This window comes from Hemiscyllium ocellatum, chromosome 10, assembly GCF_020745735.1.
Source record: "Hemiscyllium ocellatum isolate sHemOce1 chromosome 10, sHemOce1.pat.X.cur, whole genome shotgun sequence".
Taxonomy (NCBI): domain Eukaryota; kingdom Metazoa; phylum Chordata; class Chondrichthyes; order Orectolobiformes; family Hemiscylliidae; genus Hemiscyllium; species Hemiscyllium ocellatum.
In genome coordinates this window covers 19,494,641-19,638,819 of record NC_083410.1, presented here as the reverse complement: position 1 = coordinate 19,638,819, position 144,179 = coordinate 19,494,641, and positions in this window count along the sequence as shown.

The following is a 144,179-nucleotide window of genomic DNA, read 5'->3' as shown; positions in this document are numbered from 1 at the left end:
CTTCTAGCTAGTCAGTTCCTCGTGGGGGCTTTTATTTACTATTAATGCCAGATGCCCTAGAGTCTAAATGCAAAATGTGTCCCAACTACAACCTCAATTCACTCCTGTGTTTGTTTTCCTCCTGCAATAAAGTTGTACAGTAGCATTTAACACTTAAAAGGAATGACAATACAAAGACTTCTTAATGACATCACAGTAATGCTTCCAATTTAAGACTGTTCATCATGAAGATTATCTCCAGCACAGTTTGATAACTTAAGCTTATTAAATGTACAAACCTGTCAATGAGATGAAGTCTGACAAATGAATGCCGATAGCCATGCTGGTCAGAATCATTGCAGTTGCCGCTTATTTCAGCAAAAGTTTGAAAGAGGCTAATGTATTGGAATTTTCGGGAGGTCACTCTGCTTTGAGCTAATGTCACCATACATTCTGCGTAAAACCCATTCTGTGAAATGTCTAGGATTTTCCTGGAAGTTTGAGCTATTGACATTATTTCATTTTTAAAATTCACTCAAGAGATGTGGGTGCCTCTGACTATTTACTGCCCATCCCTAATTGCCCAGAGGGCAGTCAAGATTCATCCACATTGCTGTGAGCCTGGAGTTACATATGGAAACAGACCAGGAAAGGATGACAGATTCCCTTCCCTAAAGAGCATTAGTGAACCAGATGGGTTTCTTCCTCCCCCCTGACAGTTGTTTCATGGTCATCATTCGACTCCTAATTCCAGATTCTTTATTGAATAAAATTCCACCATCCGCCATGGCAGGATTTGAACTTGTGTTCTAAGAGCATTAGATGAGTATCTGGATTCTAGCAATCATACCACTTGGCCATCACCTCTCCTGGGGCCGTAGTGTGCTAGAATATGCTGACAGATTGGAAATATTAGGAATAGGGATAGCTTGAGCCTGTTCCAAGTTTGAAGGAGATCACAGATGCCTTTTTTTAATGCTGAATAACCTTGCCTAACAAAAATCTAGCAACCTCAGTTTTGAAACTTTCAATGAACTTTGTGGGGAAAAGGACCCTAGGTTTTCACAATCCCTTTTGACCCTCAGTAGTTTCTTTTGAGACCACCCACAACTCCATCACACCCTAAACTCTGTGCGCTTACATGCGATGAGATGTCACTGAGCTGTCAGAGTCCAGGAGACGACATCATCTGTACCCTCTGGAAGTCCCCTCCCACCCTGCACAAACATCTGCAAAGGAAAGGAGAAAGAAGAGGGTGGAAAAAATTTGCAGAATAGAAAGCGAATGAGAGATTTGCATCTACAATCTTGTATTAATCTACAGTGCATGCCTGAAGGCATTTAATCAGTGACTGTTTGACTGACACAGGGTGCTGTGGCATAATCCACGTTCATTACCGCTCTAACTCTATGAGTGTGGGCATTCAGCCCTATCAATGTAATTTGTAAAGTCATTACATTTTAGTCAGCTTAGTGTAACCAGCATTGATCAAAGAGCTGATGAAACTCAACTCAGATGACGACACTCCTTTTGTGACCAGTGTACGTCTCGTGCAGTGAGATATGTAAAGGACAGCATTGTTATTATTTTGTGTTTATTAGATTCTTTTTCTCTAATGACTTTGCTATAATTAGCTATGCCCCCTCAAGTGTAGGTTTATTTATTTGTTTTAGTTATTGAGACTGGGACAATGCATGTCTCCATATCAGTTATTGAAAGAAGGCATCCCTCTAAGACAAGTATGCTCCCTCAAATCCCTGAATTCCACCTCAGTCCAATAATCATGCTTATTTGATTGATCACTTCTCATTTTAAGCAAGCTGCACTGACTTTGTAGTTGTATCACATATAGACAGGGTGGTTGAAGATGCATTTAGCACACTTGCCTTCATTGCTCACCCCTTTGGGTAAAGTTGGCAAGTCATGTTGAGGTTGTATAGGACATTGATGAGTCCTCATCTGGAACACTGTATCCACTTTTGGTTGCCCAGTTATAGGAAGGATGATATCAAGCTTTAGAGGGTTCAAGAGATTTTCTAGGATATTACTGGGTATGGAAGGTTTGTGTTATAAAGAGAGGCTGGGTAAGCTGGGATGTTTTCTCTGGAGTGCAGGAGGTTAAGAGGCAATCTTACAGAAATTTATAAAATAATGAGGGGTATTGGTAGAGTTAATAGTAGTTGTCTTTTCCCTAGGATGGGGGATTTCAAGACTAAGGGTTATATATTTAAGGTGAGAGGAGAGAGATTTAAAAAATACATGGGGGGGCAAATGTTTTATACAGACGGTGGTTCGTGTGTGGAATGATCTTCCTGAGGAAGTGATGGATGCAGGTACAGTTACAACATTTAAAAGATATTTGGATAGGTACATGAATAGGAAAGGTTTGGAGGGATATGGGCCAGGAGTAGGCAGGTGGGACTAGTTTAGTTTGGGATTATGGTCAATGTAGGCTGGTTGGACCGAAGGGTCTGTTTCTGTGCTGTATCGCTCTTTGACTCAATGACCAGCCTTCCTCCCACCACCCTTCATCCTTTCCCATCAACATATTCTTCTATTATTTTCTTCATTCATCTGGTTATTTGACTTGGTTTACAATCTGTTGTATGAATCTGTCTCATGCTGTAATGGATACCACATTCTCACCTCTTATTCAGTGAAATAAATTCCCCGGAGTTCTGTATTGAGTTTCTAAATGGCCTGTAGCTCCAGTTTATCCCATAGCTGGACACATCTTCTCTGCAAATCACATTATCACACCCTTTCACCATCTTCAAGTAGGTCACACAGCAACTTTTTCTTTCTGAGTTAACAATCCAAGTCTGTTTGGCCTTTTCAAATTGTTAAGATAACATCTCTTCTTTAATTTTATCAATGTTTCATTTGCCCTTTCCCTTGTTTCCCTGCATCACTATTTCTCTATTTACAAGAATGGGAAAACAAACATGGATTAAGAAGAAAAAAAGTTTACGGTAGCATTCTAGCGAAACTACTTCGGATATGTCTGAATCTATCTCCTCAATCTGGAACTAACATTGAGTTAACCATGTATTCAAACTCCTCATGAAAATATAGCAAGAAAAAAATATGGTGATACAATAAATTAGCTTCACACATGAGCCATCTTTTCTTTCTTTTCTCTTGTACTCTTCATTCATGTTTCTTTAACAATTTAATGCATTTCCATAGATACCAGTATCTTACATCAGTAATTTATCTGCCGTGTCCTCCATTTCAAACCCACACTATTTAAATCAAAGATTAAAGATTGAGAATGATTTGCAGCTGTCTCTGTGGTGTTATGCATATAGATATATGCAATGATTTTATGAAATGGTTTAAGTGTTTCTCCAGTCCATGATCCAGTAACACAAGGGTGCTTGCAAAATACGTAGAATGCCAAAGTCTGTTAGGATGACTAACTTTGAGTTCTTTATTGTGTATCAGTCAAGGTCAGATAGAATTGACCCACACATACTCATAGTTAGGAGAACAATCAATTGTTTTGTTATCTTTTTTCTGAAACTCTCATAGGCCCATTATAAGACATCAAAATAAAACATTATCATAATAAAACCCACTTTTATTAAGATTACTAATTTTATTTCTTTAGAGTAAATATTCTGAAAACTAAATCTTTTGGCAAGTAGATTTGTGGGAAAGAACATGGGGCTGAATAAAAAAGGTTGGAAAGCTGAGGCCAGGACATATCATTGATTAGATTACTTACAGTGTGGAAACAGGCCCTTCAGCCCAGCAAGTCCACACCGACCTGCCGAAGCGCAACCCACCCATACCCTTACATTTACCTCACACTATGGGGAATTTAGTTTGGCCAATTCACCTGACCTGCACATCTTTGGACTGTGGGAGGAAACTGGAACACCCGGAGGAAATCCACGCAGACACGGGGAGAATGTGCAAACTCCACACAGTCACCTGAGTCAGGAATTGAACCCGGGTCTCTGGCGCTGTGAGGCAGCAGTGCTAACCACTGTGCCACTGTGCTGCCCACAAATGTCACTCACATGTTAGTGTTGTGCAGTGCCCAGGTAGTGAAAACTAATTGTTACAACATTGGCAATGAACTGATGTGGAAAACTCAGGGAAAAATTCCTTTCTCTCCAATTGTTCAGTGACAACATTAATGACAGGGTAAACTTTCCTGATGAAGGGCTTTTGCCCAAAACATCGACTCTCCTGCTCCTCAAATGCTGCCTGACCTGGTGTGCTTTTCCAGTGCCACTCTCTCGACTCTAAACGTTTCAAGACTTTACATTCCAAGAAGACAATCACAAATTGGCCAGAGCAAATAACAACAAAACTGAGAGCTGGGAGCAATTTAGAATTCAGGGAAGGAAGACAAAATTATTGATTAAGAAAGGGAAAATAGAGTATGAGAATAAGCTTGTAGGGAGCATAAAAGCTGACTGTAAAAGCTTCTACAGGTATGTGAAGAGAAAAAGATTGATGGAGACAAATAGAGATCCCTTATAGCCAGAAACAGGAGCATTTATAATGAAGAATGAAGAAATGGCATAGTTTGGGATTGTGCTCACAAAGAAGGATGCAAATAACTGACTACAAATGTCAGGGAACACAGGTTTTAGTGAGAGGGAGGAACTGAATGAAATTAATAATTGCAGGGAAGTGTAGGAATATTAATGGGATTGAAGGCCAATACATTCCCTGGCCCTGATAGTCTACATCCCACAGTACTTAAGGAACTGGCCCTCCAAACAGCGGATGCATCAACGGTCATTCAAAGATTCCATAGACTCTGGAAGGGTTCCTACAGATTGGAAGATAGCCCCGCCCCCACGCAAACCTTCGTCACCACACATAACCCCGCCCCCACAACGTCTTTCGTCACTTCACGTAACCCCGCCCCCACGCTTATTTCCGTCACGACGCATGACCCCGCCCCCACGTCGAGCAACGTCACCACGTCTGACTCCGCCCCTACTTCGATCTCTGTCCCCGCCCCTAACCCCGCCCCCAGCCCCAGCTCCAGCTCCAGTCCTACACCAGGTCCTAGCTCCCAGCCTTGCCGGATTTTCACCATCCCTCCAGATCTCCCCCTCTCTGCGGATGAAAGATCAGTCCTCAGCAGGGGCCTCACCTTCATTCTCCTACGCCCTCGGATTAATGAGTTCAACACGCGCTGAGATATTGAGCAATTCTTCCGCCGCCTTCGCCTCCGTGCCTACTTTCACAACCAAGACTCTCGCCCACCCTCTGACGACCCCTCCTCCCGCCTCCAACACACCCCATCCACCTGGACACCCCGTGCTGGCCTCCTACCCGCCCTCGACCTCTTTATAGCCAACTGCCGCCGTGACATTAACCGACTCAACCTGTCCACCCCTCTTACCCACTCCAACCTCTCACCCTCAGAACGTGCAGCCCTCCACTCCCTCCGCTCCAATCCCAACCTCACCATCAAACGCGCAGACAAGGGAGGCGCGGTGGTAGTTTGGCGCACTGACCTGTATACCGCTGAAGCCAAACGCCAGCTCGCGGACGCCTCCTCTTATCGCCCCCTTGACCACGACCCCACCTCCCACCACCAAACCATCATCTCCCAGACCATCCAGGACCTCATCACCTCAGGGGATCTCCCATCCACCGCCTCCAACCTCATAGTCCCACAACCCCGCACCGCCCGTTTCTACCTCCTGCCCAAAATCCACAAACCTGCCTGCCCCGGCCGACCCATTGTCTCAGCCTGCTCCTGCCCCACCGAACTCATCTCCCAATACCTCGACACGGTCCTGTCCCCTTTAGTCCAAGAACTCCCCACCTACGTTCGGGACACCACCCACGCCCTCCACCTCCTCCAGGATTTTCGCTTCCCCGGTCCCCAACGCCTTATTTTCACTATGGACATCCAGTCCCTGTACACCTCCATCCCCCATCACGAAGGACTCAAAGCCCTCCGCTTCTTCCTTTCCCGCCGCACCAACCAGTACCCTTCCACTGACACCCTCCTTCGACTGACTGAACTGGTCCTCACCCTGAATAACTTCTCTTTTCAATCCTCCCACTTCCTCCAAACTAAAGGAGTTGCCATGGGCACCCGCATGGGCCCCAGCTATGCCTGCCTCTTCGTAGGATATGTGGAACAGTCCATCTTCCGCAACTACACTGGCACCACCCCCACCTTTTCCTCCGCTACATCGATGACTGTATCGGCGCTGCCTCGTGCTCCCACGAGGAGGTTGAACAGTTCATCAACTTTACTAACACCTTCCATCCCGACCTGAAATTCACCTGGACCGTCTCAGACTCCTCCCTCCCCTTCCTAGACCTCTCCATTTCTATCTCGGGCGACCGACTCAACACAGACATCTATTATAAACCGACTGACTCCCACAGCTACCTGGACTACACCTCCTCCCACCCTGCCCCCTGTAAAAACGCCATCCCATATTCCCAATTCCTTCGTCTCCGCCGCATCTGCTCCCAGGAGGATCAATTCCAACACCGCACAGCCCAGATGGCCTCCTTCTTCAAGGACCGCAGATTCCCCCCAGACGTGATCGACGATGCCCTCCACCGCATCTCCTCCACTTCCCGCTCCTCCGCCCTTGAGCCCCGCTCCTCCAACCGCCACCAAGACAGAACCCCACTGGTTCTCACCTACCACCCTACCAACCTCCGCATACAACGTATCATCCGCCGCCATTTCCGCCACCTCCAAACGGACCCCACCACCAAGGATATATTTCCCTCCCCTCCCCTATCAGCGTTCCGCAAGGACCACTCCCTTCGTGACTCCCTCGTCAGATCCACACCCCCCACCAACCCAACCTCCACCCCCGGCACCTTCCCCTGCAACCGCAGGAAATGTAAAACTTGCGCCCACACCTCCACACTCACTTCCCTCCAAGGCCCCAAGGGATCCTTCCATATCCGCCACAAGTTCACCTGTACCTCCACACACATCATCTATTGCATCCGCTGCACCCGATGTGGCCTCCTCTATATTGGTGAGACAGGCCGCTTACTTGCGGAACGCTTCAGAGAACACCTCCGGGCCGCCCGAACCAACCAACCCAATCACCCCGTGGCTCAACACTTTAACTCTCCCTCCCACTCCACCGAGGACATGCAGGTCCTTGGACTCCTCCACCGGCAGAACACAACAACACGACGGCTGGAGGAGGAGCGCCTCATCTTCCGCCTGGGAACCCTCCAACCACAAGGTATGAATTCAGATTTCTCCAGTTTCCTCATTTCCCCTCCCCCCACCTTGTCTCAGTCGGTTCCCTCAACTCAGCACCGCCCTCCTAACCTGCAATCCTCTTCCTGACCTCTCCGCCCCCACCCCACTCCGGCCTATCACCCTCACCTTGACCTCCTTCCACCTATCCCACCTCCATCGCCCCTCCCCCTAGTCCCTCCTCCCTACCCTTTATCTTAGCCTGCTTGGGTCTCTCTCTCTCTTATTCCTGATGAAGGGCTTATGCTCGAAACGTTGAATTCTCTATTCCTGAGATGCTGCCTGGCCTGCTGTGCTTTGACCAGCAACACATTTGCAGCTGTGATCTCCAGCATCTGCAGACCTCATTTTTTACTAGTTAATGTAACACCTCTATTTCAGATGGGTGGCAACGAGAAACCCAAGAATTAGAGACCAGGGAAACTGACAAAGAATTAATAGCTGAGCATTTGGAAAGTAGTGGCATGATGGGACAGAGTCACTGTGGATTTATGAAAGGGAAACCATGTTTGACAAATCTACTAGAATTCTTTGAGGATGTAATTAGTGAAGTTGATGAAAGAGAGCACATGGATATGGTTTATTTGGACTTTCAGAAAGTTTTTGATAAAGTCCCACATTAGAGACTAGTGTGTAAAATTATTGCACATGGGCCAGGGATGGGGGGATGTGCAATGAGGTGGGTGAGATGGTAGTGTACTGACATAGATAGAAAACTGGTTGGGTGACAGGAAACAAAGAATGGGAATAAACAGGTTCTTTTCCAAAAGCCAAGCAATGAGTAGTGGAATACTGCAGGAATCAGTGCTAAACCCCCGGATATTCACAATTCATATTCATGATGTGGAAGAAGGAACTAAATGCTATTTGTCAAATTTTCAGATGACACAAAACTGGGTGGGAGAGTGAGCTGTGAGGAAGATGCAGAGATTTGGAACAGGCTGACTGAATGGGCAAACACATGGCAGATGCAGTATATTGTGGATAAATATGAGATTATCCACCTTGGGAGTAAAAGCAGGAAGGCAGAGTACTATCTGAGTGTCTATACATTGAGAGAGGGGAATGTGCAAAAAGACCTGGCTGTCCTTGTACATCAGTTGCTGAAGGTAAGTATGCAGCTGCAGCAGGCAGCACAGAAGGCAAATGATATATTGGCCTTCATAATGAGAGGATTCAAGTACAGGAGAAGGGATGTCTTGCTGCAATTTTCACCTGGAATATCGTGTGCAGTTTTGGTCTCCTTATCTGAGAAACGATGTTCTTGCTATAGAGGGAGTGCAGTGAAGGTTTACCAGAGTGAGACCTGGGATGGCAGGACTGACATATGAGGAGAGGGTAAATCAGTGAGGGTTCTAATCACTGGAGTTCAGAAAAATGAAGTGGGATCTCATCGAAAATTCTAACAGGATTGGACAGGGTAGATATAGGAAGGAATCTCCAGACTAGGCCACAGTCTTCAGCTACAGAGCAAACCATGAGGACTGAGATGAGGAGAAATTTCTTCATCCAGAGATTGATGAATCTGTGGAATGCACTGTCACAAAAAGTGGTTGAGGCTAAAACATTGGATGATTTCAAGAAAGGGTAGGAAATAGCATCTAAGTTTAAAGGGATCAAAGGATAAGGGAAAAAAAGCAGGAACAGACTTGGATCATCAGCCATGCTAATAATGAATGGTGGAACAGGTAGAGGGCTGAATGGCCTACTCCTGCTCTGATTTGCTAAGTTTCTATGTCAATATATGCAGCTATCCTGCAATGAAGAAATATCACAATTGTGCCACATTTTTTTGGATTTGCAATTGCTAATTTTTAAAATTGCAAATGCTAAGCCTTTCCCAGGTTCGACTCAATTGCACTGATTTGAGTATACAGCAAATGGAATGACAGCCTGGGCTCGAGTGGTTGCTCCGTTTCGGGGGCCGGAGGCATTGTGTGCTGCCATAGCAGCAGCAGTGTAAAATGTCCATGTGACTTTGTATTAGCAGCTGCTATCTGAAAGGCTGGGCCAAAGTAGTCTTTGTTTGTCCACTTTGCCCACGTTGTCTGTCCACTGCCTTGAGGAATTGGCACAGACAGAATGATCAGAGCAAAGAGGCTGTTGGGTGCCCATTGACAGATCCTTCAACAACGGGGTGTTGCATCAGGAAAGCTTCTCAGGCCAGCTCATTAGCTCTGAGGAAGTTGGAAGAAGCAAGGCAGAGTTTTGGTATTCCATGCCAGTTTGCTGGTTTTACTGCTGTGGGAACTGATGCCCATTTGGCAGGACAAACCAGAGGGTTGACCCACTGAAATTGCAAAACAATTACCTACAGCATCTTTGAAATCACTATCATTTAAAAGCTAACACACCAATATTATTTCAATCAGTAAAACTCAGGAGCATTGTACATGGCAGGAAGCAGTGATGCTTTAAGCCATTCTGGCAAAGAATAATAGAGACTCAGGCTTTACTTCATCATTTCATAATCAGCTGCCAATTGGAAGCTTACCCATTGACAAATTTGAAGGCCATCATTTTCTCACCTGACACCGAGCAGATTGTTTCAGAGCAACAACTGGCAGAAGCTGAGGAACAGGTTGCCCCTTTCATTCCTTTGCGTGGCTTGGTGCATTCAGAGATGGGACAGAGAAGCAAACTTCAAGCAACAGGAAAGGTTAGTGGCTGCATTCATGCAATCCCATCTCTGCTGTGTTTGCGTCAATTTCTGGCTGGAATAGGAGAAGGAGCAGGAACTCAGCTGCAGTCAGTATTGCTGTTGAGTGCCCAATAATGCTCTCTGGCAAGTGCGCATTCAATGTTTTTTGGTTCTATGAACACCAGCTGCCCATTTTTTTTTTGTAAAGGCTGCAGCTTCAAGATGCTTTCTGCCATTCAGTGACAAGAGTTCAATTTGAAGAGTGACCGTTTTGGCAAGGTGTGTGATGACATGCAACAGGCAAGCCAGAGAACTACAACTCTGCCATCTGCAGAGATGGGAGTGGGGTCAGCTACAAGAAGGAGATTATTCTCATTTTGGTTTCTGCAACGATGAATTCTCACAAAGCTTACACTGCCAGTTGTGACAGGTTACCACAGACCAAGTTGCCCCTTGCCTTCGAATCAGATGGTTGCAGGTTCAGGCACACTCCAGGAATGTGAGGACAAAGTCTAAGTTAACTCCAGCACAGTACTGAGGGGGAACCAATCTGGTGGAAATGCCAGGTTTCAGAGAGATGTTATACCTTGGCCTATCTCTTCTCTCAGTTGGGGGGAAGCTATAAAAGATCTACTCATTGTCTATTTCTGTCTTTTGAACATTAGGTGTCTGTTATTAGAACTGGAATTCCACACGTCAGCTGGTGGAATTCAAATTCAACCCAGAACGTCAGAATGTATAGCTGGCTCTATTAATGGCCATGAAGTCTTCATTAATTCCAGTAAAAACCCATTAAATACAAGGAAATGGGGCTAGTTTAGGTCAGGAAACTTGGTCAGCATATAGAACATAGAACATAGAACAATACAGCTCAGAACAGCCCTTCAGCCCACGATGTTGTGCCGAACATTTGTCCAAGCTTAAACACCTATCCATGTACCTATCCAATTGTCGCTTAAAGGTCACCAATGATCTGGCTCTGCCACTCCCACAGGCAGCGCATTCCATGCCCCTACCACTCTCTGGGTAAAGAACCTACCCCTGACATCCCCTCTATACCTTCCATCCTTCATCTTAAATTTATGTCCCCTTGTAACACTCTGTTGTACCCGGGGAAAAAGTCTCTGACTATTTACTCTATCTATTCCCCTGATCATTTTATAAACCTCTATCAAGTCACCCCTCATCCTTCGCCGTTCCAATGAGAAAAGGCCTAATACTCTCAAACTATCCTCCTACGACCTATTCTCCATTCCAGGCAACATCCTGGTAAAACTCCTCTGCACCCTCTCCAAAGCTTCCACATCTTTCCTAAAGTGAGGCGACCAGAACTGCACACAGTACTCCAAATGTGGCCTTATCAAGGTCCTGTACAGCTGCAACATCACCTCACGACTCTTGAATTCAATCCCTCTGCTAATGAACGCTAATACACCATAGACCTTCTTACAAGCTCTATCCACCTGAGTGGCAACTTTCAAAGAACTATGAACATAGACCCCAAGATCCCTCTGCTCCTCCAGCTTACTAAGAACCCTACTGTCAACCCTGTATTCCACATTCTTATTTGTCCTTCCAAAATGGACAACCTTATACTTTAGATTAGATTAGATTACTTACAGTGTGGAGACAGGCCCTTCGGCTCAACAAGTCCATACCGACCCGCCGAAGTGCACCCACCCAGACCAATTCCCCTACATTTACCCCTGCACCTAACACTACGGACAATTTAGCGTGGCCAATTCACCTAACCTGCACAGTTTGGACTGTGGGAGGAAACCGGAGCACCTGGAGGAAACCCACGCAGACACGGGGAGAATGTGCAAACTCCACACAGTCAGTCGCCTGAGGCAGGAATTGAACCCAGGTCTCTGGCACTGTGAGGCAGCAGTGCTAACCACTGTGCCACCATGCTGCCCACTTGGCAGGGTTGAACTCCATCTGCCACTCCTCAGTCCAGCACTGCATCATATCTAAGTTCCTTTGTAGCCAACAACAGCCCTCCTCACTCTCCACAACTCCACCAATCTTCGTATTGTGTGCAAATTTACTGACCCACTCTTCGACTCCCTTTTCCAAGTCATTAATAAAAATTACAAACAGCAGAGGACCCAGAACTGATCCCTGTGGAACTCCACTTGTAACTGGGCTCCAGGCTGAATATTTACTATCTACCACCACTCTCTGACTTCAACCGGTTAGCCAGTTCTCTATCCAACTGGCCAAACTTCTCACTATCCGATGCCTCCTGACTTTCCGCATAAGCCTACCATGGGAAACCTTATCAAATGCCTTACTAAAATCCATGTATACTACATCCACTGCTCTACCCTCATCCACATGCTTGGTCACCTCCTCAAAGAATTCAATAAGACTTGTAAGGCAAGACCTACCCCTCACAAATGGACCAGCTGGACTGAGGGGTCTGTTTCTGTGCGGTCTGACTCCATGACTCTATGTCTATAAATGTCCTTTAGGGAAGTAAATCACATATCCAGGTCTATTCTTTGTGTGACTCCAGACCCACAGTTATGTCGTTGACTCTTAACTATTCTCCGATATAGCCTCACAACTTAGACCAAGTACAATTTGGGATGGGCAAGAAATGCTGGACTTGTTAATGATGCCCACATCCCATCATATAATTCATTTAAAAAATTATCTGTAAGTACATTACTATATTTTCATGAGGCCGTTTACGTCTGCAAACCAATTGCATTGCTGCCAGAATTGAACCCAAACTCTTCAACTGAACTATGGAAATGTTTCAATGTCAGCAATCCCTCAGAGCCTCAGAGTACCAAGGCTAAATAGTCTAAAGCACCAACACCCTGCACCTTTAAAACAGAGCTGACTGGCGTCTACAAAAGGAACCTGCACTGCAAAGTAACACGTCAGCAAATCACGATAGAATAAATGACAAGGCTCAGTAATCTCAGCCAGTCTATTACTGCAGGCACTAACAAGGATTCTAACAGAGAGACTGACAGCTCTAAATGCCTTTGCGTTAAACATAACCATTACCATTATATTTGGTTGAAAAGTTCTGCTATTTCTGCAGTCACATTAGAGGGTATAAAACTCTGCTGGAGAAACTTTCACATCGGCAAATACAAAGCAAATTAAATTTAAAGAAGGCATGGCTGTTGCATAATTACCCTTTTGCTAAAGTATACTGAATGAGGTGGGAGAGATGATCGACTAAACTTTTAAGCCTATACTGCACAGAAGAGAAATGCAATTTCAATTCCATTGCTGTAGGCTTGATTATTGAATCAAATAAGTGACACTTTATCACTTCCGGGCTCAGTGTCCCCTTCTCAGTGACATGCTAACTCTTTATTCTCTCTCATGTATAGCAGTCACAGTTTATGTGTACCTATAGTGTTCTTTTATCTTCCTTCTGTTAACATCATTATGCAGAAGGTGGCTTGTCCCTGGACCTTTAGATTAAATTTGCTTGTTGCATATCAATGTTGCAAATACAAATTGTACTTTAGAAACATTAAGGATAAAGATGCAATTGATTTAATGCAAATTGATCTGACCTCAGCAACTGAGAGGGAGGCTTGCGTTTATGTTCTTCAGTATCCAGCCAAACCTCAGAATCGTCTCAAAAGAGGTAACAATGTAAATTTTACAAATAAAAGCAAAATACTGTGGGTGCTGGAAATTTGGAATGAAAATGGAAAGTGTTGGAGAAGCTCATCATGTCTGGCAGTACCTGAGGAGAGAGAAAAACAGATTTAGTGTTTCCGTAAGACCATAAGACACAGGAATAGAATTAGGCATTCCGGCCATGAAGTTTGCTCTGCCATTGTATAATGGCTGATATATTTCTCAACCCTACTCTCCTGCCTTCTCCCCATAACCGTTGGTCCCTATCTAGAATCCTTACAGTGTGGAAGCTGGCCATTCAGCCCATCAAGTCCACAACGACCTTCTGAAGAGCATCCCACCCAGACCCAGCCTCTGCATTATCCCAGTAACCCTGCACATATCATGGCTAACCCACCTTACTTGCACATCCCTGGACACTATGGGCAATTTAGCATGGCCAATCTACTTAACCTGCACATCTTTGGATTACAGAAGGAAACCAGTGCAACTGGAGGAAACTGTGCATAGACACAAGGAGAATGTTCAAACTTCACACAGTCACCTGAAGATAGAATCAAACCTATGTCTTTGGCACTCTGATGTGACAGTGGTAACCATTGTGCCACCATGCCACTTCAGATCTATCTCTGTCTTAAACACACTCAATGACTTGGCCTCCACAACCTTCTGCAGCAATGAGTTCCACAGATTAACCACCCTCCGGCTGAATACATTTCTTATCTCAGTTTTAAAGGGTAGTCCCTTCAATGTGAGGCTGTGCCATCAGGTCCTAGTCGCTCCTACTATTGGAACCATCTGCTCCGTGTCCACTTTACACCGACCTCTCAGTATTCTGTTAGTTTCGATTAGAATTTCTCTCATCCTTCTAAACTCCATCGAGTACAGACCCAGAGTCCTCAACCGTTTCTCATAAGGCATGCCCTTCATCCCTGTGATCATTCTTGTAAGCTTCTTCCAGACTCCCTCCAAGGCCAACACATTCTTCCTCAGATATGGGGCCCAAAACTGCTCATAATATTCCAAATGCAGTCTGACCAGAGCCTTATACAGACTCAGCATGACAGCTCTGCTCTTGTATTCTGGCTGTCTTGAAATAAATGCAAGCATTGCATTTACCTTCCTATCTGACAACTGAACCTGCATGTTAACCTTAAGAGAATCCTGAACTAGGACTTCCAAGTGTCTTTGTGCTTCAAATTTTCAAAGACTTGCCCCATTTAGAAAATAGTCTAAGTCTCTATACATCCTACCAAAGTACATAACCCACACTTACCCGCACTGTATTCCACCTACTACATTTTTGTTTGTTCTCCTAGTCTGTCCAAATCTTTCTGCAGCTTCCCCACTTTCACAACTGTACCTGTCCCTCCACTTATCTTTGTATCATCTGAAAAATGAACAACAATGCCCTCAATCCCTTTGTTCAGATCATTAATTTATTACATGAATAGCATGATCCCAACACTGACTCCTGCGGAAATCGATTAGTCTCTGTTGCTGCTATCCTGAAAAAGACTCCGATATCCCCACTTTCTGCCTTCTGCCAGTCAGCCAATTCTCTATTCATAGCAACAGCCTACCCCTAAAACCATGGGCTCTTATCTATGTAGCAGCCTCCTGTGTGGCATCTTGTCGAAGGCGTCCCAGAAATCCAAATAGATCACGTCTATTGGTTCTCCTTTGTCTAACTTTCTCGTTAGCTCCTCAAAGAATTCTAACGGATTTGTCAGACATGACTGCCCCTTGGCAAAGCTCTGCTGTTTTACCCCTATTTTACCATGCACTTCCAAGTAATCTGCAACTTCATCATTAATAATAGACCATAAAATCTTACCAATGACCAAGTCAGGTTAACTGGCCTGTAGTTTCTTGTTTCTACCTTGATCCCTTCTTAAACAGGCATGTTGTATAAGCCGTTTTCCAGTTTGAGTCCAATATGAATCTTCTTTGGAACCCTTCAGCACCTGACCTACTGAGTTTCTCCAACCCTTTCTGTTATTTTTAATTTCACACAGTAATTCACACAGTGTGTTGAAGAGACTATCAGATTCTCAACATAAGGAATTGAAGCCACAATTAAATTAAGTCCTGTAGCTGAAAAAGAGCAGGAAATTCTCTCTGGTAAGAAAAGGAGTGTTGTTAGGATTAATGAAATTATATTTTACCATGAGCTCAAAATATTTAAATTTGTGTTATATGCAAGGAGTTTAGTTTATTCTATTTTAACTTTATCTCTTTTGTGTAATACACTTCTGTTTAAATGGTAAATCAGATTCTACAGCATTGTATGTTTGCGTTTCAAAGAGAGACCACCTCGTGACAAACCAAAAAGGGAACAAACTATCATCTATCAGGCCAGGTCCCAGGCTGGGATTTTATTGTTTAGTAACAACATTAACTTGGATCGTTACAGCTGGCGACACTTGGCAGGATTTTAGTGTTCAATGGATTTAAGAGGATAACCCATTCTTTTAAAGTGCAGGACATATGAACAAAATAAAGAGACATCTCAAATACAAACCAGTAAGGATTAGGTAATGGTCTATCAAGTGGTAGTTCCATCTGAGTATTGTAATAAAATTGTTCAAGTCACTCAAAATTGTAATGGCATGTCATATCAATATTAGGAAAGCAAAGGCCAAAGAATGAAATCATTTTGATTGACAAGTTTTACCTAAAGATGTAGCCAACTTTTCCCAACCATGCTATTCATGGATGTAGGTTTGCTTGCTTAGTTGGAAGGTTCATTTTCAGATGTTTCGTCACCATTCTAGGTAACATCTTCAGTGAGCCTCCAGACAAAACATTGCTGATAATCCCTGCTTTCTATTCATATATTTGGGTTTCTTTGGGTTGGTGATGTCATCTCCTGTGGTGATATCATTTCCTGTTCTTTTTCTCAGGGAGTGATAAATCGGATTCAAATCAATGTGTTTGTTGATAGAGTTCTGGTTAGAAAGCCATGCATCTAGGAATTCTCATGCAAGTCTCTGTTTGGCTTGTCCTAGGATGGATGTGTTGTCCCAGTCGAAGTGGTGTCCTTTGTCATCTGTATGTAAGCATAAATACTTACATACAGATGAAGAAGGACACCATTTTGACTGGGATAACACCATTCATCCTAGGACAAGCCAAACAGAGACACACACGAGAATTCCTAGGAGCATGGCATTCTAACCAGAACTCTATCAACAAAGAGATGTACTGGAGATGAGATGAGATGACTGTCCTCCAACAACCATAACCACTTCCTACGTAGCAGGAATGACTTGAACTATTGGAGATTATTCCCCGATGCACATTGACTCCAGCTTTGCAAGGGTTCCTTATTACCACACTCAGTCAAATGGGGCCTTGATTTCAAAGATTGTCACTCTCACATTGTCTCTTCAATTCACATTTGAACCAAAGCTGCAATAAGGTCAGGAGCTCTGTGGCACTGGTGAGTCAGTGAGCAGGTGTACTGCTAAGCAAGAGCTGCTGAAGAGCACTGTTGATAACACTTTTCATTACTTTACTGGTGACTGAGAGAAAACTGACGAATCTGGAGGACCAACAAGCGTGCATTCAGTGAATTAAGTCTGAAGGTACAAAAAAAGGTACAGATAAGACCATAAGACCAAAAGACATCGGAGCAGAAATTAGGCCATTCAGCCCATCAAGTCTGTTCCACCATTCAACTGTGGCTGATAAGTTTCTCATCCCTATTCTTTTGCTTTCTTCCCGTAACCCTTGATCCCTTTGATACTCAGTCTTATACTCAATGACTTGGTCTCCATAGCCTTCTAGACAATGAATTCCATAGATTCACCACCCTCTGGCTAATGAAGTTTCTCCTTATCTACATTCTAAAAGGCCGCCCTTTTACTCTCGGGTCCTAGTCTGTTCTACTAATGGAAACATTTCCCCAACATCTACTCTGTCCAGGGCATTCATAAGACCATAAGACCATAAGACATAGGAGTGGAAGTAAGGCCATTCAGCCCATCGAGTCCACTCCGCCATTCAATTATGGCTGATGGGCACTTCAACTCCACTTACCAGCATTCTCCCCATAGCCCTTAATTCCTCGAGACAACAAGAATCTATCAATCTCTGCCTTGAAGACATTTAGCGTCCCGGCCTCCTCTGCACTCCACGGCAATGAATTCCACAGGCCCACCACTCTCTGGCTGAAGAAATGTCTCCGCATTTCTGTTCTGAATTGATCCCCTCTAATTCTAAGGCTGTGTCCACAGGTCCTAGTCTCCTCGCCTAATGGAAACAATTTCCTAACGTCCACCCTTTCCAAGCCATGTATTATCTTGTACGTCTCTATTAAGTCTCCCCTTAATCTTCTAAACTCCAATGAATACAATCCCAGGATCCTCAGCCGTTCTTCAAATGTTAGACCATTCCAGGGATCAACCGTGTGAATCTCCACTGGACACGTTCCAGTGCCAGTATGTCCTTCCTGAGGTGTGGGGACCAAAACTGGACACAGTACTCCAAATGGGGCATAACCAGAGCTTTATAAAGTCTCAGTAACACATCTCTGCTTTTATATTCCAACCCTCTTGAAATAAGAGACAACATTGCATTCGCTTTCTTAATCACGGACTCAACCTGCATGTTTACCTTTAGAGAATCCTCGACTAGCACTCCCAGATCCCTTTGTACTTTGGCTTTACGAATTTTCTCACCATTTAGAAAGTAGTCTATGCTTTTATTCTTTTTGCCAAAGTGCAAGACCTCGCATTTACTCATGTTGAATTCCATCAGCCATTTCCTGGACCACTGTCCCGAATTGTCTAGATGCTTCTGTAGCCTCCCCACTTCCTCAGTACTACCTGCCTGTCCACCTATCTTCATATCATCGGCAAACTTCGCTAGAATGCCCCCAGTCCCTTCATCCAGATCATTAATATATAATGCGAATAGCTGTGGCCCCAACACTGAACCCTGCGGGACACCGCTTGTCACCGGCTGTCATTCCGAAAAAGAACTTTTTAATCCCAACTCTCTGCCTTCTGTCAGACAACCAATCCTCAATCCATACCATTCAGTATTCTGTATGTTTCAATTAGATCCCCCCTCATCCTACTAAACTCCATTGAGTAAAAATCCAGAACCCTGAAAGGTTCCTTACATGGTAAGCTTTTCATTCCTGGGGCCATTCTCGTGAAACTCCTCTGAATCCGTATCCTTCCTGAGATACAGGGCCTGGAACTGTGCACAATACTCCAAATGTGGTCTGACCACAGACTTATAGAGCCTCAGATGTACATCCCTGTTTTTATATTCAAGTCCTGTCAAAACAAGCACCATCATTGCATTCCTAACAACTGACTCAACCTGCAGGTTTACCTTCGGAGAATCCCGGACCAGAACTCCCAAGTCTCTTTGCATTTCTGAATCTTCTCCCCATTTAGAAAATAGTTTTTGCCTTTATTCACCCTTAACAACTTCTCCTTCCAATCCTCCCACTTCCTCCAAACCAAAGTGGCAGCCATGGGCACTCACATGGTTACCCAGCTATGACTGCCTGTTAGATATGCGGAACAGTCCATCTTCTGCAGTTACACTGGCAACAACACTCACCTGGTCCTCCGTGACATCAATGACTGTATTGGTGCTGCCTCACGCCCCCACGAGGAGGTTGAACATCAACTTTACCAACACCTTCCACCCTGGCCTCAAATTCACCTGGACCATCTTCAAAACCTCTGTCCCCTACCTGGACCTCTCCACCACTGTCTTTGGCGACCGACTAACCACAGACATAAACTACAAGCCCACCGACTCCCACAGCTACCTAGACTACACCTCCTCCCACCCTACCTCCTGTAAAAACACCATCCCTTATTCCCAATTCATCCACCTATGCTGCACCTGCTCCCAGGATGACCAATTCCACCTCAGAAAGTTCCAGATGGCCTCCTTCTTCCATGATCGCAACTTCCCTTCCCACGTGGTTGACGATACCCTCCAGCATATCTCCTCTGCCACTTCCGCCACCTCCAAACGGACCCCACCTCCAGAGATATATTTCTCTCCCTACCCCTATCAGCGTTCTGAAAAGAACATTCCCTCTGCGACTACCTCGTCAGGTCCACACCCCTCACCAGCCCACACCCCACTCCTGGCACCTTTCCCTGCCACCAGAGGAAGTGTAAAACCTGCGCCCACACCACTCCCCTCACCTCCGTTCAAGGCCCCAAGGGATCATTCCACATCCGCCAGAAACTTACCTGTACTTCTACCAATATCATCCGTTGTGTCTGATGTGGTCTCCTGCACATTGGCGAGACAGGACCCTTCCTTTCAGAGAATATCTCTGGGACACCACACCCACCAACCTCACCGCCCCATGGCTGAACACTTCAACTTCCCCTCCCATTCCATCAAGGACATGCAGGTCCTGGACCTCCTCCACCACCAAACTATTACCAAGCCTGGGGAAGGAACGCCTCATATTCTGCCTTGGGACCCTGCAACCACACGGGATAAATGTGGATTTCAACAGCTTCCTCATTTCCCCTCCCCTCCAAAGTATCCCAGTCCCAAGCCTCCAGACCTGTCCATCACTCCCCTCCTTCCTATCATCTTCCTTCTCCCTTTCATAGACACTATTGCTTTCCCCGCTACCTTCCCCAAAACTCTACCCCCTCCCATTTATTTCTCAGTCCGGGCCCACAAGCCTCATTCATGAAGGGTTTATGCCTGAAACGTCGATTCTCCTGCTCCTCAGATGCTGCCTGACCTGCTGAGCTCTTCCAGCACTATACTCTCGACTCTGATCTCCAGCATCTGCAGTCCTCATTTTCTCCATGCGTCTATTCTTCCAACCAAAGTGCATGACCTCGCACTTTCCCATGTTGTACTCCATCTGCCACTTCCTTGCCCACTCTCCTAACCTGTCTAAATCCTTCTGCAGCCTCCCTGCCTCTTCAATGCTACCTGTCCCTCTACTTATCTTTGTATCATATTTTTTTTAGATTAGATTAGACTTACAGTGTGGAAACAGGCCCTTCGGCCCAACAAGTCCACACCGACCCGCCGAAGCGCAACCCACCCATACCCCTACATATTACCCCTTACCTAACACTACGGGCAATTTAGCTTGGCCAATTCACCTGACCCGCACATCTTTGGACTGTGGGAGGAAACCGGAGCACCCGGAGGAAACCCACGCAGACACGGGGAGAACATGCAAACTCCACACAGTCAGTCGCCTGAGTCAGGAACTGAACCCGGGTCTACAGGCGCTGTGAGGCAGCAGTGCTAACCACTGTGCCACCGTGCCGCCCCCTGCAAACTGCAAACTTAGCCAGAATGCCTTCAGTTCCTTCATTTAGATCGTTAATCTATAAAGTGAAAAGTTGTGGTCCCAACACTGAGCCTTGTGGAACACCACTTGTCACTGGCTGCCATCCTGAGGAAGACCCTTTCACCACCACTCTCTGCTTTCTGCCAGACAGCCAAGCTTCTACCCATTCTAGCACTCTGCCTCTGACACCATGGGCCCTTATCTTACTCAGTAGCCTCCTGTGCAGCATTGTGTCAAAGGCCTTCTTGAAGTCCAGGTAAATAATAGCTATTGGCTCTCCTTGGTTTAACTTGCTCGTTACTTCCGCAATGAATTCTAACAGATTTGCGAGGCATGACCTTTCTGTTTCAGTAGTGGTTGAACCAAGACAGAGTCATATCCATCTTATTTCACAATCTGGAAAACTTGGCATCTGTCCTTTTACGTCTTGCCAATTAATCCTACATCACATCCAATCTCACACTGTCCACATTAAAAAATCCCACACTCAGCCCCCAAACTCTTTGTCATCATCCTGATAGGGAGAGTGCACTGGAAATGAACAAACGTAAAAATGACCAACTTACTCACTTGGATAGTAAATACCTGACTGTCACTCTAAGATAAGTGAAACTCACATCATGTATCAGACATGAACAAGAAACCGAAAACTCATTTGTTATAACAAACTTATCCTGCAATGAGGCAAAATGAGTGACTAACTATAAATGTACAATGTAAAACTATACCTCCTATAAAGCTGAACACTTTCACATCCATTCACAAATAGGATGGGCAAAGCAGATGAAAGAAGCAAGAACATCATGAAATACACAGGTAAAAGGGATCAAAGTCTGTAAATTCATGATGAGTCAGATCTTTTTTTTCAGTTTGAATTGCAAAAATGCAGATGGCTGCAGTGATACAGCTAAGGAATGATAGAGAAATCTAACTGTCCCAAATTCAAGCTGAATAATGCTCAAGATCAATTGAGTCTTTTAGATTTTAGCTGGGAATGAAGATACAGGATCCTGCTATCTTCATCAAAATTTAAAATCAAGTTAGTTATTAAAACGTCGAAGGACTTCAGAGAAATTCCTTACCTTCTCAATGTGTAATACTGTGTACCGTTTGGGAATATGAAGTAGGAGTTTGCTTGGCAGGAATTTATTTGAATGAATGCTATGAGTGACATTGGGAAGCATCAAAATGATACAAAGCCTGACGCTGCCCGTTGCTAACATCACCGGGCTTTGTCAACACAACATCCCAAAACACAGTTGGAGCAGGAAATCCTGGATTGTAGGCACCAGTTTACTATATAGAAGTAACTTTCAAATCCAGTCAGGCATTCACTTCTGCACCGTTTATGCCTCACTCAACATAAACTGATGTTAAATCCTTTCAAACACTTTAAGAATTATAGTCAATATTCTCTATGGCTTTTAATAAGAGCAATTAACGTTTAATGCTGATGTGCAGATTACAATACAAATCCATGCCAGTATTATTGCTGCGCTTGTCAACCTTAAATGCACCTGTATTTATAAACAATACAGAAAGAGTAAAGTTAACTGCTTCCAGGATAGATGTTGGCAGGGTGGAGCTGCGCCAGGATCATGAACGCTCCGTGAGTTCCCGATCCTTGGAAGTTACAGGAGGATGTTGTATACAGCCATGATGCAGGATTTTATGCTGTACTTTGTTGTGAGACTGAGCACAGGGAGGGCAAACAGACCATTTGGCCCAACAGGTCTATACCGACCCTCCAAGGAGTATCCCATCCACACCCATTCCCCTACCCCTTTTAACATATATTTCCCCTGACGAATGCAGCTGACCTATACATCCCTGAACACTATGGGCAATTTAGCAAGGTCAATCCACTTGACCTGCACAACTTTGGATTGTGGGAGGAAACCCACACTGACACAGGGAGAATATGCAAACTCCATACAGGCAGTCACCTGACACTGGAATCAAACCCGGGTCCCTGCTGCTGTGAGGCAGCCGTGCTAACCACTGAGCCACTGTGCTCCCTCCACTACTGAGCGACCATGCTGCCCCACCACTGAGCAACCGTGCCCCCCCCACTACTGAGCCATCGCGCCTCCCCACCACTGAGTCACCGTGCCCCCCCAACACTGAGCCACTGTGCTCCCTCCACCACTGAGAGACCAAGCACTCCCACCACTGAGCCACCGCCCCCACCACTGAGCCACTGTGCCTCCCCACCACTGAGCCACCATGCCCCCATCACTGAGCGACCATGCGGCCCCAACACTGAGCCACCGTGCCCCCATCACTGAACCACCGTGCCCTCCCATCACTAAGCTACTGTGCGGCCCCAACACTGAGCCACCATGCCCCCCAACACTGAGCCACCATGCCCCCCATCACTAAGCTACCGTGCCCCCCCATCACTGAGCTACCGTGCCCTCCCATCACTGAGCCACCGTGCTGCCCCAACACTGAGCCACCGTGCCCCCCCATCACTAAGCCACCATGCCCCCCATCACTGAACCACCGTGCCCCCATCACTAAGCCACCGTGCTGCCCCAACACTGAGCCACCGTGCCCCCATCACTGAACCACCGTGCCCTCCCATCACTAAGCCACCGTGCCCCCCCATCACTGAGCCACCGTGCCCTCCCATCACTGAGCCACTGTGCCCCCCATCACTGAGTCACTGTGCCCCCATCACTGAGCCACCGTGCTGCCCCATCACTGAGCCACCGTGCCCTCCTATCACTGAGTCACTGTGCCCCCATCACTGAGCCACCGTGCTGCCCCATCACTGAGCCACCGTGCCCCCCGATCACTGAGCCACCGTGCCCCCTCCCACCACTGAGCCACCGTGCCTCCCTGTTTGCTATGTTCATTGCTCGAGGCCTGCAGAGCATGTACCTGCTTCACTTCCTGTTAAGGCCTTCCACTTAGACCTATCATTCATTTTCCCTCCCTTTCTTTTATTTTTGCTCTTTCTTTTCTCTTTTTTCCTTTCCTTTTCCTTTCTTTTTCAGCAGCACGTGGGCAGTGGGTGGAGCGATCCCTTGCTGGAGAGTGGGCAGTGGGGTGAACAGCCACTTCCCAGACAGTGGGCAGTGGGAGAACAGCCCTTCCTGGACAGTGGGCAGTGGGGAGAACAGCCCCTTCCAGGACAGTGGGCAGTGGGGGGATCAGCCCCTTCCAGGACAGTGGGCAGTGGGGAGAACAGCCCCTTCCCAGACACTGGGCAGTGGGAGAACAGCCCTTCCTGGACAGTGGGCAGTGGGGGGAACAGCCCCTTACCAGACACTGGGCAGTGGGGGGATCAGCCCCTTACCAGACAGTGGGCAGTGGGGGGAACAGCCCCTTCCCAGACACAGGGCAGTGGGGGGAACAGCCCCTTCCCAGACACTGGGCAGTGGGGGGAACAGCCCCTTACCAGACAGTGGGCAGTGGGGGGAACAGCCCCTTCCCAGACACTGGGCAGTGGGGGGAACAGCCCCTTCCCAGACACTGGGCAGTGGGGGGAACAGCCCCTTCCCAGACACTGGGCAGTGGGGAGAAGAGCTCCTTCCTGGAAACTGGGCAGTGGGTGGAGTGGTCCCTTGCTGGAGAGTAGGCGGTGGGGGGTACAGCCCCTTCACAGAGTGTGGGCTGCAGGGGGGAATGGTCCATACCTGGATTGGGGGCAGTGGGGGGAGCGGTCCCTTCCCAGTGTGTGGGCAGTGGGGGGGAATGGTCCCTTCCAGGATTGTGGGCAGCGGGGAGGAATAGTCCCTTCCTGATGTGTGGGCAGCGGGGAGGAATGGTCCCTTCCTGATGTGTGGGCAACAGGAAGGATTGGTCCCTTCCCGGTGTATGTGCAGCAGGGGGGAATGGTCCTTTCCTGGATTGTGGGCAACGGGGGGTAGAATAGTCCCTTCTGGGATTGTGAACAGCTGGGGGAAATAGTCCCTTCCCAGTATGTGAGCAGCAGTGGGGAATCGTCCCTTCCTGGATTGTGGACAGCAGGGAGAAATGGTCCCTTCCCAGTGGGTGGGCAGCGGGGGTGGGCAATGATCCCTTCCCAGTGGGTGGGCAGCAGGGGGGAATGGTCCCTTCCCAGTGTGTGGGCAATGGTGGGGGGAATCGTACATTCCTGGATTGTGGGAAGTGTGGGGGAATGGTCTCTTCCCGGTGTTTGGGCAGCAGGGGGAAATGGTCCCATCCAATGTGTGGGCAGTGGGGGGAATGGTCCCTTCCCAGTGTGTGGGCAGCGGGGGAAGCAGTCCCTTCCCGGAGTGTGGGCAGTGAGTGGAAACCTTCCTTCCCGGAGTGTGGACACTGGAGGGGGAGCCTTTCCTTCCTAGCATTGAGTTGGAGCCCAGTTTGGGACCCAGCAGCTCTAGCAGCGGCTGCATTGTCGAGACCAGTCCAACACGATCTCTTGGTGGTGATAACATTGGGGGAGGGAAGATGGTGCTGAAGAATGATGACACGGTTGGCACAGCCCTAGGAGATTGGTGGGCCCTGGGGACCTGATGGTGGAGACAGGTGGTGCGCTGGCTGCATTGGTATGGGGGCTTGGGCACCTGACTGTTCGTAAACCAAGGATGGATTTTGTGGCTTTGTTCTGCTGATGGTGAGGACTCATGGTGGAGTAGGGGGAGTGGTCTGGACATTTAATTTCTTTTGACATTGCTTTTATTTCTGCTTCTGTTTTTAATCCTGTCTTTAGTATTCTAAGATGGTGCTGAGACTGGCAACTTTGTACACTTTTCACTGCACTCCTGTATTCCTGTACTCAAGTACATGTGACAGTAAAATCTAATCTAAATCTAGATGGGCATTTCATGCCCACTTACGGTCTTCCTTCTAGGTTTGCTGGTTTTGCCCAGTGATGGATGCAAGACTCACCATGCTGGGATTGAGACTAGCACTTTCAAGTTCTATGGAGATGCCTGGATTAGTTTTTAAACAGGGGTCACTGAAAGGTCAGTTTGTACACTGGATTTTTTTTCCCTTTAAGAACTAATCATTGTTGGCCAAACATGTCTTTTCTTCTTTCATAGCAAAATTGCAGAGTGAAATTGATGATCTTGCCCTTTTAACTGCTATATCTATGTGTTTTGAGGGGCTAACATTTATATTTTCATGTTATGATCGGTGAGTGTTAACCACTTAGGCATCATTGTCAAATAAGTTTTAATTTATAATAAATTAATAATTTTGTGTTTATTAAAGGAATGTGCTTGATGGATCATTTTTATTCTAAGTCTAATGTAGGGACTGCATACAATGGTGGTTACATCAAGAACTTGGTGAAACAATTGAAAATATGTTGGTGCAGTTCTGTTGTGGGTCGAAAGAGGAACAGAGCACTCCTACTACTGTAATAACACATGCCATCCTGTAGATGGCATATGCTGCTGCTGCTCTGCGTTGGTTATTAAAGGAATGAACATTCAATGGTGGATGTGGTGGCAATTAAACAGGCTCCTTTGTCCTGGATGATATTCAGCACCTGGGCTGGCAATTGAGGAGAATTTCCATGACAAGGTCAACTTGTACCTCGTGGATGGTTGGCAGGCATTGGCGAGGTTGGAAGTGAGTTAGCAGCTGCATTTTTTGTAAGCTTTAATCTGCTCTTGCAGCCATCATATTTCTATGGCTGGTCCAATTCAGTCCCTTGTCGGTAGTAACCTCCAGAATGTTGACAATGAAGGATTCAGTGATGGCAAAGCTATTGAATGTCAGGGCAAATGGTTAGATTCTCTCTTGTTGGAGATAATCATTGCCTGTCAATTACATAGTGTATATGTTACTTGATGCTGGAAACACAAGCCTGGATGTTATTTAGGACTCACTGCGATTGGGCATGGTCTGCTTCAGGACCTCAGGAGTTACAAATGATGCTCAACATTGTACAATCATTAACGAACAATCTCAGTTCTGACACTATGATGGAGGGAAGGTAATTGACAAAGCAACTGAAGATGGTAGGGCCAAGGTTTCTACCTTGAGGAACTCCTGCAGAGTTGTCCTGGAGCTGAGATGACTGACCTCCAACAACCACAACCATCTTCTTTGGTATTTGATGCCAGTGGAGAGAGTCCTCCCCACCCACCCCCACCCTGCTCCCTCGATCTCCATTGATTCTAACTTTGCTCAGCCTCCTTGATGCCACACTCAGATCAATTCAGACTAATTTCAAGATCAGTGACTTGCCTCATGTTCATTCAATTAAGCATCAGGATGGGGAAAGTCATTGGCTCCAATATTTTTTGGGTAAGTAGGGAGAGTGTGAATAGGTCAGCTTTTCATTCAGGAATGCAGAAGTACACCTTTCCCTCAGGTCTGGCCTATTTTACCAGTAAGTTCCTATTTGACATTATTATTTTGCTCCCATTTTCCACTCAAAACTTGTTGAAGACGGACTGTTGAAATTTGAGAGACTTTTGGCACTAATCTGTAACTGGAGAGAAAAGTGAGAGAGGAATTGAAAAGGACCAGATGTTGTGATAGAGATTGAAGGTTAGTGTCAGGCTAGTTTGGAGATTGGCATTAAGGGAACTAAAGGCTGGTGATAGGGAAGATTGGAGACTGATATCAGGGATGATCAGGGGCTGGATTTGGAGGATACCAGAGGCTGGTGTTGTTATGGAGGCCAGATAATTTATTTTATTCACTCATAGGACATGGGCATCGCTGGCTGGCCAGCATTTATTGCCCATCCCTAGTTGCCCTTGAGAAGGTGGTGGTGAGCTACCTTCTTGAACCATTGCAGTGCATATGTTGTAAGTTGACCCACAACATCATTAGGAAGGGAATTCTAGGATTTTGACCCAGCGAAGGAATGGTGACCTTTTCAATGAAGGAATGGTGAAATATTTCACCTAATGAAAGGGCAGCACTTTGAAAGCTTCTGATTTCAATAAATCTGTTGGACTATAACGTGGTGTTGTGTGACTTCTGACCCTGTCCATCCCAGTCCAACACCAGCACCTCCACATCATGAAATACTTCCATGGTGAATGGCTTGGAGGTGAGCTTTCAGGAGTGTGACAGAATACTCCCCACTTGCCTGGATGGGTGCAGCTCTAACAACACTCCAGAAGCTTGACACCATCCAAGACAAGGTAAAAACAATGACTGCAGATGCAGAAAACCAGATTTTGGATTAGTGATGCTGGAAGAGCACAGCATTTCAGGCAGCATCAGAGGATCAGCAAAATCAAAGACAAAACAAAGTCAAAGACCATCCAAGACAAAACAGCCCACTTGGTTAGCTCCACATCCACAAAAATTCATTCCCTCTACTACCAACACTCAGTAGCAGTAGTGGTATTCTCTATAAGATGCACTGCAGAAATTCACCAACAATCCTTAGATAGCACCTTCAAAATCCACAACCATTTCTGTCTAGAAAGACAAGGGCAGCAGATACATGGGAATATCACCAACTGCAAGTCTCCCTCCAAGCCACTCATTATCCTGATCTTGAAACTTATCACTGTCCCTTCATTGTCACTGGGTCAAAATCCTGGAATTCCCTCCCTAAGGACATCGTGGATGTTATTACAGATTGCAATGGTTCAAGAAGGCAGCTCACTAACAACTTCTCTGGGGCAATTAGGGATGTGTTATAAATGCTGGCCAAGGGAGTGATGCCCTCATCTCATGAATAAAGTACGATTTAATCAGGAGTAAGTGTTGGCTAAACAGTTGGACAACACATAGGTTTGGGAGAGTTTGAAGAAGGAATGATGCAGTTTGAATGAAGGAATGACACCAATGGTTCAATGCCATGCTTAGGGGTGGCTAATGAGGAATGTAGTAGTGATCTGGTCAAAGTCATGTCCTCTGCTCAATCTTCCCATGTTCACCTTTAATTAGCAATAAAATGTAAAAGAATATGTGAATTGACTTGCTGTTGCATTCATCATATGCACTTAAAGGAAACACAAGTCCTCTTCCTGAAGGATATTCCTATAAACAGCTGCTCTCCCTTAACGCTCTAGCTATTCCATCATTATTGAAAAATCATAAGTTTCACTGTTGGCCATGCATCAGAGGCTGAGGGGTAGAAGTTTATAAGATCATGGGGGACATGGATTGGTAAATAGACAAGGTCTTTTCCCTGGGGTGGGGGATTCCAGGATTAGACAGCATAGGTTTAGGGTGAGAGGAGAAAGATCTAAATGGGACCTAAGGGGCAACTTTTTGACATAGAGGACGGTGTGTGTATGGAATGAGCTGCCAGAGGAAGAGATGGAGACTACTACAATTACAGCATTTAAAAGGCATCTGAATGGGTATATGAATAGGAAGGGTTTAGAGGGATATGGGCCAAGTGCTGGCAAATAAGACTAGATTAGGTTAGGATATCTGGTTGGCATGGCAGAGTTGGTCCAAAGAGTCTGTTTCCATGTTGCACATCTCTATGACGCTACAACTCTAAGATAAATAGTTATACGCGTATCATTAAACTCCCTTAGAAATAAAAAAACTTGTTCAAAATGCAAAAATCTGAAATAAATTATGTTGAAATACATATAAATCGCAGACCTTAAATCACATTTCCAAAAAGAAAAATGAAAATATATCTTTGTAAGACAATCCCATTAGTTATCAAAAATTATCTTCACACAACTTCTATGTCACATTTACCACAATAATATATTGACAATAAACTCAGAATGCATTGCAACTATATTTTACATAAGTAGATGGGCACCTCATCACTCAGTGTCCTTCAAAAGTGTTTTTGACAAGACATGCACTATAACATTTTCTTTTCCAGACACATGAATGATTTTCAAATTATACGGTTGGAGAATTTAGCACCATCGACGCAATCATAAATTCTTGTCCCAAAAGTTTTCCAAGAAAGTCAAAGGATTGAGATCCATATAAATAACAGTTTCCTGCACATTGTTGCTGATCTAAATGAGTGGATGATGTGGAGTCATCAGAAAGCGGCCTGAACCTGAATGAGGTGGATTTTGGTGAGATTGGAATCATACGAGAAATCTGTCAAGGTCTGGCTCAACACTGGGAGCAACTTGTTGTAATTTTAAACTTTTGCGGAACCACATGTCAAGTTTATTGAGGTTAATATTCAGTTTTCTATCCTACCAAATATGCTACACAAGCTAGACATTGGGATTTGTTGACATCCGAAGTTAGATTGAGACTTCTGCTCACTGTTTGCTCCATTGTACTATGGGTACCAACACATGTATACCACATCCATGGGTACTGGCATATGACATCTGCCAGCCTCTCAGAGCCCTCATGGCACATCTCTGATTCACTCACAGTACACTTCCTCACTTTTGCATCTCAGCCAGCATTGCCAACTCTCACTGTAATGCTGCACCCAGCCCTTGTCCAGCCTGTTCACTTCTTGTCATAGCACTCACTCACTCACTCTGAGACTAACTGGATGCTCACAGCATCTCTGCTTTGCATTGCCTTTCTACACATTTGCCCCTCAGGCAGAGATGCCAGGCACAGAGTACTTCTGATTTGCCTCGCTCATGGTTGTCAGCAGTTTTCAGTCAAGTCAATGAGATAGTCTTTGCTCAGGGGATCCCTGCATAGTAAGACAAGGGCAGCCTCTGGTATTGTCCAGGGGCTTGGACATGGTCAGTCAGCTGCTGGGAATGGACAGAATCAAGGTGATCTTCCCATCAACGGTGAGGAGATGTATGTCAAGCAGTCTACCCTTGTCTTAAATCTTTCTGTCCTGTTGTAGGCTGATTTCCTCCTGGAATTAGACAGAGGCTGGGATTATGGGAAATGGAAGTGGTGTTGGTGCAGGTTAGGAGGTGTCCCGAGCAAGTAAGTAGCCAGAGGGCATGCCAAGGTCATGGCATCAGGGATTGTAATGAGTGAGAGTGGGTGACGGCTGATGTTGCTGCTAACATGGAGAGTGGTAGATATGATCTTTGATGGGAGGTAGGTGCAGAGGCAGAGATAGGGTGAGTGTGAGGCATCGGAATGGAGATGATGGAATTAATGCTGGCAGAAGGGAGGAGGTCACTGGCCTTCCGACAGTGTTGTGCATTTCTCCACGCAGCCAAGACTGCATTCACCTGGATGGTATCCTCAGGCCAGGCTGGTATGGTCTGGTATAGTGGCCTCGTCTGCTGGCCCTGGGGAAAGAGACCCTGCTTCTGCACCATCTCATCCAGCTGGAACTCCGGGTTTCTGTCACCAAACAACGTGGTAAAGGGCCCCTTATCTGCTACATCGAGGGCAAATGTTATGAACTGTGGACAGCAGGTGCGGATTGGTGGCATCTGTGCTGGTTCACAACATCCTATTAAAGATGACACCAATGCCTGGAATGCTGGTCATTTCCAGGACATCCGGGAAGTAGTGAGTTGCTTTGAAAACAGTGAGTGACAAAAATAGGAAACAAGTGGACAGAAGCGTCACTAGAGGGTTAGGGTAAGTAGTCAATGTGATACGTTTGGCAAGATACAACGGGTCTTGTTAGCCCTCAGAACAGAAAACTGGCCAAAAATTTTAACACAGTTGGAAATTTACCAAAAACAAATTCAGCCCATAATCACCTTTTCTACTGGAGAATATTATTGCTGATGTGTGGCCTGTTTCTTTGAAAAAAACTGACCGGCCATTCAATTCTCACCTCGTCATCCAGTACAACAACCCCCATACTAATGTCATTTGCATCAAGACCTTAATGAAATCGAGTCTCATAATTAGTTTCAAGTAAAACCAGTGTCGCTGTAAGCCTAGCTTCAAGTTATTAAAAGTACTTTGGCATATTCAAATTTTCAATCATTATTTTACAACTACAACAAAAGTATTGAAGTTCAGAACAAACTTACAATTGAATCTACACGTGACAACATAATGCAAAATTTCACACAGTATCATCAGCACAGGAGAACCTAAAATAGCCTCGACTTTCACTTAATTAGTGTTATTTGGTCTTGTCTCAAACTACAGTCCAAATAAACCACATTTACTCTGACAGATTCACACTTAGTTAGATTTATGTTGAGATTTGCTTTTTGAAACCAATCAAAGAGTTCAGTCAGTTGGTGTAAATGTCTTTCCTTGTTCTGGTTAAAAACACCAAAATATTGATTAAAAGTAATTACTTAATCCATCGGTAACTTCGTTGTTATATATTTCATTCCAAATGGCATGAGTTTGTTTGATACATTCAATGTGGTGTTACAAATGCTGCTATTTATTTGGGTCTATCAGTCAATGGAACTTGCCACTATCCTTATAGCAATTCTATTTTCTTGACAAACCATATGTGTCCAATTTGTCCAATGCAGTCTTCCAGTCTAGGATTAGGATATGAGTCCACTTTTGTTGACATATTGACAATGTAATAATCAACACAGTATTTTGTGACCAATCCAGTTTTGGCACATAATGCTTCTTGAACTCCAGCTATAATGACTCAATAATGTAAATGTTCGGCAAGAACTTAATCTCACTCATTTGATCTCAATTCTGGATTGAGTCTGTACAGGTGTTATTTTATAGGCAATGCATTGTCTAGATTAAAATAATGAAGTGCCAAAACTGTTTTTCTAGGCCGGTTCTCACAGATTGATCTATAATTCTGTGACAGCTTCATCAGTCAGCTCAATTGTTTTCTAGAAGATAAAGCATTATGTTATTTTAACTTTTTAAGGACCTCCATGTTTTCTAATCTAATTGTAGGAGGATCAACTTTTAAATTTTAAATTTCTGATTCAGTTTCTAATTGTTCTGATATTTCTGATTCACATCCTACATCTTACATGACTGTATGCACACTTTCCCCATCTATTGGCCTTGTCATTTTAAAATATCACACTCATTGATTCATCTTCAGTCTGGAGAAGATCATTGAGTTTCTTTTTGATTTATTAAGTTCAATTGAAACTTGCTTTTAACTCTTCCCTAGAGACAGATAACAACAATAATGTCCCTCTCTCAGAAATTTTTAAAAAATGAACTTTGGCCTTTTTATGGACTCGAGTTTTCATTGTTTGTTGTGTACTCTTCCAATGCTTTTTCATTAATTCACAGGCTTTGACCCTGAACGTCAAAACTTAGGCTGAAAACATAGATTCTGGGCTTTGGTTTAACAATTTCTCCATAATTAATATATGTCTTTCTCTCACTATGTTACTATATATTATTTCAAAAGCACTAAATCCAGTGGATTCATTAGGAGCATCCCTAATGACTAATATTAACAAACGAATTCCCTTATCATTAGGACATAGGTGTTAGGTCATTCTTGGCAATAAGCTGTGATTATGGTGTTCACAGTTTGATACCATCTTTCCAATGCACCTTCACATTGTGGATCATTTTATTGTCCATCATTTCTTTGAATATTTTCATCATAAAGTTTGAGCCTTTATCCAAGTGTATTTCTTTGTGTAATCTGCATCATGCAAAATATTGAATTTTTCCACTAGACATTTTGCATTCATTTTCTCTGAAGGCACCACTTCAAAAATTCTTGTACAAACATCCATGATTGTTAAAAGGCATTGGTTTTTAATCCTAGTTTCAGATGGGAAGCCTGCACCGTCTATTGTAACCCTCGTAAATAATTCTTCAAAAGCAGACCTGTAATAAAGGGTATAGGTTTCATTGAGATTTGGGGTTTCTACACTATTCAACATGAATAGCATGTTAGCAAGTTTTGAGAAGATTTGTAGCTCAGGTTAAGGTTATGGATGTAGGTTTGGTCGCTGAGCTGGAAGGTTCATTTTCAGATGTTTCGTCACCATTCTAGGTAACATCTTCAGTGAGCCTCCGGACAAAACACTGCTGATGATTCCTGCTTTCTATTTGTTTCTTTGGGTTGGTGATTTCATCTCCTGTGGTGATGCCATTTCCTATGGTGATGTCATTTCCTGTTCTTTTTCTCAGGGAGTGATAAATCAGCTTCAAGTCAATGTGTTTGTTGATAGTGTTCTGGTTAGAATGCCATGCTCCTAGGAATTCTCGTGTGTGTCTCTGTTTGGCTTGTCCTAGGATGAATGGTGTTATCCTAGTCAAAATGGTGTCCTTCTTTATCTGTATGTAAGTCTGTATGCTTACATACAGATGACAAAGGACACCACTTCAACTGGGACAACACATCCATCCGAGGACAAGCCAAACAGAGACATGCATGAGAATTCCTAGATGCATGGCTTTCTCACCAGAACTCTATCAACAAACATATTGACTTGGACCCCATTTATCACTCCCTGAGAAAAAGAACAGGAAATGACATCACCACAGGAGATGACATCACCAACCCAAAGAAACCCAAATATATAAATAGAAATCAGGAATCATCAGCAGTATTTCGTCTGGAGGCTCACTGAAGATGTTAACTAGAATGGTGACGAAACATCTGAAAATGAACCTTCCAGCTAAGCAAGCAAACCTACATCCATGAATAGCATGGTTGGGAAAAGTTGGCTACATCTTTAGGTAAAACTTGTCAATCAAAATGATTTCATTCTTTGGCCTTTGCTTTCCTAATATTGATGTGACATGCCATTACAATTTTGAGTGACTTGAACAATTTTATTACAATACTCAGATGGAACTATCACTTGATGGACCATTACCTAATCCTTATTGGCTTGTATTTGAGGTGCTCTTCATCTTGTTAATATGTCCTGCACTTTAACAGAATGGCATATCCTCTTAAATCCATTGAACACTAAAATCCTGCCAAGTGTCCCCAGCTGTAACGATCCAAGTTAATGTTGTTACTAAACAATAAAATCCCAGCCTGGGACCTGGCCTGATAGATGATAGTTTGTTCCCTTTTTGGTTTGTCACGAGGTGGTCTCTCTTTGAAACGCAAACATACAATGCTGTAGAATCTGATTTACCATTTAAACAGAAGTGTATTACACAAAAGAGATAAAGTTAAAATAGAATAAACTAAACTCCTTGCATATAACACAAATTTAAATATTTTGAGCTCATGGTAAAATATAATTCCATTAATCCTAACAACACTCCTTTTCTTACCAGAGAGAATTTCCTGCTCTTTTTCAGCTGCAGGACTTAATTTAGTTGTGGCTTCAATTCCCGAAATTGAGAATCTAATAGTCTCTTCCTGGAATTTTTATACAACTAAGCTTAGACTTTCTCAGCTTCAAATAAAATCTTTAGGGCTTTAGTAAAACACATCTGGCCTGGAACATTTAAACTAAACTCCTTACTTTAAGGTAACACCTTTCTTAACAGTCCTGGAGACCTCCCTTTTTCTGGAGGAACTGTTTTACAGAGCTAGTCACAGATATGAATTCTGCTTATCGCCCCCAAAGTAAAGAAAAACTTTTCTTTTTTCAAGCTATCGATTTTTCCCCAAGCCTTAAAAAGAACTATCCTAGAATTTTCTATCTGCAGTGGACTGTTTACTTTGTTCACTTTTAAACTCTCCCACTGTAAACAAAATCCAGGAAATCTTTCACTAATACTGTATCTCAAAATACACCAACATAGCTACAGAAATATTTACAAGCTTGATCATTAAGCCACTTCAGGCACACTGAAGTTCCATATGCTACCATTTCTTAATTCAACCATTCAAAATAAACTACATTAAAATATATATAATCACACACACACTACATCACAATAGACACAGAAATGTTTATAGTCTTTTTCACCAAATCAACTTGAATGCAAGATGTTAGTTTATAAAAGCTTGGAAAACAGTCACAATTCAAATAAAGGTGGTCCTATTTTCAGCAATAATGTAGTGTCTGGGGAATATTATCTTTCAATGATATGGGTCATACTGAAGAAATGTACACTTAACTAAGAGGCTGTAACTTAGATGGTGGGCGCTGTATCTGGGAATATCTGTACAGGTAACCGGTTGCAGACAATGGCAGAGGGCAGAAGACAAGGATGATGTCCAAAAATATCTACATCAAATTTGGTTGTGTTGTCAGACTATTTGATTCATACACATACATACATAGCTAGTAATTTGTCCAATATAGGAGCTATTGCTTTGTCAATCAATGAAAGCGACATTTGCAGAATCAACCTGACCTTCTAGGTATCTCCGTATACCCGAAGAGCAGAATATAGAAGCTCTATTAGAGTAGTTTAACGTTGTTCAACCACTACATTACAGAGAGCCCTACAGGGCATTATATTTTATTGCTGTTGTGCTGTTTGATGGATGACAAGTTCCTGTTGCTTTGCCCTATTGTGCTAGCATAATTGACAAATATCTTTTTTGAAAAACTATAATGCTTTACAATCAATTCTAACATTAAGTATAGAGAGGACTGTAACCCTGTAAAGTTATAAAGCAGCTGACAGCATATGAAAGGCATTGCAGAAATCAATACATATTTAATAAGGCCAAGCCCTCAGAACTAGACATGGGAATTTAGAAGGTAAGAACAGGAAAACCTTTTTTCTATTTCAGCAAGAACACTGTTTTCTTTTTCCATCTTTATTTGTCTTTCTCAATTTGTCTGGATGTCTCTCATTTTATTTATTTCATTCTCCCTGACCCATCTCTTGTTTATTTTATAGGTATCTCTTTTGTTTTCATTCTCTTGTTCCACTCTTTTGCTGCTTCTCTTGTTCCATTCTTTCTTGATCACCCTGGCTTCTCTGCCTCTAACTCCATCATTCACTTTCCTTTCATCTTGTCATTGCTTGTTCCAATTTTGCTCAGCATTTTAGCTGAGGCTAACACACTTGTTCATAATTATACTAATCCAAGGTCAATGAGCTGTGCTGTTTAATGATTTGGAGGTTCAATCAAAAGCAGTTTAATGAATACTTCTACTCTTATTTTTGTGTGGATTTAACAAAATTCTTCTGGTACTAGAGCAAAGTGGACAACATCTTTTTCATGTTCTGTGGCTGCACTCATGTATAACTCGCACCATATGTTCCAAATAGATTTGTTTCCCTCAGTAGTTTTATTTGTTAATTAAATTTAACTAAGTGTCAGGTAAGGAACTCCATTGCACAGAGATTTCAAAAAAGCGTTTAACTCATTCCACACATAGAACACATCATACAGCACTGACATGCATCTGTATATAGTACACACATCATATTGCACACACACACACCACATGCACATGAAAGAACTCCACAGAGGCTGGTATCCCACCACCAAGTTACCCTTTATTTATGAACGAGCAGTCCTTGACTCTACAACCGACTCTTCAGAGTCAGCTAGCAGAGTGTCATTATCTCTGACATGCCACTTTTTTCTTTTTTTCTTTAATTCATATTATTAAACAATGCAGTTTACAAAACAATTAACATGAACAGCTGTACGCAGAGAAACAACAATTTACAAGGGAGAGGAGCAGCAAAGCCAGGCCCCAAGCCCTAATGTTCAACTAGTTTTCAGGGAAATGAGAACAAACCTTAAATTCCAGTTTCACTCATTACAAAACAGAAACAATGACATTTGTACATAAAAGACTGTCTAATTACATAAAAACAGTGCATAAAATACAGACCCCCCCAGAAACCCAGCAATCTCCCCCCAGCCCCCATCCCTCCCACCCACGGCCACTCTAAGGCAGCCCACCCCTACGCTCCTTCTGGCTGTTGGTCCACCCCATGCCCCTTCCAGTTCTTGGTCTGTCCTGACATACCTCCCGACCACCTCTAGGACAGCCCGTGCTACTACTCCGCTTCTTTTTTTTTAAACCCCCACACTAACGCCTAACTGTGGTAGGACTTATTTTTTTCCTCAGCACTCATGTTGTGTGTGTGCAGGTGTGAGACACAGTGAAAGACACAAGGTGCACAAATCTTTATTCAGTTTCCACCACCAGGAAGAAAAGAAACACCCGAGTGGCCAGTGACAAGCAGTGCCCTTCACATCAAAGGGCAATGCTGTGTGATCAAACAGTGAAGGGGAGGGCAGGGAACTCCACTTCTTTTTTTTTTCTATATTTTTTTAAATATTTTTTTTTCTCCACTCCCTGTGGCGCCCTCCTATTTGTTTTTTTTTTCTTTTTTTTTTGCGGTAGTGCTTATTTTTTCCCCAGCACCCATGTTGTGTGTGTCCACTCCTGTTTATTTTTTTTTCCCACACTACCGCCTAACTGCGGTAGTGCTTATTTTTCCCAGCATCTCCTGGTTATATTTTTTCTTTTTTTTTTCTTTTTTCTTTTTTTTCCCCACACTACCGCCTAACTGCGGTAGTGCTTATTATTTTTATCCCCAGCACCCATGGTGTGTGTGTGCAGGTGTGAGGCACAGTGAGAGACAAGGTGTTCAAATCTTTATTCAATTTCCACCACCAGGAAAAGTAGGAAAACACCCGAGTGGCCAGTGACAAGCAGTGCCCTTCACATCAAAGGGATCTCCTGGTTATATTTTTTTTCACCCGGAGTGGCCAGTGACAAGCAGCGCCCTTCACAAAAGGCAATGCTGTGTGATCAAAACAGTGAAGGGGAGGGCAAGGACTAAATTAAAATAGCGTTGGAGGGGGAAATGATGCACTCCACTCCCTGCGGCGAACTCCACTTCTTTATCTGTCAGTCAGGGCACCCTGATTGGATCAGATTAACAGCCCCAATCAGGGAACTGCCATTCAACAGCCTGCTGACCTCATTCCAGTCATACAGCACACAGTTCATACACTGTAAAATACATGCATACAAATGCAAGGAGCACACCATACACATGCACACAGGACACGCACAAAGTTCACACATGATAAAATGCATGATACATAGACACAGAGTGCATCGTTCACATGCATACGGTACACACACCATTTCGCATATACACATATGCAGAGCACATTATATCGATGCATACAACATGTGCACACAATATCACACACAACATTATCATATATGCACACACACACACAATGCATTGGTACAAAACATACGTACACAGTGTATTTACAAAGACCACATCCGCATGGTACACATATATAACATACTCAACACAACCCGCACAAAACATATGCAAACAAAGTACTTATGTAGAGCACACAAAAATACAGAATACACAACTCAAGCCCTCAACTCCTTATTATCTCAAATATCTTTCAATCTCCTCTTGAATTATTTTCAGTGGTCTGTCAGATCAAGAATTCCAGCACTCACTACAGTCAGAGAAGAGATTCTTTCACAATGAGTGCCCCCTTATTTTGTAATTATGTCCCCTAGTTTGAGATTATCCCACCAGTGGAAACACCTTCGCAACATCTACACTTTCAAGCCTCCTCATAGGCTTGTATGTTTCAATAAGATTTCCCCTCACTCTTCTAACCTGTAATCAATAAAGGCTTAACTTGTTTGGCTGCTCTTTATAAGTCAACATCTTATCCCAGGAAGCAATTTATTAAATCTCTTTCAAACTGCCTCCAAAGCTATTCGGAAGCACCAGTTGTTTGAGCACTACTCCGGTGTGATACAACTGAAATTATATATTGAAAAAAAGACCCTGATTGTTAGTTAAGTCTCTAATCTTTTAGATTGACCATGTTGGTTTCAGTTCTTTCATATGTAAATCCCAGAACGTTTTTTTAAAGTTACATTCTCAAGTGAACTTTAACAATAGGTGCCATGTCAGCTCAGATAATGCATTGAAGGTGTGAGGTGCCCTGTATGAGGCTGCCTGTGCAGCCTGTGCTACATGTTCAGACTGAAATGTATTGCTGAAAAAGGATTTAACAGAATCTTACATGGATTCATGCAGTTTTTAAGCAAAATAAAATGTAATTCTGCAAGTACTAATTCACCCCACAAACTTATATGTGTGTGTGTGTGTTGCAGTGGGGTTACCTGTAGTATGACATGAGCTCAAGATCCCAGTTGAGACCAACTCCATGGGTACCGAACTTGGTTATCAGCCTCTCTTCAGCCACTATGCATTGTTGCCTGTCCCGAAGTCTGCCTTGGAGGACAGTCATCTGAAGGTCCAAGGTCCACTGAAGTGTTCCCTGACTGGGAGGGAACACGCTTGGCTGGTGATTGTTGTGCAATGTCCATTCATCCATTGCCGTAGCCTCTGCTCAGTCTCGCCAATATACCAACGGACTCCCTCTTATTCTTGTGTCATCAACAAATCTATTAGATTCCCTACATTGTGGAAACAGGCCCTTCAGCCCAACAAGTCCACACCGACCCTCCAAAGAGTAACCCACCCAGACCCACCTCCCTCTGACTAATGCACCCTAACACTATGGACAATTTAGCATGGCCAATTCACCTGACCTGCACATCTTTGGACTGTGGGAGGAAACCCACACAGACACAGAGAGAATGTGCAAACTCCACACAGATAGTCACCCAAGGCTGGACTTGAACCTGGGACCCTGATGCTGTGAGGCAGCAGTGCTAGCCACTGAGCCACCGTGCTGCCCTAGCTCATTTCAGGTATCCCAGATTTTCATATACATAAGGAGTTACCGAAAGAAACAAAAATGATATGAGGTGACTTTTTTTCACACAACAAGTTATTAGGGTTTGAAAAATGTGGTGGAGGCAGGTTCAATGTAAGCAGTTAAACAGTGCTCAGCCAGTTATTTCAAAAGGAAAAGTGCGCGAGGATACGGGAAAAGGGCAAGAGAATGACACAAAGTGGGATTCATTCAAAGAGGTAGCATAGACATGAAGGGCCAAATTGCCTCCTTCTGGACTGATCCAGTCCTGAGACTATGAACAAATCTTATGAAGTGGGGCAGGGTCTTGCAAAACATACCGAATGCCTGCAAAGGAGAGAAGGAGATTAATGAAGAATTATTTTAGTGGACAGGAAAGTGAATGATAACTATGGTGGCTCTGAGCTGACCTACACGATGATGAAATGGAAAGTTGTCTTTAAAATGATCAATTCCAATGTCAGGAGTTAAGCAGGACTCCTGGTGTTATCGAAGAGAGGCCAGACACCATCTAATATTTAATAGTTTCTCTGAGATGATAGAAACATAAAAGAAAGGGAAACATTTGAACTTCAGTGACTGCAACTGCATTAGATTTGATTCTGTGAATCAAAGATGTGTGGGAGACAATAAAAAGAAACATAAGATTTCATGAAAGCTCATTATAGAATGCTGAAATCAGAGAAAGGAATTTAATAGAGTGGGAGACACACTGAACAAAAACGTAACAGCATTCAGCTTATAGAAGAGTGGCTGTAGATGGAATCTAAACCATAAAGAGCAGGAAGCTATTGAAACTGCAGGCCAAGATGATTAAAATATTATAGAAGAACTTCACAATGATTAGAAAACATAAGGAACAAAAATTTAAATTGTCAAAAGCATCCCCAAAAAGCAAGAATGAATTACAATGAATTGCATGAGTTTTTTTGGATTAGAAAGGTTAGCTGAGGTCAGCTGGGAAAAGCCAAAGTGCTACAACATAAAGAAGAAGGGTCATTAACTGTAACATACAGAAAGGGAAGCAGAACGAAACAGACAGTTTTCGATATTGGAAAGATTGTCTTTATTGTGGAAAGCATGATACAATTCACATTATCAAGATGTAACCATACAAAAATAATAGGTGAACCGAGAAAGCGGAGGTGTCCAAAGCTTGGCATGTTATAAGCAGGGTCATTTACCAGCAGACAGGGATGGAGAGGTGGAGAATTTTAAACATTCCAAACCATGAGACCTAGGTTGCCAAGGTTACTGTGACCAATGATAGAGCAGAGGAATAGAGAGTTCAGAAAGCAGTTGAAAGATTGTCTAAAAAGGAGGGCTTCAATTGAATAAGGATGATGCAACCAAGTGACCTGCCACAGGATTAAAGCTATGCACCAAACCCATGGGTCATGATCCTTTGACATATCCATGCTTGAGGAGAGATACATGAGCCAGAAGGAGCAATTTGCATTTAGTCAAATTCAAAATGTTAAATCCATGGTCTGGTAATTAATTGGGCAAATGGGATTTCCAATTCAGTCCTGAGAAGGCATCCAAATAAGTGATATTCTTCTATATAGTCACTCAGGTCAAGGGGATAACCTGCTCCAACTCAAGAGCTCAAATAGACAGTTGATAAATCAGTAAGTCATTGCAGGATTAATAGATACTATAATTAATTAACTGCAATAAAACCTATCTCTCCATGTGTCCAATGTATTGACAAGAACATATCACTATCACTACCCTTAACTTGATATCAAGATCAATTAGCATAACTTTATTTCTTCCGAATTATCCATTACAACTTTTGAGACAAATAGGAATTATTGCACATTTTGTTCTCTAGGTAATGATATGTTTCAGGTGTACTGAGTGCCTGTTTTCCTGGTACCTGGTCATAGCGTATGGTCTTTCACTTGCCAACGCTGTTCCTCAAGAGGTGGATAAAGTAAGTTGGGTGGGAGAGCCTAACATCTGTGAAAAAGCAACTGCACAACCTTTTCCTGGGCTGCTCACTCCTACATGTGTACGTATACATCACAGATCTGTCTGCTTTGGACTGTATGAGTTAATGGACAACAAGAGGCAGCAGGTAATAAATCACTGAGCTGGAAGTGAAAAAGTTGTAAATGTTCTCCAGGAGGCACAGTTGGAATGTAACTTTAGCCATTGATTATTCCACCTCATGTCACCTGTTTCAGATCTGTTAGCCAGCCCATACAGTTTTGAAGTGAATGTGGAGGATTTATGTCAATAGCATGTAACTTATGTTGTCAAGCAACATGGGTAGAGAACATTATTTAAGTAAGTACACAGAGTACTTGTAAAGGGAGACATTTGTATGTTGAGCAAATAGAAGGCAGAAATATGTAAAATTGAATTCTATAAATAAAGAAACTGTGAAGAAAAACATTTAAGTCTGATTTCATGTCCCACCATTGTTATGAAGATATTTCATATTTAATATTTCTTGGAGGAATTAAATTTTGGAAACTTTGGAAAAATTGATTTATTTCAAGTTTTGTGGACATATCTGGAACGGTTTCTTTAAAAGGTCATTATAAACATTAGAGTATATTTTAACCATGTTTTCTAGAAATCACATGACTGCTGGTAACAGCTTGTTCTGCTTTAAAGTTTTACTCAGGTTATTTAAACAGTGACTGAATAGAGAGGGCTTTCATATTTGGAATTAGTTAGGGTCAAGAAGCTAATGAGGATGGGCTGCCCTGCTGATCTTTCCCATTTCTGAAACAAACCCTCTTGTTCAGTTTAAGGTGAATCCTGTTTGTTCTTCTGGGAGTGATTGCAGGAATTTCTCAATATTGTATTTCCTGAGCAAGCTGTGTCTGCCAAAATACCAGAAATAACCAAGCACAATCAGTGACTTGACCACACAGGCCAGAACATCAGAACAACATTCTTTAGAACATATTACACTTTATCCTTTTGGTCTTCAAGAATAAGCACCACGGGCAGAAAGTTTTTGTTTTAAAGTGTAAACCCCTGTGGAGAAAAATCTGTTTAATTTTCTCTCATCGTAAAATATGTGTGAGAGATTTGGGTTATTTAGGTGAATAAACATTTATATTTCCATATTATTAAGCTTTATTTTAATAATAAATCAATAACTGCACATATTAAAGAAACCCAAATGTCGGAACATTTTTATTTAAAGCCTAATTTAGATAGCTTTTTCTCATTGGTCATCTTAATACAGGAGACTCCACTGTGTCAACATATGACCTATGAATGTTCATATCTATGAACACAATACCATACAGGAATGTGTTAATGTTAATTTTAAAGATTCAATATATGAACGTTTCCTTATACTTATGAACTGCTATTTTATATTGACCTGCATTGTCTTTTGACTTGCATACAAATTGACTTGCAAATGGGCTTGACGATAGAAACCATTTGCACCCTGGAGGATTGTCTGCAGTGGGGAGAAGTATTATTGCAACTGGAATACAGCGCATTACTCCATTCTTAGTGGTAACATCATTTGGTTTGGGATCTGTTTATTTTCCATATCTGTGCATTACCAGCTAGTCAAGCTGCAGGGCACCACAGAGTACTTGTCTACTCCAAGATGTTTTACAACAGGCACCTGTGTTGAAATCCTAAGCCCAAGAATGAAAAGAATTGCTTTCACTCAGACAGTTGTTGGAACCCAGAACTCTCAACCTTCAAAAGGTATTGGCAGATGATTGCATTTATAATTTTAGTGGATGGGAAAAAATATATGGATATTTATACAGCATTTTTCATAACATCAGGATGTCCTGAACGATTTTACAGTCAACGAAAACCCCTTAAAATATCACAACTGTCATACTGGAGGAAATGCAGCAATCTGCTTGCACGTAATAAGACCCCACAGGCAATCAGTTAATGTGTTTATAACCAGTTTGTGTTTTGGAGATGCTGATTGGGTGTCAAAAGCCAGTCAGGACACCAAAGACACCCATTTTCACACCCGCCATTCCACACATGGCCCAATCTCACTGCCGTGCCAATGCCACCAATAACCCCACAGCAAAAGGCTTTAAAGGAAAGAAATTTTTTTTTTAAAAAAATGAAAAAGAGCAAACTTAAAATAAAAAGGCAGAACAGCATGTTGAAGCAGGCAAGTCGCAGGTTCAGGAACCCAAACAGAGCCCTACTCCTCCGCTGCAACCTTGGACCTATCAGGAAACAAGGAGATGGATCTGGAACTTCGGGATGGAAAACCTACAAATTCAAGTTTTAAAACTGGGAGTAAGGAACGAAGCCTGACAGTTCTTTTGAAAAATCTACACATGGTATGTTAGAGTCAACATGAGGACATTAAAAGTCAACCATTTGATGCATAAACTGGATTGACATATGGATCTCACAGGGTTCATTTGACTGAAAGATTTAATGAATCTTGAGGATGACCCTGAATTCATAGAATTAAAATTCCCAATTTATGGTAAGCATTGGATGCATTGCTTTCTTCTGTGCACAGAGCCATTGCAACTACTGTGACCATCAATATAACCTGCTATACAACTCAATAACACAAGTTCAAGGTAAGGGCTCCTGAATTTTTTTGAAGACTTCAGTAAACACTTGAATGAATATCACAAAGCAAACTGTTTCTGGAGCAGCCTCCAAATAAATTTCTGTTTAACTACAGCCGGGTATGAAATCACATGATATCTAGTAGTGTAGAGAAAGACTAATAGAGAAATAGTTGATGGTCATGTTTCAAAATGTGTTCAGACTGACTGTATAGCCAGAGAAAGCAGCACAATTAGTGTATAATCTCTCAGAGTCAACCAAGCTCTACTTAAGTTGGGAAAAGCCAAAGGTGTTCTTCTTCATCAAAATTAAATCTTAATTCTGGAACATTCTCTGTTGAAATGATTTGCTCTGGTGGAATTACTCATTGCACAGTTTTAGCAATCTCCTTTCAGCCCTCAGTTTCAAACTCCTTCCAGAGCATTTGTGTCAATGGATTTGGAGGGATCCCAAGGTCTGGCGTGCCAGATGGATGATATTCCAATATCCTTGCTGAAAATGTGCTGCTGGAAAAGTGCAGCAGGTCAGGCAGCATCCAAGGAGCAGGAGAATCGATGTTTCGGGCATATCCTTGTCAGGATACAATGAGATCTCAGCGCTATGGGCCAGGAAAGGCACAGAAAGGGATGAATTCATGTTAAATGGATAAGAGCAAATTGTCAAATGGCAGAATCAGATTTCTGGAACATATAATTGACTCCACAGGGGCTGCAGGGAACACTGAATGAAACCTGTGATGAGTTTGACTGGTAAGTTAATTCATTCTGTATTCTAATGAACGATGCCATGTAACAAAAAAAAAGATGCACACCATAAAAAGAATGTTAGTTTCACTAAATTAATACATTTAAATGAAATGGTTTTCAATTAGTCAGCTTTCTGTCTCCCTGGGTGAGGTTGTGCCTGAAGCTTTCTATTCAAGTTAATCTTCTTGCATTTCATTGCTATTTCTTCAGTAATTTGCAGCTCTAATCCTTTCTGCAGTGTTGGTATGAGTTTAATAGCTCATTCAATAGGTGCCACCAGAGCAATGAAGACATCTCCATTTTGTTTTGTTTCAGGCCCTAACTAGCCTTTTGATTTTCCATGTAGATCTGTAAATGCTCCTCAGCTCCAAACCATTGATTTTGTTAATAGATAAGATCCACGGTTTCCAATCTTTGATGCCAGTTATAGTCCTCAAATAATTTAGGGTGGCATGGTGGCACAGTAGTGCCAGGGTCCCAGGTTCGATTCCAGCCTCGGGTGACTGTCTGTGTGGAGTTTGCACATTCTCCTCATGTCTGTGTGGGTTTCCTTCGGGTGCTTCGGTTCCCTCCCACAGTCCAAAGATGTGCCGGTGAATTGGCCATGTTAAGTTGCCCATAGTGTTATGGTGCATTAGTCAGAGGGGAATGGGTCTGGGTGGGTTACTCTTTGGAGGGTCGGTGTGGACTGGTTGGGCTGGAGGGCCTGTTTCCACACTGTAGGGAATCTTATCTAATCAGGTGAAATAAGACAATACTGAGTTTTGAGAAGATTCGTAGCTAAGGTTGAGGTTTTGGATGTAGGTTTGCTCACTGAGTTAGAAAGAAGAGAATTTCAGGAATCAAACCAATCAAACATAATTCCTGGACATAGAGGTTCAGGAAGGGCTCCATGGAAAAATGCATAGCGATGGGTTGATATGTCTGACTGGAGCCCTCACTATGGACCTCATACATCCAAAGCAGCTTCTGAAGAATGGTCATTGGACTCCATGTGGTCTGAGTTTCTCCAGTGTTTTCTGTTTTTCGGTGAAGGTATCTGGATTGGTTTGGGGACACCCTCTCTTCCTGATCATGTGCTTGTACTTGGTGGCCACACAAAGAGCAGGTGCAATGAAAAGGCAAAGCTTTCTATGTCCTCTGAGGTCTGAATCAGCAAGAATGACATAGATAAGGAACTGTATCATTGATGGGAATACTTTCTTTAGCCTCTTTAGGTATTTCTAATCATTAAAGTGGCTATATCTGTTCTAAACCTTGCTTATAATTCAAGCTATCAAATCTGAGGTTCACTGATATACACTGCCTTGGCTGCTCATGGCTTCCTGATTATTACATGATAGGAAGCATGGTTGATAGTCCAGTGTGTATCTGTACACAGGGAGAAAGTAAGGATTGCAGATGCTGGAGATCAGAATCGAGAGTGTGGTAGTGGAAAAGCACAGCAGGTCAGGCAACATCTGAGGAGCAGGAGAATCGACATTTCAGGTAAGAGCCCTTCATCAGGATTGTGTCTGTAAAAGATCATGCACTGGAATGGGAAAGGGTGCAACTTTATTAATATCCAGTATTATATGCTAACTGGCAGTTTCCATAATGCCATCTTCTCCAGTTCCTGATTCAAGAATTGAATGGCTGATAGTTACGGGTCCCAAATTGTCCATATGCTGAGACGGGTGATGCTCCTGTGGTTGAGGAACAGAGGAACAGGAGTAGCCATTAATTCCCTTATGCCTGCTCCACCATTCAATGAGAACTACTTTGGCAATTTTCAATATCTCTTTGCCCTACCTACTAACATAAAAACTTTTTCTATTGGTGATAAGATTAAGGGCTAAAAGTCACTACAGCTAAGAACAGATACAATCATGGCTTCCAAAAGGTAATTGTGCAAGCATCTGATAAAAAAAATACATCAACTTGCCCTTGGAAACCAAAAACAAAATAGCTACTGTAGAATTTGATTCAACAATTGGACATAGCTTGCTGAACAATCCAGTGTGTGCTAACAGTTAGATTTACAACAAGTTTAAGATAATTAGCCAAACCCATAACATGGTTCATTTACACTTGCCAGTAACAACACACATTCATTCTAAAGGGCAATTTTATTCAAACAAATGGAATATGTTTAGGCTTTGCAACCCTTTCAAATTACCAAGGATCTTGAGAACTGTAGTGTCCCATTGCTCTCTCCATGGTTATGCCACAGACAATCAGCTTCACCTTGCTAACCAAACAGTACTGTATCCTTTTCTTCCTGTGGTGTAAGTTATCTTAAATTTGCATTCTTGTACTTATCCTGATGAGTGCAAGATGAAAAGCTTTGGAAATATGCCTCACTGTTCAAAAAGATTAAAAATAAATGTGCAGGGATATTATGAAAGAGCAAGAAAATTGGACTATCATTGGTTTGGAAGTAACTGGCACAGTCTAGATTGGTTAAGATATCTGCTACATAAAAACAATGACTGCAGATGCTGGAAACCAGATTCTGGATTAGTGGTGCTGGAAGAGCACAGCAGTTCAGGCAGCATCCAAAATGCAGCGAAATCGACGTTTCGGACAAAAGCCCTTCATCTCCTGTGTTATAACAATTCTGCATTTCTATGTTCTCATTACTCCACATTCTTTAACAGCTGTGCGAGTGTCCCAATATTCAAGCACAGTGACCCCTCAGCGACCTTCTGAAATATTCAAAGATAGCATTTTAAATTTAATGCAACCTTCTACCTGGGCAATTCACTTTAAAAATGACCTGCTGGCTGAAATAGTTCTCTGAAGCTCTCCAGTATGTTTCTCTACATGTTTTCCCAGATAACCATTCCTGACACCTTGTGGTATTTGCCACCCCGACTGATATGTGGTACTAGGTGAGGGAAATTTTCTGCCTTTTTTGCTTTATGTTGGGCTCATCTATTGATTAGCGCTACATACATCATTCTATATACAGAGGATGCTCTTAGATATCAAGAAGGTTCATTACAAGACAGTAATCACGACTACAATTGGACAGGCATAACTATTATGATCTCAAATACATCTACTCCCTCTAAAAGCAAGATTACAACTCGTAGTCTCCACTCAGACTGTGTGTGACATGAGGAGAATGGATGGAGCCAATGTAACATGAACACTAACCCCTTCAGAAACAATAATTTTCAAAATATTAAACTTTTATCAGTTATTGCGCTTCCAGTTGAAGAGGGCAGAAATCTGTCTGGGGGTCAGTAGTAAAAACAACTGGCACTGATAGTCATTGTCTCTAATGTGCCTTGTCTGATACTCAATTCCATTCAAGTATTTAGTCAAGTCATATAACATGTGGCTCTCCCAAACACCTTGGATACACCAGCCATGTAAGTAGCTAAAAGCTTGCACCCATACAGAAATTTCCAGTCTCTCATAACTGTATCCAAATTTTAGGGGCAGTGGCAGTCCATGGCATTTAAATTGACCCTAATAGAAAATCAAGATGCAGGCCTTTTGATTGCATGCAGAGCACGTGTCTGGTTATAGTGTTGATCACTCCAGCATGGGCTGCAGGAAAGCAAAACTTGAATTGTCAACAAGTTCAGAGTCCAGCATCCTTTCACAGAACATAGAACATAGAACAGTACAGCACAGAACAGGCCCTTCAGCCCACAATGTTGTGCTGACTATTGATCCTCATGTAAAGTAAACCTAATGTATGAACCCTCAAATTTCTGTGACCATAAGCATGTCCAGCAGTCTTTTAAATATCCCCAATGACCCTCCTTCCACAACCGCTGTTGGCAACGCATTCCATGCTCTCACAACTCTCTGCGTAAAGAACCCACTTCTGACATTCCCTCTATACTTTCCATCAAACTGCTTAAAACCATGACCCCTCATGTTAACAATTTCTGCCCTGCGAAAAAGTCTCTGGCTATCAACTCTATCTATGCCTGTCATTATCTTGTACACCTCAATTAGGTCCCTTCTCTTCCTTATTTTTTCCAATGAAAAAAGTCCGAGCTCAGTCAACCTCTCTTTATAAGATAAGTCCTCCATTCCAGGCAGCATCCTGACAAACCTCCTCTGAACCTTCTCCAAAGCATCCACATCTTTCCTATAATAGGGTGACCAGAGCTGGATACTGTATTCCAAATGAGGTCTAACCAAAGTTTTATAGAGCTGCAACAAGATCTCACGCCTCTTAAACTCTATCCCCCTGATAATGAAAGGTAAAACACCATATTCTTTCTTAACAACCCTGTCCACTTGGGTGGCAATTTTAAGGGATCTATGTACCTGCACACCAAGATCTCACTGTTCCTCCACACTGCCAAGAATCCTGTCTTTAATCCTGGACTCAACTTTTAAGCTCGACCTTCCAAAATGCATCACTTCACATTTATCCAGGTTGAACTCCATCTGCCACCTCTCAGCCCAACTCTGCATCCTGTCAATGTCACACTGCAGCCTACAACAGCCCTCTATACTGTCAATGACACCTCCAACCTTTGCGTCATCTGCAAACTTGCTAACCCATCCTTCAATCTCCTCATCCAAGTCATGAATAAAAATTACAAAAAATTCAAACTGATATCCAGGTGTGGATTTTTAGGTGATGTATTTCTGAATGTGTATAATTTGAAATATCTGTCCCATAGAGTTCCTGTGTTCTTGGCAGTTTCTTTTCATTACTTGGGAGAAGGTGCACCAAGCAGAAAAAAAATATCGACACACTTTGAAAACCTGGTGTACACAATTCAATATCGTGGTTTGCATTATTGACAGCCTTTACTAATGAAGTCAAATAGTGCCACAAAGCACTTAACCCTTCACCTACTCTGCTTACCAAGTAAGTCAAAGTACAGCACATGACCTCTACATTATCTTATCTGAGTGTGCGTACTAGTGCTAAATCGCAACTAGCTTTGGTGCTTATCACCTTCCTCCTCAACAACAATCACATGATTCTCCAAACAGCCAGAAATCTGACAGACATCCTGCCATGGTCTCGTTCAGGTAATACATAACTCGAGAATGAAAAGTGATTCTCAATGGTTAGTTCAGTTGGCTGGAGAGTAGTTTGTGGTGCAAAGTAAAGCCAACATTGTGGGCTCAACTCCTGCACCATGAAGGACTCTCCTTCTCAACTTTTCCCCTCATCTGAGGCATGGTGGCTGCTAGATTAAATGACCACCAGTCATCTCTCTCCAAAGGAAGAGCAGCCCTATGGCTAGAGAGGACTATAGTGACTCAGTAATGGTGACCCTGTAATTACAAGAACACTGTTTTTTACTGTCTAGTTCATTGTGATAGTTTAAGGAAGAAATTAAACCACCCAATATCTGATCTGGTCGATTTATTCTTCCTAACCACACACCAAATTGGTTTGAGTCTCACTGCCTCTTTGAACTGGCTCGATGAGCACATCTGTTGGTGAGGGGTATGCTGGCTCTTCACCACCTTCTCAAGGACAGTCAGCCATACTTGGTAAATACTGGTCTTTTCAATGACCTTCACAAGCCTTGAAGACTCAAATCAAAATAGCACTCTGTGTTTTTGGGGAGCCCCAAAATCATATGAGCACATTGTATTTGCACTTACATTTATCTGGAAAAGTAGCAAAGACTGGTTTTAAGACACGGATGAGGAGAAATCCTTTCTCGTAAAATGTCATTAGAGTGTGACATTCTCATCCCCAGAAGTTGGGGTTTTAAATTTATTCAAGACTCAGTTAGATCAATCTTTGACAGATATGAACATTAAGGGTTAATTGGGAGGTGGGGTCTGGGGGGTTTGGGGGGAAGTGCAGAGGGCGCACAAAATTGGAGCTCGGATCACAAACAGCTGTCATCTTGTTGAATGTGCAGCAGGCATGAAGGGTCGAATGGCCTAGTCATGTTTTAATGCTTTTTATTATGGTGACTTTCAATGCTCGCTCCCACGCAGTAAACACAGGCAGGAAATTGGGGCCAAGGAATAATTATCTTCCAGAGACTGGCAGAAATTGAGTAGAGTTTAGTGAGAACTGAAAAATAGCTCCAATGTGTAACATAAAGTGTTACAGATGACTGTGTAATATGGTAATGTGTTACAGTTTACACAGGAACTGTCATCACAGGAACTGATACAATGTCACATGATCTTGCTCTCTCTTGCAACCTCATGGCAAGAAGCCAGAGTAAGATGCTTCTAAAATAAAGTCAATCTTTTCTTTATCTCAACAGACTCTGCAGCTATTCTTTAACAACACAACGGGACCAAGAATATTATCTATGTTCCAGACATGCTTTCTAAATTGATGTTAACTTTATCAAAAACATGTATGTTGCTTCCTGGTCAAGTCATGGTGAAGAGTGGGCAGATGTATGAATTATGCCTGGCAATCTATTATTTTAATGTTTTCCCTTTTTGTCAAGGAGACGTAATCCTGACCATTTGTGTGAGGGGTGATGCTACTCCAGAGTGGACCACATCACATACAGATGAGATCAGTGTGAACAGATAGTATTCCAGCACAATCAGATGCAAGGAAGTATTCCTGCTCTGCTTTCTGTCACCTTAGGATGTCAATGGAACATCATGCATGCAAGATATTTCATATAATCGGTGGAGTGAATAATTCAGGCTGGATCCTCACCCGGGGATTCTGTGATGAGTCACGATGGCTCATCCAAACCCCTGTGATCCTTCAAATCCCTCTAACACTAAGAACTCTTAACTCCACTGCCCACCTGATGGTTCCATAATACACTTGCCAAACAAACATTTATCAATCTGAGTTCTGAAATTTTCAATTCAACCTTGGTCTTAATGGTCTTTTTGGGGGACGGAGTTCCAGATTTCCACTGCTCTGTTTGGGCCATTTGTTTCCTTGGTGACCAAAGTGGAATTAGATTAGATTACTTACAGTGTGGAAACAGGCCATTCAGCCCAACAAGTCCACACCAACCCATTCCCCTACATTTACCCCTTCACCTAACACTATGGGCAATTTAGCATGGTCAGTTCACCTAACCTTCACATCTTTAGACTGTGGGAGGAAAACAGAGCATCCGGGGGAAACCCATGCAGACACGGGGAGAACGTGCAAACTCCACGCAGACAGTTGCCCGAGGCGGGATATGAACCCGGGTCTCTGGCGCTGTGAGGCAGCAGTGCTAACCACTGTGCCACCATGCCATTTGCTGAGCTTTCAAATCTCAATTTTAGCAGCTGCAAACCTAAGACCCACATTTCATCTGATTGCTCCTGCCTGGCTAATGCATCTCAATATTGTAACAATCAGCATGGATGTCGATACCACAATGATGAATTGGCCACTGATTACATTAATATACGATCAGAGAATGAAGCACCCCAAATCATCATACTGCAAATAATAGGACAGAATCAACAATTAACTTTGAGGAGGAAACATTCAACAGGACTCTACAACCTATTGGAGCAGTTACATTGTCATTGTGAATGATTCATCATAGCAGTAATTCGGTTATCATGGCAAAACTGATGTAGATTTGCCTCCCTATTATGAATGTACTCCATGAAACACATTAGTCAGAATCATATTGAGGTGCTATGGTTTCTTCAGCTTACTGGAGACCTAGTTAGAGACCCATGCTGTCTTTTCCAAGAAACAGCTGCCAAATCACACACTCATCAGGCAGTGCCAAGTCCACCAGTGTGTTTTTGCTTGGACTGAAGACCTTGGAGCAAAGAGCCCTCCCATTGTGAGCCAAAAGACAATCCAACCGAATTAGTGCTGTGATGAATCATTCATAATGACAATGTAACAGCTCCAGTAGCCCTTCTGTTTAGCAGTGTCACCGAGCTGAAAGGACACCCTGAGAGGTCTAGAGTAGCAGAGGATCCAGGAATTGGGAAGTGATTTGGTATGGTTCACAGTTTTAGGGAACAATGAGAGTGGTGTGACTCCCAGCAGGAAACCTGGTACACCCAATGTCTTTCAGTGGCATCATCCATTGCTATATTCTTCTATAGCAACATCCTGGGGAGGGGGGTGGAGGTTATCAGAAATGGAACTAGCCTGACCATATAACTACACTGACTACAAGAACGGGTCATCTGCTAGGAATGTTACAGCGAGGAATTCTCTCCCCAGTGTCTCTCCAACATTTATAAGGTCCAAGTCAGCAGTGTGATGGAATATTCCCATGTGCAGGAAGCTCAACAACATCCAGGTCAAAACAACCTAATTGACTGTGCCCACATGCATCACCTGTAAAGTTCTCATCCTTTGTCAGGGATGCACAGTGCAAACTATCTTTAAGAAGCACTGCAGCAACTCACCCAATTTCTCATTGATAGCATCTTCCACCTAGAAGAACAGGGATAGCCAATACATAGGAGCATCACTCACCTGCAAAATCCCCTCCGAGGCACCCAAAATCATTCTTCATTCCTTCGCCGTCCCTGGGCCAAAATGCTGGAACCTCCTTCTCAACAGCACTTGTTTGAGTCCCTAAAGATTGCAATGGTTCAAGAATAAAGCTCACCACCAGTTTCTCCAGTGCAATTAGGGGCTCAAAGTAAACGCTGGCCCAGCCAGCGAGGCCCACATTCCACGAATATGAATGACAAAAGATTTTATTTACTTGGACGATTAAAAGATTGACAAGGCAGAACAAAAACGGATAATGTAAGAACGAGTGACTGCAAAAGACCAATCAGGGATCAGTGATTCAACAGCACCAGGCTTGAATTTCAAACTGAGGGAGGCCAAACACAGGAAAGTGTACAATTCCAGTTTTAAGGTTGGAGAAAACAAATTAGAGAAGGAGATTGTGCAAGATATATTGATCGGAGTTCATGAAGGATGCCGAGTAAAAACCTTTTTGAAGCTTCAAAGGAACAATAAAAGAACGTCTTAAGGATCATTAATCATAGTCTGACCAATGCAATTGAAGCAGATAAGAAAGGTTGTGATGACAAGTGAGAATTTAACAGCCAGAGGTAGAAGGATAGAAAGAGAGAGATTATCTTTCAGACAACAAGATTTGTCTTCTACTTGCTGCAAGGTAAGAGCAGCTCAGATTTAGAAGCAAATCTTGGATGAACCGAAGGTTTACACAATGTTACACAGGAACATACAAATTCAAAGCTAGTGTAGACCATTTTGTTCCTCAAGCCTGCTCCACCATTGCATAAACTCATGGTTAATCTGAGTATGTCTTCAAAGCCATGTTCCTGCCTACCCCACTAATCTTTCAATCCCCTGTGAGTCAAGGATCTTTGTTGGTCATTAATCTATCCACATTCCCTTAAAAATGTTCAGGGATCCTGCTTCATTGCTCCCAGGAGAAAACAATCCCACCAATTCAGACCATCTGATTCAAAGAAAAGTCCTCCACATCGCTATTTTAAATGGGACACCCCTGATTTTTAAACAATGCCCTATCATTCTCAGTGGTTAGCACTACTGCCTTACAATGTCAGGGACCCGAGTTCAATTCTAGCCTCGGGCGACTGTTTGTGTGGAATTTGCATATTCTCCCCATGTCTGCAAGCATTTCAACCAGGTGCTCCAGTTTCTTCCCATAGTCCAAGAATGTGCAGGTTAGGTGGACTGGCCATGCTAAATTGGCCATAGTGCCTTGAGATCTGTAGGCTAGCTGAATTAGCCAAAGGAAATGCATGGTTATGAGGTTAGGGTCGGGAGGGGGGATGTGGTGGTGGGGGTCTGGTTGGGATGCTCTTCAGAGGTTCGGTGGCCTGCTTCTACACTGTAGGGTTCTATAATTCTAATCTCTCTCACTAGGGAGACATTGCATGCCTCAATAAGATCATTAATGGGTCATCTCCATGGATACAGGCCCAACCAGTCCAACATTTCTTCAGAAGTGAACACCCACCACTGATATCAGTGCAATTATATCCTTCTTTAAATAAAGAAACCAATGCATACATCATTCTCTATATGTGGTACCATCTATATCTTATCCAACTATGGAAAAACATTCCTGTTTTTATGTTCCACTTTCCCTACAATAAATAACAACATTCCATTTATTTTTCCTAATCACTTGCTGAATGTTCAAACAACATGATTTTTATGATTTCTCTGCCAAGACACTCAGATCCTCTTGTACCTCAAAGTTCTGCAGTCTCTCAATATTGACATAATATACTACTCTTCAATTCTTCCTGCTAAATTGCTCAAGGTTGCATTTTCCTATTCATCAGCCATCTTTTCTCCTAGACGTCTAACCAGTCCCTATCTCTTTACAAACCCATTAAGTTCACTTTGGCAATGTTGATGACTCCATTGAATGTCGAGGGAAGATGGTTTGTTGTTGGAGCCTGGACATGATAGGCATCGACAAGTTCTGCTGAGAAGGTTCTCTGGATCATGTGTCAATCAGCTTATTAAGAGCTGACTGCCAAGCAACGTCAGAAGCTGCTGACAGCTTTCGGGGCCCACAGAGGTCAAAGCCTACTCATTAACAGAGCAAAGGTAGATCTCTTTCCTTTGCTTTTCATGGAGTAGGTGTTGCAGGGAAAGGGTGATCAAAAGGGTGAGAGGCAAGGGCATAGGCAACTTCCTTGCACCTCAATCTGTGCCTACAGTTGCACCCCCCCTCCCCACCCTGAATGGTGCAAATGGAGGCTCCATGCAACTTGTGTTGCCTTCTGGGAAGACAGGAAATCAGACAGAGGACAACTTGTGCCTATTATGTGGCTGTTCAGTCTAGGGTTGGCATTAGGGTTAGAATCAGAGTTAGGGTTGGGGTTAAAGCATAGAAAGAGGCTATTTAATTCTCTAGAGGAAGCGTAGTGAAGATAAAATGATTCCTGAGATGGCAGGGCTGACATACGAGAAGAGGTTGAGTCAATTAGGACTATTTTCACTAGGCGAAAATGAGTACTGCAGATGTTGGAGATTAGAGTCAAGAGCGTGGTGCTGGAAAAGCACAGCAGGTCAGACAGCATCCAACCATGACCGTTATGATCATATTGAATAGTGGAGCAAGCACAAAGGATTGAATGGCTTACTCCAGTTTCTGTTCAGCCCATCATATGTGGACTGGCCGATTGACTGCACAATTGCCTTAATTAATGGTGAGTCGAGAAAGTCCCATGTTGATCCTCTTGCCCTCTTGCTGAATTAATGATGTGGATAGAAGAGCCTGAGTATTTCACCAAGGTGAACTGCCCAATTATTTCCTATCCTCATCAATTCTTTCACTAACTTCCAGGGAGGAAAATTTGAGCCTTAATGTATATCAATGCTATCTTCCATTTGAGAGTTCTCTCATATTTATAGTTCTTGTTTCACTTACACTGAGCCAAACGTAGATGAACAACACAGATCTCCAACAATAAAACAAGCTTCTGCCTCCCCGATGGGATAACTTAACAAAGGAAAGGAAGGCACTTGATGGTATTCATTACTTAATCAGGGGCTGCTAGAAAGTCTTAATTGCAAATCAGGACTTTAATTTTCCCAAGACATAATAGCATCATAGAATCCCTCTAGAGCAGGCAGTGAACATTTGAGTCTGCACCAACTCTACAAAGCGCATCCCACCACTTCCCCATCATCCCATATGGCTAATCCACCCAGCTTGCACATCTTTGTACAGGCAATTTAGCACAGCCAAACCACCTAAGCTGCACAACTTTAGACTGTGGGAGGAGACCAGAGCACCCGATGGAAACCCACACAGACACAGGGAGAATGTGCAAACTCCACACAGAGATTCGTCCAAGGGTGGAATCAAACGCGCGTCCCCTGGTGCTGTGAGGCAGCAGCACTAACACTGACCCACCATGCCACGCAAGCATAGTTGCCAATTGTGGATCAGTAAAAAGTGCTCTCACCCAAAGACAGAAGGTTGTAGTTTGTATCCTTTTCCAGGGTTCCAGCGCAAAACTCTAGGCAGACACACGAGCGCTATACTTGGCGACTGCGCTGCTGTCGAAGTGTGATCTTCCAGCTGACACATTGAACCAAGCTCCTGTCTGCCCATCAGATGGATGGAAATGACCCTACAATGCAACTTCAAAGAGCAGGGGTGCAATCCACAGTGCCCTGACCAATACTAAATGGAAAACAACAGGGTTATTTGGGTTATTCTCACATTGCTGTGAGTGAGAGTTTACAGAGTGCAAATTTGTTGTCACATCTCCTACATACCAACAGTGATCACATATTTCATAAAAAAAGTAATTTATGAGCTGTAAAAATCTTTGAGGTCAGGAATGGTGCTACATGAACGCAAAACGCTCTTGTTTTTCTGGAGGAGAAAGACATGACGACAGTTATTCACAACACAGCCAGCCAACAGCTTTCAAAAGGAACTGTCTGTAATTTTGAAAAATTGTTTATGTCAGGAACATCAGACAAGGCAGACTTGTAAGAACATTGCCTGTGAGACCAAGTCTCAATGTAAACCAAATGTCTCTGTTAGTCTCCAACTTGCAGATTACCATATTCCATACAAACATTTTAAGAGGCTGCACCTTAAAGCTGTTAGATTCGTTCCACCTGCCATCGGGATGTGAATTTGGGCCACAGAGTGGAGATTAAAACATGTTCCTGTTTGTGAGTGATCAGAAGGAATACGAAGTCTGTCAGTCCAGTGAATGTGAATCTACAAACTTAAATCTGCCACTCAATTTGAAACAGAGACTGGAAATACTGGTATGTCAGAAGAAATTGTGCGGCTCAGAGACACGATTTAGAAGGGATATAGAGAAACTTGGCATCTCAGCCAATGATCAGCTTTCTCTCAATGAAAATGGCACAGCTCTTCTGGTTTAATAGAACACTGAACATAGAACAGTGCAGCACAGGATCAGGTCTTTGGCCCACGATGTTATACCGAACATGACACACAAGTAAACTAATCCCTCCTGCCTGCTCTTGGTCCGTATCCCTCCATTCTTTGCACAATCATGTGGTTATATAAAGTCTCCTAAACACCCTTATTGTATCTGTCTCCATCACCACCCCTGGCAGCACGTTCCAGACTCTGACAATGCTCTGTGTAAAAAATACGTGCCCTTCACAACTCCTTTGAGCTCACCGCTCTCATCTTAAGTGCGTGCCCCCTAATGTTAAACGTATCAAAATATTTTGACTTTCAACCCTATCTGTGCATCTCATACTTTTATAGACTTCGATCATGTCTCCCCTCAGTCTCCGCTGCTCCAGAGAAAACAGCCTGAGTTTCGCCAGCCTCTCCTTAAAGCTCATACCCTCTAATTCAGGTAGAATCCTGGTAAACCTCTTCTGCACCCTCTCCAAAGCCTTCCTGTAATGTGGTGACCAGAATTGAACATAATTCTCTAAGTCTGGCCTCACCAAATTCTTATAAAACTGCAACATGGCTCCCTGACTCTTGTACTCAATCCCCCAACCAATAAAGACAAGAATGCCAAGATACGCCTTCTTTATCATCGCTATCTACTTGTGTGGTCACTTTCAGGGAGCTATGGACTTAAACCCAAAGATCCTTCTGTACATCAATGTTGTTCAAGATCCTGCCATTAACTGTATACTTTTCCTTAACACTTGATCTCCCAAAATGCAGCACTTCACACTTTCTGTTGTTGCGACTAGATGTGTCCCATAACCAGAGTGGGCTCAGAGATCCAGTGAAATAGGGTAGGGAATTATCTGATCTGTGCAAGAGTACAATTAGAATGTGGAGACCAGCCTTAGAATTAGAGCATCAGTTCAGGCTCTTGTCTAATGCAATCCTAAACAAACCTGACTGCCCTACTCCACATCCCTCTTTGTAAAATCCAAATTGCTATTGCTGTTTTGATGGCTGACATTGCCACTGCTTTCACATTGCAAAAGTAATCTGCCATAAATGTGGCTCACACCTCAAACCAAAGGTTGTCTGACAATACATCACAGCTTCAAATCATGAGGCACCAAAGAACACTGTGCATCCTAGAGCAGTAAATAGCCACTAGAACAAGATGCTGGTGACCAGCCAGTAAGACACCACAAACTTAACCCTAATGAAAGTATTAAAAAGATGCACAAGTTTTAAAATATCAGTGAAGCCTACAGATAACATAGTGAAAAGTAAACCCCAGAAGAACTTCTTATATTTTCAACCTCACACACTGTGTCAACGGTGTAAGAACACACAGCATTCAGGATGCCATTTGGGTGGTACCATTCCTGACAGTTACTATTTGTGCTATCAGAGAGCCAAAATGTACTCAAACATCCCACGGGTAGGATTATGGAGAATGTACAAAAAGAACAATCTTCACCTACCGATGGCTACAGGCCAATGCCATGGATCAGTATTCAACAACACCAAGAACCAGGTCAATCTCAGCCAGATACATTTCCTTCGGTCCATTCACTGGACTCGTGCAGTCTGTCCTGACCCAGGCAATATCGGGGATATAAAACCAAAGTTTACCCCACAAGAGTAGGAGGATCTGTGACATCATCTCAAATGTTTCAACTTGCTCTCACTTTGCCCAACTTTGGAAAAAGGTATCACCACTGAGGTATCTACTCAAGAACGTCATCTCCTACATACGGCAAGATGGCTAACAACATATCTATGATTATAAATTATGGCAACAAAGTTTCACTGCAACACAATGACTCCCAGGAAGATACAACTACAGAATTAGATATATTACAAAAAGGTCAGGCTCCAGTGTTTTGCAAGATGAAAAATCTATTGCCTTTGGTTCTAAAGTCCTGCCATCTGCACAAGTCAACTATTGTATTCTAGAGTGTGAGACATTAGCTCTGGTATTTAGTCTCATGTGGTTTCACTCCTACTTATTCAGCAAGAAATCCATCATCAAATCAGACAAGAAGCCATGAGGAATGATCTGTCATAAGCTACTAATGAACGCATTGCCACTTTTGCAGTGTCTACTTGTCAAGGGGCAAAGAATAACTTTCAAGTCAGTTATAAGCAAAGTATCAGGATTGTTCCATCTACCACACAAAGCAAGTTACCCAATCCACACAAAGACTAAGGCGTTCCTCTTACTGTGCGTGTAGATGGTCTAGTTTATGGAATTGAAGTTCTCAAGATAAATCTGTTACACTTTGGCCAGCATCAGTGTGAACAATTGCAAATCGCAACTCCTGAAGATGGTCAAACACATGAGTTTCAGAAATCTATTATCCAAGGATGGCCTCACAGTATTATGGAAGTTCCTGGGAACATTCATTCATATTGACCATACAGAGATGAGCTTGTACGTCATGGCAAGACATTTCCAAGGGCAAACAAGTCCTAACACCAAAATTAGGATTCTGAGAAATCAAGACTATGTTACATCAGGGTCACATGGGTATTGAAGGCTTGCACATGAATTTGTGTCTGAGGCAGAGATGAATGAGAAAATGCAATGAATTGTTAATGCTTGTGAGGCAAGTCAAATGTACTAACTCCAGCAACAGAGAAAGCCTCTACGTCAATGCACTGTTTACAATCTTTTGACATGAATAGCAACTTACCAACTCACAGTGACTGGGAAAGATTATGGCCTTTTGATAGATCACTTTTCCAAATATCCCATTGTTCGATGACTTAGCAGCACATGAGTGCAACCACCATCGTAACAATCACCATTTTTAGCTTATTTGGCCAAGTCAAGGACACTAAATGAGGAGAAATCCATATCACGTCATCAGCCATTATCCTTAATCAAAACAGTCTAATAAAATGTACATTGCTTACCATTAAATCCATGTTCATCACGCAACCAAGCAACCAAACAAGATTTTCATATTGCATTGCTATATTTTTGTGTAACACCAATGGAGAAGGAACAATCATTCTCCAGCAAAACTTACATTTGGAAGGTAAGTGTGAATGGCCTTGCCCAGAAATTAGTTGTCTAAGGGTCTAAGGACATTCTTCTTCATCGTAAAAGAAGACTGAAAGTGATGCACAACCAAAGAACAGATGGAGAACTGTCCCAACTGCACAGAGACAGAGAGTACGAGTCAGAAATCCATTCACAAATACCTGTTTACCAGCAAAGGTTTCTAAAATATACAAGCATCCAAATTGCATGAAGCCATTACTGATCATTGCAAAGGAACAGAAGCCACTCAGAAAATATGTAGCATGCTGTTTATGCACATGGTGAATGAAGAAGAAAATACGAGGTCTAACATACGAGGAACGGCTGAGGATCCTGGGATTGTATTCAATGAAGTTTAAAAAATTAAGGGGAGATTTAATAGAAACTTACAAGATAATACATGGCTTGGAAAGGGTGGATGCTAGGAAATTGTTTCCATTAGGTGAGGAGACTAGGACCCGTGGACACAGCCTTAGAATTAGAAGGGGTCAATTCAAAACAGAAATGCGGAGACATTTCTTCAGCCAGAGAGTGGTGGGCCTGTGGAATTCATTGCCACGGAGTGCAGTGGAGGCCGGGACGCTAAATGTCTTCAAGGCCGAGATTGATAGATTCTTGTTGTCTCGAGGAATTAAGGGCTACGGGGAGAACGCTGGTAAGTGGAGTTGAAATGCCCATCAGCCATGATTGAATGGCGGAGTGGACTTGATGGGCCGAATGGCCTTACTTCCACTCCTATGTCTTATGGTCTTATGGTCTTAAAATGTCAATGATGATTGGACGATGGTGCTGAGTGACAGCTACCGACAGCTAGGCAACTAAGTTGTCAGCCAAGAGTAACCAAAAATGACATGATCACCAGATCAGGACATTAACCTTTTTTTTTCAGTTTGAATTGTTAACATCTTTAATTCTGTTTTACCTGTTTGCATAATTATCAATTATGGACATTCATGCATATTTGTTTGTGATTTACTTTTCTTTGGAAAAAAAGGGATTTATGTGTCATGGCTCAGCCCTAGTACACAATATATCTTTAAGAGATATCCAAGTGCTATCCTCACTTTACCATAACATGTGACTGGATGGTATATAGTTTTTCAGTCTCCATCTTATTAGGTTCTCTTGCAGCGTGACACATTAAGGGAAGTATGCTGTAGTTTATATCTGGGATGTTCTATTGGAGTCCTAATACATTAGTTCCTGTGGTTACAATATTTATAGATACTAGAAGCTGCAGTAAAAACCAGTTGAATATTTCAGTATTGTGTTATCCTTATCCTATTCTTATGTTACAGGAGCCAGCGTAATTATCACCTCATGAGAAGCAAATATTCTGTGAAGGTGAAACATCAATCATTGTATCAACAACAGATCAGCGTTTACACCGATGGCCATCTTGGAAAAAATATGACATCAAGATCCTAGATACCACACTATACTGCACCATAATGGCAGCAGACCGCAATTATCACATCAGTGTCCTAATATCTTTACTGCGACTCTGCCATTCGATAAGCTCGTGACTGATCAATTTGCATCCCTGATAACCTTTCATTCATCTCAACTAACATCAATCTAACAAGAATCAATCTATCTACACTTTAAATTTATTCAATGATCCCGCCTTCACCATCTCTGAGGCAGGAAGTTCCAAAGGCACAACTCTCTGAGATAAAAAAGGGATGCACACATTGGTGGCGATGATAGCATTTATTGCCCATCCCAGAGGGTCGTTAAAAATCAACCACGTTGTTGTGGTCTGGAGTTACATGGAAACCAGACCAGGTGAGGATAGTTGTTTCTTTTCCCAAGCACTCTCGATTCCAGCTTTTTTAATTGAATACAAATTCCACCATTTGCCATGGTGGGATTCGAACCTGAATCCCCAGAACGTGACCTGGTCTCTGGATTAACAGTCTAGTGATAAGGCCTCATTTCTGGCCTAAAAGCATGGTCGTTAATTTTAAAACAGTTCAGGACTCACTCGCAAGAGTAAACTTCCTTACCCCATCCACCTTAACAAGACCATTGGAGTGGCACAGTGGCTCAGTGGTTAGCACGACTGCCTCATAGTTCTAGAGACCCGGGTTCGATTCCCCCCTTGGGCGACTGTCTGTGGGGAGTTTGCACATTCTCCCCGTGTCTACCTGGGTTTCCTCCGGGTGGTGTGGTTTCTTCCCACAATCCAAAGGTGTGCAGGCCAGGTGAATTGACTATCCTAAATTGCCTATGGTGATAGGTGCATTAGTCAGGGGTAAATATAGGGTAGGGGAATGGGTCTGGGTAGTGTGGATTTGTTGGGCCAAAGGGCCTGTTTCCTTACTGTAGGGAATCTAATCTCTCAAATCTCAATCTAATAAGCCCTCGTTCTTCTGGACCCCAGTGCAAACAGACCCAGCCAGTCCAACCTTCCCTCATAAGACAGTCTGCTCATCCCAGTTATTAATCTAGTGAACTGTCTCTGTACTGCATCCTGCAATGATTGTAACAAGGTCAGCCAGGTGAACCTCATAGAGTATGAGTTCCCTGATTGGGGCTGTTAACCTGGTCCAAACAGGGAGCCCTAGCTGACAGATATAAACAGGAGAGTCAGAGGTTCTGTGCACTCTGAGAACTGGCTCTGAGGAAGCCAGATCAGTGTCAAGGACTCTCCATGGGTAAATACAGGGTATCTTGGTGACAGGATACCAGCCTCTGTGGAGTTATTTCACATCCAATTCATTTACATTCTTCCTTAAATAAGGAAACCAAAACACCAGACAGTATTTGAGATGTGGTCTTACCAATGGCACACATTGCGGAATTGTAACATGTTTACTTTAATATTTGATTCCTCCCACATTAAAGGGTAATTTGGAATGGACAACAAATACTGGCCAACCCAGTGATGCTCATGACCTGTGAAAGATTAAGTACAAGTGACCTGATTGCAATTTAACCCCAAGGTCCCTTCTTACAGAGTCATTCAGTCAGTAGGAGTGAGTTAGTGCATTTACACAAGCAATCAAGATTTTGGCATAATACTGAACAGTGGAAGGCTGTATTGTGAATTGCTCCCAGATGTAAAGCATTACCACCCAAGTAGAAAAGCACCAGTTTTTGTAAAAAAAAGAGCACCAGTTAAACTAATAATTATGGATGAATTGGACTAAATTAAACACAGTCTGATTGCATATCACTTTGGAAAGCACTAAATGACTGTAACTGAGTCATCTCAAATCTATAAAAAATACGTTACTCTTATTCTGCTGCTTTCCTTGAGCAAATTCTGGAAATGCAATGATTTATTAAACTATTGCCAATCATTAACAATTGCAATGATACATTGTGAAAGATCTACCATAGATAATGATGGTTTTTCTTGTATAATTCCAATGAAGATGCATAGGGCACTCACTGGCAATTAAAAATAAGACAATCTGAAAAGCACTGATCGGTGTAGCCTTGCAGGCTCTATATTTGTTTCCTTGCTATTGAGACTATTTCTAGACATTGAAAGTATCAAGGGTGATGGGAATGGTGAAGGAAAATAGCTTTGAGGTAAATGATCAGCCATGAATAGGAAGGATTCAGCGGGATATAGACTAAGTGCAAATGGGACGAGATTAATTTAGGATTTCTGGTTGAATTGGATGAGTTGGACCAATTGGTCTGTTTCCATGCTATACATCTCTCTGACTCTATGTCAATAAAAGAGGAAGATACTTCTTGTAAACAAAGAGAATGTGAACAGAGATGGCTGTAGTTTTTTTTTAAAAATCCCTTTCACTGGTGATTATTGTCAGTTGTACACAATATTGTTTTTTCCTAGAACAGGAAGAGCAAAAGAAGACAGACCCAAACCAGATGACAATTACTTGACAAAGCATTTTGATTAACTCCTGACCAAGTGACCATGGCTTGGTATGGGGCCAGTGTAGCAGAAACACCTATCCTGCAAAAATAAAGCATTAGCCATCTCTTTCCAGGTCTAGGTCCCAGCTTTGCCTGCCCCTTTGATGTGACGTCAAACAGTCCCTCTTCAGTACCTAGGTTGAAAAGTGGGGTGCTGGAAAAACACAGAAGGCCAGGCAGAATCCGAGGAGCAGGAGAATCGACGTATTGGGCATAAGCCCTTCTTCAGGAATGAGGCTGGTGTGCCAAGCAGGCTGAGATAAAAGGTAGAGGGGAGGGAACTCTGGTCTCCAGCATCTGCAGTCCACACTTCCTCCTCTTCGGTACCTACACAGGTACTGTGCCCCAATACTACCACCATTACAGCGATGACTGCATCAGTGCACCCAGGCTGAACTGGAGCAGTTCATCAACTTTGCCTATAACTTCCACCCCGCCCTCAAATTCACTTGGTCCATCTAGAACACCACCCTCCCCTTTTCCAACCTCTCCACTTCCATGTCCGGCAACAGTCTCCAGAACGGATGTTTAGTATTAACCCAGAAACTCTCAAAACTACCTGGACTACACCTCCTCCCCCCCCCCAGTATCCTGAAAAAACTCTAGCCCATTCTCCCAATTCCTCCACCTCCAATTCATCTGCTCGGATGAGGAGACATTCCACTCCCAAGCATCCCAGATGTACATCTATGCTGGACAATGTGCTTTTCCTCCCTCTGTCATCCAGACAGCCCTTTGCCAGACCACATCCATTCCCCATTCAACTGCTCTAAACCACCCCCCAAATGCAATAAAGACAGGATCCGCATTGTCCTCACCTACCACCACACCAGTGTTCGCATCCAGCGCATCATCCTTAAACATTTCTGCCAACTCCAACTAGACCCCACCTCCAAGGACATCTTCCCGTCCTCACCCATCTCTGCCTTCCACAAGGACCTTTTCTTTTGCCAATCCTTGGTTCATGCCAGTCTTCCCACCAACCCCCTCAACCCCTCAGGTACCTTCCCCTGCAAGTGGAAAAGATGCAAACCTGTTTGGCACACCAACCTCCTCGCCTCCATCCAGGGCCCCAAACAGTCCTTCCAGGTGAGACAGAGGGTCACCTGTCTCTCCTCCAACCTAATGTACTGTATCTGGTGCTCCCGATGTGGTCTTCTCTACATCAGGGAGACCAAATATAATCTAAGGGAATGGTTCACCGAGCATCTCAGCCTGGCCCTCAAGGGCTGACCTGACCTTCCAGTCACCACCCATTTTAATTCCTTTTCCCACTCCCTTTCCGACATGACCATCCTTGGCCTCCTCCTTTGCCACAAAGAACCACACCGTAAATTGGAAGAGCAGCAGCCTGGGCAGCCTACAGCCCAGAGGACTTAACATTGAGTTCTCCAATTTCAAATAACCTCCCTTCCCATTCCCCCCCCCAACTCCTTTCCCAGCCCCTCTCTCTCCCTTCCAATCCTCTCACTGACCCTTCCTTCTAGCTACCAACCAGATTCATTCCATCCATTGACCAACCAGGTCATACCCTCTACCTGAGATCACCTAGCCCCACCTCACCACCCTGATCCCCCACCCCCTCTATCTGCAGTTCCCCTTCCACCCACCCCCAGTCCTGAAGAAGGGTTACAACCAAAACCTTGACTTCTCCACCTCCTGTTGCTGCCTGGCTTGCTGTGTTCTTCCAGCCTCTTGCCTGTCTATTTTGGATTCCACCACTGCAGCTTTTTTTGTCTCTAATCATGATCTAGTTGAATGACAGAGCAGGTTTGAAGGGCTGAATGGTCTATTCCTACTCCTAATTCTTGAGCTTCTATTTATAAATGATTTCCAGTCACTTACTGTAGGTATTAAGTGGTTTTAACTTTGTTTTTTGTATAAAGAAGGATTATATTTCCCAGAGGCTTATGAGGCTTTAGAATTCTCAACTCCACGGAGCGGTGGTTGATCAGTCATTGAAAATAATCAAGACTCAGTTAAACAGACTTTATACTGGCACCAGAGTCCAGAGAATGTCTACAAGGCTGATACCTAGTCCAAAGGGGTTGTCTTACAAGGAGAGTTTGAGTAGATTTGGCTTGTGTTTGTTTGAATATGAACAATAAGTGGTGACTTTATTAAAATATACATGACTCTTAGGGAACTTGACAGAAAGGTTGCTTCCCCTTGGAAGAGAGTTTAGGACCATACAGGATCATTTCGGAATAAGACACATTTAAGGCAGTGATAAAGATGAATTTCTGCTCTCAAAGGGTACCGAATCTTTGGACCTCTTCATCACAAAGGGCTGTTGGAATTGGGTCATTAAATATATTCAAAGCGGAGAGAGACATCAGTAATGGAATCAAGGGTTATGAGGAAAAGACAGAAAAGTTGAGTTAAAATCATCAGATGACCCAAGATCTCTTTGAATGGCACAGCAGACATGCTGGGCCAAATGGCTTACTTCTGCTCCTACACCTTATGGTTCCATGGACACGGAGGGAAAGTGGAATTGAGCTAGAAGACTAGCCATGACAGTGGCACAGGTTCAAGGGGAGTCTCTTACACTGGAGTCTTTCACTCAGTCATTGAGAATTCACCCCTTCTGTATTTGACTGCACTTTGTTACTCTTTCACAGGAAGGTGAGTAGAAGTCAGCTTTGTGTTACCAGACACTTTCTGTTATCTACAGAGAGAAACCTGGAGAGAGATGTTTGATGCTTTCTTTTTACAGGATAGGTGTTTCTGCTGCACTGGCCCCATACAAGCCATGGTCACTTGGTCAGGAGCCAATCAAAATGTTGTTCGTGTCTATATTTTGTTCTCACTGTTCTAGGAAAAAACAGTATTTTGTACAACTGACAATAGTCATCAGTAAACAGGATTAAAAAATTGCAACCATCTCTGTTCACCGTCTTTTTGTTTGAAAGGAGTATGGTCCTCTTTTATTTCGCAGTCCTAGAGTTATAGAGTTATACAGCACGGAAACAGACCCTTCGGTCCAACTTTTCCATGCCGACCAGATATCTTAAATTAATCTAGTCCTATTTGCCAGCATTTGACCCATCCCCCTCTAAATCCTTCCTATTCATCTACCCATACAGATGCCTTTTAAATCTTGTAATTTTACCAGCCTCCACCACGTCCTCTGGCAGGTTATTCCATACATGTACCACCCTCTGCATGAAAACGTTGCCCCTTAGGTCCCTTTTAAATCTTTCACGGCTCACCCTAAACGTATGCTCTCTAGTTCTGGACTCCACAACCCCAGGGAAAAGACCTTGTCTATTTACCCTATACATGCCTCTTGTTATTTTATAAACCTCTATAATGTCACCACCTCAGCCTCTGACACTCCAGGGAAAACAGCCCCAGCCTATTCAGCTTCTCCCTATAGCTCAAATCACCCAGCCCTGCAACATCTTTGTAAATCTTTTTGAACTGTTTCAAGTTTCACAACATCCTTCCTATAGCAGGGAGACCAAAATTGAAGACAGGATTCCAAAAGCAGTCTAACCAATGTCCTGTACACCCACAGCCTGACCTCCCAACTTCTATACTCAATACTCTGACCAAAACAGAAAGCATACCATGTGCCTTCATTACTATCCTATCTACCTGCAACTCTACTTTCAAGAAACTATGAACTTGCACTCTGATATCTTTTTGCCCAGGACCTTACCAGAGTCCTGCTCTGATTTGCCTTTCCAAAATAAAGGGAAAAAGATGCGGTCTTTATTGAGTGCAGAATACATTGGTCATCCTACTGCATTTCTAGACATTTTTTTTAATAGATGACACACAGCACTGGCCTGTGTTGCAATTTCTGTCCAGATTTAGATGGGAATGTGGAGTCATCAGAGCAGCCATGATCTTATTGAACGGGAGAGCAGTGTAATCTTGCTCGTAATTCATATGTACATACGCTTTTTGATTAGTTCAGTGTAAATAAAATCTTGTTTGAAAATGTCTCTTCTAATTTTTGTATTTCATGACTTCTGGGCACTCCAAAGCTTAGAGGTCATAAAGTACTTCCAAGATGTGGTCACTATTGTAAACTAAGACACATGGTAGGCAATTTGTTCACAGGAAGCTCTCACTAACATTCTGGGTCTTTTTGTGGCCTCATTTGGCAGTCAGACTGCTCTGCAGAGGCCTTTCTTGGAAGTGGGGAAAACAATGTCAGGGTCAAACCACACAGTTAGGGAGGTGGGTTTGGCTTACAATGTTTGAAACGGTGCTTCACTTTATATAGAATCCCAACAATGGGGAATATAGGCCATTCGGCCCATTGTGTCTGTACCAACCCTCTGAAGAGCATCCCACCTGGACACTCACCTCTCCCCCACCCCTACCATGGCTAATCCACCTAGCCTGCACACTACAAAGCAAATTAGCATGACCCATCCAACTAAATGCATATTTTTGGACTGGGGAGGAAACCAGAGCACACCCAAGCAGACATGGGGAAATGTGCAAACTCCATATTGGCAGTCACCTGAGGCTGGAATCAAACTCAGGCCCCTGGTGCTTTGAGGCAGCAATGCTAACCTCTGTGCCACCACGCCATCCACTATGGGCTTTATATATGGTGCCAGAGACATGAATGTTGGAAGACCCCATATTGATGCACACTGTGACCTCTATGGCTATGCAATTCCCTGAGAACAGCAACAACAGATCAGTTGACAATTAATGAGGAGAAAAATAGGAGATTGCATAAGAAAATTCATCTTGGCCCAAGGCAAACTGGACTTCTTGAAACTCACACACTACCACACTAACTGCAAGTGGGAAAATTTGCAAACAATAACCATAGTGCCATGAATATGGCTTCACCAAGTCACCCCAGCGCTTAAAGTTTCAAAGTCAGAGAACAGGAGGGCTCTTTAAAACCACTTTACTAAGGGCTTTTACAATTTCCTTTTGGATAAAGCATAAGGTACAGGACTAATGATTCACAGCCTCAGCTCTTGATGTTGTAAGACTGGGTTTCAGAATCTTCTTTTGTTTTCTTTAGGAACGGAAATCTATCAGAGACATTAGAATTATTCAGGAAGCAGATAAAATCAAAGTTTGGAAGTTCTTTATTGCAAATATGTTAAACAGAAATAAAATGTTCTTTCTTTTCTCACAGAATGCAGCTGATTACACACCTAAACTCTAATAGGCAAAAAAGTAATTCTGCCAGAATTAGAATTAATCTTGGCTCAATCTTTCTAGAAAAGTTGCTGATTTGTAGATTGCTAAACCACAACCTATTAACTAATAAGTTCAGCAATTTCAGATAGAATATACATTCTTTTGCACATTTATGGTGCAGCCACCATTAACTTAGCATTCTGACTGCTATCCAAAACCTGAACTTAAAAATTGGATAATTAAGGAATATTTCACACCAAAATCAGGATTTTGCACTTAATCGTGTGCTCTGACCAAATATTGCTGTCAACAAGAACAAAGAGATAGTGATCTTCAAATTGGACACACAGTTGTGAAGTATGTTTGGATTAGGTAAATCCTTACTGGATCAATTGTAAATGGGATAAAGTCACCCCAGTGTGGTGAAAGATAAAGCTGGATATTCACTCGAGGAAAAGAGCTTGACAGATTTTTGGCAAAGATGAAAATGCTTAAGATCAGAGTAGCTGGATGCACAGTTGAGAGAGAGAGGAACAGTGTGCTTCTGTAATGAAGCTGAGAATGACAAGAGATAACAACGGCGTCGGTCAATTTGTTTCATTTGGAGGGTTGGCTTAAAGTGGAATGAACTTGGTAAATCAACTTGCTCTTTCCTCTTTGCCTCTTCTGTATTTTATGTTGGTGTAACTAATATAAGTGTGAATCTCCAAACATGATATAGAGACAAGGTTGTAAAACCTCAGTGACTGTGCCAGAGTGTTTAGAAATTAAAGATCCATCTTCAGGACATTGCTGCAGGCAGACGAGGAGGAAAATTATTGAGACATTTAAAAAAAAACTAAATTGCACTTTTTGTTTCATTTTCGTTGAATGCTTGTTAGCTGTGAAAGGGACCTTTACATCAGATGACAATAATTCAGCCAAGTAGAGTCTTTTCACTTCTCAATTGGCTTAGGGAAAAAAAAATGCACTGTGAGAACAGATGTAATGGTGGAGGTGAGACAGTGGGAACTGAGACATCACATAATGAAACCTCTTGGGAAGTGTTCAAAGAAGAGTTGGCGACCCCAATTTGTACAGCAGAATGCAGTGGGAGGAGGCAACAGAGCTTTAGCACTAAGAAAGCAAAAATAACATTGCCGAAAGCATTTGGAAATAACAAAAAAAAGGCTAATGTAATGAATCAAGGAAGCTAATAGTAAGGAAACAGTGGTGTGCAAAGTGATTACAAAGTATTTACAATATAGAATCAAATCATTTGATCCAACAGTTCCATGCTGTGTTAACACTTACCATGAGCCTCTTCCCACCCCTCTTTATCTAACCCAATCAACCAAATCTAGAGAAATGTGTTAGCAAACTTTCCTAGCCCTCGTTGTAGCTCCAAATGGAAAAAAAGACTCTGCTTTTGAGAGTTACAGAAGTTAAGCACCTGCTGTCCCCTACTGTTTGAAAAGCTTCAAAATGGAGAGGGCACAGTCTTCGCTTTCCAATTTGAGTTTCTTGTAGTTACAAGCTTTTAACAGCTGTGCCTATTAGGAATGTTTGGGCTGAGCCTAAACCGTGCAGTTTTTAATCCATCAAGTTCTTTTCCTGAAGTGAATATCTAACTTTATGCAACTGTTCGGGGAAAGTCATTGGTAGTTTATAAGGTTATAGTCACATCTCTGTTGCTGACACGGTTTGATCCAAATGGCCATTTCAAGGGTTAACTTTCTTTCAATGGTGTACGTTTGTTTTTGTAGTATTCTGGACAGACTTGAATGGAAGTATTACTACATTATCAAATGTTTTCATTTACATGAATAATAGCATTTAGAATAATTTCCCTTGCTATTGAATGGTTTTTAAGAAGTGTGCATCATGCATATTGGGTGAGTGGCTATAGTCAGTACAATGGTGCAGCATGAAGAGGGCATGATGGATCTATAGAACATAGAACATTACAGCTCAGTACAGATCCTTCAGTCCTCAATGTGCATCAACCTGTGGAATCAACCTTAAGCCCATCTAACCTACACTATTCCACAATCATCCATATGTTTATCTATTGACCATTCAAAATGCATTTAAAGTTGGTGAGTCTACTACTGTTGCAGGCAGGGAATTCCACGCCCTTATTACTCTCTGAATAAAGAACCTAGCTCTGACATATGTCATATATCTATTACCCCTCAATTTAAAGCTATGTCCCCTCATGCTATCCATCACCATTTGAGGGAAAAGGCTCTCACTGTCCACCCTATCTAATCGTCTGATCATCTTGTATGTCATATGTGATATCTGGGACATATATGATCTGAGATGATATGGAGTGAGATGGGGGGTGTGAGGGTGTATGGATTGGTACAAGAGCTTTTGAAACTGCCCACCTTATTATCCTCATTGCTCCCAAACCCTTTGCAGGACACAAACTGCAGTGCATGAGAAAACTGAAACCCTGGGTAAGGTCACACATGGGTCTCAGAGTGAAGCTCAGAAGCTACTAAAGTGCGCAAGCCACGGCTTCCCGAACTTACACAACAATCTCAGCTGATGTCTCCTGATTCTCCAGCCCCAAAATATCTCTAACCATGTATATCATCATGTGGGTGGCACAGTGGCTAGCACTGCAGCCTCACAGTGCCAGGGACCTGAGTTCAATTCCAGCCTTGGGCAACAGTCTGTATGGAATTTGCACATTCTCCCCATGTCTGTGTAGGTTTCCTCCCACAGCCCAAAGATGTGCAGGTCAGGTGGATTAGCCATGCTAAATTACCCACAGTGTTAGGTGCATTAGTCAGAGGGAAGTGGGTCTGGGTGGGGGGGGTTGCTCTTCAGAGGGTTGGTGTGGACTTGTTGGGCCAAAGGGTCTGTTTCCTCATTGTAGGGTAACTAAACCGATATAATCTTTTGTCCTACCTTTTAAGAATTTTTTAAACATTTCACTGAGACCAATTCTTATGCTGAGTCTATATTTATGAACCCAACTGTTCCACTGTATCCTATTTCATTACATATCTCTGCTCCAAAGCCTTATCTAATTTTCCCCTTAAAAATGTAATGGTCTCTGTCTAAACTGTTATAGAAAATGTCTCAACAATCCTCTGTGTAAATAATTTTCTCTTAGAAGGTCTTTTTCCTCTCTTAGTGACATTGCGCCTTGTCACTTTTAGGGCGATACGGTGGCTCAGTGCTTAGCCTTCACAGCACCAGGGACCTGGGTTTGATTCCAGCCTTGGACTGTCTATGTGGGTTTCCTCCGGGTGCTCCGGTTTCCTCTCACAATCCAAAGATGTGCAGGCCAGGTGAATTGGCCATGTTAAATTGCCCATAGTGTTAGGTGCATTAGTCAAGGGTAAATATAGGGTAGAAGAATGGGTCTGGGTGGGTTACTCTTTGGAGGGGCGTTGTGGGCTTGTTGGGCTGAGGGGCTTGTTTCCATACTGCAGAGAATCTAATCTAATCTTGTCAAACCTACTTCAATGTCGCAGCAAGATTTGGTCCCTATAACCAAATGAAAATCTTCTATAATTCCCAAGAACAGGAGTAGATTCAACACTGATCTAGGATATTCAATATTTCCAATCCTTTTCCCATCCAACCAACAAAATATATCCCAATGTGACTGTTAACTAACATTCTGCGTTTACACCATTGATATTACTGCTGACGAAATGCTTTAAAAACGATATCTACTAAAGAAATAACCTCCAACTTCATGAGGGATATAAAACAGATTCGATTGGATTGTTTTCCACTGGGTAATGAACTGGATGGTATATACAGAGAGCGGTTGATCTATTACCATCAGCTGTATATGTTAAAGGTTGCCCCTTGTGTATACTGCAAACCATTAATCACTTGCCCACACAGCACTCTGACATTTCTCAAAGAAAATGCCCCAAATAAATACCTACTGATCCATTGTTTACCCAGTGAGCAGTGCTTTTTATTAATTGCCCATTGTGTGGGTAATTCTCACTCCACCCACTATTTTATTTCTCCGTGCAAAACAAAAGGTTAACAAGTGACCTGCCTCTGAGCTATTAACTTGATGTAGGTTAGAAATGGACCAAAGAGTAGCTCAGAATCATTTTACCATTGTTCTTCCCAACTCCCCCTCCCATCTGACAGGAGGAAAATTTCTACTTGTCCAAACAACAGCGACATTACTTCCCAATGTAATTCATGGAAGCTTACACATATTGAGAGATCCTGAGGATGTTACTGGATGTTGCTATGGTCATGCAAACATTTGTGCTTACTCAGAGGTGGACAGTGTGACCAAGTGATCTATGACCTGATACTTTCTTATGAGCATTGAAAAAAAACCTCAAAATGTGGAAGCCCAGTTTAAACCTAGCTAGGCACTGCAGTTTGCAAACTGCAGAGCTGGAACAGATGGTTTTCATTCAGCACCACCTTGGACAATTATCCTCCCATTGAAACCACACAGGCTTGGAACTGTCTGACCAGCTGCTAATGGCCACATTGCTTCAGAACGAATTGTTGTTTATCCCTCCAGTGGACTTGCTTTGTGGGCGGCACAGTGGCACAGTGCTTAGCACTGCTGCCTCACAGCGCCTGAGACCCGGGTTCAAGTCCCGACTCAGGCGACTGACTGTGTGGAGTTTGCACGTTCTCCCCGTGTCTGCGTGGGTTTCCTCTGGGTGCTCCAGTTTCCTCCTACAGTCCAAAGATGTGTGGGTCAGGTGAATTGGCCATGCTAAATTGCCCCTAGTATTAGGTAAGGGGTAAATGTAGGGGTATGGGTGGGTTGCGCTTCGGCGGGTCGGTGTGGACTTGTTGGGCCGAAGAGTCTGTTTCCACACTGTAAGTAATCTAATCTAATCTAAAAAAAAAGAATGCCATGCAGACTTGGTGGTGCCCAGCTGAGTCAGAAGCCAGTGACGCAGCATGACAAGTGAATGTCCTGCAACCTTCAAAAATGGAAAATAGTCACCTCATTGGATCTTCCAGCCCCTGCCTGAGGTAGATATTGGACACTGGCCATGGAAGTTTTGAGAAGGGTATGAAGAGGGGGTTTAAAGGGGCAATCTGGAGCCCAGCTCTCTCTCTCTGCCTTTGCATCTTCTCCAATGGCATCACCAGTGAGTGTCTTCAAGTGGCAGCTGAGCTGTACTGCATTTTCAGATCCTGGCACCATGTGGTGAGCATCATCAGATGGACCACACCCTGAAAGATCACCTCAGTAAGATGACCTGAAGGCCAGAACCAATGCTCACCAAGATGGGAAACCCAAATGGACGGCTGCAGATCCTGAAACATCAGCCAATTTTAAAGACCAAGGAACAGGATATCCTAGTCTTATTGAATGGGTATTATCAATCCTTTCAGACAAACAGATCAAATATAATAGTAGGGTTTGGCAGATACCATTTGTCTATCTCATCATTGAATGCACCTGAGATAAAAAGTATTACAGCAAACTGGTCAAGGTTAGTCAGGACACATTTACCACCTTTCACTTTACAACAACCAATAAACCCAAACCCACTTCTGAGAGGTTACTGGGTGTGGCAGTACCATGTCACTTATCAAAAAGCTTGTAAAGATGTTTGAAAGAAAATGGGGTAAAGAGATTATGAATTTACTAGGATGTTGGGTAGGGAGGGAAGGTTGAGGTATTTTAGGTGTTTGAGGTGATTTCCTCAAACTCCAGGAGCAGCAATTACTGTTTTATGTGCTGTTGCATTGTTTTGGAACTTTGGGAAAGAAAAGTCAAAACCATATCAGATTTTAAAAGGAAGAAGTACAGACAAAGTAAGCACATGGTGAGGTCAGTGCAGGAGAGAGAGAAAGAAACTGACCCAGCAGTGAACCTGCACAGTTACTGCCTTTGCTGTTTGAATTCATGTATCGCTGGACATCGGAGTGAGTCTGGGAAAATTAACAAACAGTGAAATTCACAACTGATCTTGGAGGAACTGTTTGGGTGAAGTTCACAGCACAGAATCAGATAAGTGTATTGTTTTTAAGTGTGACCTACAGAATGTCTGCAGTAGTGAGTAGAGTGGATTCTTTCTTGATTATATGTTTATGGAGATATGTCTCTTGATTAAACATAAAATATAAGCCAAAACTATTAATTTAACCCAGGGTAGTGTTTAGTAGAGGAATAAGACGGTGTTATTCTCTGGGTCTGTAGATTGTGAAGGAGCAAAAATGGCCTTTAGTAGAGTGATATGCGCTTCTTGTCAGATCTGGAAGTTTAAAGAGAGTTTAAGGGTTACTGTGGATTGGTTGGAGAGATAGTTAGAAGCAATGATGAATTTGCAACAACAACAGTATGTGATGGATGGCAGTTATAGGAAGGGGGAATGTCTCAGATACAGTCACATAGATGGGTTAATTCCAGAAAAGGTAAGAGAGGTAGGCACAGGCAGCACAGAGGCTCAGTGGTTAGCACTGCTGCCTCACAGCACCAGGGTCCCAGGTTTGATTCCAGCCACAGGTGACTGTCTATGTCTGCGTGGGTTTCCTCCCACAGTCCACAAATGTGCAGGTCAGGTGAATTGGCCATGCTAAATTGCCCATGGTGTTAGGTGCATTAGTCAGAGGGAAATGGGTCTGGGTGGGTTACTCTTTGGAGGGTCAGTGTGGACTTGTCAGGCCGAAGGGCCTGTTTCTACACTGTAGGGAATCTAATCTAATTTCTCAAGGCAGCTAGTGCAGAAGCCTTCTGTGGCTATACCCATTTCAAACAAGTATACTGTTTTGGAAAATGTAGGGGGTGATGGATTCTCAAGGGAACGTAGCACGAACAGCCAAGTTTCTGGCATGGAGACTGGCTCTAATGCAATGAGCGGTACATCGGGTTCCAAGCAATCAACTGTGTTAGGGGACTCTCTAGTCAAAGGTACAGACAGACGTTTCTGTGACCAACAGCGAAAAAGCAGAATGGTGTGTTGCTTCCCTGGTGCCAGGATCGAGGATGTCTCAGAGAGGGTGCGGAATGTTCTCACAGGGGAGACGGTCCAGCAAGAGGCCATTGTGCAAATTGGAACCAACGATGTAGGAAGGGAAAAGGTTGAGATTCTGAAGGGAGTTTACAGAGAGTTAGGCAGGAATTTAAAAAGGAGGTCCTCGAGAGTAGTAATATCTGGATTACTCCCAGTGCAATGAGCAAATGAGGGCAGGAATAGGAGGATAGAGCAGATGAATGCATGGCTGAGGAGCTGGTGTATGGGGGAAGAATTCACATTTTTGGACCATTGGAATCTCTGTTGGAGTAGAAGTGACCTGTACAAGGAGGATGGTTTGCACCTATACTGGAAGGGGGATTTGCTAGAGTTGCTTGGGAGGATTTAAACTAGTAAGGTGGGAGGATGGGGGGGGTGGGGGTGGAACCCAGGGAGATAGTGAGGAAAGAGATCAATCTGAGACTGCTACAGTTGAGAACAGAAGTGAGTCAAACAGCCTGAGCAGGCAGGGACAAGGTGGGACGAATAAATTAAACTGCATTTATTTCAATGCACGGGGCCTAACAGCGAAGGCAGATGAACTCAGGGCATGGTTAGGAACATGGGACTGGGATATCATAGCAATGACAGAAACATGGCTCAGGAATGGGCAGGACTGGCAGCTTAATGTTCCAGGATACAAATGCTACAGGAAGGATAGAAAGGGAGGTAAGAGAGGAGAGGGAGTGGCGTTTTTGATAAGGGGTAGCATTACAGCTATGCTGAGGGAGGATATTCCTAGAAATACATCCAGGGAAGTTATTTGGGTGGAACTGAGAAATAAGAAAGGGATGATCACCTCATTGGGATTGTATTATAGACTCCCTAATAGTCAGAGGGAAATTGAGAAACAAACTTGGAAGGAGATCTCTGCTATCTGTAAGAATAATAGGATGGTTATGGTAGGGGATTTTAACTTTCCAAACATAGATTGAGACTGCCATAATGTTAAGGGTTTAGATGGAGAGGAATTTGTTGTGTACAAGTTTCTGATTCAGTATGTGTATGTACCTACTAGAGAAGGTGCAAAACTTGACCTACTCTTGGGTAAATAAAGCAGGGCAGGTGACTGAGGTGTCAGTGAGGGAGCACTTTGGGGCCAATGACCATAATTCAATTAGATTTAACATAGTGATGGAAAAGGATAGACCAGATCTAAAAGTAGAAGTTCTAAATTGGAGAAAGGCCAATTTTGACGGTATTAGGCAAGAACTTTCAAAAGCTGATTGGAGGCAGATGTTCGCAGGTAAAGGGATGGCTAGAAAATGGGAAGCCTTCAGAACTGAGATAATGAGAATCCAGAGAAAGTATATTCCTGTTAGGGTGAAGGAAAAGACTGGTAGTTATAGGGAATGCTGGATGACTAAAGAAATTGAGGGCTTGGTTCAGAAAAATAAGGAAGCGTATGTAAGGTACAGACAGGATAGAGTAAATTCTAGAAGATTACAAAGGCAGTAGGATTAGACTTAAGAGGGAAATCAGGAGGGCAAAAAGGGGACATGAGATAGCTTTAGCAAATAGAATTAAGGAGAATCCAAAGGGTTTTTACAATTACATTAAGGACAAAAGGATAACTAGGGAGAGAATAGGGCCCCTCAAAGATCAGCAAGGCAGCCTTTATGTGGAGCCACAGAAAATGGGGAAGATACGAAACGAGTATTTTGCATCAGTATTTACTGTGGAAAAGGACATAGAAGATATAGAAAGTAGCAAAATAGATGGTGACATCTTGCAAAATGTCCATATTATAGAGGAGGAAGTGCTGGATGTCTTGAAATGCATAAAAGAGGATTATTCCCCAGGATCTGATCAGGTGTACCCTAAAACTCTGTGGGAAGCTAGGGAAGTGATTGCTCGATCTTTTGCTGAGATATTTGTATCATCGATAGTCACAGGTGAGGTGCCGGAAGACTGGAGGTTGGCTAACATGTTGCCACTGTTTAAGAAGGGTGGTAAGGAGAAGCCAGGGAACTATAGACCAGTGAGCCTGACCTCAGTGGTGGGCAAGTTGTTGGAGGGAATCCTGAAGGACAGGATGCCAATTTTTTGGAAAAGCCAGGACTGATTAGAGATAGTCAACATGGCTTTGTGCATGAGAAATCATGTTTCACAAACTTGATTGAGCTTTTTGAAGAAGTAACAAGGAGGATTGATGAAGGCAGAGCAGTAGCTGTGATCTATATGGACTTCAGTAAGGCTTTTGACAAGATTCCCCATGGGAGACTAGTTAGCAAAGTTAGATCTCATGGAATACAGGGGAAACTAGCCATTTGGATACAGAACTGGCTCAAAGGTAGAAGATAGAGGGTGGTGGTGGAGGGTTGTTTTTCAGACTGGAGGCCTGTGACCAGTGGAGTGCCACAAGGATCAGTGCTGGGTCCTCTACTGTTTGTCATTTACATAAATGATTTGGATGTGAGCATAAGAGGTACAGTTAGTAAGTTTGCAGATTACATTAAAATTGGAGGTGTAGTGGACAGTGAAGTAGGTTACCTCAGATTACAACAGGATCTTGATCAGATGGGCCAATGGGCTGAGAAATGGCAGATGGAGTTTAATTCAGATAAAGGCGAGGTGCTGCATTTTGGAAAAGCAAATCTTAGCAGGACTTATACACTTAATGGTAAAGTCTTAGGGAGTGTTGCTGAACAAAGAGACCTTGGAGTGCAGGTTCATAGCTCCTTGAAAGTGAAGTTGCAGGTAGATAGGATAGTGAAGTAGGCATTTGGTATGCTTTCTTTTATTGGCCAGAGTATCGAGTACAGGAGTTGGGCTTTACAACGTCATGTTGCGGCTGTACAGGACATTGGTTAGGCCACTGTTGGAATGTTACGTGCAATTCTGGTATCCTTCCTATTGGAAAGATGTTGTGAAACTTGAAAGGGTTCAGAAAAGATTTACAAGGATGTTGCCAGGGTTGGATGATTTGAGCTATAGGGAGAGGCTGAACATGCTGGGGCTGTTTTCTCTGGAGCGTTGGAGGCTGAGGGGTGACCTTATCAAGGTTTACAAAATTTTGAGTAGCATGGATAGGAGAAATAGACAAAGTCTTTTCCCTGCCGTGGGGGACTCCAGAACTAGAGAGCATCGGTTTAGGGTGAGAAAGGAAAGATATAAAAGAGACCTAAGAGGCAACGTTTTCACGCAGAGGGTGGTACATGTATGGAATGAGCTGCCAGAGGAAGTGGTGAAGGCTGGTACAATTGCAACATTTAAAAGGCATTTGGATGGGTATATAAATAGGAAGGGTTTGGAGGGATACGGGCCGGGTGCTGGCAGGTGGGACTAGATTGCGTTGGATATCTGGTCGGCATGGACAGGATAGACCGAAGGGTCTGTTTCCATGCTGTACATCTCTATGACTCTTTGACTCTATGACTTGAGGATGTTTTTTGTGAAAGAGAAGAAGATTGAGAGGTGACTTAATTGAGACATTTAAGATAATCAGAGGGTTAGATAGAGTGGATAGTAAGAGCGTTTTCCTCAGATGGTGATGGCTAGCATGAGGGGACATAGCTTTAAATTGAGGGGTGATAGATATTGGACAGATGTCAGAGAAAGTTTCTTTACTCAGAGAGTAGTAGGGGCGTGGAATGTCCTACCTGCAACAGTAGGAGACTTGCTAACTTTAAGGGCATTTAAATGGTCATTGGATAAGCATATGGATGAAAATGGAATAGTGTAGGATAGATAGGCTTCAGATTGGTTCCACAGGACCATGAAACATCAAGGGCCAAAGGGCCTATACTGCACCGTAATGTTCTATGTTTTATGCGCTAACTGAGTGGGATTAAGACTATTTAAATGTAGGGGTATGGGTGGGTTGCGCTTCGGCGGGTCGGTGTGGACTTGTTGGGCGGAAGGGCCTGTTTCCACACTGTAAGTAATCTAATCTAATCTATTTGCATTCTTGGAGTGTAATCATTGACATTGATTGGATAGGCTGAATGGTCTAATCCCTGGTCGAATGTCTATGGGCAGAATGTTATAGGGTAAAATCAATGACTGCAGATGCTGGAAACCAGATTCTAGATTAGAATGGTGCTGGAAAAGCACAGCAGTTCAGGCAGCATCCGAGGAGCAGGAAAATCGACGCTTCGGGCGAAAGCCTTTCATCAGGAATAGAGACAGAGTGCCTGCAGAGTGGAGAGATAAATGAGAGGAGGTGGGGGTTGGGAGAAAGTAGCATAGATTACAATAGGTGAAAGGGGATGGGGATGGAGGTGATAGGTCAGGGAGGAGGGTGGGGGAAGGTAACAAAGAGTACAATGGGTGAATGGGGGTGGGGATGAAGGTGATAGGTCGGGGGGTGGAGTGGATAGGTGGAAAGGAAAATAGGCAGGTAGGACAAGTCATGGGAATAGTGCTGAGCTGGATGTTTGAAACTGAGGTAAGGTGGGGGAAGTGGAAATGAGGAAACTGGTGAAATCCACATTGATGCCCTGGGGTTGAAGTGTTCCGAGGCGGAAGATGAGGTGTTCTTCCTCCAGGCGTCGGATGGTGAGGGAGCGGCGGTGAAGGAGGCCCAGGACCTCCATGTCCTCGGCAGAGTGGGAGGGGGAGTTGAAATGTTGGGCAACAGGGCGGTGTGGTTGATTGGTGTGAAATGTCCTGGAGATGTTCCCTAAAGCGCTCTGCTAGGAGGCGTCCAGTCTCCCCAATGTAGAGGAGACTGCATCGGGATCAACGGATACAACAAATGATATTGGTGGATGAGCAGGTAAAACTTTGATGGATGTGGAAGGCTCCTTTGGAGCCTTGGATGGAGGTGAGAGAGGAGGTGTGGGTGCAGGCTTTGCAATTCCTGTGATGGCAAGGGAGGGTGCCAGGATGGGAGGGTGGGTTGTAGGGGGGTGTGGACCTGACCAGGTAGTCATCGAGGGAATGGTCTTTGTGGAAGGTGGAAAGGGGTGGGGAGGGAAACATATCCCTGGTGGTGGGGTCCGTTTGAAGGTGGTGGAAATGTTGTCGGATGATTTGGTTTATGAGAAGGTTGGTAGGGTGAAAAGTGAGCACCAGGGGCGTTCTGTCCTTGTTACGGTGGGAGGGGTGGGATCTGAGGCTGGAGGTGCGGGATGTGGACGAGATGCATTGGAGGGCATCTTTAACCAAGTGGTAAGGGAAATTGCGGTCTCTAAAGAAGGAGGCCATCTGATGCGTTCTGTGGTGGAACTGGTCCTCCTGGGAGCAGATATGGTGGAGGCGGAGAAATTGGGAATTTGGGATGGCATTTTTGCAGGAGGTGGAGTGGGAAGAGGTAGCTGTGGGAGTCGGTGGGTTTGTAAAAAATGTCGGTGTCAAGTTGGTCATCATTAATGGAGATGGAGAGGTCCAGGAAGGTGAGGGAGGTGACAGAGATGGTCTAGGTAAATTTAAGGCCAGGGTAGAAAGTGTTGGTGAAGTTGATGAATTGCTCAACCTCCTCACGGGAGCACGAGGTGGCACCAAAGCAGTCATCAATGTAGTGGAGGAAGAGGTGGGGAGTGGTGCCAGTGTAATTACGGAAAATGGACTTATCTACGTAGCCAACAAAGAGACAGGAATAGCTGACGCCTATACGGGTGCCCATGGCTACCCCTTTGGTTTGGAAGAAGTGGGAGGATTCGAAGGAGAAATTGTTAAGGGTGAGGGCTTGGGGGCTCTGGTCATGGCGGATGGAGGTGTAGAGGGATTGGACATCCATGGTGAAGATGAGGCGTTGGGGGCTGTGGAAACGGAAGTCTTGGAGGAGGTGGAGGGCATGGGTGGTGTCTTGAATGTATGTGGGGAGTTCACTGGACTAGGGGTATAGGACAGTGTCAAGGTAGGTGGAGATGAGTTCAGTGGGGCAGGAGCATGCTGGGACAATGGGTCGGCCAGGGTGGTCAGGTGTGTGGGTCTTGGGAAGGAGGTAGAACTGGACAGTTTGAGCTTCCCTAACTATGAGGTTGGAAGCTGTGGGTGGGAGATTTCCTGAGGTGATGAAGTTCTGTATGGAGAGGGTGATGATGGTTTGGTGATGGGGGGGGGTAGGTGCATGGTCGAGGGGGCGGTAGGAAGAGGTGTCTTCGAGTTAGCGTCTAGCTTCAGCGGTGTAGAGGTCAATGCGCCAAACTACCACTGCACTCCCTTTATCTGCTGGTTTGATGGTGAAGTTGATATTGGAGCAGAGGGAGTGGAGGGCTGCACATTGTGAGGGTGAGAGGTTGGAGTGGGGGAGGGGGGTAGATAGGTTGAGGCGGTTAACGTCTCGGCGGAGTTGGAAATGAAGAGATCGAGGGCGGGTAATAGGCCAGCACGGAGTGTCCAGGTGGAAATGTTATCGGGGCCTGAACGATGTAGGCTACAGCAGGAAATGTGGCAGAGTCACATGAGAAGTCCATCAAGGAATATATTGTCATCAGAAGCAACGCACCATATCTTTTAACCAATCCCAAGGTCAAGACAAGGTTGCCTATTAAAACAGATTATTGCTTGTTCCAACCTTATTAATTGCACAGTTCATCTCATTAACTTGCAGCTCCCTATTGTATCAAATCCAGTGAATAAATGTAGATGCAGTGAATGTTGGACATGGAGGTAATAGCAGCTACCTCGCAGCTTCAGCTTGCTGCTTACTCCGATGGACTTCTACATTGGACACAGGGCACCAACATCTCAGGGCACTTTCTCCGTGGATACCAGCAGATGCACCCAATGTGCATGAACATAGGCATCAGACATGCATCAGTCACCAAGAACCTTCATGGTCCATCTCCAATCCACTTACAGGAAGATTCTGTACTTCAATGCTGCATCTCAGAGCAACTAATATTGTAATGCCACTGCAAAAATTCAGATCAGGGATATGCAGCCAGCTCAGAAACTGGACCAGGCTGTGTCTGTGGGCTCTTTGCTCAGTGTTGTAGTGCACACTCACACCACTTGGATGCTCACAATATTCCTGCCTTTCCCCTCTCCAGACAAACCAGGGTCACCATACCACTGTGTTCTTGTGCCATTTAATGTGCACACAAAGCCAGGCAACTGGTCAATGGTTGCCAGCAGGCCTCAGACAAGTCAGGGGAGATAGCCTTCACTTGGGGGTCCTATCTCATTAAGTCAAGGGCAGCATCCAGGGGCTTGGACATGGCCAGAAACAGGACCCACTCCTCTTCCAATTTGAGGTACCCATTTCTGGGCAGGTCACCACAATCTTTACTCTTTCTGCCCCTATTGGGGTCTGTTTCCCTCCATGAATGAATGGGGATGAAAGTACATGGGAGTGGTGGCCTCAGTCAGTGAGTAGGCAGTTCAGAGTGCATGCAGGGTTTGTGCTGTTGGGAGAACTGGGTTGGGGAGGAGTGGGTGTTCTGGTGAGTGACAATGAATGAGGCAATAGTGAGAGCTGTAAAGTGTGAGCTTTGATAAAGGAGCTGAGATAGAGTGAGTGTGAGATGTTGGAGAGAAGATGGTGGGCCTAATGCTGACTTGCTTCTGACAGTACAGTTCATTCCTCCAGTGTGTCATTGTAGCCTTTACTGCTGGACCTGGGGGAAGGCATTGTCCTATCTCTGCATCACCCTATCCATCAGCATCTCCAGTTCTCTGCCGGTAAGGATGTGCCAACTTTCTCTTGTTTGGCATGTCCAGAGCAAATCTAGGATAGAGCATAGGGCGGCTCCAGACAAGCAGCACTTGTCCTGGTGTACAAACCTGTTAAAGATGGCCCAGGCACCATGATGCTAGTCATTCCCAGGGCACCTGGGCAGTGGTGAGTCCTTCTGTCAATGGTGTGTGATAGGTTAGGCTAGGATCGGATAGACGGACGCTATAGAAATGGGTTAGGTAGCTAACAGAGCTGAAAATGTGTTGCTGGAAAAGCGCAGCAGGTTAGGCAGCATCCAAGGAGCAGAAGAGTCGACATTTCAGGCATGAGTCCTTCTTCAGGAAGGGCTCATGCCCGAAACGTCGACTCTCCTGCTCCTTGAATGCTGCCTGACCTGCTGCGCTTTTCCAGCAACACATTTTCAGCTCTGATCTCCAGCATCTGCAGACCTCACTTTCTCCTAGGTATTTAACAGGGCAAGTTTGGTAAGATACGGCCAGAAATCTCACCGTAAAGCAGCCAGGAATCCTCCAAATATCCTGAAGAAACTGACACTTAGCCAAAAACATCTAAGATTCAACATTATGTATTTTACAGAGGGTTATTAATAGGCAGGAAGATAAGGCTTTCAGCTGAGCAGATGGGGCTGATTTGAACTCAGTTCCAAATGTGCTCAAATGGACAATTTAACTTAAATTCCACAGCAAACCCTTAATAACAGGCAAACAGTCTGTAAACAAACAGATTTGTACGTGCTACTTCAAAAGATTTAGAATTAATTTATTCCCGACATGAGCCTAGCAATTTAATTGAGATTGTATCACAACTACAATTTACGTGTACATGTTTCAAAATGGCAGAAATAAACAACAGTACAGTATAGAGACAGATAAAGTGTGCAGCCTTTTCTCTCTGTTCACAATATTGCGTTGTCCCTGGGAAAAGGACATGACCTAAACAGCTGTAAGGGTAAACCAAAAGATGCAACAAATTTGTTTTCGAGGTGTAACAAATGGATTCGCATCTTTTCCATTTATTCCATCTCCGCAAGATGTTGTAAAGCAGCAGTCAGTCAGCTTATTAAACCATAGATTAATTTTAGTGTGCACGACAGGTAGTTTCATCCTGAGAGGCATTTACTGCCTGGTCAAATCCCTTTGGAGGAATAATATGAGGTCAGTATGCTGTAACATGTGAATCTGATGTATTCCTTTCTACCTGGCTGCCCATCTGGATGGTTTATCAAATATATATACATTTGTATGTGCCCCCAGACACTGTAGACAGGTGACTCGACTAGATTGAAGTGTGTCTGACAGGATAGACATTTCCTTTATGCACCTGTAGATGGGAATAGGTGATTAGAGTTGAATATGTCATTACCAAATTTCGAAGTGGAGACTGGAGGCAAGCTACCAATGTGGAATTAAGCAAGACTGACTGATCTAATCATTAGCCACATGGAATTCTAAAACCTTTCAGTGCAGGTAAGTATCAGTGTTTCACAGTTTGTGTATTTTGACTTATGTAGTCGAAATTCACTTTCCTGGATATGTTCCATTCACATTAATATTTGTTCAGTGGGTACCCCTACTCAAAACAGACTGTGGCAATTCAAGAAGGCAGCTCAATATTGCCTTCTCTTCAGCAGGTAGGGAGAGAAAATAAATTCCAAGCCAGCCAGCATCCCACGCATGACTTTTTTTTAAAGATAAAAATTACTCCTTTCTGTTTGAAAAAAAGGAAAACAATTTAATTTCAACAACTGACTTGTAGTAGAGAATTCCACAATCTAACCACATTCTGAGTGAAAGTCCCCTTTCATTCGTTTTGTGGTTACCGTGTATTGTTTCCTGCTTGTTAATATCTCACCAACCACTAAAAGCAATCAATCACTTACCATAGGGTAAGACCTCCTTCAGAGCATGCTTAAGCTCCTCATCTCCCATGTGCAAATGTCTCAGACCTCCTCAGCAGTAATTCCTCATCTCCAGTAGCATTCCAACAAATCTATGCTACATTTTTCCAGCGTTGCTCTCACCATTCCTGCATAAAACTATGCTCAATGCTGTAACTGTGGCCTTTCGATTCACAAAGTCTCAATTCATGTGTGAAAACTGTTCTTCTACAGTGAGCACAAAGGAAGGAAGACTTGCATTTATGTAGCACCACTCATGATCACAGGTCATGGTCAAAGTACTCTACAGCCAATGAGGTATTTTGAAGTAGTCACTGTTGGAATATTGGACTCTTGACAGCCAATGTGTGCGCAGTAATTGACCACAAACAGCAACATAATGATGACCAAATAATCCGTTTCAGTTCCGCTGATTGACGGGTAAACGTTGGCCACTGCTTTTCTTCAAATTACTGCCATCTCATCACTTACACCCAGCTGAAAGGGTAAGGGGCTTTCATCCTTATTGCACCTCCACAGCGCAGTACCCACTCTGTGAATTGGTTTACCTCAGTTGGCTGGATTGATGGTTTATACAGCAGTGTGATAACAACAGTGTGGGTTCAATTCCCATCACTGGCTTGAGTTTATCATGAAGGACTCCTTCTCCACCTATTCTCTCACCTGTGAGCTGGTGGCCCTCAGGTTAAATCACGACCAGTTGCTTCTCTGTAATGAGAGAGCACCCCAATAGTCTGGTGAGACTATGGTAACACAACACCCTTTCTGTACTGCATTGTAGCTTCAATATTAATGTCCTCGAGATTCTGACAACAAAAGTCTATAAAGTACAAGAGCAGAAGTGAACCATTTGGCCCATCACATCTGCTCCAGCATTCAATCAGGGCTAATGTGTTTCTCAATCCCATTCTCCTGCTTTCTCTCATAACCTTGATTCCATTACCAAGAGCCTATCTGTTCCTAATGAAGAGCCGCCCCTCGGATGCTGCCTGACCTGCTATGCTTTTCCAGCACCACACTTTTTGCCTCTGATCTCCAGCATCTACAGTCCTCACATTCTCCAATAAGTTATCAATCTCTGTCTTAAATACATTCAGCAACCTGGCCTCCACAGCCCTCTTTGGCAATGAGTTCCACGGATTAACCATCCTCTAGGTGAAGAAATTTCTCCTTATTTCAGTCCTAAAGGGTCATCCTTTCACTTTGAGGCTGTGTGATCAGATCCTAGTCTCTCCTACCAGTGGAAACATCATCTCCTTGTCCACTCTATCCAGGCCTTTCGGTATTCGGTACGTTTTAATCAGATGCCCACTCAACCTTCTGACCTCCATCAACTACAGAGGTAGAGTCCTCAACCACTCCTCATACAATGAATCTTCAACCTCAGGATCATTCTTTCAAATCCCCTCTGGAACGCCACCAAGACCAGCACATTCTCCCTTGGATATGGGGCCCAAAACTGCTCACAATATTCCAAATGCAGTCTGACCCGACCTTTACACAACCTCAGCAGTACATCTCTGCTCTTGTATCATGTCCATCTTGAAATGAATGTTAACCTTGCACTTGCTTTTCTAACTGCAACTGGACCTGCATGTTAACCTTAATAGAATCCTGAACTAGGATTCCCAAATCCTTTTCTGTTTAAGATTTCTGAAGCCTTTCCCTGTTTATAAAGTAGACTACATCACTACTCTCCCTACCTAAATGCATAACCTCACGCTTTCCCACATTGTATTCTATTTGCCACTTCTTTGCCCATTTGCTTAACATGCTCAAGTCCTTCTGCAGCCTCTCCATTTTCACAACACTACCTGTTCCTTCAACTATCTTTCTGTCACCTGCAAACATAACAACGCCCTCAATTCATTCATCCAGCTTGTGTAACATGAATATTGTGGTTCCAAAATTGAACCCTGCAGAAATCCACTAGTCACTGGCTGCCATCCAGAAAAAGTACCCTTTGTCTTCATTCTCCGCTCTCTGCCAGCTAGCTAATCCTCTAACCATGCCAGTGTCATGCCCCTTATTTTATTTACCAGCCTCTTGTGTGGCACATTGTCAAAGGGCTTCTGGAAGTCCAAATAGCTCAAACGCACTGGCTCTCCTTTGTTTAACTTGCTCATCACCTTCTCAAGAAATGTCAGGCATGACTGCCCCTTGACAAAGCCTTGCTGACTCTGCCGTATTTTACCATCCATTTCCAAATATTCTGCAATCTCAATGGACTCTAAAATCATAGGAATGGCCTAGATCAGACTAACTGGTGCATAGATTCCTGTTTCTCCCTGCCTTCCTAAACAGGGATGTTGCATTAACCATTTTCTAGTCCTTTGGGACCCCTCCTGACTCCAGTGATTCCTGAAAGATCATCACCAATGCCTCGACAATTTCCTCAGCTATCTCCATTAGAACCCTGGAGTGTAGATCGTCTGGTCTGGTGATTTATCTACCTTCAGACTTTTCAGCTTCCTTAACACTTCCTCCTTAGCGCTGACCACTGCACTTACCTTTGCCCCCTGACTCTCTTGGAGTGCTTTTTCAGTGTCTTTCACTGTGAAAACTGATATAAAATACCTATTTAGTTCATCTGTCATTCCTTTGTTCCCCACTACTACTTCTACTGCCTCAGTTTCCAGCAGTCCAGTGTCCTTTCTTGCCTCTCTCCAGTTTTCAAAGTATCTAAAAAATAACTCTGACATCTGCTTTTATATTACTAGCTGGACCTCATATTCCATCTTCTCCCCACTTATTATCCTCCTCTCGTTAAAATGAGTGGAATTTGAACCCTATACCTTCTGATTCAGCATTAAGAGTGTGACCTGTTGAGGCACAGTTGACACTAACAAACTAAAGGACTTGAATATGTAGCCCAGCCTATAATATCGATGTTCATCATTATTGCTGACATAGGGATGATTCCACCTTCCTGCAGTTCGATCAGTGGGGAATCACAGATAATGAGTTATAATGGTTGTGGGTATGTTCACTGAGCTGGGAATTTGATTTGCAGACATTTTGTCCCCTGTTCTAGGTGACAGCTTCAGTGCATTGGAGCCTCCTGTGAAGTGCTGCTGTACTGTGTCTCCTGGAGTTTATTTGGTTCCGTTCCTGTTGCTTCGGTTGCTACTTCCATTTATTCATTGTAGCGTCCAATGTATCGGGTCTAGGTCAATGAACATAGCCACAACCACAACAACTGGCACCTGAGCTACATATCTTTACACAAATCCTGAAAATGAGTTATGAGACGGGAATTCAACATTGTAACATCAATTCCATAACCTCCGCTCTCTGTGTACCATGATGTGGAGGGGCCGGTATTGGACTGGGGTGGACAAAGTTAAAAATCACACAACACCAGATTATAGTCCAACAGGTTTACTTGGAAGCACTAGCTTTCAGAGTGCTGCTTGTTCATCAGCTACTTCATGAAGAGTTGTACAACACAGATACAGATCCTTTGGTCCAAAACATCCATTCCAACTGGATATCCTGAATTAATCTAGTCCCAAAAACCAGCATTTGGCTCATATCTCTCTAAACCCTTTCTCTTCTTTTTTAATCACTACTGTGTGGAAGCAGGCCATTTGACCCATTGAGTCCACACCACCCCTCCAAAGAGTTTCGCCCCTACCCTATCTCTGTAATACTGCATTTTGCATGGTTAATCTACCTAACCTGCACATCCTTGGAATATGGAAGGAAACCAGAGCACCTGAAAGAAACCCACACAGACGTGGGGAGAACGTACAAACTTTATCCAGACAGTTGCCCTCGTGCTAGGAGGCAGCAGTGCTAACTACTGAGCCACCTTGCCACCCAACTTGGAGCACAGGGTCCTCGATTCACCTCTTATCATATTTGTTGAACTTAATTGGTGCGAGAGGGTTAATGCTCACGTTAAATTGGCTTCACCCATGTCATGCAGTTTGTGGGTGAAAACAAGGAGTTCTACTTCAGTTTTAAGGGGGACAAATGCATCTGTTCCACATCCCTAAGTTCCAAGTAATTATGCCTGACCAAATGTAGTTGTACTTATTGAATAAAACCTTCTTGTTATCCTAGAGCAGTGGATCCACCCTCTCTAATCACTAGCTAGGCTGAGATCACACAAATCAAAAGATTATTGGCAGCAAACGACCTCAAAATGACAGAACAAAAGTGGTAAATCCCACACGGTACCAGAGATGGCTATCCAGGAAAATATGACAAATATAAAGCAGATAAACTGCTCTAAAGTGGTTCAGGTTGTTGAAGGTTTTAGTGGAGACTCATTTGGTTGTTACCAACCATCAAGCAGCAAGAGGGAGTCAATGTGTTAATTGTCAATCTGTAAAACTTACAAAACCTCTAACAAGTAACCAGTAACTGTCAACATTGTGCCCTCACCCAAAGGTTTAAATTATTTAAATTAATGGATATAACATGCATTAGGCAAAAAAAGAAGAAAGCAATCCCCACTTTGTGCAAAGCAACAAAGATTCAGGGCATCCAATGGCACTAGGTTAGAGATAATCACACTAAGGTCAAGGTCTATATTATGTTAAAATCTGTGCAGCAATGACAGAAATTAACTGGGGTATTTGAATTACCCACAGATAAGATATTCAGAAAAGGCAAGGCGACAAATAAGTGCAGAACACTCTGACAACAGAGCAGAAATTCAATCCTTAATTTTGCAATCTGAATACCAAAAAGAGGTTTCAACGAATTGCCTGCTTTTTTATGAGAGTGAACAAAGCTAGGCAATATTAATGGATAAATGTCTACTTTTCCAAATAGCCTTGGGTTTTCATTCAATTAAAGCTGTGTAGCCTCTGATCCAAGAGGGTTTAATGTTTCTTTAAGAATGTGCACCTTAATTCCACAATAAATAGCATTGTTGTTTGATGTACAGCACATCAAACGATGTCAGGTACAGTATCTGTGATATCAAAAACAGTTAAAACAAAAAGGACCCCTCTATTTCAATGCAGCTAGGTTGATTTCTCTCCTTATAACTTTCCTCTACAGCTCTTTCAAGATGTAGAGCTGCAGCTGCCAACAATCTCATAACCATTATTATCTACCAGACATTCCTGAAGATTGCAGTGACAAAATGAATGAGTTATAACTAAATTGCGCAGACCACAACAGTGGTGATGCTCTTAGAATCTCAAAGCATCTGCGTATCCAACGAGTGAAGCCTTGCCTTTTTTCTAACTGAAGGCTATAACTCAGTCCTGGGGTATGTATTCCACGTGTGGGACCAATTATGCCAAAGGCCCTCGGTAACCCTACCAATATTATAAATGCTTTGCTGCGTTTGCTCTTCGTCTGTCTGGGTCCGCAAGGTAATGTTTAGCACAACCTGCCTGATTGATCTATGCAGCAGTAACCTGACTAACACAATTACACACAGTAGGCTGGCTGATGTCAGAAAGGCTGAATTGTATCTGCGACAGAGCGGATAAGTCCAACTGTCAGATTCATTCTGAATAACGAAGCTTCACTCATATTTGGTTCATTCTTCAAATCCACGTGTAGAAGTCTAGAATCCAAACATATTTATCTGAGAACAATTCCTTACGAATTCCATCATTCTCCCTCCTCATGCCTATGTATTTGTAGAATGACACAAAGACATGAAATGTAAAATAGTGCTGAGGATCAAATTAAAACACCACCACCATAATGGTGATTGATTCTAATGTTTCTTCTTTGCTCCTCCTGCAATATGGATGAAGTCACTTCTTCAATAATATCTGAATTGTTTTGAAGGCTGTAGCAATCATTTTGTTTAGGAAATGCAGTATTTCCTACCTTCTGGTAGAGGGGCTCAGTGGTTAGCACTGCTGCCTCACAGTGTCAGGGACCTGGGTTTGATTCCAGCCTTGGGTGACTGTCTGTGTGGAATTTGTACATTCTCCCTGTGTCTGTGTGGGTTTCCTCCGGGTGCTCTGGTTTCCTCCCACAATCCAAAGATGTACAGATTGGGGGAATTGTCCATGCTAATGTTATGGACTAGGCCAGACCACTCAAAACATTCTTAAGCAGGCAACCCACACCATAACTTTACAATTTGTTTCAGTAAGTGTACCATGAAAATTACCTGGAATAAGTTAGCTAGGTTGACTACTAGGTTGTTGTGGTTGTGTTCGCCGAGCTGGAAGTTTTTGCTGAAAACGTTTCGTTCCCTGGCTAGGGAACATCATCAGTGCTGTTGGAGCCTCGTGTGAAGCGCTGACTACTAGGTTTTAAAACTGATAGAAATTTATTCACAAAATTCACACTGAAACACAAAGAACAGAATAAAGAACCTCTACAGAACTCAATCTATCCAAACTAGACTTAATAATGCTATTCCAAATATGCAGTGTCAATAAGCAAACCCCCTTAAAACACAGTAAAGAAAAATGAAGCAGTTGCTTATGGATTGAAGTTAGAAGGGCAGAAGAGAGAGCAAGAGAGAGAGAGAGTCTGTTTTCACACAGCTCACTGCTGAACTCCCAACTAGTTCTGGACATTATACAGGTCACTTCTAAAACATGACCACTTTGGCCTGAGTTAAACAAAAAGGCCTCTCTATACCCTTTAATCTCTGCACCAAACTAGTCGAATTGGCACCCACCTTGGTTTATGACCCCTCTGAAAAAAAACAAGGACACCGTATCCTTGAGAAAAGGAGCCGCTTTCAGAAAAAAAGGAACCAGCTTATTGACACATTACTCCTTAAACAAAGAGGAACCATCAATATCAAAAGATGGCTACATTTTTAAAACCCTTCAAAAACAGACTGGTTAGAAGTCTAAAACACACATATACTCTATACTAACTATAAGCGCGCAAACATGCACAACTACATGTAAATTCAGGCTGTGGCACACCTGCCACCGAACGCCCCCGTGTCTCATTCTAGTCTCAATAAGCATCGTCAATCATATTTTCGCGACCTGCCACATGCATAATTGTTAAATTGAATGGTTGTAACAACAAGCTCCATCTAAACAGTCTGGCATTTTTGTTCTTAAATTTTTCCACAAACATAAATGGGTTATGACCAGTGTATACAATTGTCTCAGATGTATTGCTGGTAACATAAACAATGAAATGTTGTAATACCAACACCAAGCTTGAAGTCTCTTTCTCCATTGTTGAATATTTCTGTTGATGAATGTTCAACTTCTTGGAAAAATACCCAATGGGTCTTTCTATTCCCTTGTCATCATCCTGCAGCAACATCGCACCAACACCCACATCACTGGCACCGATAGCCACTTTGAAAGGCTTCATGTAATCTGGTGTGGCTAATACTGGGGCAGTGGTTAATGCAGTTTTCAGGCTGTCAAATGCCGTTTGGCAGTCTGCTATCCACTGAAACTTCATACCCTTTTTTAAAACAATTCGGTGAATGGAGCAGCTACACTGTTAATGTTTGGCACAAATTTTCAGTAAAATCCACTCAACCCCAGGAACTGTAGTACAGACAGCAGTGTGGGAAATTCCCCAATTACTTTTGTTTTTGTATCCCATGGGGCCATTTGTCCATGTCTAATAATATGGTCCTGGAAGGTGAGCTTTGGCAAATTCACTTTTAGCCAGGTTTTCCACCAACCCTGACTTCTGAAGTCAATCGAACAAGTCCGATAAATGCTGTAAATGTTCGTTCCGTGAGTGACTAAAAATCACCAGGTCATCAATATACACTACACAGTTGTGTAATCCAGAAATGACTTTATTAGTCAATCTCTGAAATGTGGTTGGAGTGTTTTCATACCAAATGGCATGGCTTTGAACAGATATAGACCATTAGGCATTATGAGAGCCAAAATTGCCTTTGCTCTCTCTGACAGAGGTACTTGACAGTAACCTCTGAGCTTGTCCCACTTTTTCGACACAGTCCTCCAGTTGTGGAATTGGATATGCATCAGTCTCTGTAATGGTGTTGACTTTGCGATCGTCCACACATAACCGTTGAGTACCATCTGACTTTGGCACCATGACTATGGGTGAGCTCCAGTCACTGTAACTCACTTCAATTATGCCATCTTGGAGCATGTGCTCTATCTCCTTCTGAACCTGTGCCAACTTTAGAGGGTTATGCCTATAAAGGTGTTGCTTAATCAGAACAGCATCTCCTACATCTACATCATGCACAATTAGGTTAATATGTCCCAGTTTATTTCTGCATATCTCCCCATGTGATATCAATAACTCTTTCATTTCGATTTTATTGTGGAAGGTAACTCAACAAATTATCCCAATTTTTGACAACTTCCTCATTGCCCTATTTGACTTGAGGAATGTCCAATTCAGAATTCTCTGAACTTGATTCTTCCTTCTATGTGTAATCATTAACATTTTCTCCATCTGCTTTCCTTCCCTATCAAAATGCCTCTTGAGCATATTCACGTGATACACTTTGTGAGATTTCTTCCTGTCTGGAGTCCTTATCAAATAGTTCACCCCCCTCAATTTCCTCTCAATTTGATATGGTCCACTAAAGCTCGCTTTTAAAGGTTCACCTGTTGCTGGAAGTAACACCAATACCTTATCCCCCATTGCAAAATTGCAAATTTGTGATTTCTTATTCACTTCTTGTTTCATTGTATGCTGTGATACTTTTAAATGCTGTCTCGCCAACTATCCAGCTCTATTTAATTGTTCTCTAAGATCACAGGGGAGAGGGGCCAGCAAGAGGTCATTGTCCAAATTGGAACCAATGACATAGGAAGGGAAAAGGTTGAGATTCTGAAGAGAGATTACAAAGAGTTAAGCAGGAATTTAAAAAGGAGGTCCTCGAGGATTGTAATATCTGGATTACTCCTGGTGCTATGAGCTAGTGAGGGCAGGAGTAGGATAGAGCAGATGAATGCATGGCTGAGGAGATGGTGTAGGGAGGACAGGATTCACATTTTTGGATCATTGGAATCTCTTTGGAGTAGAAGTGACCTGTACAAGAAGGACAGATTGCACCCAAATTGGAAGGGGACTAATATACTGGCAGGGAGATTTACAAGAGCTGCTCAGGAGGATTTAAACTAGTAAGGTGGCGGGGGGTGGGGGCGGCTGTGAGGGGGAGGTGGGTGGGACCCATGGAGATAGTGAGGAAAGAGATCAATCTGAGACTGATACAGCTGAGAACAGAAGCCAGTCAAACAGTCTGCGCAGGCAGGGACAAGGTAGGACTAATAAATTAAACTCCATTTATTTCAATGCAAGGGTCCTAACAGGAAAAGCAGATGAACTCAGGGCATGGTTAGGAACATGGGACTGGGATATCATAGCAATGACAGAAACATGGCTCAGGAATGGGCAGGAGTGGCAGCTTAATGTTCCAGGATACAAATGCTACAGGAAGGATAGAAAGGGAGGCAAGAGAGGAGGGGCGGTGGCATTTTTGATAAGGGATAGCATTACAGCTGAGGGAGGATATTCCTAGAAATGCATCCAGGGAAGTTATCTGGGTGGAACTGAGAAATAAGAAAGGGATAATTACCTTATTGGAATTGTATTATTGACCTCCCAATAGTCAGAGGGAAATTGAGAAACAGACTTGGAAGGAGATCTCAGCTATCTGTAAGAATAATAGGGGGGTTATGGTAGGGGATTTTAATTTTCCAAACACAGACTGAGACTGCCATAGTGTTAAAGGTTTAGATGGACAAGAATTTGTTAAGTGTGTACAAGACAAGTTTCTGATTCAGTATGTGGATGTACCTACCAGAGCAGGTGCAAAACTTGACCTACTCTTGGGAAATAAGGCAGGGCAGGTGACTGAGGTGTCAGTGGGGGAGCACTTTGGGGCCAGTGACCACAATTCTATTAGATTCAAAATAATGATGGAAAAGGATAGACCAGACCTAAAAGTTTGAGTTCTAAATTGGAGAAAGGCCAATTTTGATAGTATTAGGCAAGAACTTTTAAAAGCTGATTGGGGGCAGATGTTCGCAGGTAAAGGGACAGCTGGAAAATGGGAAGCCTTTAGAAATGAGATAACAAGAATCCAGAGAATGTATATTCCTGTCAGGGTGAAAGGGAAGGCTGGTAGGTATAGGGAATGCTGGATGACTAAAGAAATTAAGGGTTTGGTTAAGAAAAAGAAGGAAGCATATGTAAGGTATAGACAGGATAGATCAAGTGAATCCTTAGAAGAATATAAAGGCAGTAGGAGTATACTTAAGAGGAAAATCAGGAGGGCAGAATGGGGATATGAGATAGCTTTGGCAAATAGAATTAAGGAGAATCCAAAGGGTTCTTACAAATAGATTAAGGACAAAAGGGTAACTAGAGAGAAAATAGGAACCCTCAAAGATTAGCAAGGTGGCCTTTGTGTGGAGTCGCAGAAAATGGGGAAGGTACAAAATGAACATTTTGCATCAGTATTTACTGTGGAAAAAGAAATGGAAATATGCACTGTAGGGAAATAGATGGTGACATCTTGAAAACTGTCCATAATACAGAGGAGGAAGTGCTGGATGTCTTGAAACGCATAAAAATAGATAAATCCCCATGACATGATCAGGTGTACTCTAGAATTCTGTGGGAAGCTAGAGAAGTGATTGCTGAGCCTCTTGCTGAGATATATGTATGATCGACAGTCACAGGTGAGGTACCGGAAGACTGGAGGTTGGCTAACATGGTGCCACTGTTTAAGAAGGATGGTAAGGACAAGACAGGGAACTATAGACCAGTGAGTCTGATGTCAGTGGTGGGCAAGTTGTTGGAGGGAAACCTGAGGGACAGGATGTACATATATTTGGAAAGGCAAGGAATGATTAGGGATAGTCAACAAGGCTTTGTGCGTGGGAAATCATGTCTCACAAACTTTATTGAGTTTTCTGAAGGAGTAACAAAGAGGATTGATGAGGGCAGAGTAGTCAATGTGATCTATATGGACTTCAGTAAGGCATTCGACAAGGTTCCCCATGGGAGACTGATTAACAAGGTTAGATCTCATGGAATACAGGGGGAACTAGCCATTTGGATACAGAACTGGCTCAACAGTAGAAGACAGAGGGTGGTGGTGAAGGGTTGTTTTTCAGACTGGAGGCCTGTGACCAGTGGAGTGCCACAAGGATCGGTGCTGGGTCCTCTACTTTCTGTCATTTACATAAATTATTTGGATGCGAGCATAAGAGGTACAGTCAGTAAGTTTGCAGATGACACCAAAATTGGAGGTATAGTGGACAGTGAAGAGGGTTACCTCAGATTACAACAGGATCTTGACCAGATGGGCCAATGGGCTGAGATGTGGCAGATGGAGTTTAATTCAGATAAATGCGAGGTGCTGCATTTTGGGAAAGCAAATCTTAGCAGGACTTATACACTTAATGGTAAGGTCCTAGGGAGTTTGCTGAACAAAAAGACCTTGAAATGCAGGTTCATAGCTCCTTGAAAGTGGAGTCACAGGTAGATAGGATAGTGAAGAAGGCGTTTGGTATGCTTTCCGTCATTGGTCAGAGTATTGAGTACAGGAGTTGGGAGGTCATGTTGCAGCTGTACAGGACATTGGTTAGGCCACTGGTGGAATATTGTGTGCAATTCTGGTCTCCTTCCTATCGGAAAGATGTTTTCAAACTTGAAAGGGTTCAGAAAAGATTTACAAGGATGTTGCCAAGGTTGGAGGATTTGAGCTGTAGAGAGAGGCTGCAAAGGGTGGGGCTGTTGTCCCTAGAGTGTCGGAGGCTGAGGGGTGACCTTATAGAGGTTTACAAAATTATGAGGGGCATGTATAGGGTAAACAAGCAAAGTCTTTTCCCTATGTGGAGGAGTCCAGAACTAGAGGGCATAGATTTATGGTGAGAGGGAAAAGACATAAAAGAGACCTACGGGACAACTTTTTCATGCAGAGGGTGGTGCGTGTATGGAATGAACTGCCAGAGGAAGTGGTAGTGGCTGGTACAATTGCAACATTTAAAAGGCATTTGGATGGGTATATGAATAGGAAGGGTTTGGAAGGATATGGGCTCGGTGCTGGCAGGTGGGACTAGATTGGGTTGGGATATCTGGTTGGCATGGATGGGTTGGACCAAATGTTCTGTTTCCATGCTGTACATCTCTATGACTCTATGACTCTATTTGACAAATAGTCTATTTTGGTGGTCTCTGAATTCTGACTTGTTAATTTCTCCTTAATCAATTTTAACAGTCCTTTTACTTCATGCTCAAAAAAAAATTCAAATGGACTGAATTTGGTGGATTCATTTGGTACATTCCTAATCGCAAAAAGTACAAATGGAACTCCCTTATCCCAATCATCTGGATAACCCTGACCATAAGCCTGCAAACATGGGCTTTAGTGTTTGATGCCATCTCTCTAACATTCCCTGCAATTCTGGATGGTGCACTATAGATTTGAATTGCTTTATTCCCAAATTATCCCTAATCTTGAAATGTTTGGATGTTAAGTTTGATCTTTGAGCTGACTGGATATCTATTGGCAATCCATATTGAGTTTAAAAATTTAAGTAATTCTTCAATAACACTTTTGGATGTGATGTGTAATGGGATTGCCTCTGAAAATCTAGTCGACACATCCATTATTGTTAATAAATACTTATTCCCACTTTTTGTTTGAGGTAGGGGACCTACACAATTAATCAAGACTCTTGTGAAAGGTTCCTCAAATGCTGGATTGGGTATTAAAGGTACAAGCTTTATTACTGCCTGTGGTTTTCTGATTAGCTGTCATGTATGACACATCTGGCAAAATTCAACGACATCCTTGTGTAGTCCAGGCCAGCAAAAATGTCTTTGTATTTAAGTCTATGTTTTCTCACCCCTAAATGACCTCCAAGTGGCAGGTCATGAGCCACTTGCAGCACCTCTTTTCTATACCCTACTGGCAAAACAATGTGATGAATCTCTGCCCATTTCTCATCCACTTGAATATGTGATGGTCTCCATTACCTTATTAAGACATCATTTGTTAAGTAATAATACACAGGGATGCATTCACTCTCCTTCTCTGTAAATGCCTTTTGATATAACTGTCTTAAGCTCCCATCTTTCTGTTGTAATTCAATCAGCTTAGCAGAGCTAAAGATACTTGCATGTTTATCTATTTGGTTTGCTCTGTCCCACTTATCTGATCAAAAAACATCTTGGATAAAGTTATGTCAGCTTCAGTATCTGAGCCTTTTTATCCCTCCTGCTTAAACTTGTGCGTCTGTGATCTTGTGATCACACAATCAGGAAACATTCCTGGATAAACATCTTTCATGTCTTCAGTTGCCTGCATCTACACAGGCTTTCCAACTAGAATAGGCAGCATGCCTACCAGTGAATCAGCTGTACCATTTGCAAGGTCAAATTGTATTTCTGGAGCTGAGAGTTTGTCCAGTACGCCTACCACAAATTCTCCACTCTTCTCTAGACTTTCTCACCTCAATTTACATAATTGAGCGCTTTTTGTCTCACCAGTAATTCCTGCTACCAATACCTTCTCTGGCAATAATCCCTCAGGAGTACATATCTCCTCATCCTTCAACATTACAGATTGAGAGGATCCTGTGTCCCTTAATATTGTAACCTCTTTACCTGCTACTCCTAGCCTATGTGAATAAACTTTACCCTTGTATGTATGTTTTTTAAGCAGATCTGGCACTTCCTCCTTCATCGACCTCTTATCATCTTGTGCACTCTGAGTCTAACTTCCCTTGTGCTTTTTGTTACTAGTCCAACAAAACTTCCAGGCTTGTCTGGTTTTCCGACATCTGGCTTTCTCCTAGCCCACCAACACTGAAATTTCATGTAGCCCACTTTATTACATGAAAACACTGGAGCTTTTTAATTTCTTTGTCCCCCTCAAGGGTTTCTTTTTTTAACCCTGTGGTAAAATATCCTCATGATCTTCACTGAGATCTACCTTTCCCTTTCCACGTGAGGATTTTTCTTTGCCCCAGTTTCTATCCCTGATGGACTGAAATTGGTTTAATGGACCAGCTAAAGCTGAGCTATCATCAGCCCCTTCAGCTGCTAACTTTGCTGTTTTAACTCTCTGCTCTTTCACATGAGTTCACATTACTTCAGGCAATGAATTTTTTAATTCCTCTGAAATAATTACCTCTCTAAGGGCATCTCAAGTTTGCTTGAGTTTTAAAGCTCTTATCCATCTATCGAAATTACTCTGTTTGATCCTTTCAAACTCAATGTAGTTTTGACCAGGTTCCTCCTTAGATTCCTGAAACATTGTCTATAAGCTTCTGGCACAAGTTCATATGCACTTAAAATGGCTTTTCTCACCTCCTCATACCCCCCAGATACCTCCTCTGATAGTGATGCAAATACCTCACTAGTCCTTCCCACAAGTTTCATTTGGATCAACAAAACCCACATTGCCACTATGTGGGTTATTATATTTGTTTAGGGAGGTAAAAACAATGACTGCAGATGCTGGAAACATTCTGGATCAGTGGTGCTGAAAGAGCTCAGCAGTTCAGGCAGCATCCAAAGTGCAGCGAAATCGACGTTTCGGACAAAAGCCCTTCATCAGGAATACTGCCTTTATTCCTGATGAAGGGCTTTTGCCTGAAACGACGATTTCGCTGCACTTTGGATGCTGCCTGAACTGCTGTGCTCTTCCAGCACCACTGATCCAGAATTATATTTGTTTAGCCACCTTTTGAAATATGATGAAAAAGGCTTCAAATTAGTTCTCATCAAATTTAGGCAATGCTTGAAAATACTTAAACAGTTTTTCACTAGGCTTCTGACTACCAGGGACTTGATCCTCCTCAATCTCTTCCTCACTGAGCTTACCCTCAGCCTTTATCTCCAGCCTTTTAAGCTGACTTTCCTTTTTTAAGTGTCAGTGTTTGAAGTTCAAAGGCTCTCTCTTTTTCTTTTCACTCTTTTCCCCTCTCTTCTGTTGTTCTCTCCTTTTCTCTCTGTTCTGCTGCTCTCTCTTTTTCCCTCTCTTCTGCTTTTAATTGTAACTCAAACTGTTTCATTTCTGCTGCCCTTTCCTTATCTCTCGCCTCTAACTCAAGCTTCTTCATTTGCCATTGAATCTATCAATTCTAATGGTTTCTCCAGCAAGTTTAAGTGCTGAGCTACTACGGTAATTATCTCTCCTTTCCTCACAGAAGCAGGCAGGTCCAACCCCAGCTTCTCTGCTAACTCCTGCAGCTTGGTCTTATTCATTTTTTGCAAAACTTCCAAAGTCACCGCATCCACTTCCAGAAAACTTTTGGCGACTGAAAGAGCCATTACCATCCCAAGCTTTGTCTACCCATCCAAATCAACACCCGAAATAAAGACATTAGCACCTACCACTTGCTGTTTAAAATCCCGCAAAGAGTCTCCAATCTGTTATGGACTAGGCCAGACCACTCAAAACATTCTTAGCAGGCAACCCAGACCATAACTTTGCAATTTGTTTCAGTAAGTATACGGTGATAATTACCCGGTGTATGTTAGCTAGGTTGACTACTAGGTTTTAAAACAGACAAAAATTTATTCACAAAATTGTACAATGAAACACAAAGAGCAGAATAACTAGCCTCTACAGAACTCAGTCTATCCAAACTACACTTAATTATTCTGATTTGAATATACACAACAGTCCCAATAAGCAAACCCCCTAAAAGCACAGTAGAAAAAAGGAACAGATGCTTACAGGTTAGAAGGGCAGAAAGAGAGAGAGAGAGAGAGAGAGAGAGAGAGAGAGACTGTTTTCACACAACTCACTGTTGAACTGCCAACTAGTTCTGGACTGAATTAAACTGCTCAGCTAGAGAGCTGACCACTCCCCTTTCATTATACAGGTCACTTCTAAAACATGACCACTTTGGCCTGAAGTCATATCTGTTTACATATAAACAAAAAGGTCTCTCAATTCCCTTTAATCTCTGTACCAAACCAGTCTAATCAGCACCAGGAGCATTAACTACCCCTCTAAAAAAAAACAAGGACATAGTATTCTTGAGAAAAGGAACAGATTTTAGAAAAAAGGAAGCAGCTTTGTGACAGTAAACTGCTCATTGTCAGGGGTAAATATAGGGTAGAGAAATGGGTCTGTGTGGGTTACTCCTTGGAGGGTCTGTGTGGACTTGTTGGGCTGAAGGGCCTGTTTCCACACTGGTGGGATTCTATGAAGCTCAAAGGTGAAGTTCACTGATATGAATACATTTTCATATCTCTTCTGTGAATTGTATTGTTGTGTAACTTGCAGCTTCCTGTGCTTTTGGCAGGTATTCCTGATGTACTATGAGGTCTTACCTCTGTAGATTGTAATTGTTGTTTCTTCAGCCATGGTAACTGGTCTAAGAGGACAGTACATGTGTTCCTGTAACAAACACAAAATCACCAGGATGTCCATCAATGTAGACATGTTCAGTTTCTTCTGGCTCCCAAGGATCCCTCAGGTACCTTCTCCAATGGAGCTACCTCATCAAATCTCTTCTCATGAGGCTGGGCATTCTACAGTGTAGATCATTTTCCCTTTGTGGCCACTTTCTATAATTTTGAAACTGAGTCTTACTTCTACCCATCTTCAAGAATTGACCTACAGGTATACAAACATAGCATTCCTTAATGATGGCTGGGGATTGTCTAAGCCCACGATTTATTGTAATCATGAAGCACTAGTGCTGTTTCCTTTCTGCCCAAATGTGTCTGATGTGTAGGCTTGTCATTTGCCTCTTTAGAGTGTCCATCCCTTAACAAGTGAACAGACTCTATTGACAGTTTGAGGTTGTGTTGTTCTTCTCCTCTCAGGATCTGTCTTTGAGTCTTTTTGGTGTCTGCTTCCATTTTAATTTAAATAGTTTTCTCCAAAGTTAAATCCTTTTTGGACTGTCAGAAACCTGACAAAGTTCCATTAACAATTCCAACAACAATTCCATCTTTTATGAATTCTGTATTCAGTTTTACAGTTACTTGTAGAGGGTATTAATAGAGTTGTCTATGGAATTTTCTGAAAGCTGAACACTTCTGTATAATCTTGCTTTGTCAAGCAATGTATTTGTTCTTATTGTGAAGTAGTTATCTCATCAAAATAATTTGTATTCTCTTTGATATTTTGCCTGTTAGTCACATCATCCATATATCGACCAACTGAATAAAATGGTTTGTTTACTTGCTCAGATTCAGTCATAGAATCATAGCAGCGTACATCACAGGAACAGGCCCTTCGGCCCAACTCATCCATACTGACCAGGTATCCTAAACTGAACTAGTCCCATTTACCTGTGTTTGACACGTATCCCTTTGAACTTTGGTAAAAGACGTTGGAGTATTACGTACAATTCTGGTCGCCCTGCTATAGGAATGATGCTATAAAACTGGAAAGGGTGCAAAAACGATTAGCAAGGTTTGAGTTGTAGGGCTGTTCAGGCTAGAACTTTCTCTCCTAGTTTAGAGGTTTATAAAATCATGAGAGGAACAGATAAACTGAAAGTCAAAGTATTTTCACCAAAATAGGGGAGTCTGAAACCAGACCTTATAGAGGTTTGAGGTGAGAGGGGACAGATTTAAAAGGGAACTGAGATAGATAGATAGATAGATAGAAGGATACAGCGCAGTACAGGCCCTTCGGCCCTCGATGTTGCGCCGACCGAATCCTACCTAACCTATACTAGCCCAATAACTTCCAAATGCCTATCCAATGCCCACTTAAATGACCATAAAGAAGGAGAGTTCACCACTGATACGGGCAGGGCATTCCATGAACTCACAACCCGCTGTGTGAAGAATCTACCCCTAACATCTGTCCTATACCTACCACCCCTTAATTTAAAGCTATGTCCCCTAGTAACACCTGACTCCATTAGCGGTAAAAGGTTCTTAGTATCTACCCTATCTAAACCCCTAATCATCTTATACACTTCTATCAGATCTCCCCTAAACCTTCTCTTCTCCAATGAGAACAGCCCCAAGTGCCTCAGCCTTTCCTCATAAGATTTTCCTACCATTCCAGGCAACATCCTGGTAAACCTCCTCTGCACTCGTTCTAAAGCTTCCACATCCTTCCTATAGTATGGCGACCAAAACTGCACACAATACTCCAGATGAGGCCTCACTAGAGTCTTATACAACTGCAACATGACCTCAGGACTCCGGAACTCAATTCCTCTGCCAATAAAGCCCAGTACACCATATGCCTTCCTCACAGCACTATTTACCTGGGTGGCAACTTTCAGAGATCTGTGTACATGGACACCAAGATCCCTTTGCTCATCCACACTACCAAGTAGCCTACCATTAGCCCAGTAATCCATCATCTTGTTATTCCTACCAAAGTGAACGACTTCGCACTTAGCTACATTGAATTCCATTTGCCACATTTCCGCCCAGCTCTGCAACTTATCTATATCCCGCTGTAACCTACCACTTCCTTCCTCACTATCCACAACTCCACCGACTTTTGTGTCATCCGCAAACTTGCTTACCCAGCTTTCAAGTCCTTCCTCTAGATCATTTATAAAGATAACAAAAAGCAATGGTCCCAAAACAGATCCTTGTGGTACACCGCTAGTAACTGCGCTCCAAGATGAACATAATCCATCAACTACTACCCTCTGTCTCCTTCCAGCCAGCCAATTCCTAATCCAAACCTCTAATGTATCCTCAATGCCATACCTCCGAAGTTTTAGCATCAGCCTACCATGGGGAACCTTATCGAACGCCTTACTAAAATCCATATACACAACATCTACTGCTTTACCCTCGTCCACTTCCTTAGTCACCTTCTCAAAGAACTCAATAAGGTTTGTGAGGCATGACCTGCCCTTCACAAAACCATGCTGGCTATCCCTGATCACGTTATTCCTACCCAGATGTTCATAAATCTTATCCCTTACCATTCTCTCTAAGACTTTGCCCACCACTGAAGTCAGACTCACTGGCCTATAGTTACTAGGGCTATCCCTACTCCCTTTCTTGAACAATGGGACCACATTCGCTATCCTCCAGTCCTCTGGTACTATTCCCGTTAACAATGACGACATAAAAATCCAGGCCAATGGCTCTGCTATCTCCTCCCTAGCTTCCCATAGGATCCTGGGGTAAATGCCATCAGGCCCAGGAGACTTATCTATATTCATCCTTTCCAATATTCCCAAAACCTCTTCCCTGCATATTTCCAGGGCATCCATTCTAATTATTTGTGATTCCATATTCACATCAGCAACAGTGTCCTGTTCCTGAGTGAATACTGATGAAAAGTACTGATTTAATGTCTCTCCAATCTCCTCCGCCTCCACACACAACTTCCCACTACTATCCTTGACTGGACCGATACCTACCCTAGTCATCCTTTTATTCTTGACATACCTATAGAAAGCCTTTGGGTTTTCCCTAATCCTACCAGCTAAAGACTTTTCATGTCCCCTTCTCGCTTCTCTTAGCTCCCTCTTTAGCTCCTTCCTGGCTACCTTATAACTCTCAGGGGTAGTTTTTTCACACAGAGGGTGGTGCATTCATGGAACGAGCTGCCAGAGGAGGTGGTATGGGCAGGTACAATTACAATATTTAAAAGCTATTATGTACATAAATAGGAGAGGTTTAGGGGGATGCTATCTTTAAAACTAGTGCCTATATAAAGCCCAATCTTGCATTCTGTATGGCCTTTCTCTGACTTTGAAGCAGCCAGGAGGTATTCTATCCTCTTCCATTTCTTTTCAATGAGCTGGTTAGTCTCATTGATGTAAAGGCATTTTATATCTGCATCATTTAAATATTACTTTAGATCTGCTGTTCTTTCAATGTCTTTTCTTATATTTACCAATGCTGTTTTAAATCGAACGTCAGTGCTTCTTAAACTTTCTCATAGCAATGTATTCCCTTTATTTGCTAGATATTTCAATTCTGTATTTCTGTAGTTCTGTACTGATCTTTTCAATAAAGCTTGAAGTTATAATCCAGACTCATCTGTAGTCCTTTACTGTTTTGAAGATTTTAAAACTTGTTTCTTTGTAATACTATAACTATAAGCAGCTCATTGGGAATCCCACCTTTTTCAGCATTTTCACACAGTTTCAAACAATCAAAATGCTGGCTAATCACCTCTCCCATGGTTCCTCTACCTTCTATGGCAAAGTGAAGTTTATACACTCCTTCCCAAGTAAAGGTGATGTTTACCTTTTGTTCATGATCACCAACACCTAGCACTTTCTTCGACACAAATTTTCATCTCAAATTATTCGGTTGCAGACTTTATAAATCTTACTATAAAAATTGTAGCTTAATTTCTGAGTCCTGTTTTTTAAAAAAATCATTCATATTTTCTGATTCTTCCACTGGCTTTCTTTATATTTTCTCATTTACAACTTAAATAAAGATTATATTAGATTAGTTACAGTGTGGAAACAGGCCCTTTGGCCCAACAAGTCCACACCGACCCTCCGAAGAGCAACCCACCCAGACCCATTCCCCTACATTCACCCCTTCACCTAACATTACGGACAATTTAGCATGGCCAATTCACCTAACCTGTGGGAGGAAATCAGAGCACCCGGAGGAAACCCACGCAGGCACAGGGAGAATGTGCAAACTCCACAAAGACAGTTGCCTGAGGCGAGAATTGAACCCAGGTCTCTGGCAGTGTGAGACAGCAGTGCTAACCACTGAGCCACCGTGCCACCAAAATCCAAGGTCCTCCTAATTCTGCAGCCCAATTGTAAATTTCTTTTCTGGCCCTTTTGGTGTTCCTTGCAGCTGTATCCTATGGCCCCTAATGTGATTTGGGAGCAATACTTGTTGTGATATGTAAGAATTATCTTACATCTTATTTCATTGGCCTTCCTTTTATGGTCGTTGTTTTTTTGTGAAGTTACCCCCTTTTCTCTTTGGGATATTTAACCTTCCTCCTGGAGCCTTTTTTTCTTCTTACAGATTCTCTTTGCTAACCTCTTTCTTTTAGGTGTGTCTGGCTCTTTCACTCTTTTCTCAGTTCATACCTTTTCCCATAACACCAAAAGACCATAAGAAACAAGAGCAGGAGGAGGCCATTCAACCTCTTGAGCCTCCTCCACCATTCAATAGGATCATGGCTGAGTTAGAATCATAGAAGCCCTACAGTATGGAAACAGGCCCTTCGGCCCAACAAGTCCACACCAACCCTCTGAACAGTAACCTACCCATGAGTTGACGTCCCTCGCTTCCACTTTCCTGTATTTTTTCCAGCAACCCTTCAGTTCCCTTACTAATTGAGAATCTACCAATCTCAGCCTTTCCCTGTGTCCCCTAATATCTTCTCAGGGAACGATCATCGTTGGAGGACTGACCTCGTCTGGTTGCTGCTTTCATGTCTGCTGCAGTATCTCTCACCCAGTGATCGCGTTTCAGAAGAAAATTGGCACAAAAGTAAAGTTTGACAGCATGAGAGGAAGTTTCAGTTAATAGAAATGCATACTTCATCAGTGGCAGTCACAGCATTTAAGAATAAATGAGCAATAACCTGCCCAACAGAGAGTAACAGCAGCGATTAGTGCAAAGATAATGTAAAAGATTACAAATGCAAATTACAGGAAATTGAAAATTACACAGGTATAAGGCTGGATAACTATAGGGAAATAACATTGTAGTGCTGGAACTATTGAATGGTTCTAAGGCATATATGACAGCACTGAGACCAAACAGCAAATGTTATCACCATGAATATAGAGAATGCTGATTTTAGTCTTTTGGTGAGACCATACATTCAAATTGAGGATGAGAATGAGGGCTGATGACAAGTTTCTTGACCACTTTAGAAGGTAAGAGATGATATGAGATGTGAAACTGCTAATAGATGGCAATCAACGAATGGTTTGCAACATGGTGTTCATAAGCTGGCCTTGCCAAAAACATTTTCTGCTGAACTAGTGACAGAGAATGAACATTTCCCCCACAAGAAAGCATGTACCAACACAGTGAAACCAATCTCATGGCTGTATCTCGTCATCTTTAAAACCTTTGCTGCAATTGAAAGGTCAATATATCCAGAGATGGTCCGGGGTTATGATCCATGGTCATGACATAGTACCCGAGGTACAGCCTCACCAAAGTCCTATATAATTGCAGCAAGACAGACATATTTGTAAGCACGTGCAATAAATCATACCAATGGCCTTCACAATTACCTTTTGTAACATAACAACATAGAAAATAGGTGCAGGAGTGGGCCATTCAGCCCTTCAAGCCTGCACCACCATTCAATGTGATCATGACTGATCATGCAATCTCAGTATCTCACTCCCGACTTCTCTCCTTAGCCCTTGGTCCCTTTAGCAGCAAGACCCGCGTCCAGCTCCCTCTTGAATATATCTAACAAAGTGGTCCCAACAGATTCCTGCGGGAGAGAATTCCACAGGTTCTCAACACTCTAGTTGAAGAAATTCTTCCTCATCTCTGTCCTGAATGACTTACCTCTTATCCCTGTAGCTGGATATTAACATTCTATTATTTATTTATTCATTCTGTTTCTGTTTTTCATGAAATCCTAAGTCCACAATATGCAATCCACAATCCAGGATAATATTTTACCCCCAGGTTCTTGAGCTCTTTACAGAGCTCACAAGTGGTCAGCTGGCTGTCAAGTTAGTAACAGAGCTGTGTCAACCTACGCCTCTCCCAGAGTGTCAGAAGTTACTATTGTTATGCACCAGACCTAGCCCTCTTCAAATATTAGGGAAACAGCCCAGACTCTAACTTTTATCTTAGTTAAAGGCTTCTGTGTTCCAAATGTAATTTGATTAGTCACATTAGTTGGCTTTAAGTAAAACACAATTTATTCTTATACCCAGTTAAAATATAAACAAAAGAAAGAAGAATTTGTATAATTTTAACTCTATTGGAAAACTTAACAGGCTAATAGATTATTTAATTTCTAATCAGTTTCAATCCCCTGAACATTCCCTTGGCAAAGGCAAATTCAGTAAAATAGATTGTCTCCAGCCCAAGAGAACAGACACTAAGATAAAATCCTGCAGAGAGAGTGCTCTGGTGTTTTGATGTGGCTGAGAGAAATATATAGCAGCTTCACAACTAGCTTCAAAACACCAACAACTGAAGGCTAACCTAAATTCCAGGTTCTGTGGGAGCCTGACTCCATCCATTCATGCTGCTTCTGTTGTTCCAGCTTTTCAAAGCCTCTCAAGCTGCTTACTTTATTGGCTTAGAAGAGACAGTCCATCGTTTCTGTCTCAAAACCTCCTGTCAAAAAAAAACCCAGGACAAAACACATCTCTTAAAGCCATTGTAACGTCACATCATGTGCTCATCCCCCCATCACCACTCCCCCCCCCACCTCCGCACCCCCCCCCCCGGCCCCGCACCACCCCCATTCCAAACACACATCAGGCTATCGCCTCCCCAAGAATATTGTGTCGTGATCTTTCAGACGGTCAGCACATCCATGCCTTCACTGTCAGTTTCTTAGAATCAGCATGCATAATTAATTAACTCACATTAATTATGAAGGCAGGAGGGGAATGTTCCCATTGAGGTTTTCACTGCATGTGCTGTGATATAAAGATAAATGAAGTGATTCATCTTTATTAGAAAGTCAATACATCATTTAGTGCATCCATCAGAAAGGCACATAACGGGATGAGAGCCAATTCTGAGCTGTTGGTAGAAGTGTTGCACGGGACCTCATCATACAGCTCTCGACATTTCTTGGTAGGGGGGAGACCAGAGATAAACAATTACTATCAAGTCACCCCCCTTCATAGGAATGCCCTCCACTGTTTCCTAGAGCACAGAAAACACACTAATGAGAGGGACACAAATCCTTAAGGACCATGGACAAATACACGTGATAATTTTGGGAATCAGAGAGAGTGCATGGTTAAATAATCCATGCATGCAGGTCAATTAGTGTTGGATGTTGTTGAGTGATTTCATGCATTCCATAAATACATGATTCTTAGCCTGGTGAACTACCAATGTGCTGGTCTGTAAAGAATAGGGACAGAAATTGTCTCATGCATATAAGACTTGACTTGTATCATGAATGCCATTAATACAACTTTTCACTAACACAAATTTTTTTAAAACTATGGCTGTCAAGGTTAGAAGATGTGACATGATGGACACCCACAAGGATGTCACCAAGGCACAGGGCTTGCCCACTGCTCTGCCAAAGGCCAAAGGCATGTTATTTCTATTCAATGGAAATATCCAGGAGAAAACCTGCTCTAAGCATCTGACTATCACTCAGAGAGTCTTTCCAATTGTGGTCAGGGTCCTCTGCACATTTGAAGGAAGGTTAGTGGAACAGTTTGCTGATATACATAGCAAGTAGCCTCTTTTACAACATCTATTACACATTTTGTTTTGTACTGTAGCACAGTGTGGAATACAATACACCGGTATTCACTTCTACCTGAAGGCTGTCAGATCTGCAGGACACATTTTCTCTTGCAAAGGACCTCTTGAAAGGGAGAGCTCAACCCCTGATCACACTACCCTTAACACAGAAACTATCTCAAAAGCAAGCCCTCTGAGGGGGGGGGGGGTCAGAGTCACAATAAAGAAGGAGCACCAAATGGATGACACAAAATAAACAGTGCAAAAAGTGCCCTCTTAAAGATACACTCTGACAATCCCATTCCACTGCCATTTCCAAATAGACTTGGTATTTTAATACATATTACTTTTCAAATGTTTGTCCACATACCATTTAAAAGGTCTGAATAATCCTGCTTCCACCCTGGTTTCTGATAGAGTTCCATACTTGCTAACACTTTTTTTGAGCCATAGTTTCCTCAAGCACTGACCTTCTGTCTCTGCCTCACACTGGAGCTTAAAGGAACCCCTTTTATTCACTCTGACCTTCTTAGCTCAATTTCATTCGTCAAACAAAATGTTATCTTTATCCTCCAGCCATTCAATTTGATCACATCACAGGCAACTTCCATCTGTATTTGGATGGCAGTTAACATTGCCTTTAGTAATTAAGACAGCTCTGTCTACAGTAGCAAGTCACAAAACTGCAAGAGATAAAGCCAGCATTCAGAGAAATGAAAAAAGCTGCAGGAATTGGCTGCAGGGTCACTCATTCGCTACTGAATACAAACAAGATATGTGCCAAGAATCTCTTTGGAACTGCATTCTGCTGCACTGAGGAATTGTGAGGGAGGACATTGAAAACACTGGCCATTAGACTGGCCAGCACAAATACAGGCTGCTGAACTCAAAACACTGCCAAGAGGTTGCCTGCACTAATCTCATGGTTTGCCATCAGGAACCACATCCGAATTTTACTCAACACTCCTTTTGTGAAACATTGTTGAAAGCAAGCCCACAGCTGCAGGCTAAAATCAAGCAGAAATAAATGAGCATTATATTCCTTGCATCCACCCCCATGGCAACCCTTTGGATCATAATGCTGACCAAAGGACATAGGAGCAGAAGTAAGCCATTCTGCCCATCAAATCTGCTCTGCCATTCAATCACTGCTAATCTGATAATCCTCAACTCCAATGTCCTGTGCTATCCCCATAACCCTTGATTCTCTTACTGATTACAAACCTGTCTATCTCAGCCTCGAACATACTTAATGACCCAGTCTCAACAGCCCTCTGTAGTAAAGAATTTCACAAGTTAACTTTCTACTCTCTGAGAGAAGAAATCCCACCTCATCTCTTGTCTTAAAAGGCCCTGATTCTGACATGAGACCCTCTAGTCACAAACTCTCCCACAAGTGGCAAACATCTGCCCTGTCAAGTTCTCTAAGAATTTTGTTTGTATCAATAATGTCACCTCTCATTCTTCTAAACTTGAATGAATACAGGCCCAACCTACTCAAGCACTCCTCATAAGACAATATGTTTATTTCTGGGATCAGCTGAGTGCACCTTCTCTGAACAGCCTCCAACGCCAGCATTCCTTTCCTTAGATAAGGAGACTAAACTGTCCACAATATTCCAGCATTGTCTGACTCGTGTTTTGTATACTTTCAGTGATACTTCCTTCTTTTTATGTTCCAGTCTCTGAAATAAAGGCTATTTGCCCTCCCAATTACTTGCTGGACTTGTATGCTAGCTTTTTGAGATTTATGGCATCCTTTTAAATTGATTTTGGCAAAGGTCTCGAAAGTTCAAAGTATTGATTACAATTCATGTGATGAGTTTGGATATCTACTTGCTTATCATCTATTACAAAGGTAGGTCCACACATTGGTGGCCTGATTTCATCCTTTTTAAGGGTCACTGATTTCAAATTTGTTACTTCAACCGGGATTCATGAGGTGATGCTCTGCTCCTCTGAATCCAATGTACAGAATCTGAATTGGACAGTTGTTTTAATAATAATTTATCTGCTTTATTCACAGACCCACCAACTATATTGGATAGCAAACTCCAAAAAAATGTGTGTCATATGCAAAGCCATCATGTTGTGTTTCCAAGACTTTGGTCAGTCCTTGTGAGATCTGCAGTTTTCAACCCATTCCCCTCTCCTTCTCCTTCTCCAAAACCATCATGCTTCAAATTCAGCACGTTAGGAAAAAAAGCTTTAAAACATTTAGGACATCTTTAAGGAAACCATGACTTGAAGGTTGTTTCCCATTAAAGATGAAAGCTATAGTTTTCCATGCTGCAACCACTAGCAACCCCCTCCACCCCTACCCTGCCACCTCCCCTCCACCAGCCAGTATTCCAGGCTGAATTAGACTATCTGCATCTTATTTGTGCTAAATTCTTGAACTGTTGTCCTTCCTGTTGTTAAGATCATCAGTGGCTACCTCTCTAATATTCCCACCTCAGTTTGTCCCTCAACCCCCTCTTGCTGCTGAAGTCCTCACTCATGTTTCAGTTACCTCAAGACTGAACTACTCCACTATTTTCATCACCAGCTTCAAATCCCACTTCCTCCATAAACTTCAGCTCTTTCCAATTCTTGTGCTAAATATCACTGAGCCAGTTCATCCATTACCCTATTAATAATCGTTGACATCCATTTCCTCCTGTTCTATTACTCCTATGATTTTAAAATTTTCAATCTCATCCTTTTCCATTTCTGTAACATCTTTCAGTACCACAAACCTCCAAATGCTCTGAGTCCCTCCAGTTCTGATTACTTTCCAGAGTCACTAAACCATCCAGAGAGAGCAGGAAACAATGATGTACATTAATATTCTAATTATAAAACTAGGAAGTAAATAGGGAATGAGTTACAAGCGATATTGGCAGTGGCAGTGAAGTCGTAACTAATGAGATATCCTGTATTATGACATATTGTGGAATATAATTTTAACATCACATTGTGGTATTGGATTATAAATTCCCGCTAATCTCCCTGTCTGTCTCAGCGTTCGTATGACTTGTCGTTTGGGGATGGGAAAGATTTGGCACCAAGAGATCAACCGCTTACTTGCAGACATTGGTATCGTTATTTAGAAAGTGCATCGGCGTGAATAAAGCATGAATGGGGAGTCAGTTAAACAAGAAAGTCACAGACAGCAGCAGTGAAGTTACAGCTACTGAGATCTTCGGTGATTGCAGACAAAACATGAGGGCAGCACAGTGGCTCAGTGGTTAGCACTGCTGCCTCACATCACTAGGGTCCCAAGTTCGATTCCAGCCATGGGCGACTGTCTGTGTGGAGTTTGCACATTCTCCCTGTGTCTGCATTGGTTTCCTCCAGGTGCTCCGGTTTCCTCCCACAGTCCAAAGATGTGCAGGTCAGGTGAATTGGCCATGCTAAATTGCCCGTAGTGTTAGGTGCATCAGTCAGAGGGAAATGGATTTGGGTGGATTACTCTTCGGAGGGTCAGTGTGGACTAGTTGGGCCGAAGGGCCTGTTTCCACACTGTAGGTAATCTAATCTACTTTGGTATCCCTAACTACTTGTCTCTACTATTAGTTCTAATAATCCCTCCTTAAATGAGTCTGTCTCTCACCTTTTAAAATGTTCCTCAAAAACTATCTCTTTAATCAAGCTTTCAGACACCTTACCTCGTGACTCTTCTTTTGCCTCCTTTGTTTGATCATGCTAGAGTGACATTCTTTTGGTTTTACTATATTCAGAGTGTTCTACAAATGCCAGATGAAGTAGATGACACCTTTGAGGCATCCTCCGACAAAGGAATCATAGTCACCAGCAATTCATCACCATCTCCCATGTCTCAGCTCAGCCTTCAGCCAACTGAGAAAAAGAATATTTGGAGATCAGCATCCCAAACTCAGGCTAAAGACCTGGTTTACTGGGCAGTGGAGACTTGTATGCTCCTTTGGGCTTCAGAGAATTGGACAACCTATAGCAGGCTCTTCAAATCACAGAAGAATCATTAGTGGTGTCTTCAAGATCCTAGGGGTCCTTGATCGGGTAAATGTGAAAAGGATGTTTCTGCTTGAGGGGCAATCTAGAATTTGGGGTCAATAGATCAAAAATAAAGGGCTGTCCATTTAAAACAAGATGAGGAAACTTTTTTTTCTCTATGATGATTGTATGTCTTTGGAATTCCTTTCCTCAAAAAGTAGTAGATGCAGAATCTTTAAATATTTTTAAGGAGGAGGAGATCAATTCTTGGCGATTAAAGATTATCAGAGATATTAAGGCATGTAGAGCTGAGACTGAAATCAGATCAGCCATGAGTTTATTGAATGGCAGAGCCAGCTCAATGGGCTGAATGATCTTCTCTTGCTCCTTGTTCATCTGCTCATATGTTCACAAGATCATCCAAATCTAGTTGCAAGTGAAACAGTCAAAAAGCAGAATCCTTTCCCAAGCCAAGTTACCCAAAACCAAAGTTCTCATCAAGACCAACTCTATTGGGCAGGATTGACTCATGAACCAACTGTTCCATGGGAACTCGATTGAGACAGGACAATCCCAGAAGGACAATGAGAGAGCTGTAGAGATACTCTCCTGACATTTCTGAAACCATCAACCATACTTTTTGTCGCTTGGGAGCCTCTACAAGGTTCATCTAGGGAGGCACAGAACACATTGAGAGACTTCATCCAGGCCATGCAGAGGTGAAGTCTGAGATACAGGAGGGAACACACAAACCAAATAACCCCTCTAACCCAAGTTTTCAAGCACCACATGCATCCAAACCCCCCGCAGAGTCTGCAGGTGGCAGTCTATGTGGCAGAGTCTGCAGGTCACACATTGTTTCAATAAGATTTGAAATGGCAAACTAGTCCAGAGCTATAGCTACCAATCAGATTCATTCTTCCCATTGACCAACCAGATTGTACCCTCTACCTGTGTTCACCTATCCCCACCTCATCACCCTGCCTCCACTACCCCCTTTATCTGCAGCTCCCCTTACATCCACCCCCCAGTCCTGAAAAAGGGTTATACCTATTCTGAAGGTGTAGAGGTGTACTGTACCTTTAAAAGAGAGAGGAAGCTGACAATGACTGACTGAAAGTACAGAGTGTCCTGAGCAAGATAAAAATGCAGCACTTGGTTAAAACAAATTGCTGGAGTTGCATTGCCATGGAACAAAAATAAATTCAAATTCAGCCAATCAGTTTAAATTATGCCCCAAATACCAAAATCCAATCAAATTTGAATTTAGTGTTTTGATGACATCAAACATTTTAAAATAATTCAATGTTTTGGGATATAAACAGTTAGGGGGAGAACTGCCAAGAACACCAACAAGTATGGACTGCTAACCGAATAGCTCTCTGAAAGGTACCTGTCCATGAGAAATTTGTGCAGCGGAACACTGAAGCTGATGCAGAGAAAAATCTACAGAGTAGAAGCTACAAAGGAGAATAGACAAAGCTGACTGGTTTTGAAACGTGATTATTATTTTTGTAAATCTTAATCGCTTTTTTTTTATCAGACTAGTATTGTAGAGTGGGATGTAAAAGATAGGTTTAAGAGAAAGGAGTTGGAAATTATTGTTTAATGTTCTCTTTTGGAATTAAAGAATAAAATTGTTGATTTTTACTTTCAATAGTGACCTCTAGGATAGTTCTCTGCCTCTCGATATTTAACAGATTATGGCATAGGGTGAGCTTCTCTGTGTGTCGGGTTTAAATTACCAAGGGATTTACTCCGTGTCTGTAACAAACCCGAGACTTTGACTTCTCCACCTCCTGATGCTGCCTGGCTTGTTGTGTTCTTCCAGTCAATCCTGAGGGGCTACCTCAGCAAAAGATAGAGGAATCTGACTTCTTCAATTAAAGGCTTTCAAGAACATCTGACTTCTATGTGACATCTTCCAGAAGCACATTAAAGTGGATGTGTTTAGCTGGTGATATAGTACTAGTGAAAAGTAGTCCATTACGGTGCAAAAATAGTGAGGAGGTTATCCTGAGATTACAGGAGGATATAGACAGCCTGGTCAGATGGGCTATTCAATGGCAAATGGAATTCAATCTGGATAATGTGGGAGGTGATGCATTTGAACAGGACAAACAAGGCAACAGAATACATGATGAATGACTGGATCCTGGGAAGCGCTGAAGATGGACCTTGGTTGACTCTTACTCCCCTCTGGGCAATTAGGATTGGGCAATCAATGTTGTCCTAGCCAGAGGCTCTCATATCCCAAGAGGGAATTAAAAAGAAAATATTGGTGTTGAAACTGTATTTGAGTGTTAGGCTGAGTGAGCTGGCATGCTCAGAGATGACTTGGAATATTGGATTTTACTTGTTATTAATATTTATCTGGAAATCTGCCAGGGTATTGCTGATGCAAAGTCAAAGGATAATGAGTTTTTTTGAAACCTGCAGTTCTGTTCTAGGTAATGTGCAATTGCTGGGTCCCATTAAAAAGTTCTTTTTGTCCCACAGCCATCCTATTTATCAACACGACTGGGTAAACAGGAACATGCATGTGTTTATAAACATCTACTTGAGCTTTAATTTGATTGTTAAGCAGGGCTTAGAATAGCTGGTGATAACTACCAACCCTGTTAGCTAATTAACAGGCCTCCAAGTACATATTAATGAGCTCCATGTAAGTTTGTATACTGACCAGGTTGAATATATATACCCTTTGAAACTGAGCTCTAAACCATTGTGTCTTTAAGCACCCCCTCTAGATTGCCTCCAAAAAGAAACAATTTCTCTCTGTGACTCTAAAACCACGAATACTCCTATTGATTGCCTTAGTACCTGCCACGGTCATTCATCTGCTCTCAGATGGCCCCTCCTCCTTCGAAAGGAATCTTTCTGTACATGTCGCAGATGAGTAGTCAGATTTCCTGTTCCCCAATTATCAAGCTTTGTTTAATGCTGGCAGCTCATAATAAAATAAAAACCCCACTTCAAAACCCCACCAACACCATCACACAAATTAAGTTGAGCTGTCCAATGATCAGCAAACACCTAAAGGTACCCTGTTGTTGGGTAAATATAAGAAAGATCGAAGAGAGTTTAGTTGCAGTGCTGGATAAAATTTGCTTAATTCAAGCCCAAATCTGAATGTCACAGCCACCATTCTGTTTAATTCTCAATAATTTAGTTTCTGCAAAGAAGTGTTACCTGGTATTTGACATTTAGCATGAGAAATATCTGCTGGATGTCTGGCAACTATTTGATACTTATCGTTGACTCTCATCCTGACCTTGGCAGAGCTAACATTGATAAAATAAAACAAGTGTCTTCCGAATATTACTTCTGAGAAATGTCATTTATGATTAATAGGCAATTTTATGTGATAGCCAAAATTTCTGACCTCACAGGTAATATTCTTTTTCTGATCACAAGCATAACATCCTACAAACAGGTTAGGCTTATGGAACAGAGTTGGTTGTCATCACAATCCATGCTGGCATTTTTCTAACTGCCTATGACAGAAACTTACAATCCAATTCATGCATAGAGTCATAGAGGTGTACAGCATAGAAACAGAACCTTCGGTCCAACTCGTCCATGCCGACCAGACATCCCAACCCAATCTAGTCCCACCTGCCAGCACCCGGCCTATTTTCCTCCAAACCCTTCCTATTCATATACCCATCCAAATGCCTCTTAACTGTTGCAATTGTACCAGCCTCCACCACATCCTCTGGCAGCTCATTCCATACACATACTAGCCTCTGTGTGAAAAAGTTGCCTCTTAGGTCTCTTTTATATCTTTCCCCTCTCACTCTACCCTAAACCAAAGACAGAACATCCCTGGTGCTCATCTTCCACCCCACAAACCTTCGCATAAACCAAATCATCCGCTGGCATTTCCGCCACCTCCAAATAGACCCCACCACCAGGGATATATTTCCCTCCCCACCCCTTTCTGCCTTCCGCAAAGACCATTCCCTCCATGACTACCTGGTCAGGTCCACCCCCCCTACAACCCACCCTCCCATCCTGGCACTTGCCTCTGCCACTGCAGGAACTGTAAAACCTGTGCCCACACCTCCTCCCTCACCTCTATCCAAGGCCCTAAAGGAGCCTTGCACATCCATCACATGTTTTACCTGCACATCCACTAATATCATTTATTGTATCCGTTGCTCCCGATGCGGTCTCCTCTATAATGGGGAGACTGGGCGCCTCCTAGCAGAGCGCTTTAGGGAACATCTCCGGGATACCCGCACCAATCAACCACACCGCCCCGTGGCCCAACATTTCAACTCCCCCTCCCACTCTGCCGAAGACGTGGAGGTCCTGGGCCTCCTTCACCGCCGCTCCCTCACCACCAAACGCATGGAGGAAGAACGCCTCATCTTCCGCTTTGGAACACTTCAACCCCAGGGCATCAATGTAGACTTCAACAGTTTCTTCATTTCCACTTCCCCCACCTCACCCTAGTTCCAAACTTCCAGCTCAGCACTGTCCCCATGACTTGTCTGGACTTCTCCTACCTGCCTATCTTCTTTTCCACCTATCCTCTCCACCCTCTCCTCCCTAACCTATCACCTTCATCCCCTCCCCACTCACCCATTGTACTCTATGCTACTTTCTCCCCACCCCCACCCTCCTCTAGCTTATCTCTCCACGCTTCAGGCTCACTGCCTTTATTCCTGATGAAGGGCTTTTTCCCAGAAACGTCATTTTCACTGCGTCTTGGAAGCTGCCTGAACTGCTGTGCTCTTCCAGCACCATTGATCCAGAATCTGGTTTCCAGCATCTGCAGTCATTGTTTTTACCCAAACCTATGCCCTCTAGTTCTGGACTACCCAATCCCAAGGAAAAGACTTTGTCTATTTATCTTATCCATGCCCCTCATAATTTTGTAAACCTCTATAAGGTCACCCCTCAGTCTCCGACACTCTAGGGAAAACAGCCCCAGCCTGTTCAGCCTCTCCCTGTAGCTCACATCCTCCAATCCTGGCAACATCCTTGTAAATCTTTTCTGAACCCTTTCAAGTTTCACAACATCTTTCCTATGGGAAGGAGATCAGAATTGCATGCAATATTCCAACAGTGGCCTAACCAATGTCCTGTACAGCTGCAGCATGACTTCCCAACTCCTGTACTCAATACTCTGACTAATAAAGGAAAGTATACCAAACGCCTTCTTCACTATCCTATCTACCTGCGATTCCACTTTCAAGGAGCTATGAACCTGCACTCCAAGGTATCTTTGTTCAGCAACAGTCCCTTGGACCTTACCATTAAGTGTATAAGTCCTGCTAAGATTTGCTTTCTCAAAATGCAGCACCTCGCATTTATCTGAATTAAACTCCATTTGCCACTTCTCAGCCCATTGGCCCATCTGGTCCAGATCCTGCTGTAATCTGAGGTAACCCTCTTCGCTGTCCACTACACCTCCAATTTTGGTGTCATCTGCAAACTTACTAACTGTACCTCTTATGCTCACATCCTTTGTCTCAAGATACTGTGGGCTCAAAATGAATAATTAACATGTGAGCCTCATAACTCTCCAAGATCGTTGCATCCCTGCAATTCTGCCATCTTGCCCAGTTTGAATTGCTCCACCATTTTCAAATGTGCCTTCAGTTGCCCTAAGCCAGGCCATCCTGAACTAACTTCCAATGCATCCCTACTTTAACACTTGATAATTAACATAGACCTAGACATCTCAAAAACAAAACAACAACAGAGACATAACAATATTTAATACATTACTATAGATCAACATGTATATAAAAACACTTGTTCTTTAAGTATTTTGCAAATATTTTATGTACTCACCAGTAGTTTCAGTCTCATGAATGGAAGCTATACTGAGAAAGGCACATATTGGTGCCCTACCAAAGATTTTGAATCCAAGATGAATCTACACTCTGGCACTACGGTGTAATTGTGTCATTGCATGGAACTGTTGGACTGATAGAATGGCTTCACCCCATTGGAAGATTATGTCCATCTTCCAACAAAGGAGTGACTGGAATGGCTCTTTCTCTTGCCCAGATATCTTTCTTGAATTTTTTGATCAGTGCGGGGGATCTCCAATTCGATTAGGAATTCGAATCTCCAATTTCTGAAGTGCTCCTTCGGAGAAATCATACTCATATCCTTTGCTGCAGTAACTAGCAACAAAACCATCACGAGACTCCTGGGGTTTCTGTTGATATGGTGTTTTTTATAAACCAGCCATTCCGACATGCCTCTTCATCATAACTGTAAGGGGGATCGATTAAGCCATCATGGGAGAATAGTTCTCTGGTATTCCAAAACTCCAGCTGTGTGGCAGCCTGCTGTATTTTAAATGTTCCTGCCTCTATCATTATGCCTGGCAGATTATTATCACTCATTGAGCAATGGATCTTATTCCTAGCATTTATTTTGAAACTATTCCTCACAAATCCAAATTTATATCTAATTGGACCCTCCCTCATAGTTTAATTTGAAGTAATATCCTGGGCTTAATACGTCTTTACCATTTAATATTTTCATCCTTATTGAATCTCCCTGCAGGGCTTTGTGTCTGCAAACAGATGTTGGCAGAAATATTCATTAGACATTCACTGTAAGGGTCTTTGCCAGCAATGCCTCCGTGTAACAAAGAGGAATGTCATTGAAATCCAGTCAATCTGCATATCGAATATGGGTGACATTTAGCAAGGTGCTCAATTCTTATCGTTATCGCAAGTAAAGTCAGCAAGCTCCAATATCAAAAAGCATCTCAAAAATAAATATTGCAAGGTTCGGTGTTTAACCTGTTCATGCAGTCCTCCCACAGGGAAGGAGATTGGAAAAGGTAACCTCTATGACGTTATCAGCCAAACCACAGAGGTAATGATCACATCAGACAGATATGATGGAATTAAACCAGCTGGCTCTCCCTGAAGCGTTAATCATGTCTGATATTTTGCTCATATTGACAGCAGTCAAGGGCAACAGCCAAAGACATGAAGGAGAAAGGTACAGAGGGTAATGCTGATGGAGTTCGATGGTGAGGACTGTGCAGAGTAGTATAAAATGGATGGATTGAATGGCCTGTTCCAATCCTGTAATTCTTTTCGGCAGCGCTTTGGAAATCCATGATCCCTCCATCATCAGGAAGGACGAGAACAGCTGATGCACCTGCAAGTTCCCCTCCAAGCTGCGCACCAATCTGACTTGGAACTATCTTGCCATTCCCTCAGTGTTACTGGTCAAAATCATGGAACAGCATGGTGGGTGTAACCCAACCCTCATGGTCTACAGCGGTTCAAGAAAGGCTGCTGATCACTGCCTTCTACATGGCAATGGGGGTGGGCACTAAATGTGAAGAGAGCAAATGAAAATATAGGTTTAAACTAGATCATCATTTGTCTTAGTATAGGTAAATACAAAGGTGAATTAATTGGGAACACTGTTTGATTTACAGAAACCATGATCCATTAAAACATTGCAAATAGGAGCAAGAGTAAGCCACCTGTCCCTTTGACCCCACTCCACCATTCAATATGATCATGGCTGATCATCCAGCTCAGCACCTTGTTCCTGCGTTCACCCATACTCTTTGTTGAGACAGCACCTCTGGCACAACATTAGGAACGAGGGTATTCTGGCTTCCATTTCTGTCCCTATTCAGTGTAATATCTTTAAGAACTTCGGTTGGTTTAGATGAGAAATCTTTTTTTAGCAGCTAGTTCTGGGGAATTCTGTGAAATTTATGGCAACTTCTCTATCCATTTGGAATCCAATCTTAAGAAATAAAGTATTTCACTCAATGTTTCCTTAAGTTTGCTAGATAATTGGCAACTACTACAACTTGTAAAATTGAAGTTGGCATTTATTTGCTCTCATTTTATTCATAGCGTTCTGAGGAACTTCAGAAAGTGAATTGCTTATATTCTTTGAATCATTTAACATTGCATTGTCTCATAGGTAATATGTTATATACTTGTAAGTAATGTTCTCATGATATCATTGCTGAGTCATAACATGTGACCTCATGGGATAAATGGCTCCACTTGGAGTACAACAGACTGAGGGAAGTATGCTACATTTTCTAAGCATATTGTTCAGTACAAGCCCAGACACTGCAATGCCTGTGATTAACTTTATAAACGTACCTAGAGCTGTAATGAACCTTCCAATCAATCTTCCAGTACAATGTGACCAATGTTAGTTCTTATGTCAGCACATTGCCCTATTTAAAATTGACCTATAACAGTAACAAAGTTTCTAATGGACCTAAAACTAAAATTGGCAGTGAAAAGCTACTGTTAGTTCAAACCTAGAGCCCTCTCATTCAAAAATAAAAGCTTGCTTCAAAAATATATAATGGTTTTCTGAAGTGGAGGAGTTTACTTAAAACTAGGGGTTGGTTGTCTCTGGTGTTTTTTTACCAGTTTGACATCAATGCATCACTCTGTGTTTAACATGAAATCCCTCCAGTAACTGGAAGCTATCACTACAAGTCTTCATTTGTTAAAGACACATTTCCACAACCATCAATGTTTGTTAAAGTGTCTACAACACTGAAAAATAAAGCAATAAATAACCAAAAGAAGGATAAATAAAAGGACAGAATGGCACACTAACTAAAATAAGAGACTAAACTAGCCCTGTGTTCCACTATAACAAAACAAAAGGAAGGTAAACATTTAAGCCATGGATTGGGGATCAAGTAAAGTTTTCACTGAATTACAGCTATTTAAGCAACATTTAGATCTGAAAGATCAGAAAGGGGCTGATGTCACAGGTCTAAAAATTCAACTGGAGCAGTTTGGAAATTGTATTTTGGTGGATAAAACAGTGGATGTTAAAGAAGGCTTTCAAAAGAGAGATGAGTAGGGTGCAAGTAAGGTACATACCCATGAGAAAGAAATATGAGGTATCAAAGCTAGGCTACCCTGGATGACTAAGGATATTGATGAGAAAATGAGAAATAAAAAGGAGGCATATGATGCATACTAAAGTAATAACAGCAATAGAAATCAAGAAGTGTATCTTATATGTAGGAGAGGGGCTAAGGCTGGAATAAGGAAGGCTAAGAGGAAGCATGGTGCAACTTTGAAGGGAGTATAGGAGCAGAGAAACTTCCGGTTCAAATGCATAATTCTCTGAAAGTGGCAGACTGCACTAAAACAAGTAGCAAAGTGTTCTTCAAACATATTTACAGTAAAATATTAGTGAAGGATAGAGTGGGGCTATAAGGAACAAGCAGAGTATGCTGCTCACTGAAGCAAAGGGTATGGCAGAGCTACTACATGAGTATTTTGCTTCTGCCTTCACCAAATTAGAAAATACTCACAATGCCCCAGTTGTAGATGTGGGTGTTGAGCACCTGAGCAGCATAGTTATAGATAAAGAAGATCTGTTAAAAATCCAGCAGCACTCCAGGTAGAGCAGTTGCCAGACCTGTTCAGGATACCTCCTAACTTACTGAGAGAGGTAAGTGACCAAATCACAGAGTTAGTTACAGAAATTTTCCAGGCCTCTCAAAACACAGGTTTAGTCCCAGGTTACTGGAGGATTGCACGTGTATTGCTATTGTTTTAAAAAGTAAATCCAGGAAACTACAGACCAGTCAGCTTAACATCAATAGTGGGAAAACTGATGGAGGCCATAATTGAGGATAAGGTAAATATGCACGTAGAGGAAAATAAGTTAATACTACATGGTCAACATGGTTTTGTCAAAGGAAGGCCATATCAGACAAATTTAATTGAGTTCTTTGATGAGGTAATCTACAGGCGGTGGATGAAGTTAAGGCTGTGGATGTTGTATAATTGGTCTTTGACAAAGCATTTGATATGGTGTCACATGGTAGATTGGTTAGTAAATGAGAAATATTGGTATTGGTGGATCTTTGGCAGCATGGATAGACAGGTATAGATGGGCATTTCTCAGACTGGAGACAAATTGAAAGTGGAGTTCACTAAGGGTCAGTGTTAGTTCTTCTAATTTATATTAGGGCAAAATCTTTGAATCTGCAGATGATACTAAGCTAGGGAGAATAGTGAATTGTGAGGATGATGTCGAGTGACTTCAGAGAGGCATTGACAAGTTGGCCAAATGGTCAAAGATCTGACAGATGAATTGCTATTCAGAGAAATGTAAGTGAATGCATCTTAAGTCAAAAAAACAAAGAGATACAGTATAGTCTCAATGGTACAGCTTTGAGGGGAGTACAGGAGCAGTGGGACCTTGGGTTCAAATGCATAATTCCCTGAGGGTGACCAGGAAAGCTGAAACAGTTGTTAAGAAGGCTTATAGGATCCTTGGGTTTATCAATAGAGGCATAGAGTGTAAAAACAAGGAAATTATGCTACACCTCTACAAATCATTGGTCAGACCACATTTGGAGTATTGTGTCCAGTTCTGGGCACCTAACTTAAGGAAGGATGTTAAATCCCTGGAAATAGTGCAAAGGAGATTTACTAGAATGATACCAGGAATGAGGGATTTTAGATAAAAGGAAAGATTAGAGAAATGGGGCTTGTTGTCCTTTAAGCAGAGAAGATTAAAAGGGGACCTTATTGAAGCATTCAAAATTATGAAAAATTTTGACAGGGTAAAGGCTATACTCTGGTTCTATTAGTTGGTCTGTCAGCAACTAGGGGTCACAATTTCAAGACTTTCAGCAAGAAAGCTAGAAGTGAGATGAGGAGAAACTCTTTTACTCAAAGAGTTGTTAGAATTTGGAACGCACTGGCTGGGAGAGTGGTGGAAGCAGCTTCAGTAGGAGGTTTCAAAAGAGAGCTGGATAAGTATTTGCAAGTGATGAATATAGAGGGATACTGAGATAGGGCTAGAGCATGGGCCTGGCTGGGTGGCTCTTTCAACTGCTGGTACAGGCATGATGGGTCGAGTGACCTTCTTCTGTACTGTAAAATTATATGATACAACATGCAGTTTCACATATTCATATGCCAACCAGCAAAAGCAGTTGCTGCTATCGAAAGGCCTCAGTGATCCCACCATCAATGCATCAGATCTAACAAAAACAGAAATTGCTGGAAAAACTCTGGAGTTAAGAAAGTTTGTGGATAATTAGACAAATAATTGGAAGATCCACAAATATTCCTATCCTCTATAATGGAGGAGCCTATTATATCAGTGCCAAACACGAAACTGAAACATGTGAATCCATTTTGAACACAAGTGCTGAGCAGATGATCAATCTCGACCTCTTCCTAGCATCCCCAGCATCACAGACACAAGCTTTCAGCCAATTCACTTCACTCTACTTGATACCAAGAAAAGGCTCCAGACACTACAAAGATAAGGGTCCAGCCAATATTCCATCAATATTGCTGAAGACTTGTGCTCCAGGACTAGCCAAATCCATTGGAAGGTTATTCCAGTCCTATAATAACACTGGCATCTACTCAGAAATATGGAAAATATCCCAGGTATGTCCTGTTCGTAAAAGAGCAGGAAAAATCTAATCTTGTTAATTGTCTACTCTCAATCATCAGCAAAATGATGGCAGATATCATCAACAGTCAAGCAGCAACTGCTCAGCAATAACCTGCTCTGTGATACCCAGTTTGGGTTCTGCCAGGACCACTCAGCTCCTGACCTCATTACAGCCTTGGTTCAAACATGGACAAAAGACCTGGAATCCAGAGATGAGGTGAGAGTGACAGCCCTTGGCATCATTGGGGCAATTGACTGAGTTTGGCATTAGTGCTACCCTTAGCAAAACTGGAGTCAATAGGCATTAGAGGGGAACATTTCACAGATTGGAGTCACATCTACCACAAAGGAAAATGATTGTATTTGTTGGGAGATCAATCATCTCAGAGGCTAGATATTTTCTAATCAACTTATTATTACATTCTAGGGCACAATATTTGAACCCAGGCTTTCTGCCTCAGAAATAGGGACACTACCACAGTGCTACAAAATCCCTCAGGGTAGATGATCAAACCATATTTCCCTCCATCCTATGATCAGGAGTGTGACTGACTGCTGATGATTACACAATTCCCTTGCGATTCCTCAGATACTGAAGCAGACCATTTAAATGCAGCAAGGTCTGGAAAACACTAGTCATGGTGACAAATGGCAAGTAACATGTATACATCACAAATGCCAGGAAATTATCATCTCAAATTGAGAGAATTTAACCATCTCACCTTGATATTGAGTGGAAATACCATCGCTGAAATTTTTTGTTGTTCCTTCATGGAATGAGGGTATCGCTGATTAGACCCATATTCCTTACACATCCCTAGTAATCCAGAAGGTAGTTAAGTGTCAACCACAATGCTGTGGGTCTGGAGTCACCTGTGAGGCAGACTAGAGCTGAAAATGTGTTGCTGGAAAAGCGCAGCAGATCAGGCAGTCTCCAAGGAACAGGAAATTCAACGTTTCGGGCATAAGCCCTTAGAAAGTTTTCCATCACCAATAGGGCACAATTCAGGAGTGTGATGGAATTCTTCCCACTTTCCTGAATGGGTACAGTTTTGAGAATGCTTAAGTAAAAGCACTAAGTAGCCTGTTTGATTGGCACTCCATTCACCATCTTCAATATCCACTTCTTTCACTAGCAATAAACAGTGGCATCTGTAAGAAGTACCAGAGTAACTCACCAAGACTCCACTGACAGCACCTTCCAAACCCAGACCTCCAACAGCTAGAGTGACAAGGGCAAAGGAACACCACCATCTGCAAGTTCTCCTTCAAATCCATATACCATCTGAGTCAGAACTGTCACCATCCTCAGTGCCATGGGAAAAAAATCCTCAAATTGTTTCACTCATGGTATCCTGACACCCCAAGGACTTCGCTAGGGCAAACAAGATTGGTCAATAGTATCTGGCCTAGCCAATAGTGCCTGCATCTGATAATGAAATTAAAAAATACTGTATTTTATGGCTTTGAGTGATGATTTGAATAAGAAAATATTTTGTTGTAAATAACCCTTTAACTACAGCACAGTTGTAGATAATGCCTTGGTTCAAGAAACAGGTCTTTATGTTTGTGACCATAACTGATTCTAACAAAGTGAGGCAATATATTATTCAGAATATCCTATCAGAAAGTTTCTTCTTATGATGAGAATCAATATCCAAAATATAATCTTACCTCTATATATCATAATTTAAAACGTGTTCCAATAACTTTACTAGCAAAACCACCATTAAAGAATTGTACTACCTTATAACTAGGTTCATTATAATTTGGAACATTTTTAACAATGCGTAAAGTCAATGCATTTGGCTAATTTATAAAAACAAATTACAGATACACTTGTCACATCATAAAATATTTGGTTGAGAAACAAGTTATCATCCTCTAGCCTAGGTTACATTTCCTTATCTTTCAGTTTCAGGTGCTGGCTGACCTGCTGGAGGTCTCACATGAATTTCTGGTATAATTTACTTTTGAAAGCTGTTCTTTGTAATTTACTTCACTTTGCGCTAGTTGGTAAACATTGAAACTTCATTTTATGTGCTAGAATTTTTACTCACTACCAATGTAAATGATCATCACACAGCTGAAAGGAAACTGTGGGTGAAGAAGATGATGGAGATTTTAACAATAAGCTAATTGATTGGGACAGCAGGTTCAAGGGGTTAAATAGCCAATCATGAGCAGGGGAGGGGTCTGCAGCAAGTCAGTATCACTGAAGCAGACTGGGAGGAGTGGGCAGTGAGTCAGCGTTGCTGTGAAGTAGACAGGGAGGAGTGGGCAGCGAGTCAGCGTTGCTGTGAAGTAGACTGGGAGGAGTGTGCAGTGGGTCAGCATTGCTGTGAAGCAGACTGGGAGGAGTGTGCAGTGGGTCAGCATCATTGAAGCAGACTGGGAGGAGTGTGCAGTGGGTCAGTGTTGCTGTGAAGCTGACTGGGAGGAGTTTGCAGTGGGTCAGTGTTGCTATGAAGCAGACTGGGAGGAGTGTGCAGTGGGTCAGCGTTGCTATGAAGCAGACTGGGAGGAGTATGCAGTGGGTCAGCATTGCTGTGAAGCAGACTGGGAGGAGTGTGCACTGGGTCAGCATCATGCAGAAGCAGACTTGCAGGAGTGTGCAGTGGGTCAGCGTTGCTATGAAGCAGACTGGGAGGAGTGTGCAGTGGGTCAGCATCATTGAAGCAGACTGGGAGGAGTGTGCAGTGGGTCAGCGTTGCTGTGAAGCAGACTGGGAGGAGTGTGCAGTGGGTCAGCATCATGGTGAAGCAGACTGGGAGGAGTGTGCAGTGAGTCAGCATTGCTGTGAAGCAGACTGGGAGGAGTGTGCAGTGGGTCAGCATCATGGTGAAGTAGACTGGGTGGAGTGTACAGTGGGTCAGTGTCGCTATGATGCAGACTGGGAGGAGTGTGCAGTGGGTCAGCATCATGGAGAAGCAGACTGGGAGGAGTGTGCAGTGGGTCAGCATCATGGAGAAGCAGACTGGGAGGAGTGTGCAGTGGGTCAGCATCATGGAGAAGCAGACTGGGAGGAGTGTGCAGTGGGTCAGCATCATGCAGAAGCAGACTGGGAGGAGTGTGCAGTGGGTCAGCGTCGCTATGAAGCAGACTGGGAGGAGTGTGCAGTGGGTCAGCGTTGCTGTGAAGCTGACTGGGAGGAGTGTGCAGTGGGTCAGCGTTGCTGTGAAGCTGACTGGGAGGAGTGTGCAGTGGGTCAGTGTTGCTGTGAAGCTGACTGGGAGGAGTGTGCAGTGGGTCAGCATCATGGTGAAGTAGACTGGGTGGAGTGTACAGTGGGTCAGTGTCGCTATGATGCAGACTGGGAGGAGTGTGCAGTGGGTCAGCATCATGGAGAAGCAGACTGGGAGGAGTGTGCAGTGGGTCAGCATCATGGAGAAGCAGACTGGGAGGAGTGTGCAGTGGGTCAGCATCATGCAGAAGCAGACTGGGAGGAGTGTGCAGTGGGTCAGCGTCGCTATGAAGCAGACTGGGAGGAGTGTGCAGTGGGTCAGCGTTGCTGTGAAGCTGACTGGGAGGAGTGTGCAGTGGGTCAGTGTTGCTGTGAAGCTGACTGGGAGGAGTGTGCAGTGGGTCAGCGTTGCTGTGAAGCTGACTGGGAGGAGTGTGCAGTGGGTCAGTGTTGCTGTGAAGCTGACTGGGAGGAGTGTGCAGTGGGTCAGCGTTACTGTGAAGCTGACTGGGAGGAGTGTGCAGTGGGTCAGCGTTGCTGTGAAGCAGACTGGGAGGAGTGTGCAGTGGGTCAGCGTTGCTATGAAGCAGACTGGGAGGAGTGTGCAGTGGGTCAGCGTTGCTATGAAGCAGACTGGGAGGAGTGTGCAGTGAGTCAGCGTTGCTATGAAGCAGACTGGGAGGAGTGTGCAGTGGGTCAGCATCATGGTGAAGCAGACTGGGGGGAGTGTGCAGTGGGTCAGCGTTACTGTGAAGCAGACTGGGAGGAGTGTGCAGTGGGTCAGCATCATTGAAGCAGACTGGGAGGAGTGTGCAGTGGGTCAGTGTTGCTATGAAGCAGACTGGGAGGAATGTGCAGTGGGTCAGCATCATGGAGAAGCAGACTGGGAGGAGTGTGCAGTGGGTCAGCATCGCTATGAAGCAGACTGGGAGGAGTGTGCAGTGGGTCAACATCATGGCGAAGCAGACTGGCAGGAGTGTGCAGTGGGTCAGCCTTGCTGTGAAGCAGACTGGGTGGAGTGTGCAGTGGGTCAGCATCATGGAGAAGCAGACGGGGAGGAGTGTGAAGTGGGTCAGCATCATGGTGAAGCAGACTGGGAAGAGTGTGCAGTGGATCAGCGTTGCTGTGAAGCAGACTGGGAGGACCATAAGACATAGGAGTGGAAGTAAGGCCATTCAGCCCATCGAGTCCACTCCGCCATTCAATCATGGCTGATGGGCATTTCAACTCCACTTACCAGCGTTCTCCCCGTAGCCCTTAATTCCTCAAGACAACAAGAATCTATCAATCTCTGCCTTGAAGACATTTAGTGTCCCGGCCTCCACTGCACTCCGTGGCAATGAATTCCACAGGCCCACCACTCTCTGGCTGAAGAAATGTCTCCGCATTTCTGTTCTGGATTTACCCCCTCTAATTCTAAGGCTGTGTCCACGGGTCCTAGTCTCCTCGCCTAATGGAAACAATTTCCTAGCGTCCACCCTTTCCAAGCTATGTATTATCTTGTACGTCTCTATTAAGTCTCCCCTTAATCTTCTAAACTCCAATGAATATAATCCCAGGATCCTCATATGTTAGACCTGCCATTCCAGGGATCATCCGTGTGAATCTCCGCTGGACACGTTCCAGTGCCAGTATGTCCTTCCTGAGGTGTGGGGACCAAAACTGGACACAGTACTCCAAATGGGGCCTAACCAGAGCTTTATAAAGTCTCAGTAGCACATCTCTGCTTTTATATTCCAACCCTCTTGAGATAAGTGACAACATTGCATTCGCTTTCTTAATCACGGACTCAACCTGCATGTTTACCTTTAGAGAATCCTCGACTAGCACTCCCAGATCCCTTTGTACTTTGGCTTTACTAATTTTCTCACCATTTAGAAAGTAGTCTATGCTTTTATTCTTTTTGCCAAAGTGCAAGACCTCGCACTTGCCCACGTTAAATTCCATCAGCCATTTCCTGGACCACTCTCCCAACCTGTCTAGATCCTTCTGTAGCCTCCCCACTTCCTCAGTACTACCTGCCTGTCCACCAAACTTCGTATCATCGGCAAACTTCGCTAGAATGCCCCCAGTCCCCTCATCGAGATCATTAATATATAATGCGAATAGCTGTGGCCCCAACACTGAACCCTGCGGGACACCGCTCGTCACCAGCTGCCATTCTGAAAAAGAACCTTTTATCCCAACCCTCTGCCTTCTGTTAGACAGCCAATCCTCAATCCATCCCAGCAGCTCACCTCGAACACCATGGGCCCTCACCTTGCTCAGCAGCCTCCCGTGTGGCACCTTATCAAAGGCCTTTTGAAAGTCTAGATAGACCACATCCACTGGGTTTCCCTGGTCTAACCTACTTGTCACCTCTTCAAAGAGTGTGCAGTGGGCCAGCATCATGGTGAAGCAGACTGGGAGGAGTGTGCAGTGGGTCAATTGTGTTATAGTGAATTTGTGTTGACAAAACATGCATTATAGCAGAACGACCTGCACAATGCGAAGGATCTGATTCTTATGATCCACATAAGTACCAGCAATATAGCTAGGGATAGGAAAGAGTTCTGCAGAGGGATTATGGGCAGGTCAGGGCTACGTGAGAAAGTAGAACCACAAAAGTAAAAATCTCAGGGTGATTATCTGAGCTACATGCAGATTCATTTAGGATTTTAAAAATACATGTGAGATTAATCTGTGTCTTACAGATTGGTGTGGTAGGCGTGGCCTGGTAATGTTGTTCAACTCCACTTTCTGCTGTAACTCTTGGTTGCCTTACTGATAAAAAACCAGTCTAGAATACACTTAATAATCCTATCTCGATAGCCATCTATGATAAAGAATCCCACAGATTCACTACACTCTGAGAGCAGAAATTCAGCTTCACCTTTGTTTTAAATGTGTGATGCCTTATTATGAGATTATATGCTCTTGTCCTAGACTCTCTCACAAATGGAGAAACTACCTTTTCACACCTAACTAATCCAGTCTCCTATGAGGTTTGTATATTTCAGTAAGGTGCCACTCATTCCTCTGCACTCTAATGAGAATGGAGCCAATCTAATCAATCTGTCCTCATAAGATAGTCCCTCCATACCCAGTATAAACACATCAATCTTCTCTGTACTGTCTCCAACGCCAATATATCTTTGCTTACATAAGGGGCCAAAACTGGTCATAGTATTCCAGCTGATTTTTCCAGTCTTTCCCCATTATTGAATAATCCTGGAACCATTCTCAAAGACCTCTACTGAATCTTTGCTTTGATTTCTTTCAGCCATGAATAAATTCCAGCATTCCGGGTGAGGGAAAGCCCTTTGGAGAATTTGGAGAGCGATGCAGCGGTGAGTAAATCTTTATCTGCAACGCAGGGGTGAGTAAATGATCCTTTTCCAACTGCAGACTTCCTAGCATAAACATGCTTGAACCTAGACAGCAACAGGCTCATCATGTGAATGGATTAAAAAGAAAATCCATGCTGCTACACATGAGAATATGTAGTCTCATTAGTGCACTCCAGTCGAGTTGAAACTGGCTTTTTAAACTATGTCCTTGTGTATTCTTCAAAAATTAGTCCACAAAATGTCATGCAGTTTGGGACACAATCTGCAGGGGGTGGCTTACTGGTGCGGGCAGTGGAGGGGGAGGGCGGGCAGTCATCAACCCTTCATTATCTTTGTAATCACAGGAGATCACAGTCCCGTCTGTTTTGACTTGCCTTTTCTTCCATTTGAAAGGCTTTTGTTTGAAGTTGCCTTCAGGCATATAAGTGTGACATTCTGTGGGTCCCTTTCTCCAGACTGGCACTTAGTTTACATCCACAGCTGCATCAGCCCTCGTTGAAGAAAACCTGTTTTGGAATTATGAGTTAAAAACGCCCACAGTACTTTGGGATTCTGACTCGGGTTCATTGCAAAATGCCATTTTTTTTTGCCAAAATTATCTGGGCTCCTGGCTCAGGATAAATGGGTGCAAGTCACTTCATGCAACCCATCCAATATAAAACCTACCAGATCACTGCTATTGCTGTCCTTTTATGGAACAACAAAGCAGATGGTGCTGAGGTAGGATGGTGATGGGTGTTGTTTAGAGAGACCATTAGGACCAGGATACTGCACAGAATCTCTGAAAGAGTCATCCAATTAGTCCTGCAAATTAGCACTCCTCTGCAAGCATTTCCTTTTGTGATGTACACCTAATTCCTTTATAGATCATAACGACTCATTGCGAAAAAAGAATTCTCTTCAGCTCCCACCCTGTTTTTGGATTTATGATGCACGTGCTGTGCTATTTTCATTCTTTTTTATTATTTTATCATGGGCAGAGAGGACGATAAAAATAAAATCCAAAATATAGACTGCTGCTTACTTTAAATATGGAAAACCAATTACATATGCGTGCAGTATGATTATCTGGCAGTTCTGGTGAGGAACTAGGAGATGTTTCTAGTACATACTGATTAGCTGACTGGCAGGCAATGCTATGCAGAATGGATGAATGTGCCCTACTATTACCTCTGAATTCCTTGTGTGGTGGTGCTGGGAGGTTATTTTTGACAATAAACGTATTCTCCCTTTTATCTAATTACTATCACATACTGAATCAAAACCAGACCGAAAGGTTTAATATATAAGGTCAGAAATGCCAATCACTCATACTAATTACGAGGGGTACGTCGGCTTCCAAGAGATCAATCGTGTTAGGGGATTCTGTAGTCAGAGGTACAGACAGATGTTTTTGTGGCCAGCAGAGAAAAAGCAGAATGGTGTGTTGTTTCCCTGGTGCCAGGATCAAGAATGTCTCAGAGGGTGCAAAATGTTCTCACAGGGGAGAGGGGCCAGCAGGAGGTCATTGTCCACATTGGAACCAATGACATAGGAAGGGAAAAGGTTGAGATTCTGAAGGGAGATTAGAGAGTTAGGCACAAATTTAAAAAGGAGGTCCTCAAGGATAGTAATATCTGGATTACTCCCAGTGCTACGGGCTAGTGAGGGCAGGAATAGGAGGATAGAGCAGATGAATGCATGGCTGAGGAGCTGGTGTATGGGAGAAGGATTCACATTTTTGGATCATTGGAATCTCTTTTGGGGTAGAAGTGACCTGTACAAGAAGGACAGATTGTACAATGCCTGCCTCCCTTTCTATCCTTCCTGTAGCAAGATAGGAGGGGGAGTGGAGTTTTTGATAAGGGATAGCATTACAGCTGTGCTGAGGGAGGATATTCCCAGAAATACATCCAGGGAAGATATTTGGGTGGAACTGAAAATTAAGAAAGGGATGATCAACTTATTGGGATTGTATTATTGACCCCCGAATTGTCAGACAGAAACTGAGAAACAAACGTGTAAGGAGATCTCAGCTATCTGTAAGAATAATAACGTAGTTATGAAAGGGGATTTTAACTTTCCAAACATCGACTGGGACTGCCGTAGTGTTAAAGGTTTAGATGGAGAGAGATTTCTTCAGTGTGTACAAGACAATTTTCTGATTCAGTATGTGGATGTACCTACGAGAGTACTCTTGGGAAATAAGGCAGGGCAGGTGACTGGGGTGTCAGTGTGGGAGCACTTTAGGACCAGCGACCATAATTCTATTCATTTTAAAATAGTGATGGAGAAGAATCGATCAGATCTAAAAGTTGAAGTTCTAAATTGGAGAAAGGCTAATTTTGACTATATTAGGCAAGAACTTTCGAAAGCTGATTGGGGGCAGATGTTCGCATGTAAATGGACGGCTGGAAAATGGGAAGCCTTCAGAAATGAGATACTGAGAACCCAGAGAAAGTATATTCCTGTTAAGGTGAAAGGGAAGGCTGGTAGGTATAGGGAATGCTGGATGACTCAAGAAATTGAGGGTTTAGTTCAGAAAAAGGGAAGCATATGTCAGGTAAAGACAGGATAGATCGAGTGAATCCTTAGAGTATAAAGGCAGAAGGGGTATACATAAGAGAGAAATCAGGAGGGCAAAACGGGGACATGAGATAGCTTTGGCAAATAGAATTAAGGAGAATCCAAAGAGTTTTTACAAATATATTAAGGACAAAAGGGTAATTAGGGAGAGAATAGGGCCCCTCAAAGATCAGCAAGGCAGCCTTTGTGTGGAGCCACAGAAAATGGGGAAGATACTAAATGAATATTTTCCATCGGTATTTACTGTGGAAAAGGATATGGAAGATATAGACTGTAGGGAAATACATGGTGACATCTTGCAAAATGTCCAGATTACAGAGGAGGAAGTGCTGGATGTCTTGAAATGGTTAAAGATGGATAAATCCCCAGGACTTGATCAGGTGTACCTGAGAACTCTGTGGGAAGCTAGAGAAGTGATTGCTGGGCCTCTTGCTGAGATATTTGTATCATTGATAGTCACAGGTGAGTTGCCGGAAGACTGGAGGTTGGCAAACGTAGTGCCACTGTTTAAGAAGGGCGGTAAAGACAAGCCAGGGAACTACAGATTGGTGAGCCTGACCTCGGTGGTGGGCAAGTCGTTGGAGGGAATCCTGAGGGACAGGATGTACATGTATTTGGAAAGGCAAGGACTGATTTGGGATAGTCAACATGGCTTTGTGCGTGGGAAATCATGTCTCTCAAACTTGATGGAGTTTTTTGAAGTGACAAAGAAGATTGAGGGCAGAGCAGTAGATACGATCTATATGGTCTTCAGAAAGGTGTTTGACAAGGATCCCCGTGGGACACTGTGAGCAAGGTTAGATCTCTCGGAATACAAGGAGAACTAGCCATTTGGATTCAGAACTGGCTCAAAGGTAGAAGACAGAGGGTGGTGGAGGAGGGTTGTTTTTCAGACTGGAGGCCTGTGACCAGTGAAGTGCCATAAGGATCGGTGCTGGGTCCTCTACTTTTTGTCATTTACATAAATGATTTGGATGCGAGCATAAGAGGTACAGTTAGTAAGTTTGCAGATGACATCAAAATTGGAGGTGTAGTGGACAGTGAAGAGGGTTACCTCAGATTACAGCGGGATCTGGATCAGATGGGCCAATGGGCTGAGAAGTGGCAGATGGAGTTTAATTCAAATAAATGTGAATCTTAGCAGGACTTATACACTTAATGGTAAGGTCCTAGGGAGTGTTGCTGAACAAAGACACTTGGAGTGCAGGTTCATAGCTCCTTGTCACAGGTAGATAGGATAGTGAAGAAGGCATTTGGTATGCTTTCGTTTATTGGTCAGAGTATTGAGCACAGGAGTTGGGAGGTCATGTTGCGGCTGTACAGGTCATTGGTTAGGCCACTGTTGGAATATTGCGTGCAATTCTGGTCTCCTTCATATAGGAAGGATGTTGTGAAACTTGAAAGGGTTCAGAAAAGATTTACAAGGATGTTACCACGGTTGGAGGATCTGAGCTACAGGGAAAGGCTGAACAGGCTGGAGCAGTTTTCCTTGGAGCGTTGGAGGCTGAGGGGTGACCTTATAGAGGTTTACAAAATTATGAGGGGCATGGATGGGATAAATAGACAGTCTTTTCCCTGGGGTTGGAGTCCAGAAATAGAGGGCATAGTTTTAGGATGAGAGGGGAAAGATATAAAAGAGACCTAAGAGGCAACTTTTCACACAGAGGGTGGTAAGTGTATGGAATGAGCTGCCAGAGGATGTGGTGGAGGGTGGTACAATTGCAACATTTAAGAGGCATTTGGATGGGTATATGAATAGGAAGGGTTTGGAGGGATATGGGCTGGGTGCTGGTAGATGGGACTAGATTGGGTTGGGATATCTGGTCGGCATGGACGGGTTGGACTGAAGGGTCTGTTTCCATGCTGTACATCACTATGACTCTCTGACTCTAAATAAGGTGTGGATTCAAGAAACATGAACCAAATGCCACCGTCCATTTTCACTTCTGGTTCCTCTTTGGAATCTTTCAAATGTAAAAACCAGCAACAGGGAAGACCAAAGTTCTTCTTCAAACAGATATCCTTCACTCCCGCTTCCTTCCTGCTCGAGAGATGCAGAAGTTGAATTTTTTTTTCTGACTGCATCCTGAGGCAGCAATGACACCCTCAGAAAGCAGGAGAGAGTCCGTTGTGCCTAATGCTTTACTGCATGGACCTACCATGCCCAAGCCTTAAAGAATTAATCTTTTTTTTACTTTTGAAGAAACAGCTTGCATCCACATGGCGCCCAACTTAGTCTCTCTAACTGTCCTGTAGTCAATGATGGTACTTTTCAAAATGGAGTTACTGCTGTAATGTCACAGCTTGCACCTTCCACAAAGAGATAAGTTACTAGCCAGACCTGTGTGTGTGTATTAAAGATGATCATTTAGGGATAGTAATTGTCTCAGACACTGCGAGAACTCCCATGCTATTTTCTGAACTAGTGCCATGGGATATTTAATGTCTTTTGTAATATTGTAGGAGGTGCCAGATTTGTGATCATACTCATGAGCATGCTCACCTTCACCTGGCACATAGATACTGTGGGCAAAACCCGGAGTACGACATATAGTTTTGATCTGCCTCCAATAGAAGGTATATCCTGGAGGGAGGGACACAGAGTTTCACTAGTTCCTGAGAGGAAAGGCTCATTTTGTGAGGGACTGACTACATTAGACTGTTTCCAAGACAGTAGAAAATGAGGGCTTCAGATGTTGAAGGTCAGAGTCAAAAAGTGTGGCGCTGTTAAAGGCACATCAGGTCAGAGAGCATCCGAGGAGAATCGGCATTTCAGGCATAAGCTCTTCATCAGGAATGATAGGAGGGGGTGTAGGAAGGGGGCTGAGAGGTAAAGCAAGGCTGTGGGGGGATATAGCTTGGTAGATGATAGGTAGATGCAGGTGGAGGGTGACAGTAAGAGGTCAGGGAGGAAGGTAGAGTGGATAGGTGGGAAGGGAGATGGACAAGTAGGACAGTTCAAGAGGGCGGTGCCAAGTTGGAGGATTGGAATTGAGATTGGGGGGGGGGGGCGGAGGAAACAAATGAAATCGATATTGATGTTGTGTGGTTGGAGGGTCCCAAGGTGGAAGATGAGGTGTTTTTCCTCCAGGCATCAGGTGGCTAGGATTTGATGGTGGAGAAGGTTGAGGACCTACATGCCCTTGTCCTTGCATATTGAGGTAGTCGCTAAAAATTGATTCAACATGGACATCTTCTACAAACCCACTGACTCCCACAGCTACCTCGACTACACCTCCTCTCTTACCCCTCCTGGAAAAATGCTATCCTTTGCTCCCACCTCCTCCGCTTCTGCCGTATCTGCTCCCAGGAGGAGCGATTCCACTGCAGAACATCGCAGATGGCTTCCTATTTCAAGCACCACAATTTCCCCTCCCACATGGTCAACAATGCCCTCCAGCACATCTCCACTTCCCACACCTCCACCCTTGAAACCCAGTTCTCCAACTGCAACAAGGATAGAACACCCCAGTCCTCATCTTCCAACCCACCAACATTATATCATCCTCCACCATTTCTGCCACCTTCAGTCAGACCCCAGCACCAGAGATATATTTCCTTCCCCACCTCTGTCAGCATTCCGCAGAGACCATTCCCTCTGTGACTCCCTCTTTCGGTCCATGTCCCCCACCAACCCACTCTCCACTCCCAGCACCTTCCCTTGCCACCACAAGAGGTATAAAACCAGCGCCCACACCTTGTCCCCTCACCTCCTTCCAAGTTCCCAAAGAATCCTTCAATACCCAGCAGAGATTTTCCTGCACATCAAAACACCTCATCCACTGTGTCCGTTGCTTTTGATGTGGTCTCCTCTAATTGGGGAGACGGGATGCCAACTCACAGAACGTTTCCAAGAACATCTTTGGGATCCACGCACCAAACAACTCTACTGCCCTGTGGCTGATCACTTCAACTCCCCCTGCCACTCTGCCAAGGACATGCAAGTCCTGGGACTCCTCCATCACCAAATTCAAGCCACCCGACACCTGGAGTAAGAATGCCTCATCTTCCACCTTGGGAACCCTCCAACCACACAGCATCAATGTCAATTTCACCAGTTGCCTAATCTCCCCTTCCCCCATCTCAATCCAGAGCCAACCCTCCAACTTGACACCGCCTTCTTGAACTGTCATACCTGTCCAGCTTCCTTTCCAGCTATCCGCTCCACTGTTCCCAGCAGCCTATCACCATCACTCCCCACATGCATCTATCTATTGCCTTACCAGCTACCTTCCCCCAGCTCCCACCCCCATTTATCTCTCAGCCCCCTTCCGCCCCTGCCCCCACATTCCTGATGAAGAGCTTATGCCTAAAACATTGATTCTCCTGCTGCTCAGATGCTGCCTGACCTTTTTCCAGCACCACACTTTTCGAACATATTTCCAAGAGTTTAGAACAATAGGTAATCTGACTGAAACATGGATGAAGGAGCAGCACTCCGAAAGCTAGTGCTTCCAAATAAACCTGTTGGACTATAACCTGGTGTTGTGTGATTTTTAACTTTGTCCACCCCAGTCCAACACCAGCCCCTCCACATTTTGAAGTAAAACAAGGGAGTTATCCCTGATCTCCTGCCCAATATTTGTCCCTCAATTAACATTGCAAAAACAGGTCACCATTCATGGAAGTTTGCTATATTCAACATGGTTGCCACACATCCTACATGCTGTGTGAATTCCTGATGAAGGGCTCATGCCCGAAATGTCAAATTCCCTGTTCCTTGGATGCTGCCTGACCTGCTGCGCTTTAACCAGCAACACATTTTCAGCTCTGATCTCCAGCATCTGCAGACCTCATTTTTTCCTCACACATCCTACATGACAACAGTGGCTAAACCTTGAAAGTACCTAATTGAGCATTTTGTTCACTATGTAAATGCAGGCCTTTTCTTTTTATATAGGTACAAAATAACAGAAAATAATATAAAACTCGACAGATCAAGCAGCATCTCTGCAGCATGACACAGGACATAGGTGTCACTTTTGCCTAGTCAATTTTATTATAATCCATCATCAAAGGCTTGCATGATTGGATGTGATTGTGAGATTAGAATTTGACTGACTTCATTTTCAATTTAGCAACTCTGAGGAAGTGAGGTTTGAGGTGTTGGAGAGTCAGAGTCAAAGGTGTGACACTGAAAATGCCCAGCAAGTCAGGCAGTATCCAAGGAGCAGGCAGTATCCAAGGAGCAGGAGAGTTGATGTTTCAAGGTTCCTAATGAAGGGCTTATGCCCAAAATGTTGACTCTCCTGCTCCTCAGATGCTGCCTGACCGGCTGGGCTTTTCTAGCACCACATGTTTGACTTTTATTCCCCATTCAGTTCAATGAAGTCTAATTTTGATTTGAGAGTGAAACAAGGGGGAGCAGTTTATTCTCGCTCAGTTATTAGTGTTAAGATTGAGTTCATTCATGTTTCAGCTTGAAGACCTATCGTAAGTTGTTGTTTAAAGGTGGGGAGGCAATGTTATTATCGCTGGACTGTTAATCCAGAGAGGCAGAAGTGGATGCAGCAGATGCTGGAGATTAGAGTGGTGCTGGAAAAGCACAGCAGATCAGGCAGCATCCCATTCCTGATGAAGGGCTTTTGCCTGAAATGTCGATTTCCTGCTTCCTGGATGCTGCCTGACCTGCTGTTCTTTTCCAGCACCACTCTATCCCTTTTAATCCAGTAACCCAGGTAATGTTCTGGGGACCTGGGTTTGAATCCTGTTGTGGCAGATGGTGGAATTTGAATACATTCATTAAAAAAAATGGACTGAAGAATCGAAGCCAAGAGTGATTGTTGGGGGAATACCCACTTACTTATTAATGCCCTTCAGGGAAGGAAACTGTCCTTCTTACCTGATCTGGCCTACATATGACTCTACACTGAAGGGGAGATGTGTTTTACTCTTAACTGCCCTCTGGGCAATTAGGGATGGGCAATAAATGCTGGTCTAGCCAGTGACACACGCATCCCATGAAATAATTTTAAAAAAAAGATATTGCAGCCCAACTACCTCCTTCATTGGTCTCTAGAAGAGTTGAAATCACATATAATGTGTTAGAGTAATGAGATGGAACAATGGTGGGAGATTGCAGAAGAAAAGGCTGGGGAGGGGACTAACCAGTATCGAAAAGAATGGGGGAGGTGCACAACCCTTTCATCCACAACTCTCCTGTCACCCCAGCACTGACCAATACTTGTTCCTGTGGTGAGAAAATGCCTTCTTCAAAAATGGTTTGTTTAGAACTAAATGAACAGAAAGATCATTGGAAATGCAGCCCTCAATTAATTGGTTTAAGCACCCTACAGGGCAACATAACGAGAGCTGCTGTTTGGCAAATCAATCCTTGATGTTTGTTGTTCATTTTTACAGCTGGCCCAAGATGTTCTTTCATAAGTGCATGCTGGACCGTTGCATAAACAAGACATATCTCCTCACCCCCAGTGACCCCTTCGCCATGTCACCATGGAAACCGAGCTTCCACGTGGTAAACTTCAGAGGCTGACAGTTAGTCTTCCAGGTGATTGAACAAGAAAAGGAGAGCTGACAAAGTGAGAAATGTAGAGAAAATATTGCTGTTTCAACAATCAGCGATATGGATTAATGTAATGCAACTGGAAAGGAGGTAGATGTCTCCCTGTGTTTCCTGAGCTGTATTGTAGAGGTAAGAGGCTGCAGACAATACTAATGCATTTAAACTGGCTGATTGGGGCTCCAGATGCATAACAAAGTAGGGAGATTTAATTTTCAGTGAAAATGTAAAGAAGCAAATGCATCGAAACTGACTTGTTTCCAGTCCATTATCATTGCATTTGTAATGCCCTTGAAATAAAGATCAAGCTGTTTCTGTGAAACAACTTTGTGTCCAGGCAACAGGTTGAAAATATATCACATAATGTTTGTAAAAAGAAAATCTATCCACAAAAACGCCTTTCAACAACTTACAATATTGCTCCCATTAAAGCGCACGTATATTCTGAATGGTCCCCAGCACTTACATCACACTGCACTCCTCCAGCTTACCTGCCAAGTGCTATTATTTAGCTCATTTCCCTAGCTCTTCGAAATCCTTTTACAGAAGATTATACTCCTATGAAGTCATAGGACTAGCACACCATTTTCATACCATACGCAAACTTTTTGGCAATACTTTCACCAGTGAGGCCAAGCAGGGCATCAAGTTAATGTCTCATCTGAAAGGTGCCATCTCTAACAGTGACACAATCCTTGGAGTGTGCCTTTGAACCTGAAGCAGGTGTAAGTGTACTATGCCTGTTGCCATAGCATCTGACTCAACATAGGGTAATTTATCAGATCTGCAGCTCTGTTTCATACTGGAGAGAGGCGAACAAGGTAAGTAGGTACCAAGAAATCAACCTGCTACTTGTTTAAAACCTGCCTAAAACAACTGGTCTTTCTATGTGAATAGCTTTTGCCTCTGAGGAGTATCTGTTTACTTTCAATCCAGCTTTAATCAAGGGGACCAGGAGCTTGTGATCCAGTCCAAGAGTTCCTCAATACCCTTTTTCCTGAACTATTGGCAGAGCAAGGCTGATGAGGGTTCTCCACGGATTTTTGAGGAAGAAAAATTCACAATTGCTTAGCACGATATCACATTCCAAAGCACTTCACAAGGAAATTAAATGCCTGTAGGGTACTGTCAGTATTTTTTGAGTCCGTAAGTTAACCAAGCAACTTGTCTCAAAGCTCTTAGAAAGACACTTGAAATCAGTGACCAGTTTATCTATCTTTGGTAGTTGTGATAAAGATATTGGTCAGAATGTGATATTTTTGTGGCGATCTTTTTTATAGGTAAAGGGATCAAAGGTTATCAAGCGTAGACAGGAATATGGAATTCCAGATCCAAGCCATTGGATCTTATTAAATGGTGCAGCAGGTTCAGTTGGCTGAAGAGTCGACTTCTGCTCCTATTTATGTTCTCATGTTATTTATCCATTTAAGTTGAGGTCACCATTCTTTTTTATGGGTTTACTTGTTGTCTGTATAAATATTTCAACATTAAATTCTGCTTACCCTGCTTGCTGCAATGACTGTTGTTATATGTCTGAACATTCCCTTGACTTTACTTCTGATTCAAACTGCTGTTGGAGAAAGCAAAGGGAGTGATTACGAGATCTTTCAGGGCCACGTCCTTTGAGCTAGCGGCAAGCCCTGCTGCTTCTCCATTAGCTGCAAAATCCAGCCCAATAAATCTGGGTAAGTCACTGTCTAGCCAGATGCTATTCTGCCATCTTCCATTATTGAGGAAGGCTACATAATTGCAAGTGATAAATCCAGTGCAGTGAACAACCGATGAGAGTTCTGCCTTCAATCCTTAGGCAAGGTGTACATTTATTCTGTGAATGCAGGCACTGTGTCAAAGAAATATTGTATATTGTTCTGAAAGGGTCTAAAAAGGTTAATACTTTATTGAGAGCAATGAACACCAGCCACTGTGATGTCAAGGAGACTTGGTCAGAGTAAAGAAGGAGCTTCTCGGAGTCAGGCCTGAGGCTTATTGTGCTCCTCACGTCTCTCTGTTAATGTAGGTCATACTCATGTGATCTGTAAATGGTGTGATGAATTCCCTTTTTGTTGCTGTTGTATCCATTTGATCTGTGAAACAAGCAATTGAGAAAATAGGAGCAGGAGTAGGCCATTCAACCCTTCAAGCCTGCTTCACCGTTCACGGCTGCTCATCAGCTTAGTTCCCTGTTCCTGCTTTCTCCCGCATATCCTTTGAGAAGCTGAGAGATGACCTTATAGAAGTTTATAAAATCATGATGGACATGGATGGGGTGAATAGCCAAGGTCTTTTCCCCAGGGTAGGGGA